The sequence below is a fragment of the Eptatretus burgeri genome, chromosome 17 (assembly GCF_056783735.1).
Source record: "Eptatretus burgeri isolate ZD-2024b chromosome 17, Ebu_testis_v1, whole genome shotgun sequence".
Taxonomy (NCBI): Eukaryota; Metazoa; Chordata; class Myxini; order Myxiniformes; family Myxinidae; genus Eptatretus; species Eptatretus burgeri.
In genome coordinates this window covers 11554702-11678878 of record NC_140977.1, presented here as the reverse complement: position 1 = coordinate 11678878, position 124177 = coordinate 11554702, and the positions used below count along the sequence as shown (strand labels likewise).

The 124177-nt window shown below is 45.0% G+C and overlaps 4 protein-coding genes across 8 annotated transcripts in view; 2 read left to right on the top strand and 2 right to left on the bottom strand.

Annotated features, from left to right (window-relative positions):
• The first annotated feature begins 15913 nt into the window (after nucleotides 1-15913).
• LOC147009320 (uncharacterized) lies at nucleotides 15914-26518 on the top strand. The gene is made up of 4 exons (XM_085862014.1): nucleotides 15914-16065; nucleotides 22910-24101; nucleotides 24893-24959; nucleotides 26170-26518. Exons 1-4 carry the CDS (start codon nucleotides 15938-15940, stop codon nucleotides 26313-26315), a joined length of 1533 nt encoding a protein of 510 aa, XP_085718140.1. The 5' UTR covers nucleotides 15914-15937; the 3' UTR covers nucleotides 26316-26518.
• Nucleotides 26519-45141: 18623 nt separating this feature from the next.
• LOC147009319 (MRG/MORF4L-binding protein-like) lies at nucleotides 45142-69263 on the bottom strand. 4 transcript variants are annotated; one of them, XM_085862155.1, is made up of 6 exons: nucleotides 69067-69263; nucleotides 53680-53801; nucleotides 51351-51438; nucleotides 51035-51135; nucleotides 47381-47521; nucleotides 45142-47066 (listed from the first exon to the last, which is right to left on the bottom strand). In XM_085862155.1, exons 1-6 carry the CDS (start codon nucleotides 69191-69193, stop codon nucleotides 46956-46958), a joined length of 690 nt encoding a protein of 229 aa, XP_085718281.1. In that variant the 5' UTR covers nucleotides 69194-69263; the 3' UTR covers nucleotides 45142-46955. The 4 variants fall into 4 exon arrangements, with proteins under 4 accessions (XP_085718281.1, XP_085718282.1, XP_085718283.1 ...); XM_085862156.1 differs by having other exon boundaries at nucleotides 51064-51135; XM_085862157.1 differs by lacking the exon at nucleotides 47381-47521.
• A 6628-nt stretch (nucleotides 69264-75891) lies between these two features.
• Nucleotides 75892-111419, top strand: ADAM17 (ADAM metallopeptidase domain 17). Its single transcript, XM_085861780.1, has 19 exons — nucleotides 75892-76156; nucleotides 78362-78491; nucleotides 80580-80713; nucleotides 81475-81560; nucleotides 83328-83538; nucleotides 84673-84791; nucleotides 85577-85666; nucleotides 86696-86806; nucleotides 87006-87150; nucleotides 87467-87555; nucleotides 87643-87786; nucleotides 91833-92032; nucleotides 97907-98010; nucleotides 98201-98332; nucleotides 107075-107205; nucleotides 108313-108391; nucleotides 108667-108755; nucleotides 108924-108980; nucleotides 110711-111419. The coding sequence occupies exons 1-19, from the start codon at nucleotides 76060-76062 to the stop codon at nucleotides 111032-111034; spliced, it is 2472 nt and encodes an 823-aa protein (XP_085717906.1). The 5' UTR covers nucleotides 75892-76059; the 3' UTR covers nucleotides 111035-111419.
• Nucleotides 111420-120256: 8837 nt separating this feature from the next.
• LOC147009317 (uncharacterized) overlaps nucleotides 120257-124177 on the bottom strand; it is a 9452-nt gene continuing 5531 nt past the window's right edge. For both annotated transcript variants that reach the window (XM_085861717.1, XM_085861716.1), the window contains exon 7: nucleotides 120257-122874. In XM_085861717.1, the coding sequence (XP_085717843.1) occupies nucleotides 120669-122874 (2206 nt within the window). In that variant the 3' untranslated portion in view covers nucleotides 120257-120668. The remainder of the gene's footprint in view (nucleotides 122875-124177) is intronic.

Genomic DNA, 124177 nt, shown 5'->3' with positions numbered 1-124177 from the left:
TACATTGTTCAGGAATAATTGATGTCACATGGTTTGGCAGCCATATTGGATTTAAGAAAAATATTAAATAATGTTTTCTGTGGGAACTGCGAAATCTATCGACATGAAACTTCACATTTGAGATCTAGCAGTGATGGGGAATACATGTTTTAAATTTCCACTTGATCGGACACATGGTCTGGCAGGCCAGAATCATTTAAATTTTTGTTGTGGGTTTTTGGTTTTTTTTTTTGAAATGAGGCTCACTAAGCTGTGCTTGGATGGGTTTGAGAGTGGAGGAGTAGCAGCTTCAATGCGAATCATATCCAGGTTCCTCCTGATGACCATCTTTTATTTTTTTCTTGTTTGGGTTCTTTCTGATTACTCTAATACAGGACTCCACCTATTTGGACTTCCATTTGATCTGAATTGAATTTATTTTAATCGCTTGGGATTCCCGGCACGAGTGGAAACGGCTGCGTGACCGCCGGACGGCTCGTGTGTGTGGTTGGAGTAAGAGTGGGCTTGGTGAAGCTTGCGGGGCGGCCGGTATGCGAGAGACGTCAGCGAGGATCCTGCATCATGAATGGTGGGTATGCCGGACGCATTGGCGTTTCCCGTGGGAGATCGCCCAAAAGCCAGTGCAAGCATTTGAATCAATTAGCAGGTGACAGGTGCACTGCCGCCCACCCCTGTGAAGGTGGTAGGCTCGCCGAGACTGCTCATGGGAAGACGAAGCCCGGCGAGGATGTAGTGAACATCCTCGCCCAGGCAAAGGAGCACTAGTTAGGCGAAGGGTATAGCGTTAGATAGACCGGCCTCATGTGCTCACTAGGAGCAGTCTTCCATATGGGCCCAGGAACACGAGTTCGGGGGAGTTAGGATAGCAATTCGAGACCCTTGGGAACAAGGACAGGCATGTAACGTAAAGTGGGGATGTAGCTCTGCTATATAGTTAAATGGAATGTGCATTAGAGTAAGGGATGAGAGGGAGCATGAGTTAGGGGAACGTAGCGAGTAGAGTGTCGTGTGAGTGGAAAAATGATGATTGAATGCGGGTCAGCAGGCCCGATGTAAATGGAGTGAATGTGGAATGCATGGTGCGAACAAATGATTGGGGAAAGGAATGAATTCCACCCAAGGGAACCCAGGGATATAGTAATGTTCGTTTGCGGGATAGTCAAATCATTGTCAGGTCAGGTCAGATCAGATCTGCGACTGGCTACAGGTATCATATAAACTTGTACTAACCTGTTCCATTGTCGGGTTGTCGGCGACGAAACCGTCTCCCCCACCAGGTGTCCTGGTGAGGAGGGTGTTTGGATATGGACACCCAGCAGGATTAAAAACAAAACCTGTCAAAGGACGGAGGAGCTCCTTGTGAGCCAACAGTCATCCATATCTCGTGCCCAACTGTGTCTGCGGACGTCCTCCTGCTGTTGGGTTACTTCTTATTAGGAGGTTGGTGGCAGGATTTACACTCCGGCCACTGTAAAACCCTTCATTCCGCAAAACATTTTCGAAGCACAAAATAATCTGAAAACCCACTCCGTGGGAGTACCTCCTGTGCAGCTTCCCTTCGCAGGGTATCTCACCGGATGACGGGATTGGGGCAAACCTTTCGTGACCCCCAATCTTTGATGATAGGAGGGAAACCACGGGGTAATCCCGGGTCAGATTGCGGGAGAGTGTGTCAGAGTGGTGCTGAGGTGTGGTCCACCAGGCGGCGGTCTCCTTGGGTTAACCCGAGGCATGGGTGGGTGCCCTTCAGGTGGGTGCCTGAAATATCCGATCCCGAAGAGAGAATGATCACCTGTCTCTGTTATGATCTGAGCTCAAGCGTTTTGACATCGGTATTGCAGCACTCTCTGAGGTTCGGAGACCGGATTGCGGCGAGATCATGGTGGGTGGTTACACCTACTATTGGTCTGGTCGCTCTGATGGTTACAATGCCCAAGGAGTTGCTGTCGCTGTGTCCAATAAGCTGACTCCAATGATAATTGAGGTAACACCGGTCAACAAGCGTATTATAAGACGAAGGATTTGTCACTCCTTAGGTGTCATTTCCCTGGTCTCTGTTTATGCTCCGACTGAGGCAAGTGATCTCACCGTGAAGGATGCATTCTACGCCACACTCGAGTCTGTGGTTGATCAGTGCCCCAGACGAGATACATTTCTAGTCTTGGGGGATTTCAATGCATCGACTGGAACTGAGAGGGATGGTTATGAGACATGTGTTGGTCCCCATGGGTCAGGAACTATGAACCTGAACAGCACGAAGTTCCTTGCCTTTGCAAGAAGTCATGGACTGAGGGTGGCTGGTTCATGGTTTCAGCGCCCGCAAGCTCATCGCTGGACAAGTGGTATTCCAACACTGATGGTGTGGCAAAGGAGATTGACCATGTGCTCGTTGATGGTCACTGGAGGATGATCCAGAACTGCAGGGTCTACCGGAGTGCTCAGTTCCTCAATCTCACAAGGGACACTGGATACCATTGACCAGAGTCGCAGGGCCAGGCTGAATGGCAGAGCTGAGCTGTTCAGGGAGCTGAGGCGTAAAACTGTGCGTGCACCAAGGGTGGACAAGGAGGCCTATGTGTGAGGAATCTGTGAGGGGGTAGAGCATCACCTGTGGTCAAGTAATTCTCGTCCTACCTGCAGGGGAATTCGCGCATTGCGTTCATCTAAGCCCATCCATCAGTGTACTGCAGTTAGAGCAGAGAGTGGTAGGCTTTTGACAGAGGAGTCCGAAGTGAAGGCCCGCTGGGACAGTTACTTTGAGCGGTTGTACCAGGCTGATCCACCAGCTGTCGAGTTGGATGTCAAGGGTGTTACAATCCTGATTCCTGACCCTCCAATAATCCGTGATCCACCTTCCTTTGTGGAAACACGGGCTGCAGTGAACCGGTTGAAATGGGGGTAAAGCTCCAGGGATCTGTGGCATCCATGCTGAACTTCTCAAGGATGGTGGAAATGCTGCACTCGTGTCGTTGCATGCAGATTTGTGCTCTGCCTGGAACACAGGCATCATCCCAACTGATTGGAAGAGGGGTCTTGTTGTCCCTCTCTGGAAAGGGAAGGGTGATCGCCAAGACTACAACTACCGAGGGGTGACGCTGCTCTCAGTGCCGGGCAAAGTCGTTGCTAGGATAATTCTTGATAGGGTTCGCCACCATCTGCTTGAGCACCAGCGTCCAGAGCAGTCAGGCTTTACACCAAAGAGGTCAACGATTGACCGTATCCTTGCTCTTCGTGTCCTCACCGAACGCAGAGGAGAGTTTCGGCAGGGTCTGCTTGCAGCCTATGTTGATCTCTGTATAGCGTTCGATTCAGTGAATCGGGATGCCTTCTGGAGGATTATTGGTCTTCGTGGGGTGCCACCAAAACTGATCGATATGATTTCTGAACTCTACTCTGGTACTGAGAGTGCTGTGAGATGTGGTGGTACCTTCTCTAACTTATTTCCAGTTGTTACTGGAGTTCGTCAGGGGTGTGTACTGGACCCCACACTTTTCAGCATTTGTATGGACTGGATTTTAGGGAGGATGTCGGAAAGATCAAGCTGCGGTACATCGTTTGGGAATGTCAAGATCTCGGACCTTGATTTCGCAGATGATGCAGTCATCTTTGCGGAGACTTTAGATATCCTTTTGGGGGCCCTCAAGGTGCTGAATGAGGAGTCGGAGCCGCTGGGATTATGGGTTTCTTGGATCAAAACTAAGATCCAGGCTTTCAATGACATATTGGATGCCGCTGTCCTGTCTGTGTCTGTTTGTGGTGAGGATGTTGAGGTCGTGGAGAGATTCACTTACCTTGGCAGTGATATTCATGTCTCTGCTGACTGTGAGTCAGAGGTCAATAGACGTCTGGGTCGGGCCTGGGGAGTCATGGATTCACTGGATCATGGGGTGTGGCGCTGCCGGTACCTCTGCGGGAGGATGAAAGTCTGAGTCTTCAGGTCATTGGTGCTTCCAATCTTGCTCTATGGATGCGAGACTTGGACTCTGACCAAGGATCTGAGATGGAGACTTAATTCCTTTCGTACCAGGTCTCTTCGGAGGATCCTTGGCTATCGCTGGTCAGAATTTGTGTCCAACGAGCGGTTTCTGAGAGAGACTCGGATGAGATTTGTAACCTGCATCGTCCGTGAGTGTCAGTTGTGGCTGTATGGACATGTGGCTCGTTTTCCTGACGCTGATCCTGCTCACCAGATTCTCTCAGCACGGGAGTCTCGTAAGTGGAGGAGGCCAATAGGCCGACCACGTGCCTCGTGGTTGCAGCAGGTTGACCAGCATCTCAAGGAGATGGGGATGGGCTTGGCATCTGCCTTGGGGAAGGCCAGATGGAGGCCCCTGGAGTACCGGCGGAAAGTGGATGCAGCGACGCGATGTTCTGGCACATGCTCCCATACCTGACCTGACCTGGTGTTTCTCGACTGCACTTTTTGATGTGCAAAACAGCTTGACCTTGTGTTGGTGAAACCATGAGAACATTGCAGGAGACACGACCTTGGTGGCAGTAATGCAACAGAAGGATGAATATGTCCATGTCATCTGCAGAGAAGTTTTCTCATTTATGCCCCGATACTGCAGTGGAAAATAGCACATGGCTTCAAGATCACTGTCTGCAATGCACCATTGGCTATACTCTCCAATGTATCTTTGGCTGGTTTGTTGATCAGGTGACCACCGTGAGGTGCACTGGTGATGGAGACAAATCCAAAGCTATGTTTGCAGATGTCTTCAAACTCCTTGGAAATGGAGCCGATGGCAAAATGATTGAGGTCCTTGAGTGGCAAACCAGGGCCACTCACACTGAGGATGAAAAATCAGTTGATCGAGCTCGACGCAGTGTGAGGTTCGAAGATCTTGAAGAGGTTGCGGCTGCATATGAGATCCAGAACCACAAACCCCACATCATCGTTCGGAGGTCACACCAGGTGGGTATTGCTGTTTACCCACCGTGGCAGTGTCGGGATACGATTCCACGCACTCTTCACCCCGGAGACAGCGATCGGCAGAACGTCACTGTTACGAGAGCCATCTTCGAACCCCAATCGCATCTCACAAGAAGGTGAGCGGCCAACCAGCTCACTCTGTAGCTGTGTCATAAACATCGTCCGTACAACGTGCCCGTCGTCAAAATGGCCACCACACACCGTGCACCAAAGCAGTGGTCACTTAGCAAGAGTGAAACGGTGAACTCATTTGAAAATTGGAGACAGAATTTTCTTTATATTTTATCACTCGATCCCAACTTTGCGCCCTTCCTCACTGAGGGCGTCACCTGGGAGAAGAAGAGCAGAGCATTCCCTCTTCATGGACTTGTGCATGATGGTGAGGATGTCCCCGTTGTGCAGCGTCTCACTGCCCAACAGAAAGTCACCGTACTGGAACTTATACTGGGTCAGATTGCAAACTACTGCCCTCTGATATCCCGCAACACCATAGTCCGAAACTCCACTTCTGTAGTCAACATATGGCAATCGATTCGCCAACATTTTGGATTCCAGTCGACGGGCGCACACTTCATTGACTTTGCAGCGATACGCCATAACCCCGAAGAGCGCCAAGAAGACTTATACCAACGCCTGATGGCGTTTGTGGAGGATAACCTGCTTCGACAAGATGGCGGCATCTTCCACCATAACCAGGCGATCACGGAAGATGAGGAATTATCTCCCTCGTTGGAGAACTTTATAGTGCTCACATGGCTTCGCTTTGTCCACAGTGGACTCCCCGGACTCGTCAAACAACGCTACGGAACTGAACTCAGGTCCCGCACTTTAGCCTCCATCAAACCGGAGATATCCCAGGCGCTTGACTCGCTATTAGATGAGCTCCATGCTGCTGAAGAAACAACGTCCTTGCGCACTTCAACGTCTCGACCACAGGTCCCCCGCCCGGCATCGTTCCCATCATCGTCAAAACCTCGTCAAGTCTTTTCGGGGACTCGTTCCAACAACCTTACGAAGTCCTGTCCCCTCTGCAAACAAGTACGCCGCACTGATTACAGTCATTTCCTCAGTGAGTGTCCTTTCCTCCCCGAACGAGATCGTCGGTACATCGCCAGAGCACGCCATGTGGCTGACATAACTGAAGAATCAGACGACGAGTCTGGAGACATAACATATGCCCATATGGACAAGGCAGTTAATATCATAGACTATACAGAACCGTCCACTATCTCACATGTCCAGACACGCCGGTCTCCATATCTAGACACCTTCCACGGCCACCACACAACCCGAGTTACCGTCGACAGTGGGGCCACGGGTAACCTTATTCGTGAGACAACTGTAAGGAGGTTTGGAGCCAAGATTCAGAAGAGTGCACAGTCTGCTCGTCAGGCTGATGGGTCTTCCCCTCTTCAAGTAGTTGGTGAGACCAGACTGACACTGACTCGCGACGGAAGGGAATTTCAGTTTGAGGGCCTGGTTGTCCAAAATCTTGACGTAGAAGTACGAGCAGGAACACCTTTCATGGAGTCTAATGACATCTCAATCCGCCCTGCGAAGCATAAAGTTATCCTGGGTGACGGCACCACATACGTTTATGGTTCTCAGGAAGGGAGCTTTAATCGCCATGCAGTACGCCGAGCTCATGTCGTACGTGCCCCACCCCACACAACTACTCTGTGGCCCGGTGAGTTCATCTAAATGGTCCTTCCATGTGACATGTCGAGTATCGACTCAGCATTCGCACTCGAACCTCGCACGGATGCCCCCAGTGCGAGGTCGCTGCGACCCATTGAGTACTGGCCCCCACCAAGTGTCATCCGTAGCATCAGCGGGAAGGTTCGGATCCCCAATTTAACTAACGAACCACGAGTTCTCCAACGACATGAGCAATTTTGCCAAATCCGCCCTGTGTACATACCTGAAGAACACCCAGATGACTATACAGAGACCAGCCCCCCCCCCCCCAAATTAAAATGCACACTCACTTCACTCTCAGGACACTCTTCGACTGTCACCCTCGACCCTGACAACATGTTCGCTCCTGACACACGATCAAAGTTTTGTGCCCTTCTTGAAGAGTATGATGAAGTGTTTGACCCAGTGTTCCAAGGCTACAATGGTGATGCAGGCCCCTTTGAGGCTCTTGTTAACATGGGCCCCGTTCAGCCTCCACAACACAAAGGCCGTCTACCACAGTATGCGCAAGATAAACTGCGTGAACTACAACACAAATTTGATGAACTAGAAAAGCTTTGAGTCTTTGCTCGCCCTGAGGACATGGGGATTACTGCGGAATACCTGAATCCTTCATTCTTGATCAAGAAGCCCAGTGGCGGGTTCCGCTTCGTCACAGCCTTTGCTGATGTGGGCCGACACAGCAAGCCCCAACCCTCTCTTATGCCAAACGTAGATTCCATCCTCCGCAAAATTGCTCAGTGGAAGTATCTAATTATTACCGTCCTTACGAGTGCCTTTTACCAAATCCCATTATCTCGCCAGTCCATGAAGTTCTGTGGTGTAGCCACACCCTTCCGGTGAATACGTGTGTATACTAGATCCGCGATGGGTATGCCTGGATCAGAGACGGCACTTGAAGAACTCATGTGTCGCGTCCTTGGTGATCTCTTAGAGAAGGGGACCATCGCCAAACTCGCTGACGACCTCTATTGCGGTGGTGACACATTGGACCAACTTCTCCAGAACTGGAGAATGGTGTTGCAGGCTCTGCGTAAATGTCGACTTCGCCTCTCTGCTACGAAGACAGTTGTATGTCCAAAGAGCACCACCATCTTCGGATGGATCTGGTCTGGCGGAACTATCCAGGCCAGCCCACACCGCGTGGCTACACTCTCTACTTGTTCGGCTCCTGAGAAAGTCAGGGGAATGAGATCCTTTATCGGGGCATATAAGGTTCTCGCTCGTGTTATCCCCAACTGCTCCGCTCTCTTATCCCCCTTGGATGATGTTGTGGCTGGATGCCAATCACTGGACAGAGTTGTGTGGACTGATGAGTTACATTCTGCCTTCCACAGAGCCCAAGCTGCTCTTTCGTCAGCTCGTACAATTACTCTTCCTCGTCCAAGTGATCAGCTATGGATCGTGACGGATGGTTCTGTCAAAAAACACAGCATTGGATCAACTCTGTACATCAAGCGCAATGGAAGACCTCACTTTGCGGGTTTTTTTAGCGCAAAGTTACGCGAACGCCAACCTACCTGGTTGCCATGTGAAGCGGAGGTCCTTTCCATTGCTGTATCAGTAAAACACTTCAGTCCCTTCATTATCCTATCTAAACATCATGCATCCATCCTCACTGATAGCAAGCCGTGCGTTCAAACGTATGAGAAGCTCTGTCGTGGCGAGTTTTCAGCGAGCCCTCGTCTATCCACGTTCCTGTCCACCGTCAGCCGTTATCAAGCAACTGTACCACATCTCGCAGGATCCGCCAATGCCCCATCTGATTTTTCCAGCCGCAATGCACCAGACTGTACCGACACCTCCTGTCAAATTTGTGCATTCATAAGATTTGAGGAGGAGGCCGTAGTCCTGCAGGTGTCAGACCAAGACATTATTTCTGGCCGAACCAAACTGCCCTTCACCAACAGAACTGCCTGGATAGCAGTTCAGGCAGAGTGCACAGACTTAAGGCGGATTCATGCCCACCTGATTTAGGGCACCCGCCCATCGAAGAAAACAACCAACATCAAGGATGTCAAACGTTACCTCCAGGTTGTGTCACTTTCCAAAGATGGCCTAGTTGTAGTCCGTCGGGACACGCCCTTGTCCTCGGCATGTGAGTGCATTATTGTCCCACGTCAGGTAGTCAATGGCTTTCTAACAGCATTACACATTCAACTGGATCACCCGAGTCGTCATCAACTCAGTTCTGTGATTCACCGCTATTTTTATGCTCTTGACTTGGACAGAGCAATCGATCAGGTAACCTCGAGGTGTCACCAGTGTGCTGCATTGCGCAACATTCCTCATACCATTACCAAGCAGTCCACTGGAGATCCCCCCGGTGCTGTTGGGGTATCCTTCGCAGCGGATATCATCAAACGCAATCACCAGCTCATTCTAATATTGCGAGAATGTTCCACTTCCTACACTACATTGTACATTGTGGAGAATGAACAACACGTCAATCTCCGCGACAACTTGATCCGCTTATGCATAGAGTTCTGGCCATTGGATGGACCACTTGAGTCATCCGCACCGATCCGGCTCCCGGCTTCACGCGTCTGGTCCACGATGAGCTTCTTAAACATCACCGGATGTGCATCGAGATTGGTCACATTAAAAATCCCAACAAGAATCCCATCACCGAGAAGGCAGTTCGTGAATGTGAAGACGAACTTCTACGACAGGAGCCGATGGGAGGACCAGTAACTCCACTAACCCTCGCACTGGCCACCGCCAGTATGAACTCACGAGTTTGTGCACGGGGACTCTCAGCCCGAGAGATGTGGTGCCAGCAGGATCAGTTCACCAATCAACAAATCCCTTTCTCGGACTTACAAATGATACAAGCCCAACACCATCTTCGTTCTATGAACCACCCCCATAGTGAGAAGTCGAAGGCCCCCATGGGGTCCGTCAAGCCCAATGTGTCAATGGAAGTCGGTGATTTGATCTATTTGTACTCTGATCGTAACAAGTCATGCGCAAGAAACCGATACCTCGTCTCTGCCACCGATGGACCCTGGTGCCACATCCGTAAATTTGTGGGGTCCCAATTGAGGAGTGCAGCTTATCAGGTGAAACAGTCTGAATGCTACAAAGTCCCAGACTACTGGAAGGATACGCCCCCACTCCCTCGCAATCGGGGATATGGTGTTGCGCAACAAACCGAGGACGTATGCCTCCAACCAGCAACAAAACCACCAGACCCCCCATTCATCCCCTATGAGCTGTCTTCACCTGCCGACAGTGCTGAATCCTTCCCAATCCCTAGTAGCCAGGTACCAGATCTAGGTTCTGATGCATCCCCGAGGCTTGAGACCTGAACACCTGGTTACTCCAAAGCCATCGGCGACACCTGTGAGGAACATCCAACGGTGTCCCCAACCGTCTGGACACCAAGACGCTCCAACCGTGTACGTTACCAGCCCAAACACTTCAAGGATTTTATTTTGGATGCTTCGAGTCATATTGTGGTCACAATGCTTGCAGAAACTGTCATGGGGCAGAATAATCCCCGAGACCGGAGGGCAGTCTACCCGGTGATGGTCTCTGTATATCTGGGGCCCGGGTTGGGGCCAATCCAGCGGTTCTTGGGGAGCGGAGTCAATCGAGTGTAAAAGGAAAACAAATAACAATAAAATTTTCCTTTCAAGATTATTGAATGAAGAAAAGAACAAGGATCACGTGATCAGTGAAGCCATATCTATTAATTATTAACCAAACATGATAATCTGATTCTGCGGAACTTTACAGAATTTGTTCCCTTCACTCGGTGTTAAAATGATCACGATGACCTTTGACCTCTGTCTTGGTGGAGTCCACATTGTCACAACGTGTAATAAAAGATCGTAAAATGATATTTTAATCCAGTGGAATATTTCTCAGCAAATGGTGGAGTTTAAGTTCATAAGATGGGGAAGAAGAAGAAGAGGAGGAGGAACTTTTTTTTTTTAACAAAACGACACTTTTCCCTCTCTTTGTTCATGATGTTCGAGTAATAAGTTTAACAAACTCGGGTGAGTTTACTTTCACAAAATAATGAGTTTACTGAGATATTAAAAAGTGTGACGTGTAGTAGGGGGCGTGGCCACGGTTCATTGTGATGTCACGGACAATAGACCAACGGAAAGCAGATCGTTGAACCAGCAGTTCATCAGTTCGAGGGTTCGAGATCATCAGAGATGTTGTTCTTCATCTCGATCTTACTAGTCCTTGGTAATGGAGCATCCCGACCACCCCAGGAGGTAAGTGGAGATTGTAAATGATGATGTAATCAGGAAAGGGAGACAATGAATATAATAAGAGTTGTTTTGTTGGGAGATTGTGAAATACCTTTTTGTGGTGGGATGGGAGAGTGAACAGGTGGTTATTCCAGGTGAAACTTCTCTTGTTTTTGATTCGACGACAAAGGTGTGATGGTGAATGTAACAAGTGTGATTGAAATGTAAAACGTTTTACCAAAACAACTTTCTTGTTCTGAATATAACATCAGATGTGGTGGTGGTGTGCTGTAGTGTGGTGGTGGTGGTGGTGTGTGGTTCAGTTGAGGAATCGATGGAACGGTGGTGGTGTTTGGTTATTGGAGTGATGGTTGTTGTAAGAGTGGTGCTGATAGTGATTGTGGTTGTGATGATTGGAGTGGTCGTGATGGTGGTGGTAAAGAGAATTTAAATTGTATTTCCTGTCTTATTCATAAAATCGCAGTAATTTCCCTTAATTGTTAAATTGAACTTGATTGCCCTTTCCTGAACTTTAGAGAGACCCTGGAAAGAGTTTAATCATTAAAGACAATAAATGATGTAAAATAGTGGGGGTGGTCAACGTTGAGCATTGGTTGTAAGTGATGACAATTAACAATGGGAATTCCAACAAGAGCAATGGAAAAGGTGACATAAGTAGGGGGCGTGGTCACTGTTCATTGTGACGTCAAACAATGAAAATCAGCGCATTGACTCACCAGTTGGTGGGTTAGCGTGCACCAGAGATGTGGATTCTCGTTACGGTCTTGCGAGTCCTCGGTAGTAGAATATCTCGACCACCCCAGGAGGTGAGTGGAGGTTGTAAGAGATAACTAGCTCAACAAAAGTTCAGATAAAAGGACACAAGTTGGGACTTGTTCAGGTGGTTAAACAGGAATTTATTTTCATGTTCTTCCAGTAGTCAGGCAGCAGTTGTCACCGACTTCAAGAATTTTGCCAACTTTGATTTTTCACTTTTATTTGTTCAAGGACATCACAATAAATCACTTTCAACTTGTCTTCTAATTTTCAGTTAAGTATTTCACCATGTGAGGGCGCTTTTCAAAATGGCTGCCACAATCATAAAAAAGCTGTTAAAAACGTAATTTTCACCAATAATTCCAGCAATTTAGAATGATATTTTCCAATGTTTTGGCCAAATGATCTTCAAGTTAGTTTAACAGTAAGCTTAAGTATCAAAAACATTGTAGTCAACTACTCAAAGAGGGCGCATTTCTCCAAGATGGCGGCCAAAATCATTAAAAAAAAATTCCCATAAAATGTATCATTCATTATAAAGATTACCGATTTGGTTCAAATTCAACTGAAAATGTTCACCTTTATGCAGTGTCCCGAATGTTTTCACTATTTAAAGATGATTTCCTTCAATACTTGACATATTAAGGATTTTAGTGATTTGGATACACCTTAACTCAATCAATTATTGTTTACTCATAGACAATACTGTTGTAGGCCTACAGATGAAATATGTGTGGTGGTCTGAGAAAACCCATCGGAAGTCACGATGGACAAGTTCCTTGTTTAAAACGGTCACGCAACCTAACAATTTATTGTTTTTTTCCGCCTATCGTTACCATGTACGCTCATTCAAAAGAGTATGGAACAAGCAGGTCCATACTCTTTTGGAATAAGCGTGCATGGTAACAATGGGAAGTAAACATAAATTGATATGTGTTCGTACCATTTGTTCAAACGAGGAACTTGTCCGGCGCGACTTCTGACAGGTTTTCCCAGACCACTATACGTTATCGTCTCGCTTTTTGGACAGGTATCCTGACATCAGTTTTGTTTAGTTACCAATACTTGTGAAGTATAATGAACATTTTCCATGCAATACCATTTGAAGTTCAAATTATGTCTCGTAAGTTCATCACCCCTGTATTGTCTATGGCAGATTAATATTATAGGGCCTTTCAAATATGAACTGGTCTAAAAAAGCTCCTCCTCTTCTTCTATTTCTGCAATATAGTCCTCTGAATTTTCACACCCATCACCACATCCGCAAGCATCGGTGCACACCAGTGTATTCTTTCGGCATCCACATCTGTTTGTCATGCAGGAACTGCTACAGGAACAGCTTCGAAGCTCCAAAAGAGCTTTTGGTGCTGGTGGATTTTTCCTTAATACTGGCATCAAATTACCATCCTGAAGTTGCCAAGAATAGTTGGTTGGTGGTGGAATGTTGGGGCATGGCTTGCAGGATGACTTCCAAACCAACGCCATGAAAACCGCCCGTTCTGTGTGAGGTTTTAATGTTCTGAGGGTGGGAGGGAGTTTCCGGCCCTCCTTTCCATTCTGTGCAAACAGGGACCACCGTAACTCTCTTACACTCTCTACACTTCCAGATGGCTTGTACAAAACACATACGTAGCGTTCCATCTGCTTGAAAACCCACTCTGGCACTTCAGTACTTCTTCCAAAAGCAGTAGATGCATCTAATATGGGGCCATCACCACTCATAAATGCCTTGAAATGATTTGTGACTTCCTTTCCAGCAAATGTGCCCGTGTTGTCTGTCCCTTTGAAGGCATACCATCCCACCAAGGCATCTGCTCTCTCTCTCTTCCAAGTTTATGGTAGCTTTCCCAGATTGGTATCCTTTCTCCTTTTTTCCTAAGTAAGCAGGTCATTGGAGGAAGCAATGGATAGGTACCTGTGAGTAAAACAATCCAGAAAACATCATCATATCAGTTGATATGCTTGGTCATTTTGTTTTTAACATTTTTCTGTGATTTTGGCAGCCATTTTGAAAAAAAGCGCCCCCAGGTGGTAAAATATGACACTGAAAATTGGAAGACAAGTTGAAAGTGATTCAGTATGATATCCTTGAACAAATAAAAGTGAAAAATCAAAGTTGGCAAATTTATTGAACTACTGATCAGATAGTGACAACTGCTGCCTGATTACAGGGTCGGTGGGAGGGCCATTTTATTTTCACTAATCTGAGTTTGATTCACTATGTAATCGGATTCCACTATAATCTGTCGGGGTAGTGCTTCATCGTGGAACGGTCAGATTTTCATCCCATCCTTTCAGAGAACAAATCAAGCTGGCTGTCCTAATGACCCATTCTTGTCGAAAGTAAAGATTCCAGGAGCAGCCTTTAAAAAGGAGTAGGCCATTGTGTGTCAGAACCCAGTTTAAATCCCATATTTCTGCTTCCTGGTTTATCCTTTCAGTTGTGTAAACTCTCTTTGTTGTGAGATTATGTTTGGTTTGATACTGCAGGTGAACTTTCCCCACGACACAAAGTTTGAGTTTCTCTCCAAAGATAAAACTCTCCTTCATGGTCGTGTTCATCTTCACAATAAACTTCCATGGGACTAGTTCCACACTTTGCACTCATTGGTCATGGGCTGGAAACGAGTACCTGGAAAATGCTTCTCAAAGTTGGGTCTGAACTCTTATGTGTAATTAACACTTAATTTTAAACTGAACTTTTCATGAACCTTTTATGAGAAAATCAAATGTTCTTTTCAACTCGCAAACACAACCCTTCACTTCGCTGTTCGGGATGTTAAGAGGGAGAGAAAGAGAAGAGAAGAGGGAGAGAAAGAGAAGAGAGAGACAAGGAAGGAGGGGGTGAGGGAGGAATGGGTGAGGGAGGGAGGAATGGGTGGGGAGGGAGGGAGGAAGAAGGGTGGGAGTGAGGAGGGGTGGGGGAAGGTAAGGCAGTGTGAGGGGAGGTTCAGTCCGGACATAACCACCGTTTGGGCTTAACCACCATCCAAATACTTTCAGAGATGGTGGGAGAGGGACAGGGGTGGGTGAGATATGGGAAGGGTGTGTGGGGGGGAGGGAAGGCCGGAAGGGGAGGAGAGAGGTTGGGAGGGGGGGATTCCGGCAGATGTGACGTCCATTTTAACAGCATATTGTAACCGCACAATCGGCAGATGTGACAATTGATGAATCATCCTGCCTGTGAAACACCGGGGTTACAGTTTATCACTGGGTCGGGATTCATATCCAGGTGATACAGCTTCGAGCAAGGGTGCGTCCCTCTCGGCTATCCAGCCGTGATGTTCACCAAACATTTCATTTTTTTTAATCGCTATTTATCGATGCTGAAGTGACCACAAAACAATGTGGGGCCATCGCAGGCAAGCGGCCCCTGAACATTGTTCAAGACAATTGATACACAATATTAAGTGACAGTGTGAATATTGTAGAACAATTGCCAAGTGGCTTAAACACTCCATTGAAACAGTTGATGAGTAACGGCTCGTTTGGGTCACCAAACTGTCATATTAAACATACACCTCTCGGAAACACCCAAACTATCAAATATGTCTGAATTAGACAAATGAACACTTCTTAGCATCAGAACTGTTGCTAAGTTCAATTCTATAGTTTAAATTTTGGAATTCGGCAAAGGCAAATAAATACTTGAGGTTATGGCATGTGCGGAAATTAAATAAAGCCAAGAACGCTGGCGTCTCCGAGCGTTTATCAGCATTGCAATGTACCCAGCGATTTGTAGCTGTGATGAACAGGCATTTGATAATATGAATGATGAAAGTGGAAAAAAAAACAAAAAAAACTTTGTCATTAACAATTTGTTATGGCCTGTTCCAAGTCAGGGTATGGTTAAGGAGGCCAAAATAACATGGCGGCTTCAGACCCCAGTGGGGCAACCCAGGATGAGCCTTAAGACCCCAGAGAGCGAGGTGGCCGATGATTCACCTGATGAAGGATTTAATTAATAAGTCCATTAATTATCTTCAAAGGGGTGTTTTAATTAACAACACCACCAAATTTTCAGTCCTGCCCTTCCTTGGAGTTTTCTTTGTGTGCGTACAAAGATTCAGGTTTCTAGATTTTATGGTTTTGGACTTATGGAGGCACACACTGACACACACACACACACACACACACACACACACACACACACACACACACACACACACACACACACACACACACATCTGTTATTATAGATCACAAAACTGTTTGGATGAGGTTTTTTGTTGTTTTTAAAAAATGTAATGAACACTTCTCCTGTCCCTGCGCTTGTCCATGTCCACAGATTTTCCAGAATGATCCTGGGGATCAGGGAATGATGGACAGTGTTCTTGACATTGTCGTCGTAGCGATTGCGTTGCTATTGATTGTCGGTGTCATTTCACGTGAACCATCACGTTGGTTCAGAAAGACATCTCACAAAAAGAAATGCTGCATTCACTGGTGAGGAACACGAGTGACTTTCATCACTATTATAATGTGTTCATCCAAAGGGACAAGATAGCTCAGAGATTAGAAACAAGTTCACATTGAATTCTTACAAATAACACTGAACAACAAAAATTTTTTACTGGAGATGTGTAAAGTGATTTAGACTAATTTGGGTACGCTGATTTCAAAAATCATAACAGTTTTGCTGTATCACGTCAGGATTTTCAGTAACAGAAATATTCCCATTGCCTAGAAGTCACCTGACTTTGCCTAGAAGACATTGCCTAGAAGACCTGACCTTAATGTCAGGTCAGGTTCGATCTGTGACCTGCTACAGGTACCATGCAAACCTGTACTAACCTGTTCCATGGTCGGGTTGTCGGCGACTAAACCGTCTCCCCCACCAGGTTTTCTGGTGAGGCGGGTGTTTGGATATGGACACCCAGCAGGATTAAAAACAAAACCTGTCAAAGGGCGGAGGAGCTCCTTGTGAGCCAACGGCCATCCATATCTAGTGCCCAACTGTGTCTGCGGACGTCCTCCTGCAGTTGGGTCACTTCTTATGAGGAGGTTGGTGGCAGGATTTGCACTCCGGCCACCGTAAAACTCTTCATTCCGCAAAACACAAAAACGCAAAAAAATCTGAAAACCCACTCCATGGGAGTACCTCCTGTGCAGCCTCCCTTCGCAGGGCAGCTCACCGGATGACGGGATTGGGGCAAAGCCTTCGGGACCCCCAATCTTTGATAGGAGGGAAACCACGGGGTAACATCCCTGGGTCAGATTGCGGGAGAGTGTGTCGGAGTGGTGCTGAGGTGTCGTCCACCAGACGGCGGTCTCCTTGGGTTAACCTGAGGCGGTCCCTTCGGGTGGGTGCCTGGAATGTCCTATCCCTAAGAGAGGATGATCACCTGTCTCTGTTATCATCTGAGCTCAAGCGTTTGGACATCGGGATTGCAGCTCTCTCTGAGGTTCGGAGACCGGATTGCGGCGAGATAATGGTGGGTTGTTACACCTACTATTGGTCTGGTCGCTCTGATGGTTATCATACCCAAGGAGTTGCTGTAGCTGTGTCCAATAAGCGGACCCCAATGATAATTGAGGTAACACCGGTCAACGAGCTTATTATGAGATTAAGGATTCGTCACTCCTTAGGTGTCATTTCCCTGGTCTCTGTTTATGCTCCGACTGAGGCGAGTGATCTCACCGTGAAGGATGCATTCTACGCCACACTCGAGTCTGTGGTTGATCAGTGCCCCAGACGAGATACACTTCTAGTCTTGGGGGATTTCAATGCATCGACTGGAACTGATAGGGATGGTTATGAGGTGTGTGTTGGTCCCCATGGGTCAGGAACTATGAACCAGAATGGCACTAAGTTCCTTGACTTTGCAAGAAGTCATGGACTTAGGGTGGCTGGTTCATGGTTTCAGCGCCCAGAAGCTCATCGCTGGACTTGGTATTCCAACGCTGGCGGTGTGGCAAAGGAGAATGACCATGTCCTCATTGACGGTCGTTGGAGGATGATCCAGAACTGCAGGGTCTACCGGAGTGCTCAGTTCCTCAATACTGACCACAGGCTTGTTGTAGCAACTCTAAAGCTGCACCTTAAATCCTGGAGAATGGTACCATCCCAGCCGAGGCTGGATGTTGCCAAGCTCAGGGATGAGAGAGTAGCTGAGGAGTTTGCGAACAGGCTGAGTGGACACTTGGGGGGTCTGGGTGCTTTGGGGGGTCCTGAAGAGTTGTGGAGCGCCTTCAAGACCACCGTCCTTGATGTTGCCGGTGGATGCCTTGGAGCTCACCGCAGGGCAAAGAAGAATTTTGTCTCTCAAGGGACGCTGGATACCATTGACCAGAGTCGCAGGGCCAGGCTGAATGGCAGAGCTGAGCTGTTCAGGGAGCTGAGGCGTAAAACTATACGTGCACTGAGGGTGGAAAAGGAGGCCTATGTGCGAGGAATCTGTGAGGGGGTAGAGCATCACCTGTGGACAGGTGATTCTCGTCCCGCTTACAGGGGAATTCGCGCATTACGTTCATCCAAGCCCATCCCTCGGAGCACTACAGTTCGAGCAGAGAGTGGTCGGCTCTTGACAGAGGAGTCTGAAGTGAAGGCCCGCTGGGCCGGTTACTTTGAGCGGTTGTACCAGGCTGATCCCCCAGCTGTCGAGTTGGACGTCAAGGGTGTTACAATCCCTGTTGCTGACCCTCGAATCAACTGTGGTCCACCTACGCTTGTGGAAACACGGGCTGCGGTGAACCAGTTGAAATGGGGCAAAGCTCCAGGGATCTGTGGCATCCATGCCGAACTTCTCAAGGCTGGTGGAAATGCTGCACTCGTGTCGTTGCATGCAGTTTTGTGCTCTGCCTGGAACACAGGCATCATCCCAACTGACTGGAAGAGGGGCCTTGTTGTCCCTCTCTGGAAAGGGAAGGGTGATCACCAAGACTGCAACAACTACCGAGGGGTGACGCTGCTCTCAGTGCCGGGCAAGGTCTTTGCTCGGATAATTCTCGATAGGGTTCGCCACCATCTGCTTGAGCACCAGCGTCCAGAGCAGTCAGGCTTTACACCAAAGAGGTCAACAATTGACCGTATCCTTGCACTTCGTGTCCTCACCGAACGCAGACGAGAGTTTCGGCAGGGGCTGCTTGCAGCCTATGTTGATCTCTGCAAAGCGTTCGATTCAGTGAATCGGGATGTCCTCTGGAGGATTCTTGGTCTTCGTGGGGTGCCACCAAAACTGATCGATCTGATGTCTGAACTCTACTCTGGTACTGAGAGTGCTGTGAAGTGTGGTGGTACCATCTCTGACGCATTTCCAGTTGTTACTGGAGTTCGTCAGGGATGTGTACTGGCCCCCACACTTTTCAGCACTTGTATGGACTGGATTCTCGGGAGGATGTCGGAGAGATCAAGTTGAGGTGCGTCATTTGGGAATGTCAAGATCTCGGACCTTGACTTTGCAGATGATGCAGTCATCTTTGCAGAGACTTTAGACATCCTCTTGGGGGCCCTCGAGGTGCTGAATGAGGAGTCGGAGCCGTTGGGATTACGGGTTTCTTGGGTCAAAACTAAGATCCAGGCTTTCGGTGACATCTTGGATGCTGCTGTCCTGTCTGTGTCTGTTTGTGGTGAGGATGTTGAGGTCGTGGAGAGATTCACTTACCTTGGCAGTGATATTCATGTCTCTGCTGGCTGTGAGTCAGAGGTCAATAGACGTCTGGGTCGGGCCTGGGGAGTCATGGATTCACTGGATCATGGGGTGTGGCGCTGCCGGTACCTGTGCGGGAGGACGAAAGTCCGAGTCTTCAGGTCCTTGGTACTTCCAGTCTTGCTCTATGGGTGCGAGACTTGGACTCTGACCAAGGATCTGAGACGGAGACTTAATTCCTTTGGTACCAGGTCTCTTCGGAGAATCCTTGGCTATCGCTGGTCGGATTTTGTGTCCAACGAGCGGTTGCTGAGAGAGACTCGGATGAGATTTGTTACCTGCATAGTCCGTGAGCGTCAGTTGCGGCTGTATGGACATGTGGCTCGTTTTCCTGACTCTGATCCTGCTCACCAGATTCTCTCAGCGAGGGAGTCTCATGAGTGGAGGAGGCCAGTGGGTCGACCACATGCCTCATGGTTGCAACAGGTTGACCATCATCTCAAGGAGATGGGGATGGATAGGCCTGGCATCTGCCTGGGGGATGGCCAGACGGAGGCCCCTGGAGTACCGGCGGAAAGTGGACGCAGCAACGTGCTGTTCTGGCACATGCTCCCATACCTGACCTGACCTAGAAGTCAGGATTTCAATGAAATTTACAAAAATTCATTTATTCATTTATTTCATCATGAATGCTTCAAAATTATAGAAATTACAGAAAAACTCCACTAGAATGTAATTAAAAATGCTTTAGGCATTTGGCTTTGCGTTTGTGCTTCTCTGTGTCAGTTTCACGATGCAGGAACCAGCAGAAATCGCCCATCATGTTCGGGTTGTGCCGCCCTTGGTAACGCGTCTCCATGAGTGAAATCTCTTGGTGGAATCGCTCGCCATGCTCGTCCGAGACTGCTCCCAAGTTGTCAGGGAAGAAGTTCAGGTGCTGGTGTAGGAAATGGATTTTCAGGGACATCCTGGAGCCAAGTTTCCTGAAGGACTCCAGCAGCTGCTGCACTATTTCTTCATAGTTGTCCGCGCGCTCGTTCCCCAAGAAGTTGTCCGTCACAGCTTTGAAGCTCCTCCACGCTGCCAGCTCTTTGGGGTTTAGAGTTGTCGGAAAAGTTTCGTCCTTCATAATCTGTCGGATTTGTGGTCCAACAAAGACACCAGCCTTGATCTTGGCCTCCGACAAGGTGTTGCCAAACTTTTCCTTGAGGTATAAAAACCCACGCCCATTCAGATCCATTGCCCGTACAAAACTTTTCATCAAGCCGAGCTTTATGTGGAGTGGTGGAAGGAAAACCTTGGCTGGGTCGACAAGGGCGACATGCTTCACGTTGTGTCGACCAGGTACATGCTCTTTTCGCTCTTCCCAATCTTTCTTCGTCCAGTGATTCTTGTCGTCTCTGCTATCCCAGAGACAAAGGAAGCACATGTATTTCGTGTAGCCTGACTGCAGCCCTAACAACAGCGCCACCACTTTCAAGTCTCCGCAGATGTGCCAGTTGAAGTCATTGTACTTGATGGAATCAAGCAGCTGCCGCATAGTCTCATAGGTCTCTGTCATGCCGAACGCGTGAGCCAGTGGGACTGATGGTTTCTCGTTGCCATTGTGGAGCAAAACAGCCTTCAAGCTGTTCTTCCCCGAGTCGATGAAGAGGCGCCAGTCTGCAGGATCGTGATCACACCCAAGTTCTTTCAACAGACCGTTGATGTCACTGCAGAATGTCATCGTGTCTTCCATCTCAAAGAACTCAGCCATGTCTCTGTGACGTGCTCTGAACAAGGATATCTTGGTGTTAGGTTCAAGTAGATTCCACTGCTGCAGCCTTGATCCAAGCAGCTCTGCCTTCGCCTTTGACAGCGAGAGATCTCTTACAAGATCATTTAAGTCTCCCTGGTTCAGAAGGTGTGATTCTTGAGTGTCGGGTTCCAAGGTTCATCATCACCATCCTCTTCACCACTGCTTACAGCTATGTTCTGATCAGCTGGAGGTGTTGGAACGGGGTTCTCGTCATCATGAGGCACAGGTTTACGAGCAGAGACGCAGTCAGCGTACTTGATGTGACCTTTATTCTTCTTGTTGAAGCCGGCGATGCTTGTGCAGCAGAAATAACAATCATCATGATGATTCTGCGGCTCACGCCATATCATGGGCACCGCAAATGGCATGCTCGCGCGCTTGCCCACCAACCACTGAGTCAAGGTTGTGTGACAGCTTGTGCAGCAGATGTGTGGTGCCCAGCTCTGTTCTTGGTCCCCCACCTTACACCCGAAGTAGTGAAAGTAGGCGGCCTTCATTTTCACTGCTGTAGATATACTTCGCTGTTGATCTTTTTTGGTATACCGACCACAGACATAACAGAAGTTGTCAGGATGATTGGTACAGGAACGCCTACTCATCTTTATCTGAAAGAAAGAAATATAACACAAGTTAACAACAATTGTACGAAATAGACATGTTAAAGACATATGTAAATTTCATTGAAATCCTGACTTCTAGGCAATGGGAATATTTCTGTTCCTGAAAATCCTGACGTGATACAGCAAAACGGTTATGATTTTTGAAATCAGCGTACCCAAATTAGTCTTAATCACTTTACACATCTCCAGTAAAAAAAAACTTTTGAAATTTGTTGTTCAGTGTAATCAATTCTGATAAACGAATGTCTGGTCCAGTGAGAGCAGGGGGAACCAGATCATGGGAACCGTTAAACACTCACCATAAGGTTTGAACATTTCAAAGGAGATCAGATTGGGTTTTCTTCTTCTTACATGATTTTAAGTCTTCACAAAGACATCTTGTTTTTCTTCCTCGGTGAAAGTGTTTCCCCAATTATAACTACCAAGACCAAGTTTATGATTAATGGTAAAGAAAACAAAAAAAGTGTCGAGTGGACGGTCACGTGATCGATATGACAAAGGTGTTTGGGGGCAAACTCGATTCAGTGCTCTGTTGTAGTGTGAAAGTAGTGCCACAGCAAATGTAGTAGTGTGAAGGTAGTGCCACAGTAACTGTAGTAGTGTGAAGGGTAGTTTGAATCTGGTGGGTTTAAATACAAGGAATGTTTCAAAGGAATGACACAGGTTGATCACAGTGTAATACAGGAAGATGTGGGATTGGGAGTGGAAATGAAATGATGAAACATTTGATATTTAGGAGACAAGTTGGACGTCAACGAAAGAGCAGCAATGGCTGGAAGGACGAGGATAAAATTATCTTGGAATAAATGGAGAGAGTTAAGAGGAATCCCAACAAACAAGAACGTGCCAAGGACAGGAAAGATGGAATTGAGAGAGATGGGAAACATGGCAGGAACGTGTGAACAAGGAGATGAAAAAGATTGGGTTTGGAGAAAGATGTAAATGGAGATGTTCCATCAATGGACAAACCTCGTAAAATAGGAGAAAAGGAGGTTAAAGGAATCTGATGATGATGATGATGATGATGATGATGATGATGATGATGATGATGATGATGATGATAAATATTTACTTGTTTTTATGTTTTGGGTTCATCGTTCCACACCCATCCTTTGAACCTTGTTTAAGTTACATGTGCACGCTCCGGATCACGTGTCCGATGGTATTGCTACTCTCATGTATCATGTGTGTTGATGTTTTATAAAACCATGCATTCAATACTTCACATGTTATGAAGAACTTCATTTTCGCTTGAACTGAGTATGTTTGTTTTTATCTTACAGTTTACAATGTGGTGGAAAAAGAAAACCAAAGGAAGAATTAAAATCCCAACTTCCATTGGTTAAGGAGCTTCAGGATCAGGAAAACGAACACGTTGAGATGGAGGAAGTTCAGCAGATTCAAGGAGAAATGGATATGACGGGAAACCAAGACTTTGGTTACAAAGAACAGGAAGAAGATCGAAAAGATCGAGAGAAGGTTTTGCTCACAGAGAAAGAAAAACCGAAGAAAGGAAAGAACAAGTTGCTGAAAAACGAAGGAAACCTGAAACGAAGAGAGAAATTAGTGAAGGAAAGACAACAGAAGTTGAAGGAAAAGGACAAGGAACTCAAATTGAAAAAAGATTTATGGCAAAAGAAGGAAGAAGAACGGAAGAAACGACAAGAAGAACTGCAGAAAGATAAACACGAAGTGAAGCATTGTGATAAAAACGAACAGGAGAGGAAAGGAAAAGACCTGTTGGGGATACGGAATTACGAAGGACGCAAACGAGCAAAACGCCAAGCACATTTTCAGGGAGAAAATTCCCAGGTGTTTGTCGGGGGGAATCCTACAAACACTCCAGGTGAGAAAACAAAGCTTCTTGTACGGAAACGTCGCTCAGGAAATGAAAAGGAGAAGCAAAGTAATCAGGTAAAGGAGTGGAAAAGGGAGGAAGTTGAGATCAGTCTTGGGAAAGAAGAACACATGGTCATTGATCAGGTCCTCAACAAACCGTTTAAGGATTTGGACGAACCAACTGTGCCAAATGCTCTTTGGAAATTGAATCCGAAGAAACAGGAAGAAGAGGGACAGCTTCTGAAAAAAAAGGAAAAGGTCTTCTTAAAAAAACAACAGAAGCAGCAGAGGCACGCGGTGAACAAGAGTGTGGAAATTGAAGTGACGCCCCTCAGAATGCGTCAGAAACCTCACCGTGAAGGAAGGTTCCAACAGAACCAGAACGTTGTCGATTGGCTGCCACCCAAATTGGAGCCTCAACATCATGACGAACTGCAGCAGCAGAAACGGTACAGTGTTGTCCTCCAGCAGCAACTGAATCCTCACCGTGATGACTCACTGCAGCACCAACAACACAAACAACACATTGTTGAGGGGCTGAAGGAAAAGCAGAAGCCTCATTGTGAGCACAGGCAGCTGCAACAGCAGAAGCAGCACGATGTTCAGGGACCACAACATACACAGGAACTTCAACAGGTGAGCACTGTTCAATACTTTGGGGCACTTGGGGTGAACCTTAGGCTTACATTCACCAACTGGACTGTGTGTTCCACATTCAGCACATACAAATCAGATGGCTCCACGACGACTCACTTATAAAAGGAAATTCCATTGTTTCTCCTCCTTCGGTTGGTATAACCGTAGCAAGAGCAGCTTTCCAGCATCTTTCAGGTGCTTGAGATTGTTTTCAGATGTGGAACTGGATTCAAATCTGAGATGGGCCAGGAGTGCCTGGTGGGACTCCGTTACAGATGTGTGTTGTGGAATGGCGCGCCACGCAATGCAATGGTAAATTTTACCCAGAACGATGATAGTGACCAAGGTTTCTAACATGGCCGTGATTTAATCTCCAACTAGACCCTCCAGTGGATGAATTGTAACTATATGGGGTGAACACACTGGGTGCAGACACAACCAACACCAAGATCAAGACATTAAATTGAAATAAATTTTGGCGTTTTGTCTTTTACAGACATTGCTGTTCATTGTCTTACAACAATAATAATAATAATAAAAATAATATCCTTGATTGTGGAGATAATTGTAATTATAATTTTGGTGGAAAGGTACCTGATTGGCATGGTCATCTCCACGCAGGATAAATAACAAGACCTTTGTCTCCCTCGATTGGATTAGATCACCTTTCACCTTTTCATTGATTACCTGTTCCATCAGTGCATTTCCTTCTGTCGTTTCCTGAACAAGTCATCAAACTGATAAATATATTAATATATTTAATCTTTCATATTTTTATCGTTTTTCCAAAGACCCCTCAGAAGAGGCGCTCACTCCCTCCTCCACCTCCTCACATCAAACCATCGAACCGGTTGGAACGTAAGTTGTCAAGATTCTTACCTTACATTACAAATTACTCCAACTTTGTCTGAACTTCACGTCCTTCACCTCCATTGTGTCCTATTTTGTCTGTGTCTCACACGTGTTGATAACAAATGAATATTTTGCTGAACTCGAATCCAGACAAGACCAAACATATCTGCCAATTGGTGGAAGTCTGTTTTGAGTGTTAATGTATCCGTATAAAAGTCAGTGTGTACACCTGGATGATCATCTATCTATAATTCCAGCAATGTGTGTGTGTGTGTGTGTGTGTGTGTGTGTGTGTGTGTGTGTGTGTGTGTGTGTGTGTGTGTGTGTGTGTGTGTCTGTGACCGCTGTTTCTCGACAACCTCTGGTCCGATGTAATTGAAACTTGCCAGATATATTGCTGGGGACCTGAGGATGTGCCTTTTCAAGGTTTGATATTAATTGGACAAGTGTTCCCAAGTTATGGCCATTTATTTACCAAACCAATGACAAGACATGTTATTGCGTGGGCGTGGCTGATGGGGGAAGGGAAGCTCAGCCACGTTCCCCATTACAGATTACAACGTATGGGCTTCCGGAGAGTGATGATTTCGTGTATTCTAATAATTTCTCGATTTCTTATGCGCATTTATAGATAAACACAATGCCCCAAGTTATGATTGTTTTCATATTAGACGGTGCATAAATTTCGGTAACATCAGAGTGCTGGTATGCTCCGAACCAGGAAGTAAATTTTTTTTCTCTCTCTTCTCTTCTCTTTTTGTTTTTCCTTGCGACGACATTGCAAAAAGGTAAAATACGTTGGCGCTAATTGAATAATTGGCCATTAAAACCTAAATTGCGAATCATCGTAACTGTGATTTGCAAACTTCCGGGCCACGCACATACGGGCACGCGAGAGCGAAGAAACGGTCTGTTGTTGTTGTTTCTTGCTCGTGGTTGGAATATTTATTTATTCTTTTTTTTTTTTACGGGCACGTACTCATTAAAATGAATTGTGTGAAAACCTTTAATGCCAATCCAGTGGGAGTTTGTGATGAATAAAATGAAGATGTGAAATTGAAGGCAAAAGAAAAGAAAAATTGAACCGAGATGAAGAAAGCTATTGAGAGAATCCAGTCCAGTATTTCCAGGATTGTGTTGGAAGATATGATAATGATGGAGATTGTGATGACAATGCCATTGAGTGGTTTTGACTCCCTTTTGTTGATGTGTGCAGAGGAAGAAGTTGTAGTATTGGCCGCCGGATACGAGGATACGATGTTTGGCAGTGGATCGATCATCACTCCATCGTACAAGCTCTCGAAGAATTTAAAACGAAACATCAGGCTGTTACAGATGGCCGATCCAAAATTATTCAAATAAACACCTGTCTCCAGAACTCCAGGTACTTAAACCTTCCGTAGACCTTATTTAATCACTTGCACCCTTTTTTGTGTCCATTTGTCAATCTGTTGCTTCCTTGTTCAAAATATCATGACGAGAACTTAATAATTCGGAGTGAATAGAATTTAATAATTTGAATGAGTCCATCAAGCAGGTAACCTCTCTCTGCTACCTGTGCTGATTTACACCTCCAAATCGATATTTTGGAATCGAACATCGACGATGATGAGAAAGTTGTTTTGAGACCTTAAGAACAATCAAGACCCAGCATATGAGTTCTGCCTTGATGACCCACAGAACAAGTTCTACCTTGATAAACCAACATACCAGTTCTTCCTTGGAGACTCACAAAATTCGGGAAATCAGGAAAAGAGTTCTGCTGAGATGGCTCACAATGTGGGACCTACCTTGGAGACTTGGGGTGGGGGGTTGGATGGGGGGGGGGGAAGAGTTCTGCTGAGATGGCTCACATTGTGGTACCTACCTTGGAGACTCGGGGAGTCGTGTGGGGGGGGAAGAGTTCTGCTGAGATGGCTCACAATGTGAGACCTACCTTGGAGACTCGGGAAATTCAGGAAAATCAGGAAAAGAGTTCTTCCTTGGAGACTTGGAAGGTGGGTTATATTTTGGAGACTTGGATAGTGGGTTTCACCAAGAAGACTCTCTGGGTTCTAAACGTATCGATGTATTTCTTTGTTGGATGGTGCTTGATGTGAGGTAAGTGAAGTTGATTAAAAATTAATAAAATAATATATTAATTAATTCGATGTTGTAAAAGTAAAGTATTTATTTATTGTTTTTCAGCAACATCAAGAAAGTGCTGGGAAGACCTATAGATTCTTGAGACGTGTTCGATATATCTCCGTCCCATTTCTACTTCTTCACATTTCAAAGAACTGAAACTTCATTATCAAGATAGAAGTGGAAGAAATGGAAACAAAAAAAAAAAAACTTTGTTGAGCTGAAACATTTCATTCACCTTGTGATGTCATTATTGAACTGTTAAAAAAAACAAAAAAAAATTGTGCAAAAATCATTTATGATCTTGTGATTCGTGTGGGGTTTGGGTTTGGGTTTGGGGTGTTCGCGTTGGGCATGAACGTGGACGGGCTTCATTTTCCAACGCGATTGTGAATTTTGTCTTTTATAATTACTGTGAATAAAATTATCTCAAAATCTCTTCTCCTTTCAAATCATAATCTATAATTCCAAGGAACGGTGTCTGAAATAGTGTTGGGGAAATGGTTCCGAGAGGATAATAAATAATTACCTCCATCCACGTCTGTGAATAAAATATCCCAAGTTGCGGACGGATTTCGACGGAACTTGCTGGGCCAGTTGGGAATGTAATGACGAAGAATTGATTCGATTTTGGTGAAGATCCGAATCCGGAGCAGATCCGAGAATGTTTTAAGTGATTCTTCACCTTGGAGAGCGATCGGGTTCAAACGACCTTTAGCAGGATATTGAAAACGTTGTGGAGGAATCAGACGAAACTTGGTGGACGAGTTGGTTGGGTGATGAGTGTTATGACTCTCCACTCGGCCGAGTAAGATGACAGAGTCAGATGAGGATCCTCGAATTACACGTTTTATTTCCGAAGACCACACGCATGCGGAATGTGACTCAGTGACCCTTCAGTCAGGCTCCCCTGAATCACATTAAGAATATGCTTCAAAACAATCACATATATAATCACACAAAGCAAAACTGGGTGTGGACTAAAAGTGTAAAGGAAAAACTGGGTGTGGACTAAAAGTGTATGCTAAGGGATAAGGAAACAAAGAAATAAAAGAAATAAATGTGGCAGTGGGCTTCTTTCCCCCCTCCCTCGGGCCCTAGGGGAAGTTGAATCGGTCAATTCTCAGATATGCAACCACAGTTTCCAAGCCACCTACACAACTCTCAGATATGCAAGCCTTGCAAACTAATAACTTTCCTACACTCCTTCACTAGCACCTGCTGATAACAAAGGCAAAGCTTTGGTGATCACTGAGAATAGGAATGTGTGGGCAGCATACACTGAAGGAACAATTCCACAGTTCTCTCCAAGGTCGCACTAAGGGCACACCACCACAGAGCAACAGGAAGGGTGATAAGGGCTTGGTTTCCAAGAAACAGGAACAGCTGGACGCTGTCCAAAAACAGTGGGGTGCATGGAACATTGGTAGCCTGAAACATTTAAAGCAACATTTTAAAGCAAGGTTTGAATAATGCACAGTTACAAGCAAGGTTAGAATCCTGATAGCTGATTAACACTGATTAACACACAGCTAATGGTCCAAAATATGACCACCTAACATATCATCATAACAGTTTCCCTCCTTGGTCATATTTTGACCATTCCCAGCCACACCTGAGACTCACCGACCGAGTGGACCCCTATTTGGTTCCTGTAGCAGCTACCCCTAGGCCCCCGCGCCTGCCAAACGGGATTTACGAATGCCGTGGATAGCCATCAACATTCTCCAAATGAGAAGTCCCCAACTGCTGGTGGTTCAGGTTAGCTTCTGTTACCATTGTCTTCTCCCTTTTGTCCTACCCACTGCCACATGCCTCCCGTTTAAGCTGCAGTGTATGAATTCAATGCTAAGTCCACACCATATTAACATGTAATACTGTTCTATGTTAGCAGCAATGGTAATACTATTGTTTAAACAATTATACATAAGCAAGTAGCAAAAGTAGTACTCAAGGCACGGGTGTAAGCTCGTCCAGCGCAGGAGTCACATCTTGCACTGGAAGGCAAAACGACACGCACTCTCTCCTGGGTTAGTTATCTGCTTCAACAAGGAGGAATGGTTGTAAACCTTGGCCTAGGTCCACGTGTATGACGTCCCCCTGAAGGCCCTGGTCGTCCCCCTCCCCATTACTGGCCAAGTCGTCCTCAACAGAGAGTTCGCTGTTAATTATTATAATGGCCTGGGTGAGGGGTGACGCTGCGCAGCACTTCTTCAAACAAATGGTAATGAGAAGTTTGATTAGAAACACCCCAAAAATCGTGCGGTGGCCCGAATTAAAAAGGTGGTGGAAGTTCTCACAAGCAATCGAGTGGAACGTGAGGAAGGTTATGCATGGTGGAAGTCGATCTTCCAGGGCTGGGGAGGTTGGTTGTTGCGACTAATAGGGTCAGTACTTTTAATCATTGTGGTGGTAACATCTCTGTTAATTCTGTATAGTAAGCCATGGTTACATTACCTAAATATTCCAAAACTTGTGAAAGCTCATCTAACCTAATGCTATTAATAGTAGTACCGGCATGTGGCATGAAAAAGCCAAGAGCCTTCTCCCACCAGGTGCCTTTGATCACCCCTAAGCGCTCTGATACACCGGCCCATCCCTCTGGATCCCCTGTCTCTGATGCGCTGCGTCGATGCCGTGGTGGTGCAGGGGTAGGGTAAAAAGTGGTCTTAATCCTGCTATCCGGAAATACTGAAGCTAAATAACAACTCCCTTCCCACCCTTTTGGTAGGTAGGGGTAAGCCTTGTCCCCGCAAACCAAGTGAATGCCTTTTGGCGGGATCATCCCGTTGTCATGGTGTAAGGCTGCTTTTATTGTGAATGTTACTTGCTCCTTTACCTGGGTGTCCGGGTTAACAGCGATGACTTCCTGGTCAGTTGATTTCGGGAGGGGAAGTTGAATCTCACATTCTGACTTTCCCATTCTGTTTGCTCCCTGTCCTGTAAAACAGACTGCTCCCCTGGTGTTTTCTACCCATAGGGGAGATGGTACCACCATTACATTAGCACTCGGATTCTTCCCTGCATAGACCCGTTGTGTATAACCACGGGCTGAGGTCTCAGCTTCGAGCCCCTCTACTGGTCCGGTTACATGATTGAAGATGGTTAATGGTAGTACGAAAAGAGGAAGTCCGGTCACGAGGCCAGGTGGTGGTTTAAGGCACACCCAGCACTCACTCCGGTTCTCAATGTTTGCTATCTCTGTGGTTAGGGCTACAAAGGTATTCGGGGGCCTTGTCGGCGGCTCCTTTCTTTGTACAGTGAAGTGTATCCAACTACTCCGTGCTGTGTGGTTGCTCCATAGAACGCGGCAATAGTATGCCAAAGGGGTGTCGTCTGGTACTTGTGGAATTCTAGTTATCAGACTCGCGTGCTGGCCCCATTCATATCCTTGTCTGGTGGAGGACCCCTTCTTTACTTGTCTCGCCACTACGTGATCCTGGCCTGCTAGTAAAAGGTACCATAGGATGGCTGTCAGGCCCTTGTGTCGGTCTACCAGGTCACTAGACCCATCTGCTAGGATGCAGGGTATTTCTATGAGTTGTTGAGGTCGAAGCAGCGGTACCTTTATGTCCTTAATGTGCGGAATCATTGACGAAAAGGGTTGGGTGCGGTTAACTGAAAAGACTCTTACTGTGTCTAACTCCTTGTTATGGGTTGTCCCAAAATTTGCATATTTGCTTGCTGTCACCTCTCTTGGTACCCCTCTCCTGCCACGCTGTAAAGAAGTTGCTAACTCACTCCTGTTTCCCCTTTCGTGGTCGAGGTGTCGGAGGCGTGTATGGTTCTCGGGGTCTAAGGCTGTCGGTTTGCTGCCTAGTGACAGGCCGCCCTCGCACAGGAGCAGCGCTAGCACCAGGAGTTGCATGTTGTGTCGTCAAAGGTCCTGTCGCTGTTTCCTGTATTACAATGTTGTTGTCGTCTAAACCTGCCTGTTCCACGTTTGGCAGGGTGCCTGGTCCAGGTTCCGGCTCCACGTCTGGCGGGGCGTTTGGTTCTAGCGCTGGTCTTTCAGGATCCCTGTTGTCTACGTTTTCAGGTCCCGGGTCCGGCGGGGCACCTGGCTCTGCTTGCAGTGGGTCTCCCCGTACTATCTCTCCCTGTCCTGCTGGGCCAGCCCCGTCTTGGTTCGGTGGTGGAGGGGGTCTCTGTAGAGATATCACGTCTTCCCCCTCGTCGTCGTCTTCACTATCCCGGTAAAAGACTGAATCGGACACAGCCGGAACCTCTGCTGGGGTTACCTCCTCCGGTTCCCTAGTTTCAGTGGCTTCCTTGGGCGCTCGTTTACAGTGTGAGTGGTGTATCCATGCACTCTTACCCCTCACTTTGACGGCCGATAGCGTGGTCAAAAGTACAGTGTAGGGCCCGGTCCACTTGGGTTGCAGGGCGTCTTTCTGCAGGAACTCTTTCACCCAAACTCGTTCAGCAGGTTGGAAATCGTGTAACGGGTCTCCAGCAGGTATCGGCAATGCTTCTTGTACCTGTGAGTGAAAAGCCCTAATGGTAGCAGTGAGTGTTCTGCAATAGTTCATCATTCCGTCAGTCATACATGCCAAATCCCAATCTCCCATATCTGGCGGAGCCGAGACCGGTAACTGTATAGGACGTCCTGTTATTATTTCGTGGGGCGAGAGCCCCCTTGTGGCATTATTTGTTGCCCGCATTTTCATGAGCGCTATCGGCAGCACGTCTGGCCAGGGCATTGACTGGCCCTCGCAGAGTTTGGAAAGCGTCTGCTTTAGGGTTTGGTTCTCTCTTTCTACTGCCCCTGCTGACTGGGGGTGGTACGGACAATGCAGTTTCTGGTTGATACCCAAGCCTTCGGCTACTTTTCCCATTACTTTTGCCGTAAAGACCCTCCTTGGTCCGAGGATAGTCGTGTTGGAATCCCAAATCGCGGAATTACTTCCTGTAAAAGTAGTTTGGCCACTGTATCAGCTTCTGATTGGTCGTGGCGAAGGCCTCTACCCACTTAGAAAACATATCCACAAATACCAGCACATATTGGTGATGTTTGTATACCGGCACTTTTATAAAATCCATCTGAAGGTGTTGAAACGGTCCGGACGGGGGTGTGGGTGTGCTCCCCGTTTCTTGGCGGCATACTTCCTGTTATGTCTACCACAGGTCGCACAATTGCTAACCACCTCTGTTGCTGCTGTTGTTACACCTGGGGCATTCCAGGTTTGACGAATAATTTCCGCCACCCCTTTTATTCCCATATGGCCCTGCGCATGTGCAGTGAGGGCGAGCCATGGTAGCAATATCCAGGGGTACAAATGGTCTATTTCGCTCATCCACCCATACTCCATGTATGTTTTGCTTTGCACCCTCCTTCACCCTCCATGATTCCTGTTCTTCCATAGTTGCGGAGACCTGCAGGTCCTTCAGCTGTTCTTGCGTTTGTGGACCGTCTACCATTTGCTCCACATAAAGTTCGGTCGTTGGTTGTGGGTTCGCCTCCTCCTCATCGAGCACTGCTTTTGCCGCTAAATCTGCTCTTTCATTGCCTTTTGACACTTCATCTGTCCCTCCTGTGTGAGCTTTGCATTTAATCACTGCAATCTGTTGCGGCTCTTGTGCTGCTCGTATCAGTCGTTTGATCAAGTCCCCATGTCGGATAACCTTCCCTGAGGACGTCTTAAAGCCACGCAAGGCCCAAATGGCCGCGGAGTCATGTAAGATGCCCCAGGCATACCTAGAATCTGTGTATATGTTCAATGTCTTACCCGCACCCAGCTCACACCCGCATATCAACGCTTCCAGCTCAGCTTGTTGGGCTGAAAATCCCTTTGGTAACAATTGTTTCCTCAAGGTGGCGCTTGCGGTGCATACTGCAAAGCTAGCGATGGTTTTTCCCCATCGGTTCTTCCTCGCCGCTCCATCCACGAACAGTTCCAATTCTGCATTTTCGATCGGGGCTTCCTGTAGGTCACGCCTAGCCTTTGTCTCTTCCACCAGCACTCGTTCACACACATGCGCCTCTCCCTCATCGCCCGCTGGCATTAGGGAGGCTGGGTTCAGTGGCGAACATCTTTCGATCGTTATATTAGTTGCCTGCAACAGCACCAAATCATGTTGAACTGCTCGCGCCGCTGATATATGTTGTGTCTTATTTTGCCGTATCAGCGCCGCCACATCATGCGGTACCTTCACGGTCAGCGGAGAACCCAAAACCAGCGTCGCTGTTGCGGTTACTGCGTATTGCGTTGCTGCTACTGCCCGTAAGCACCCAGGATAGGCGGCGGCGACCGAGTCCAAATGACTACTATAGTACGCAATCGGCCTATTCTTTCCTCCGTGTTCTTGCGTCAGCACCGCTTGGGCGAACCCTCCTCTTTCATGGACGAATAGAGTGAAGGGAAGATCATAGTTCGGTAGCCCCAATGCTGGTGCTTTTGACAAGGCCTGCTTCAATGTTTCAAAGTCTTTGTTCGCACCATTCGTCCAGGAGATCTTATCCCCCTCTGCCTCTTTTACCATGTCGTACAGTGATCGCGCCCTAACTGCATAATCAGGGATCCACTGCCGGCAGTACCCCGTCATCCCGAGGAACCGTCGCAATTGTCGCAATGTAGTGGGTTTTGGGTGCTCTAGGATTGTCTCCACCCGTTCAGCTCCGAGGCTCCTCTGCCCCTGTTCCAGTATATGTCCCAAATACGTCACCCTTGGCTGCGAAAACTGTAATTTGTCTTTGCTGACTTTGTGGCCCTTTCGGGCGAGAGCTGTTAACAGCGCTACAGTGTCCGTTTCACATTTCGTTTGATTGTCCGAGCATACCAACAGGTCGTCCACATATTGTATCATGACTGATCCTTCCGGGAGCTCTATGTCCTCCAGGTCCTCCTTCAGAGCCTGCGAGAAGAGCGTTGGACTATCGCAGAACCCCTGCGGAAGTACAGTCCAGGTGTATTGTTGTCCGTCGTAACTGAAGGCAAACAAGTGTTGCGACTCTTTGGCTAGCGGTATGCTAAAGAACGCCGAGCACAGGTCTACCACGGAAAAATGCGTCGCAGTGGACGGCACCCCTGACAGTATCGTAACCGGGTGTGGCACCACGGGAAAGGACGCTTTCACACACTTATTCACTGCTCGTAGATCTTGTACGAACATCCATTTGTTTCCTCCGGGCTTCTCCACCGGCAGGATTGGTGTGTTACATTGGCTCTTAGTAGGTATTATCACCCCTTGGTCGCGTAATGATGCTATCACCGGAGCGATCCCTTCTATTGCTTCTTTGCGCAACGGGTATTGAGCCACTCGAGGCAGGGGTACCCCCTCCTTTATCTGGATAGACACGGGCGTTGCGGCTAGCACTCTGCCCACGTCATTCGGATGTCGTGTCCATAATTCAACAGGTACTTCCTGTAGTCTTTCCTCCGTTCTCGTTTCCCTGTTGGTCTGGCGGCGTGGCCTTTCGCTGTTCATCTCATGCCTTTCTAACATACATGACAAAATCTGATCAGGTAAGCATACCTTCCATCCATCCCCCCGTCGACTGGCCTGTAAAGTACTCTGGGTTTCACTATCCCTCCCTGGTGGTTCCGAGGCACATCTCAACCTGGTCAACATTCTTCCCAGTTCTTCGGCACTATGACCTTTACCGACCGCCATTGAGACGTGCGGGGTAAGTCCTTCTCTGTGCTTCATTAGCTCACGTTCCTTGTTAGTTAGCTCCACCTCCATTGCCGCTCTCCTCTTTTCCGATCCACAAAGTGGTTGTCATTAAAGTGCGTGTGGTAGCGTACTCTTCATGTACTCTGTCCGAGTAATCAAAATCCTGCCCTGTTTCGTCATAATAGACCGTACAGTGTAAAGGCAGTTCCACTTCTTTCAATTCAATGTCGTTGCCACGCAACCATTCCTCTACGTCCCGCAATCTTTTCGCACTTTCCCAATCCCTAGTCAGTTTATCTCTCCCCTCTTGTGACACAACCCGCAACCAATAGGCTACCGGTCCGAGTTCGGTCATCATGAGGGTCATTACTCCTCTTGCAATGCCAACGGAGCATCTATGAAAACTCCGTCTTGCTTGCATGTTATGGTACATCCCATTCTGCACAACAAATCTCTTCCTAATAAATTCATCGGGGTGTGTTTGGCTACCAAAAATGCATGTTCTCCCCGCAGGGGACCTACTTCAATTCGTAATTTGTCCGAAATCGGGATATCCTCTCTCCGTCCCGAAACCCCCACCACACTCACTGACTCGCCTGAGAGTGGCAGGTTCTTTATCTCTCCTTGCTTTAGTGTTGACCGGGTGGCCCCTGTATCTACCAGGAATGTTACTTGTCTCCCCTCTACGTTTAAGGTCGTGGTCAATTCCCTTACATTCCGCGTTTCCCTTTGCGGAGCCACCACGGTGTCCTCATGTCAATAGTTTCTTCCTGCTGTCTCCCTTCTCCTCTCATATTCTCTAGGGGGCACCGTTGGTCTCTCTTGCTGTTGTGGTGGCCGCGAGCCCCAGCCTCGTTGTTTAGGCGGTGCCGGGCAGTCCCGAAACCAGTGCCCGGATTGACCGCAGTTAAAGCATTCTCCCTGTTTTTGCGGCTCCTTCTCTCGGTTCCAAGGCCTCCGCTGGTCCCGTTCGGCTTCATACCGGGGTTCCCAATCTGGATTTTCCCAGCGAGGCCTGCTTTCCCTCTCTTCGTATTTACGGCTTTTCAATTCAAGATTTCTTGCAACTAGAGCTTTGGTATCTTTCTTCCCCCTCCGTTCCTCTTCTCTCAGAGTCTGCCAAGCCTGTCTTGCCCTTTCAAACACGGCATCTACGTCAGCCGTTTTCCACCCTGGCATGTCCGCTTTCACCTCTCGCCTTACTTCGTCACACAGTCCATCTACGAACATAGTGTTCAGGAAATGGAGGGGCGTCTGTGCGATGTTAATAAATCCTGAGTGCAGTTCGATCTGCTCATACAGTCGTGCCTTGTACTCCCCAGGTGATTCCTTGGGATTCTGTGTGACATCCTGTATTGCCTGCCAATCCATTACCCTTGGGGCCATTTCCGCCGCAAGTTCTTCCATCAGGGTTTGTACTCTTCCTCTGTACAGTGCCTGTGCTTCCCGGTCGGCTCCCTCCGGGTAATGTTGGTTTAAGGTGGTATCTGTTTCTCCTTCCATTTTTACACTCCAGGCTGCCGCACGCCGGCTCCAAACCGCACTGGGCAGGACAGCAGTGCAGATAAACCCTATGTCTGTCCTGGTTGCCCCCTGCATTTTTATCTGGTCATGTAATATCTGAATGGCCCTTCTCGGGTTTTTCTTTATACATTCTTCCATGCTAGCTTTTACTCCCCTAATGTCTTGTGGGGTCCATGATCTCCAAACCCAATCTCCCCCTGCTGCTTGTATCATGGGGAACTGGTGAATGTCGGTCCCTCCTTTTACTCTGTCCCCTTCTAAGACAGGGTAAATTCCTTTTGTTGTCCCAAGTCGGGTTGTCGTCTTTCGGTTCACGTCGTCACTGATTTCTGCTATCTGTGCTAACGCCTGCTTCAACTTCTCCTGTCTCTCCTCACTCTGCATCTTGACCTCCGTCAGCTGCGCTAACACTCGGTCTAGTTCTTTCTGTTTGTCCTCTCCCTGTGTCTTAACTTCCGTTAGCTGGTCTAGCGCCTGTTTTAGTCTCCCTTGTCGTTCCTCGTCTTGTATTTTCCGTTGGTTCACAGTCCCTTCTAGTCCGAGTCGCCTATGCTCTGTCTCGACTTGCGACTCCATTAGCCACGCGGCCAATGCTCTCCAGTGTGGTCCACTTTGTTTCGGGCCGCCTGCTTTGCCCTCTATCAGCGCATTACTCACTGTGTTTAATATCTTTGGATCTAAGGATCCAGTCAGCGGAAAGGGATCTTTTCTTCCCGCGGTCCACTTCACCCAGTCCTGTATTCCCTTTACGTTATCGATCCCATATTTGTCACTGATAACTTTCAATGTTGTTCCTTTTGGTATCTTCTCGTTCTTTGAAGATTTATTCCCCATTCTTTTGTTCTTATCTTATCAACCGCCTAATAGCTGTAAATCGTTTCTCCTTTTACACCGGGACCGAGGTCCCTTTCAATCAGCCGCCTAATAGCTGTAAATCGTTTCTCCTTTTACACCGGGACTGAGGTCCCTTTCGACCCGCCGCCTAATAGCCTCAAACCCAATGAAGGCCTCTAACCTTCCCTCTCTTGGTACAGGATTCCAACCTGTTTCCTCCTTATTTCACATGGATACCTTTATCCTCGACCCTTACCGGCTCTACAAACACTGCCTGACAGCCCTCCCCCTTTGTGCTCTTCAGACAAACCGCATTCGAATCACCTCATATATGTTTACCGTTACAGTTCTTGATTCGAGCAGATCCTGGAGCTGCGTCCGGCAGGGCGCAACCCACCAAGTGTACAGCGCTCGCCTAACTGGGGCTCCCTATTTTAGGTGCCCTACGTGCGATCGCCACGTACCTTTAGCTGATCCCTTGCGATCGCTGTACACCAAGTGGAGTCCCACCGTCCACACCGCCAGCATCAGTCGAATCCCATCCTCGTCGCCAATTGTTATGACTCTCCACTCGGCCGAGTAAGATGACAGAGTCAGATGAGGATCCTCGAATTACACGTTTTATTTCCGAAGACCACACGCATGCGGAATGTGACTCAGTGACCCTTCAGTCAGGCTCCCCTGAATCACATTAAGAATATGCTTCAAAACAATCACATATATAATCACACAAAGCAAAACTGGGTGTGGACTAAAAGTGTAAAGGAAAAACTGGGTGTGGACTAAAAGTGTATGCTAAGGGATAAGGAAACAAAGAAATAAAAGAAATAAATGTGGCAGTGGGCTTCTTTCCCCCCTCCCTCGGGCCCTAGGGGAAGTTGAATCGGTCAATTCTCAGATATGCAACCACAGTTTCCAAGCCACCTACACAACTCTCAGATATGCAAGCCTTGCAAACTAATAACTTTCCTACACTCCTTCACTAGCACCTGCTGATAAAGGCAAAGCTTTGGTGATCACTGAGAATAGGAATGTGTGGGCAGCATACACTGAAGGAACAATTCCACAGTTCTCTCCAAGGTCGCACTAAGGGCACACCACCACAGAGCAACAGGAAGGGTGATAAGGGCTTAGTTTCCAAGAAACAGGAACAGCTGGACGCTGTCCAAAAACAGTGGGGTGCATGGAACATTGGTAGCCTGAAACATTTAAAGCAACATTTTAAAGCAAGGTTTGAATAATGCACAGTTACAAGCAAGGTTAGAATCCTGATAGCTGATTAACACTGATTAACACACAGCTAATGGTCCAAAATATGACCACCTAACATATCATCATAACAATGAGAACAAGCCGATTAAATTTTAGTTCAGTTCCAAATCGAGATCCTGCCTATCAGTGGGATACAAAAGGTAAACTAACCAGCTTGGTGGAGGTACGCGCTTCTATAGTTTGTAACTTACAAAATCAAAGATTTTTCAATTACATTGGTTCGTCGATGTTGTGATTCTGTCTGCATGTTTGTCTGTTTATCGCCTTCAGGTCACAATTTTGAACCGATCATCACCACACGGTGGAGTTTGTCACGAGGAAGAAGCCTATTGTTTTTAAGGTCAATAGGTCAACATCGGCCAAAGATCAACAACTAAGGTGGTGTTTCTAAAATCCTCAATTTTCATCCGATCGACTTGAAATTTGAAGAGGATTTGCAGATTTGTTCACCGAATTCAACCACCAATTATTTTTGAGGTGAAATTTGTTTTATGGATTTTGCAAGTTCCGTGCCTCTGCACGACGTCGTCTTCTTGGTTATTCGGATGCAGCCTATAGCTGCTGCCTGCATCATTGCTGAGAGTGTGACTGCAGCTGATGCAATGCCCCGTTACCAGTACGCTGGTACTCATTTTGCCAATCTCGGAAGGATGATAGGCTGAATGAACTCATCTGATGTTATTAACGGAACGACAGGGATTCAAACTCAAGGCACGAAGTTCTTAAGCCAGCCACCTTACCAACCTTTAAGCCAACACAAGGTTTTCCTCCATGGTGAGAAAGATCCACACAAAATGAAGGAATCGACCCAACCTCGACACTTGCAGAGCGCACCCGACTCAGACACACGAAGTCCGAGCACAGAGGAGACGCACGAGACAACCAGCACGGAACACGCGAGCATGCGGGACGCATAGCATGAAAAGGCAGTCAGCGAAGCCAGGGGAATGAAAGGAACCGATTTGGTGGGAGTACAGTGGCCGACAGGGTTGGGAAGAGGGAGTTGGGCTTCGAGTTGGGATCGCATATTACAACTCTTGTACCAGTAAACATAGCCAGTGGGAGCAACCGACAGACGGCGAGGGTGGATAAAACAGAAATGGTGACATCGAAAGATGCAGCGCCCGAGACTGCAGGGGAATTCAAAATGGAAACCAGAGCAGCACCGGAGGGAACGAAGTGCATGGGGGAAAAAAGAAAAGAGGGGATTTAGGAGGGGGGGAATGATGTAGGATTTGTGTGGCCCCACAGGTGAGTATCTCTGCAGCAGAGCCGACAGAGAGGGCCAATTTTGAGGTGGAGCCGGCGTTTGGCACAAGCAGGTACGGATGTGGACAGCACACACTAATGGTGCAAATTGGGAGAATGGGGTTTGTGAATATACTCTCCACGGGGATGTGTCCGAACTCACACCCGGACCGGTGGTATGGGACGGAGTGGTGTAGATGGCACGGCCGTCTTGAGAGCTGTGTGCTTTGGCATGCGACGAGCGGACATGCCGCGTGGTCGAAGCTGCCTGGTGCGTGCTGCCTGGCACGGGTGTGGGGGAGGACGAGTGCACGAATCGAGTGAGGGTAAGCCGCTGTCTCACTCGTGTCCGCAGCATGGGCATGCGTGGCAGACATCAAACCGCCTGTCGGCGATGATGCTCTTTGGTGCACGTTAACCGATCGGTGTGGGAGATTGAAGCCGTATACTCTGTGATGGTAGATGCCGACACAGGTGTGTGTGTGGGTGAGCAACAAGATGATTGTAGTGCCGGTGGGTGAGGGCGTGGTTACGATGGACCACAAGGAGGTTGGAGAAATACGATTAGGGAGCCGTTAAGGACGGATGAGTTTGTTTTAAATTGAAAATGGCTTCCCCACGATATTGAAGGTACCCATACGGTTCAGTGTAAGCCGGCCCTAGGTGAGCAAAGGTCGCTGCAGGTGAGAGCATGCGTTTTCCAGCTAGATAGAGGTGATTGTTAAATGCTCAATTGAACCAGAGGGTTGCAACAACACAGGTGTTTGGGCACGTTGTACGGAAAGATGGGGAAGGAGGGGAATCCAGAGAGAATTTTGGGGAAAAGGTGCAGAAAGCTAAGAAAGCTCCCACAGTATTTCCAGCACTAATTGCGGATTAGCTGGAAAAACAGACACTGCAGAGAGGGGTCATGTCGACACCCAGGGTAATGTGCGCACTGGACCATCAAGCGTGCAGTCAGGGGCTGTGCCAAGAAGACGTGCCGTGCATGCAGGTCCGTGCTGTGCGAAGAAGACGTGCCATGCTGTTCTGTGCCAAGAAGACATGCCATGCATGCAAGACCATGCTGTGCCAAGAAGACGTGCCATGCAGAAAGGTGTGGCTGCAGTGGGAGTGGTGACCGCGGTTACGGTAGCACCACAGGAGGGTCACAGCAGGTATGGGGAGTTCCCAACACGAATGCTGGAATGAGGGTTGAAGCCTGGGTCAGTGGAGGTGTGGGTGGGTTTTAGGGAGAAGGTATAGAGGAAAGGGCATTCCAGCACTGGCGCACCAAGCCCCAACACCCCAGGAGAGGGGTTCGGCCCCACATGGCAGAGGACACCAGAAGGGGAAATCAGGTGATGCCTCTTCCTAATACTTAAGAGCGTGCTCGCTCAGGTTGGGGTGGCACCGTTGGCACGGATGCCGAGTTTAGAGAAAATTCAGGGAGAAACTACTGGGGAAAGCCTCACTGCCGAGCCCCAATATTATGCGGAGACACAGAAAGAAAATTTGAGGGCTGGGTCCAAACCTGTTGGAGATATGTAGGGCCGGGCCCAAACCCAACAGACGGGACAGATATGTAGAATGATTGTGGGGGGGGGGGGACACTGATAAAAGAGAAATGTTTTTGTGAATTTTAGGATAGAGTAGGGATGCTCCCCCTTTGTACCATTTTTGAATACCTGCAGCCACTGGAGTAAAGTAATTGGATTTTGTGAAGACCCATCGAGTCCCAAATTTTGTATTTGTAGGCACAGGCACACCCCCACCCCCTCCTCATTGGGGTACTCGACTGGCCAGTCTTGTGGGGCCATGCCACCTCGTCATGTCTAACAACATTTGTGCTTTGATTTTCTTCCTGGAGATAGAATATTTAGTTGGATTAGGGGGCCTGGGAGGGAATGACCAGTTTCGAAGGGATAAGTGGGACAGTATTTAGGCAAGGTAAATTAAAGGGACATGGGTAGAGTTCGAGAAGAGCGACTACAGGGGCAAAAGGAGTTCGTTTTGAGAGGTTACATCTGGTTAGGCTAGGGCTGAAGCCGGCCAATTGATCTGCTGCTACGGCACGTTCCTGCCTCCATGATGCCAGGGACAAGAACAGTATCAGCAAGGGCGGCATACAACACCTGCCGGCACTGTCGTGCCTCACTTTTTGGCAAGCCTATCATGTGTGCATGCTGCCTTGGTGCCATGCCACTCACCTGCTGTGTTTGGATCATTGAAGTCGATGAGCCACCTGTTTGAAAGAGGCCAGTGAGGGCCGAGATGACTCACCTTTGTTCAACATGGACCACGTGGGTCGGGGAGATACCATCATCAAGCGGCCACGTAATCGCACCAGTGCATTGTGGCCAGTGGGCCTTTTTGTTCACCTGAAGTGGGTCACATTGGCCACAAAGAGACTCACCACGTGTTGAGCGGCTATGTGGCCCTTGTGTGAGTAATGGTGGGCCTTCCAAGCTGGAAGAGTCCAATAAAGGCTGATGGGGAGAGAGGGTCAATGCCAGGCAGTGGGGGTCAGTTTGAAGACAACCAACTCTGTTAAGGCCCTGTCACACCTTGACGATTTAGCCAGCGTATGCCTGACGTATGCAAAATTTGGCTAAAACGCTGGCACACGTCGAATATGTTATGGGTAAGTTTGTATACGTTAAGAGCACGCTGGCATACGTCGTAGTACGCTGGCTTTTTTCGTAGTATGCTGGCATACGTCGTAGTACGCCGAGGTGTTAGACAAATTTTCCATGCTTGAAATGTTTCGACGTATGCCAGCATATGACTCACACGTTCCGCATAATGCTAGCCATAAGTTGGAGGCACGTTACGCGATCGTTGACACACGTTACTTGTAAGTTACTCATAAGTCGAAACACGTCGAGGTAATGGTTAGCGTCAGTGTTCCAGACTCCCTGGTTTTTTTGTTTTTTTTTTCTTCGGTATGACGGTGATGTCGACATTTCGATTTCTAGTGCGGTTATAATATAATAGAACTAATAGGCTGCCGCTCAACGATTTAAATCATAACCGCACTAGAAATCGAAGTGTCAACATCACCGTCATACCGAAGAAAAAAAAAAAAAACCAGGGAGTCTGGAACACTGACGCTAACCATTACCTCGACATGTTTCGACTTATGAGTAACTTACAAGTAACGTGTGTCGACGTATGTCAATGATCGCGTAACGTGCCTACAACTTATGGCCAGCGTATGCAGAACGTGTGTCATACGCCGAGTACGTCGAGAAATTTTCAACATGCTGAAAATTTCTCGACGTATGACGACGTATGCCAGCGTACTACGACATATGCCAGCGTGCTCTTATCGTATACAAAACTTACCCATAACGTATTCGACGTGTGCCAGCTTGGTTCGGCAAGCTTTTCATACGTCGGCATACGCCGGCTAAAACGTCAAGGTATGACAGCCGCTTCACACTTCGATGTCAAGTGCGGTTATGATTTGAATCGTCGAGCCGCAGCCTATGAATAGCCTACGCCACGTGATCGTCGGCGATACGCTGCCGCGCGCTATGCATAAGTTAGACTATCGTTGGGCATAGGTTGTGAACGCCGACAACACACTCAGCATTCATTGGTATAAGTTATCTATATGCGATTGAAACGTTCTGTGTACCTTACTAATAAGTTATGCATACGTCCAACACGTTATTATACGCCCAAAACTTAAAAAAAACATCAATAGTTCAGTGTACGCCAGCGTTTTACATATATTTTGATACCTTGCCATACGCTGGCTAAAACGTCAAGGTGTGACAGGGCCCTTAAGAGCAATAGAGAGTGCCCACCTGGCCAAGTTATCCTTTTCCTATTCTGTTCAGGTATACAGTACCGAATGATGTTATCCAGATATAAATTATACGCTGTGCTGTAAGATAGGATGAATAGCCATAGTTACACAACACAGTGTATATTTTTTTAGAATAGGAATGCGATGAGAAACTAAAACAGGGTTCGAGTAAAGGGAGTTGTGCAAGTTTAGTGGGAAGAAAGAGCAGGAGAAAAGAGGAACGGAAGAAACTGAAACAGCCTCGACGAAAGCCGAATGGAGAGGTGGGGGTAGTGTTACGGTTGTGCGTACAGAGAAGACTTCGTGCACCTCTTTGACGGAAATAAAAGCACGTACACATACGATTAAACCTTGTTACGTCTCATATTATTTTCTGTACAGCCCTGAATAATAAGCTATAGTTATGTTGATAGATATGCATTGTGACTGTTAGTTTAAGTACATGTCCTTTCATCTTTACATTCTGGACTTGAACAATTCCTCACACGCCACACATGGACTGGTCATGAGAGCGTTAAGTGTGTGTTTGTGCACAAACGGCATGACGTGAGGAACCAGCTGAAAGTGACAGGCACATCAGCCCTCCCCCTTTCCCAAAAGTTTTGTGGGTGTGAATGATGAGCTGTGAGGCTGAGCAGCAGGTGATGACCATGGTGTGGAGAGGTGTAGACAAAGGGCTAGACATATCCGACATGGCACAGAAGTACGGTTCACTTTTATTAGCGACGAGTGCATGCTTGGATGGCTCTGTACGTACGCTTCAAAATCCCCGTACATCCGCTTTATCAGTACAGGTGTATGCCGCTTGATTAGTTGTGTGCGTGTGGTTCTCTTTCTCTCGTATCGCTAGCTCCATTAACTTTCAAATACGTGTTCCATCTTACCCGTCCTCGTATTACCCCCTCCCCCCTCAATCATTTCACCTCACGCCCAACACATCCTCACTTCGACTCGGTTGCCTCACCTCGTTGCCCGGCTGTATCGTGGCTCAATTCACTTCACAGCCAGCCATTCTCCCATCGAGAACTGCCACCCATACCATTGAGCGCCGAACCCCGGGAGCACAAACTGAGCACCTTCGTGTGCAGTCACCCGTACCATCCAGCACTTTGAGGGAGTGAAAGCAGAGTGGAGGAGGAGAATCCAAGGACCATCAGGCCAGGTCATTGGGTGGAAACTCAGGTGTGTCAGGGCCACAACATCCCAGATACTTTTCTCACCTCTACATCTTCTCATTTATTCGGGGGTCTGGATCCATGTTGTGTAGAAGTGTTAAATGACTGTTGTAAGAATTCTGAGGGCAGGCATGTCGCGTCGAGGTAATGGCAATGTTATACATGTTGTAAATATTTACTTGCCTGCCATTGCCAAAACAAGCTTGAAACCATCTTGACTTGTCCTGTCCTGCTTTGATCGCGACATTGGCCATTGACCCAGAGTTGATTGGCCTCTGATAGACGAGACGATAGAGTGTGGCTCGTAACGTTGGTTCCCTTGGCCAATTAACATCCGTTGCACAGCCGCCGACACGGTTCCCCATCTGCTTCAGTCATCTCACAGGTATGGTGAACCGACACTGGAGCGAATACCTGGCCAGAGGTGAGTGTTGTGGACGGCGTTCGTGGTCTATTTTTTTATGGACACCTTGGACTCTTGGAGTTATCCGAGAGCAGCCAGGTCTGTCATAATATCCTTGATGACGTGTTGAAAGGGACCGTCGGTTTTACCCGAACCATTTTATCCCACCACAATTATTGGCACACACCGATGACATCACGGTAAATCAATTTATTCAAGTCATGGAAAATGTGGAAAAACAACAACTTCCAGACAACAACAACAGAACATGAACAAGTTGGTGACAAAAATGTATAAAACCGCTGTGTGTGTTCCCCACAAGAGAGATCCAATGTTTTTTATGTTCCACGTTTAAACATCCAAGCGCAGAGTAACACAGACCATCGAATACAGTCATTCCTTCCCAAAAACAGTTCACAGTAAACCAATACTTCGTTGAATGAGGTCAACAAAACATCAAACCATATTTTTGGAAGGTTCGATCCTTCGTGCCATACATCCTGTAATCGATATTTATATCCATTTCCAAACAAGGTTTAAAAAGTTTTAAAACCTTCAACCTTCTCCTCGTCCTCCGATTTTGGGAAAACAAAATACCCCCCCCTCCCCCCCAATCATTATTTACAGCAAAACGAACAAAAGTTTTTCTTTTTCTAAGCAAATTCAGGGTCAACAATCACGTCTCAAAACTCCAACAAATAAGCAATATTCAGGAATGATATTCCCACCACCAAGTGGATGCTACGTACCCTCAAATCAGGGAGAGGTCAGGCAAACGCCTCGACAACATGCACATGGCGAGGGCACACGTCACGCAGTGGTGGACTCGAGATTCAAACTCGTCCAGAAGGAATTTCAAAACCAAAGGGGGAAAGAGCAGACAACTGTTACACGTGTTCAGATGTCATCATATTCACACAAGAGAACATCAACGATACAGACAAGTTGTGCACAACATGATCAAAAAAAATATAAAAAAAAACAATAAGATTTGCATCAACCACACAATACAATTACCACCCACAACATTCCCAGGTAGGAGTAATAAATGTACAGGAACTACAACAAACCAAAAACACAAATAAGGTGGATCATTTAACAATGCCGAATCTCGCCGGGGTACATCACTGGGGGACCCCTTTCATACTCCGGAGCGCAATATGAACGGCGGCCTGCAGAGGGGTGCTGCATTAAAGTAGAACACACAGGGGCAGGATAAAAAAAAAAGAGGTGCAAACTTAAAATAGGCCCCGTGGTGGTGCAACAACAAAGTCGGCTGCCCAGAGGTACAGCCTTGAAACAAGCACACCCCATTATTACCATGGTAATCGACGTCCACAACAATCCTTGACCATGTGGTGGGAACGTCTGCAGAGGCCCTCACTTTTTCATCTTGATTCGCATCTATTAATTAGTTTTCTCCACCACCGATTCATCAATTGATGTAAAACTTTCAACATCGGAGCATCGACCCGTGGAGAAATATATATATATATTTTTTTTTAACAACAAAAGTTACATGATGATAAGATGGAGAATTCAGCGTTCCACAAAAGTCGGCTTGGAGGGCGCTTCACGAATCAGGAATAAATAACCTCTCCCATCCATTCAGAATTTGGCGAGGTGAAAAGGCTGGGCAGAATCAAAATGAAGAAGAGATGTCCGAGCAAACAATCGGCTGGTTTTAAATGAGCCCACGTATATCTCGTCTCCAACAAGCAAGTTCAGGCGAGAGCTGGAACTAAACTCCATATTTCCCATGAGCAGAAACCCAAACCAAGGTGATGCGGAAGGTGAGACAGCGATTCTGGTTTCATCAGCACGAGCTCGCATGGAATTCTGGCAAATCGAGAAGCAAGGCTCCATTGAGCTCGTTCGGAACGCCAGGTGTGTCACGACTCGTTTTCCTTTTCTCATCGGAATAATTAAACTGGATCAGCGTCTCATGGCCATCGAGGAACTCTTTCAAATCACATCTTCCCGTGATTTCGAAGGAACATCCTAACAAGTTATAACCATCCGATCCTTTTACTGAACAAGCTGCATCGTTCACTCCCACCAGGCGCACTAGAGACATATGGCTCCATCACACTTGGAGGGTCCACCGTGAGCTTGTAATGCTGTAAAAAAATAAATTAATTAAAAGAAAGACCCTCGCGGATTCAGGCAAATTAGAACTTGCTGGAAGAGACAAAACGTAGGCCGCTGTTAATCCAAACAGAAACGAGGCCGAGTGGACAACTAAAAAGGTACCCTGACAACTACAAAACGCAGCGTGTTATGAATCGCAACCACATTTTATATCAAAACAGAAAATCCTGCAGCTCAGGACAGAAGTAATCACTAAGTATTAATTTTTTTTCTTCGTCAAGGCACTCGTGGGCAATGAAGGACGTGGGGCTGTGGGAGGACGAGGTGAAGGGGTTTCACTAACGTTTGCGTTTAACAACGGTCGCCCCCCCAACACTCCCAGGACTTGAGGGGTTGCTACTTGTCCCCGTGGAGCTGCTGGGGCGCCCACGCTTCCGCCTCTCACCCCCCTCCCTCCCCTCCCTCCCCTCCCACGACGCCAGTTCTGTAAAAAAGAAAAAGGAAGAGGGTTCGGAGGGGGAAGAAAAATATAAGTCAACAATTTTAAGGGAGAGGGTGGGGGGGGGGGAGGGAAGAACAATATTAATATGGAATTGACAATTAAAATCATATATATATATATATATATATATATATATATATATATATATATATATATATATATATATATATATATATATATATATACATACACATATATATCAGGGATTGGATGAACAAGAGGATGGAGAATGAAATGAGGGAGGAAAAAAAAAAAGAAAAGAAAAATAAACAATGATAAATGAAACCACAGCAAAGAAAGATTGAGATAATGATGAATGGCACGAGCATCTCACTTGAAAGTGGAGTTAAAATACCTGCCGCACACCTTTATAAAAGGACGTGCTGTTTTGCAACACTGCATGGTAAAATGTATACGGGTAGGTTGGGAGGGTATAATCTTTGGTGTGCTGTCTCAATACTTTTGGAAACGGTGTATATGTAATGGTTCGAAAGACCAATATTAATGAGGCAGAAAAATCTGTGATGTTTCTCTGACTTTTGATTACGAGTTACAACTACTACTACTACCACCACCACCAAAACAACTACTCGGCCCCAAATAATAGCACATCCTTGTGGGGTTGGCCATGGGGATAGTTTCGTGCAAAAGGAACCACCCTCTAGAGTCTCGAGCCGACTATCCCACTCTTCCTTCTTGGGTCTCAGGTAGGGGTTGCATCACAGGGTCTTGACAATCTCTTTTCAATCCCCCCATCATCCATACCAACGCTGAACAATCTCCCATCCATATCCATGATCGTCATTTCCTCCCCCCATGACCTCTTTGTGACACAACCCTTTTAACTTGCTGGTTGCAGCGTTTCCTTCTCTCTTTTCCTGTTCATCCATTTCCTTGCTTTTTGTGTCTAAGAGATATTCCGCTGCCCCAACGTCAATCCATACCCTCAATCCCCTTGCTCTTCCATGAGCCTCGACTGTGTAGAAAGAAAAAATCCGTTCTACATGACGCTCGTCGGTACCCGGAGAGCAATAATAAAATATAGTTTAAAAAAAATTAATATTTTGCATCGCTTCAAAAGAGGGTAACGATACATGGATGATGGCAAGTCAAGTTTAACTACCACTCCAGAGCTCAAGATCAAACTAATTTTAACTTCAAAAAACCACAGGTTCCTCATCATCTACAAAAGCATTATGGTCACTTGGGTCAAGTCGGTCTCTGTAGCAGTTTATCTGTTCCTTCGATATGTCAAGCACGAGTTAACGTCGGACCCTGCTCCAACTAAGGTCACTTGCCTTGGTGAACAAGGTGCTCACCTCCATTCCTTATCCCTCTAGTCTCTCGTCCGTGGAACCGGATCCACGTATCTGGTGTCCCGTGCCCCTCCCTATGGTCTTTCTGTGGTGTTACCCCAACAAAACCCACCTCATGCTTTCTTCCATACTCACCACGTTCTGCTCTTCTCTTCTGTACCTGAACCTCCTCTCCCTTCACCCTAACCTTACCTATCACTTACCCATTCATATGTGCGGTCTTTGTCTCCCTGTTCCCCTCTGATCCGACATCAGCATGTCATTTAGCTTCGACAAGTTCAGATTTATTTATACCAAGAAAAAAAAAATCAATAAATGAAATAAATAAATAAAGATTCATGAAAAAACCCAAGCACCTTTCCTCTTCTACCTATCACTCACCCTCATTCACCACCACCACCACCACCATCACCTTCTGGCTCTCCTTCATGACTGACGTTCATAACATTGTATATTTGATGAAAAAGTTGTTCTTTGAGCAGGGGGGGGGGAATAAAAAAAACCTCGAAGAGAGTAATTTCCCCCCCCCCAATCCCTCCTCCTCCCCCGCTCCCCCCCCCAAAAAGGTGGGGTTTAGCCTATATGGTCAGGTTATAAAATATAGCTCAATTTGTTGTGAAAAGTAAATCCCTTAGTAGTCAGTCACACCCCAAATCCACAAATTATTTCATTTGCCAGCTTTATCACTCAAATAGTTGGGAGCACCCTATTGGCAGTCGGGAAGCAGACACCCCGCTGAGAATTTGTCTGAACAACTCCTCACATGTTGGTAAGGCCTAAGTCACATTTGCTCTACGGCGAGGATACGGCGGCCGTACGCCCTCTGAATTGAGAGAAACGTGCGGCGGCCGCAGAGTTTCTGCGGTGGCCTCAGGGTGGCCCTATGCCATTTGGCTATATTTTACAGGCCGTAGGGGTCGCCGTGGAATTATAGCGCGGAGTTACAACTTTTTTCATTTCTACGTTCGCCGTAGCAATTCGACAAGCCGAAACAAAAGAACTGGTAAAAAAGAAAGAAAGAAAAAGAACCCACTCGCTACCGTCCGTCTGGCCGCACGTTCGCCTTAGGGCCCACCTGCCGTCGCCTTGAAAATTCTATGGCCGCCGCAGGAACGCCCTAAGGTCACCGTGCGACATCAAATCAAAGACCGTACGGCACCCCCACGTTTTCAGTCTCCACAATTTATAAATACACCGTGCGGCTACCTGAAAAATAAAAACATATGTGACTGCTACATTGTGTGACCGTGGAAATACTGCGGCCGCCCTACAATTGCTAATGGCCGTAGATTCTGTAGACCCCACGGACGCCGTGGCAAATGTGACTTATGCCTCACTTAATTGTTTATAAGGTGAAGAAGCGACAGAACAAGTGATCGAGAAAGCACACAGGTAGCGCTGCGATAATCCATGCTGCATAAGATGGTCACCCACCTGTCCCCCAGAATGCATCACCTCTGGTAACAGCTTGTTACACCTCCGCTACCGAAGGTGAAGGAGGTTATGTTTTCCCACCTTTCGAGCTGTTTGCTTGTTTCTCTGTTTGTTTGTGTACAGGATATCTCAAAAAAGTTGTTGACGGATCTGGATGAAATTTTGTGGACAGGTTCAGTGTGTGACAAGGACGAACTGATTAGATTTTGGTGAAGATCCGAATCCGGATCTGGATACGAGATTTATTTGATTTCGAAAGTGATTCTTCACCATTGAGAGACAGGGCCAAAAACGATATAGTGCTGGATACCATGATATTTCAAAAATGTATCGGGCCCAATATGTTCTCGTGGATCAGTTATTACGTGGCGGAGGTGTGCGCTCTACCGAGTGCCCTTCTCGTCGGAGAGTGAAATCGCTCGAACAAATACTCTCAAGGTGAGCGATCATCACGTTCGATGCAAGGAAACCTTCAAAAAATAATCAACAATTATCCCTAAAATGTCATAATCGGACCAAGTGTTGGACCTAGAGTTGAAATTACGATCGACATGATAAGGGAGGAGCCACGCCGTTACCTCGTTAAATTGACAGATAACGAGATGGAGAATGTGCGGCGTGGATGAAGGGGACAGACATGCAGGATGGGAAGGAGGTGGTCATAATGGCGAACACTTGCTCTCACAAAAAATTAAGAAAAATAAAACATAAAATGTTCCATGGATAGCGAGGTAGACAGATTCACCCCCGAGGAGACGCTCTCCGCCATCTTACTCTCCTCTGCAGATATACTTGGTTGCCTGGGCTTGTCCACATCCTCAAAACCTTCCCCTCCTTTCACTGCAACTGCAAATGACAAGATATTGCTGCGCTTTTAAACAATCACTTTTACTCAAGTCAAGTCAAGATAACCTACCATCCTACCAGTAGGTTCCTCGACCAATCTAAAACCTCCCAATCCAGGAAAACAGTTTGCTTGATTATTGGGAAGCTGCCCTGGTAATCGGCATTTAATCACAAGGCTTCCTTCGCATACCCAAGAAGAACCCTGTGACGCTCACCATCCTTCCTCTCTCTCACAGCCCTGATCTCCTCCGGTAAGGAGAAAGGCCACTCAGTGTTGGGAAACGGCAGAACCTCAGATTCATTCTAGATCAAAGAAGAGAAATAACAGTTATGCTCGTTCAAAGAAGAGAAACAATCAAACACTTACACGGATAGTGACAATCATAAATGGCTGTGACAACTTCCCACGCGTCTCGCACGTCGTTCCAGCGACTTATCCGTTACTTTAAGCACTCACACCACAAAGTGCAAGACATAATAGGAGGTGACAAGACCCCCCCCCAAAAAAAACACGTGGTGGTGTGCAGTAGTGACAGCGTGAATGACGGTGGTGAGGATTGCATGCTTGCATCGCTGCCTTCCTCTGCAGAACATACTGTGAGGTTCGTCAGGCCTCATGGAGTCTCTGCAACAGGTCGTTTTTCACACCTTTTCACCACCCCCCCCCCCCGCCAACAAATTCACCCTCAACTGACTGGCTGTGCAACCATACTGAAACACCAATTCAAACCAAGCGCACCAACCACACCAAATGCCTCTGCCATCCTGACTCGAGCAGCCTCACACATCCCTCGCCTTCTCGAACCTCTGCATCTTGGAAGAAGCTTAGTGTCCTGGTACAACCGCTGACATGCTGTGCCATACTTTGCGTGGTGTAACTGACTGGAAGACTGGAAGAGGGGCCTTCACTCGAGTTTCTACACTTCCTCCTCTGGGCCACGTTGAGGATTCAATCACCACTTTTCCTGTTTCCCCTCTCATGTTCTTCCCATTTGCGGGAGATTTGCCACGTACACAACAGCTGTTCAACACAAAAGTACTGTTACGGAAATGGCCCTTTGTATGCTACTAAATATAGGATTAGCCGAGATCCCCCATTAAATGCATGTTTAGCCGGGTTGTTCAGTAATTTGACATTACATGTGTGTCGGGAGGTGTCACAGGCTGTTATTTGTTTGTGCAGTGGTGGTGGATCGAGAGATCCTTCTTCTTCCTTCCTCTCTCCGGGCGAGACTCCGCCCAGAGCGCTGAGAGGGGGAGTGGCCAAAAAGAGGAAGTGAAACTAAGGGGAGGAGTTTGTCGGCTTCATAAAGGGGCGTGCCCCGAAAAGAGAAAGTGGTAAGAAACTGAGAGGACGGAGTTGAGCAGTCGGGCTTCGAGGCGAGCGTGCGCCGGGAAGGCAAGAAACGACGGGTGTGGAGGCGCGATCTGCTGGTTGAGCAGTCGGGCTTCGAGGCGAGCGTGCGCCGGGAAGGTAAGAGAGAAACGACGGAGCCTCTGACTGACTGTCCCGACTCACCTCATGGCTCCACGACGTCTTGGAATCCCATGGATCCAGCCCGCCAGAGCCCGGCACCTCGATTGGGCCTTGTCTGGTGAACAGGCCAGGCCTGGACTTGTATATGCTGGACCTTGTGAAAAGTTAGCTGGAGCATACCATCATGTATCTTTCGCTCTGGTGCAGTCGACCTAGCGGGGTCTGAACGCGTGAGAGTGTGTGCGTGAGGTCTGCGACAAAAGGAGGACGAGCTCCATTTTGCCACGTGGCGTGCTCGAGCTTGGGGGCTCGAATCCGTGGACATCCGCTTCTTTCGAGCGACGTTCGTGCTTTTGACACTTTCCTCTCATCCATGAAACATCAAATACTCTGTCTTGTCTGCATGCTGTCTATGTCTTGTCTGCATGTCGTTTAAGGCTTATCTCGGGAGGGACCCCCTCAAAACCCGTAATCTGTAGTTCCGTAGTTAAGAACGGGTTGTAGAATAATTAAAACATTGTCGTGAATGTTTTGCTTGTGTTGTGTTCCCCGATGTTCCCCAAGAAATCTGGCTGATTTGTATGAAGTTGCCGCTTTGGATTAATTTGTGTCGCGTCGAGGAACAATCCGTTCGATTGGTATATAAAACCAAAATGGTTACAGACTGGCAGAAAACGCTCGGCATCTGACAAAACCAGTCTGTAACCGGGGTCTATTTCCCCAACTGGTAAGGTCCAGGGGTACGTTGGTATCGCGATTAAAGACGCGCGACCCGAGGCCTGTGCCGAGCCAGCCGGCGTTATAAACCCCGGAGACGGCGGTGGTGAGGGTGGCGCCGAATCTAACGTTTGGCTATCAAGAGTCGGGTGCGAATCCCGACACTCCGGATCCGTAACAGTACTTTGAAGAGAACATTCAAGATTACCAACGGGCCAAGTTAGAGGATTAGAGAGGTGGGGCGGTGGAGGAAAGGGGGGGGGACATCACGACGGACGCAGCATACAAATAAATATCAAGTTTTGTTTTGAAATGTTTCGTTGTGCGACTCGGTGAGAAGAACAACTTACCAGTGCCTGGATGTCGTAGAAAGTGTTCAGATGATCCCACAACACCTTGGAAGGAACTTGCCTCCCAATGTTCTGGCTGAATTTGTCACGGATGCAGATCATATGAAAATGGCGGTTCACACCTGTGGGAATATTTCGCTTCGGGTTACCGTCACAATCATATACATATACATATACTCACACCGCTATACCACCAAAACCAAGAAACGAAACATTGGCAAAATTCAACAATGAACGTGTCAAAATGACCACGTCTCAACAGCACAGGAAGGGATTTCACGCTTTCAAGTTGAAGGCCCCAGAGCAAAGGCAGGATTTCGATTTGGACTCTTGTAAGTGGGCAGAGACGAGCAGGTACGCGAGTCAAACCGAAAACCATTTCAAAGCATACGGTGCAAAAAGGCAGAGGTTGTGCCTGCGAAATGAGCATCTGAAAAACTATTTTTACATTTGACGGAAACAAATAAACAAATAAATAAAGGAAGCAATGAATTACAAATAAATAAACTTGTAATAGGCATCCACCACCATCAAGGACCATGTTGTGGAACGTCGTCCAGGGCCCTCTTTCTTTTTTTCCTTCCGCCCTCACGTTTTCAACTTTATTTCACTTTTAAATTCGTCTTCTCAGCAACTGCTTGAGCGATTAACATAAAACATTCAACAAAGGAGCGCCGCTGATCCGTAAAGAATTTTATTTTTATTTTTTAAATAAAGTTACATGATGATTAGATGGAGCATTCAAAAAAAAAAAAAAAGTCCATTTTCTGTGGGAATGGGTTGCCGAGTGTTTTACGTATCGGGAATAAATGGCCTCGGACGAATAACAGCAAACTGGTCTGTGATGGCATCCTGCCCTTCCAAACAACGGTGAGATAATTATTAATGGTGTAAAAGCTTTCCACACACCCTCAGCATGAACATACCTTTTCTGAAGATCTAAGGTCTGTATCTCAACATGCACGGAGTGAAATAATTTCACAACTCAATGTATCCGTATGCCAAACAGAAGATCCAGAGAAGAGAGATACACATACAGCATGTTTAATCATAACGTGCATGTGTGTCGGTGTATCTCCTCCAAAACCATGAAACTTAGTGGCCCCAACCTTTGCGTTCATACCAAGGGAACTCCAAGAGAGTGCCTCAATGAAAACTGGATATTTGGTTAAATTTAAACACCCCTTTTGAAGATGATCAACGGGGGTGCTCATCCTCAAAAAGCCTAACCAAGATGGCGGTGCACCATCTTGGTCAGCACGCTGTCACCGAGCTGGGGTCTTAAACTGCCATTTTGTTTTAGCCTACTCAACAACGCTGTGACTTGGAACAGGCCGCACCAGTTTCTGCACAATAAAAAGCTCAATTTTTTTTCCCCCCCCTCACTCGTGTCATTGAATGCATGATCTTCATACCAATGAATCGCTGTGTACATCGCTTTTGTGGGTGTTATTATTTTCAAATTCGGAGCTTGGAGCGATGCGATTTTTCTTACTCCTCTGAGCGCCCAAAGTTAATCACGATTAAACGATATAGGATCACTTAATTTTTTTTTGTTTTTGTTTTTTTTAACCACAATGCACCTTACTTGGGGTTTTAAACATTCTCACAATTCATTACTTGTAAACATACATACAAGCCACCACCTGTCACCATCTCTGAGAATAGATGCATATATACAATGCTTTATTAAAAAGCCCAAATTTTTGGGGTGTGCCGACCCCTACACCAACAATTTGGGACACAATGGGTCATGGCAAAATCCAATTACCCAACTCTGTTATCCCAGTGGCCACAGGCATCCAAAATGGTACAAAGTGGGAACCATCCCTACTCCAACCTCCAATCATAAAAAAACACATGTTCTCATTGAACATTAACTGCCCTCTGTAGTTGTTCCGTGCAACCAATGTAACCGCCCTCCCACGTGTTGGTGCCCCAACAAGTTTGAGCCTGCACTTTCAAATTTTTTCAGCTGTGCGTCCACACAATATCGTGGTTGGGCAGTGTGGCTCCATTTACAGGCCTATGCCCAATTCAAAATACCGCATCCCACGCCGCAGAGGTCACTCCTCCCCAAGCGACCCTCCTTGACTGCCAAGTCGTGGGGGGCCCTTCCTGGTTCTCTCTGGCACACGAGTCCTCTTGTGGGTACTTGGCCCATCCCGTAACCGATGAACCACAAACCCAGCCCATCAATTAACTTTTTGCATGCCACAAAATAAATAGATAACTTTAAGTGAGTCTTCCTCTTCCTCTTCCAAAACAACTGAACCCCCACTTATACCTAATGCCAATGAAGGTGAAAGTTTGTCTCCACAGGGGGATGTAATTGCTCCACACTCACAAACACACTATACCATTCCTTCAATCTTAAATCCCGGAAAAAATAATTTGGTCACACACCTCACTTTTACACAACTCACCACTCACTCACTCCTTTCATTGCTCAATCAACACCAACGAGGCAGGAAAGTGGAAGGCTCTACTCCATAGTCTGCCAATTGTGAAAACCAAATAAACACAGATTGTCAATTCAAAATCAGGTCTTCTAATCCCTATATCTCTATAATTGTCGTCGTCAGCCTGCCTGTATCAGTTCTCTAATTTAATGAACCCACTGGGCCAAGTAGATTCCACCAAAGACTTAGGCTTCAGCCTACGTGCCAGCGCAAAGTGTCACGAAACTCCTGCGGTGTCCTCTGCACAGAGTGCACACGAAACCTCCGGCGGAGGTCCCGCATCTGCAGTCTACACACCCACTTTAAATTTCAACCCGGATATCAATATGGGGAGCTCCAACAGTCAACTATGGTATCAGATGTGGAAAATAACTGTAAACTAGGATGTTATCATGAGCGGCGAAGGAGTCACGTGACGTTTCAAATGTGCTATTCGCTAATTATTAAAAGATAAATGAAAATAGTTCAAACACAACCTGTACATCAATTTTAAGTAATGTCACTGCCCATCTAATGGCATAACTCTCAAGGGTGAAAAAGGAGTTCAAGGAAAATATTTTTTTTTTTAAAGGTTACCACCTTAGAAAATGTCTCCACAAGCACATCATTATGTCCAATGGAGATCGGGGGAGTGCCGTTCACACTCCACACGTTTCGATTTTCCCGCCGATTGCATCACATGTGCCTTCTGGTTGAATGGTTTGCATTAGCGGGAACAATCGTCTGGGTGGCAGACGGACGGTTGTTCTTTACGGATTATACAGTTTTACCGTATGAGACATAATCCATGGCGATGGTCACCATAACAGCCAAAAGGTGTGACTGACGCACACGCACGCACAGACCCTGCTATTTGTGGGGAATACATTGCTGAAAAATGCTGCAAATGTCGGGGCATCGTATAAAATAACAAGGACAAATGTGTCTTGTCCGTCAGAATGATGAGAAATGTCACGGCAGAGAGTGGAGTCATCAGCAAAGAGATAAAGGATTTTCCAGTCAGTGAGATCATTGATGAAGATTAGGAACAATGTAGGTCCTTGGGGTACTTGACAGAGAAAGAGAGGAGATGAAAAGCTCTCGTTGACAGCCCCACGTTGACCGCGAGAGGGGAGGAAGTCAATAATCCAAAAGTGCTGTTGGCCTTGGATTCCATAGGCAGATAGTTTGGAGAGCAAGGCGGGATGCTAGACTGTATCAAAAGCTCGAGATATGTCCAGAGAGACGGCCCTGATCACATGTCTGATATTGAGGGCCTCCACCATTTTTGGGAGAGTAGAAGTAGCATGTCCAAGGCAGAGTGACAAGATCTAAATCCGAATTGACGATCTGAGATGAGCTGTTGGTGAAAAGCTATGATGGATTCTATGACCTTGCTGATGATTGGAAGTACAGTAAGCCAATTAAGCTGTGATTAAGGGGATCCATTTTTGCACGTTTTTGATGTAATGTTGGCTGATTTTCAATTTCCCAGGTGGATATGGGAGACCAGTCCTGAAGTGTTAAATAAGAAACTAAAAGGGCACTCAGTAGAGCGTATACAGAGAGCAGAGGTAGAGCGCATACCTCCACCACGTAATGCCTGATCTACGAGAACACATCGGGCACAATAAATTTTTGAAATAACATGCTATACAGTACTATATCGCTTTTTGGCCCGATCTCTCAATAGTGAAGAATCACTCAAAAACACTAAGTAATTCTCTTATCCAGATCCGGATCTTCACCAAAATCGAATCAATTTGTCCTTGCCACACACCCAATCTGTCCACCAAGTTTCATCCGAATCCGCCTGCAACTTTTTGACATACCGTGCCATATAATCAGTTTAATATGGCCTCTCAATTGTGAAGAATCGCTTTTTTTAAATATCAGCTACCTCAGTTATCCTCAGCTGAGGTAGCTGATATGTGAATCCTCAGCTACCGGACCGGTTTCATCGCTTTTTGGCGAATCATTAGCAGCAGCGCAGACAGCAATGCATACCAATGAGGCTCCAAAGCATATACTGTTACGGATTTGGAAGTTTACTGCACTCAACATACAGGTCCTATAGCTCAGTTATATCAATAAGTAAATGTGGATAGATAGCTCCCTTTTCCCTTGTCTAATGGGAATTAAATGTACGTGCGCTGTGCGATATTTTAATAGTTAGGATTTTTACACCCCTTATGACAACAACAACAACACGCCTTCACCTCACGTCCTCAAACTGACGCCATTGTCTACGTGAGTTCGACCACGTACGTGGGCGGAGTTTCCTCGGCCACCAGAGCTCCGACTCTGCCCCAGAAAGATGGAATGTTCCCCGCGACCAATGGGAGGCGAGACGTCTCAGACATAGACTTTCTCACGAACCCTCGACCAATCGGAGGCGTGAGACGTCTCAGACATCGACTTTCTCACGAACCATCGACCAATGGGAGGCGAGACGTCTCAGACATCGACTTTCTCACGAAACCCGGACCAATGGGAGGCGAGATGTTTCAGACGGCGATCCTCCACAAGGCACCCCAGCCCGCAGGAGAAATACAATACAAGAAACGCCAGGGCCTTGGAAACAGCGTCAGGGTTGAGCAATCGGGTTTGAGGTGCCGGAGATCGACTCATCTGGTCTGGTCGGCTTGGCAGCGATCGGGTTTGAGGTGCCGGAGATCGACTCATCTGGTCTGGTCGGCTTGGCAGCGATCGGGTTTGAGGTGCCGGAGATCGACTCGTCTGGTCTGGTCGGCTTGGCAGTGATCGGGTTCGAGGTGCCGGAGATCGACTCGTCTCGTCCACCTGGCGTCCGACGCTTTTCCTCCGTCCCTGGTGCTTAGAGTGGCATCGTTGCTGCGGGTTCGAGTCCCCAAGAGCCAGATCGTCGAAGACCACATAAGGTGGACAGGTCCAAGCGCAGGCTCTGGTCTCCAGTTCACCTGTCCTCGAGCTGGAGACCTTCAATAAAGACCATTGGGGTGTGTGTGTGTGTGTGTGTGTGTGTGTGTGTGTGTGTGTGTGTGTGTGTGTGTGTGTGTGTGTGTGTGTGTGTGTGTGTGTGTGTGTGTGTGTGTGTGTGTGTGTGTGTGTGTGTGTGTGTCCGTCTTTAAGTAGCAACTGTTAAGTGCCTTGTACATTATTTGCATTTCATTTACTGTATATTAATCGGATAGCTCTGCTCCTTACGTGCTCCCCTCATTTCCCCGATGACTGTTAATAAATTCCCTATTTGTTAAATGTATCGGTTCGTTCTTGTCTTTCTTTTACTGGTTTAACACGGTGCATGTTGGAGAAATAGCCAGGCTGTTGCCGCTGTAAAAGGGACATTTGGACCGACGAAAGCTCGGTGACCGTCCGCTCGGGTGGGACGCGGTTCGAGTACGCTGGCGGCTCGTTCCGTACGAGCATCGTCGAGGGTGAATTTCCCCGGTAGTTAGGTAAATTGAAATTTGCAATCGACCCTACCCCACATGGTCGACCTAGTGGCGAACTTCAGTCCGATAAGGGACCCGTCGGCTCCGGAGTTATCCGGGGTGACGACCTATAAATTCCAGGTGATCGGTGGAGCCGACTCTACTGCTCCATCTAGCGGTCGTGCTCGCGGCCGATACCTGGCCAGCAACAATACCACGTGTAAATGTCAAAAGCAGTCAATGTATAAATAAAGAAATGAAGACCCACACACATCTCTCACCTGTGAATGGAGGGAATAACCAATTAGCTCTTGACTTATCAATTAAACCAGATGGCGAAGGCTTTTTTACATATATATATATATATATATATATATATACACATATATATATATATATACATATATATATATATATATATATATATATATATATATATATATATATATATATATATATATATATATATATATATATATATATATACATATATATACACATATACATATACATATACATACAAAAATATATACACATCCTGCAAAATTTTTAAAACCAGCGATTTTGATCCGTTTACATGTTCTGGCCCATGATGGAAAAACATTCAAAATTGTCGACCCAAAAGCATTACAATAACCTGTTCAATTTTGTTGACATTTCTGTTCAATATTTTGCAGCTTGATAAATAACATGTTTGTCTCTAAATATGTGCTCAATTGTCGTAATCCAGTAGATGTACGTTAGATCCCAGAAACGCCAGGTACCCTTGTGGAAGGAGGGGAAGGAGAAGAGGTGGGAGGAGGGACCCGGCGGTGCCCGGCAAAGCCAGGTACCTTTACTTGTTAAAGAATATATGATGGTGTAAATATTCTCACAAAAAAATTAATATATAATTTATGGACATGCAAGTTATAAACTAAAAGTTCGAGTAACAGGAGCAGGTGGTCACAATGACTACAGTCACATTGTGGTAATTATAGTGAAAAAAAAAAAATCTGAAGACAATTTGAACTGGAAATGTTTGGATACGAATCCAGATTAATTGGCAAATAAGATGAAGAAACTAAAATTAAGTGTTGATGAACTTTACAGAGACATTGTAACGATCACAGACGTTGCCCCAATGCAAGTATTTTTTTAAAACTCTGCAACATCTGCGTCTCTTGAAAGATATTGTTGTGGAAATGGCCACTGGGGGGTTAACTCTGCTAAATATAGTTCAGTTATATCCTTGGCATGTCACAGCATAAACGTGAAGTAATTAATTGCGATATTAGATTATGCACCGCTTATGTAATAGCTTGATGATGCATCCATCTCGCAAGGTTTGTATCTAACATTCGCAACCTTTTTGACCCCAAAATTAATGTTTTCATCTTTTAAATCTGATTTTTTTTTTTTTGAAGCGTTTTATCGGTCTTGAGGCGCGAGCTGGGCGGGAAAATGAAGTTGCTGGCAACGCCAGACCGAGTCTGCTGAGAGATCGGCGGCTCAAGAGTCGCAAACGGGCTTCACTGCCCACAGACTGAGCCGCGCGTGAGCCAAAGGTGAGCGAGTGGAGGGGGGTGGCGTGTCATTGATGATGCCCGAGTCCGAGGGCATAAAAGGACAGAGCCAGGACGGACGCCATAGGAGAAGCCCGAAGGCTCTTGAAGGAGAGATGTGCGCTTCATTCGCTCCTGCCGCAGCCCGAGCCACACCCTCTTCTCCTCTCTGGGTCAAGACGCACGGAACTGGGCTAGCGATAGAAACTCTTCTTTCTTATGCTTCCCACTATTGTGGTGTGAATGATTGGGCCCAGAAACAAGTTGTACAATTAAGGAATCTCCGTTCATTTGTTGGCATTGTGGGTGCAGACTGGCAGTGTGTAAAGAGGTTTTGCAATTACATCATTGATCGCTTGCTTTCTTGTGTTTCCTTCCACTTTTTTGATAATCAAATACTGTCAGACCCTGCTTTTCACGGATTCGCTAAATTTGTGGACCCCACATATTCGTGGTTTATAAAATGCGACCTCCTTTGACATTCGCGGTTTTTCATGCGATTTTTGATTTTCTCTCATGAAGCACGAACCGCCGGGAACCTATCCCCCCATTTTCCATTGAAACAATGCCCCGCTATTCGCGGAATTTTTCAGGAACGTATCCCCCGCGAATAGCAGGGTCCGACAGTCTACCAGGTCTCAGGGTGACTTCTGGTTGTGGTCTTTATCAGTGATTATGGAAAGCTCGTTGAGGGATCAATTGGCTCCTATCGCATTTACAAAGATGGTGAGCCTGAGACACCGCAGCAGCGGGATACCAATGAGGTGTCATACATCTCAGGCTCACTCGGACTAATTGAATACGAGATGGAGGTGCTAATTATCACAGCGCTCAACCGATTCAGTGTCCCCAATCAGAATGGTAGCGCGTCATTTGGACGTGAGATCCGGCTGGGGGTGGTGGGTGGTCTCCGATATGGTTGACCACTGTGGTATTATTTAGACAACTCGCTGGATTCAAACCGAGAAACAGGACAACTACAACATTGGTTTCTGGAGTGAGATGAGGACCTGAGGTGTGAGAAATCACACCTCAAAGCAAAATTGCAGAGGCAAGATCAACGCTAAATTAAAATCACCAGGCGTGAACAAGGTGGCCAAAATGAGGAGGCCCAGGGCATGGATACCACAGTGGCCCCAGTAGAGATGGAGGTCGAGGGACACTTAGAGGGTATGGAGAAGTCGCCCCTCTCACCCAGTAGCCTGATAGATTCACCCCCAAATGAACAAACAGTGGGGAGCTGCAGGCCGGTGTCACCGCAGCAGCGGGATACCAGTGAGAAATTGATGGTCATGCTCAAGTGGCTGATGGCCAACATGGGAGCCGGGCTGAGGCAGGACAAGATGGTTGATGGTGCAGAGCTGAAGGCTCAGCTTGGTAGAAAAATTTAAGCGGGCCAAGACGAGCTGACGGCAAAAATTGAGGGTGTCCATGGGGAGCAGCAGGTCACGGCGGGAAACCTTACAGCATCTTTGGTAGGTGCACAGGAAATGGCAGTCGGTCAGGCGAGCGTGAAAGCAGGTATCCAGGTGGAGGCCAGGGAAGCATGAACAATTAGAAACAGAAGGAAAGTGGGGTAGAGCAGAATAAAACAGAACAAGTTAAAACAGGAACAGGGATAAATGAAAATAAAAGGAAGCCATGCAGGAGAGGTTAGAGTGAGAGCAGAGAGAAAATAAAAATAAAAAACAGAGCAAAGACCTAGTGAGTCGGTTGGAGAGAATAGCACCAGCAGAAATGAAGTGAAAGAGAAGAGGTTGAATGAAGGACGTGCTGGGGTGGATTTGTGGCGAGGTACGTGGGACCCCACAGGTGGAGGAATCCGTGCTGAAGAGTAGCATGATCACGGGGCGGAGTTGGGCATTGGGGCCACCAACACTAGATATGCAGACAGACAAATGGTGTAAGTGGGGAGCAAGAGGTCCTCCAGAAAATGAAGATCTGAACAGGGTTTCTCCCTAAGGGGGGTGGGGGGGTGTGCAAGCCCCGCATGTGAGCTGCCCGAACCCACACCTCAAGTCGTCGAGACAGAATGGCCGGTATGCGAACCACGGCAAGCGCCGGGAGGTCAAAAATGCATGGCTCTGGCAAGGGTGTGGGAGAAGGTGAGAGTGGGAGTGGGTGCACGTCTGCGATGAGCGAGGTGAGTGCAGTGAGTGTGTGAGTTGCGCATATAATGGACACAAAAGAGGAAGGACGAATGCATACGGGGGAGCCACCAGTAACAGACTAGTTAGCAGTAGAGCTGGGGCGGCTTCCCCAAGGGATAGCGAATAAGACCCCAGCTTCGGGTGAGCCAAGGGGTAAGCAGGGGGTTCCACACCGAGTAAGGTTCCGCAATTTCGTTCGTATGGGATTTCCATGCTCCGTCTGGGTTTCATGGGAAACCCGGTGTGTAAAAAAAAGAAAGAAGAGACGCCATTGCGGCACGCTTCATGCCCATGTCCTTTTTCTCTCTCCAGACTGCACAGGGTAAGGGGTGTTCTGTGAACTCTCCAGTTTAATGAGGTTGGTAGAGCACAGGCATGATGAACCAAACGGCCTCCTACGTCGAATTTCCTCGTTCCCCGCACCAGAGAAGAGAGGGTATACCCATTTGGGTCCGTTTGTCTGTCTATCCATACATAATGGGCCAACCAAGCTGTGTATGTGATGTCTATAAAGTACGTACAATTAGAACGAGTGTATGTGATATCTATAAAGTACGTACAATTAGAACTAGAGGGGGAGCACTCAGAGTGCAAAACCTCTGCCACCAATACTGCAAGGTCACTCAAGTGAACCTGATATCCTATTCATTCAATTTGACGTCAACAGTGCTCACAGAGTTATAGTTTGCAACTTTCCCTTTTACATACTCAATTCATTCGTCATAACTAGATTCCTTGAGACAGAAATTGATTTTATGTGGGTATATCCACCTGAAGTTCCAAAATCAGCCGCAATTATAATTTTGGCATGTTTTTTTGTTGGAAATCACTTATAACATGTAGAAATAAAAAAAAAAAATTGAAATTTTGTTGAAAAAAAATTTGCAAATTTTTTTTTTCTCTAACAATTTTTTTTTTTGGGGGGGGGGGGTGTTGGATATCACTTAAAACATGTAGAAAGGCAAAAAAAAAAAATCAAATATTTTTTCAAATTGGCCGCCATATTGGATTTTGGACCGAGTCCAAAATCTAATGGCATGACCCTTGGACCAGACCTAACCCCCCACCAAGTTTCATCGAAATCCTTTGAGGAGTTTTTCCGTAATACTGTTCACAAACAAACAAACAAACAAACAGAAAGGGGTGAAAACAGTAACCTCCATCCATCTTTGATGGAGGATGTTAACGAGTGTATGTGATGTCTATAAAGTACGTACAATTAGAACGAGTGTATGTAATGTCTATAAAGTACGTACAATTAGAACAGGAGTATGTGATGTCTATAAAGTACGTACAATTAGAACAGGAGTATGTGATGTCTATAAAGTACATACAATTAGAACGGGTGTATGTGATGTCTATAAAGTACGTACAATTAGAACAGGAATATGTGATGTCTAAAGAGTACGTACAATTAGAACGAGTGTAGATGATGTCTATAAAGTACATACAATAGAATGAGTGTAGGTGATGTCTATAAAGTACGTACAATTAGAACGAGTGTAGGTGATGTATATAAAGTACGTACAATTAGAACGAGTGTAGGTGATGTATATAAAGTACGTACAATTAGAACGAGTGTAGGTGACGTCTAATATGTAATAGGCAAAGCCGAGAAGCGAACGTAGAATTCTTCTTACACTCGAGACTGCAATTTCCGGTTACTTCGGCCTGGATTCGGGATCAGCGATCAAATAATGTAAATCACGATTAAAAATTATTTTTTGATGATGCGGGAGATATCTTTATTACCTCAACATTACCTTCACAACAACAACTACACCGCCAGGAACAGGATCTCATCTAAAACAAGGACAAATGTGTCCAAGAGCCACGTCCTAAAGGTTTTGTCTCCACAAGAAGAAGAAGAACAAGAAGAAGAAGAAGAAGAACAAGAAGAAGAACAAGAACAAGAAGAAGAACAAGAAGAAGAACAAGAAGAACAAGAAGAAGAACAAGAAGAAGAACAAGAAGAAGAACAAGAACAAGAACAAGAAGAAGAACAAGAAGAAGAAGAACAAGAACAAGAAGAAGAAGAAGAAGAAGAAGAACAAGAAGAAGAAGAAGAAGAAGAACAAGAACAAGAAGAAGAAGAAGAAGAAGAACAAGAAGAAGAAGAAGAAGAACAAGAAGAAGAAGAAGACCACGAAGAAGAAGAAGACCAAGAAGAAGAAGCAGAACAAGAAGAAGAAGAAGAACAAGAAGAAGAACAAGAAGAAGAAGAAGAAGAAGAACAAGAAGAAGAAGAAGAAGAACAAGAAGAAGAAGAAGAACAAGAAGAAGAAGAAGAACAAGAAGAAGAAGAAGAACAAGAAGAACAAGAAGAAGAAGAAGAACAAGAAGAAGAAGAAGAAGAAAAAGAAAAAAAAACACAACAACAACTTCTGATATTTCGTCACGTGCCTTGATTGAGCCAATAACGAGACCCGTCATGCACAATCGTCGTTCATGATGAGAAAATCGTGTATTTACGAAATTATGTTAAATGGAATAATCTTGAAATAGTAACGTGAACTTTTCGAAAGCAAATGTCCTAATATATTTCAAAGTTCATGATAGACGCTCTCAAAAGGCACCCTCAATGCGAGGATGTGTACAGGTGTTTAGTATTTAAAGAGATCTGGATCCTGTATATAAAAAGGGCCAAGTCCGAAAGGTTTTGCCGCCTTCACAAGAACAAGAAGAACAAGAACAAGAACAAGAAGAACAAGAAGAAGAAGAAGAATAACGCCGAGCTCCCTTAGAGCCACCCTCTCGCAAGCGAGACGCAGCTAAAAATTAAAACGAGATTGAACATAGAATTCTTCTTCCATTCGCTTCTGACTTTACCTATAATTTGTTCACAACTGTATACGCAATTTCCGGTTACTTTGGCCTGGATTCGGGATCAGCGATTAAATAATGTAAATCACGATTAAAAATTATTTTTTGATGATGCGTGAGATATCTTTATTAAAATCGGTGGAGGAAAAATATACACCACGTCTGATAATTGCGTCTTTCATGTCTCCGACGATGCCTTTATCTCCCGGCATGCATCATTCCCCATGACAAAAACCGGAAACAAAAAAAAAGCAAAAAAAAAAAAAAAGACGGAAGCAAAAGGGTCATAGACAACGACACGGATTCCAAATTGCCAGGGTATTGTGTTGTTGTTGTTTCCTATTCTCTCATGTGCACACGTTAAGTAATATTCACAAGATAGAAATAAAACCCAATCGTGTTTATACACCGCACAGCGTTTTAAAAAAAACCGGAAGCAAAAGGGTCATAGCTAACGACACGGATTCCAAATTGCCAGGGTATTGTGTTGTTGTTGTTGTTTCCTATTCTCTCATGTGCACGTGTTAAGAAATATGGAGTAGGCAAAGCCGAGAAGCGAACGTAGAATTCTTCTTAAATATATCAAATGAAAGTCTTTTTGCTATGAAAAAAGAAATATTACCTTAACATTACCTTTACAATAACTACACCGCCGAGAACAGGATCTCATCTGCAAAAGTAAATATTACCTCAATGTTACCTTCACAACTACACCGCCAAGAACAGGATGTAATCTGAAAAAAAAAAAAAATCCTCAACATTACCTTCACAACGACAACTACACTGCCTAGAACAGGATCTCATCTAAAACAAGGACAAATGTGTCCAAGAGCCGCGTCCTAAAGGTTTTGTCTTCACCAGAAGAAGGACAGGAATAAGAACAGGAATAAGAACAGGAAGAAGAACAACAACAACTTCCGATATTTCGTCACGTGCCTTGATTGAGCCAATAGCGACACCCGTCATGGACGATTGTCATTCATGACGAGAAAATAGTGCATTTACGAAATTGCAATACATTAAATGGAATAGTCTTTAAATAGTAACGTGAACTTTTCGAAACTTAAAAGCAAATGTCCGAATATATTTAAAAGTTCATGATAGACGTTCTCAAAAAGCACCCTCAATGCGAGGATGTGTACAAGTGTTTAGTATTTAAGGAGATCCGGATCGTGTATATAAAAGAGCAGAGTCCGAAAGGTTTTGTCTTCACAAGAAGAAGAAGAACAAGAACAAGAACAAGAACAAGAACAAGAACAAGAACAAGAACAAGAACAAGAACAAGAACAAGAACAAGAACAAGAACAAGAACAAGAACAACAACGCCGAGCTCAGACGTGGCTAAAAATATAATACGAGAAGCGAACGTATTCTTCTTACATTCGCTTCTGACTTTACCTATAACTTGTTAACCTCCGCCATCGAAGATCAGAGGTTACTGTTTTCACACCTTTCTGTTTGTTTGTTTGTTTGTGAACAGTATTACGGAAAAACTTCAACGGATTTCGATGAAACTTGGTGGGGGGGGGTTAGGTCTGGTCCAAGGATCATGCCATTAGATTTTGGACTCGGTCCAAAATGCAATATGGCCACTATGGCGGCCATTTTGAAAAAATATTTGAATTTTTTTTTTTTTTTTGCATTTCTACATGTTTTAAGTGATTTCCAACACCCCCCCCCCCCCAAAAAAAAATTGTTAGAGAAAAAAATTTTTGCAACTTTTTTTTTTTTTCAACAAAATTGTTTGTTTTTTTTTTGCATTTCTACATGTTATAAGTGATTTCCAACAAAAAACATGCCAAAATTATAATTGCGGCTGATTTTGGAACTTCAGGTGGATATACCCACGTAAAATCAATTTCTGTCTCAAGGAATCTAGTTATGACGAATTAATTGAGTATGTAAAAGTTAAAAGTAAAAGGGAAAGTTGCAAACTATAACTGTGTGAGCACTGTTGACGTCAAATTGAATGAATAGGATACCAGGTTCACTTGAGTGACCTAGCAGTATTGGCGGCGGAGGTTTTTCACTCTACCGAGTACTCCCCCTGGAGTTCACAACTGTATACGCAATTTCCGGTTGCTTCGGCCTGGATTCGGGATCAGCGATCAAATAACGTAAATCACGATTAAAAATGATTTTTTTGATGATGCGGGAGATATCTTTATTAAAATCAGTGGAGGAAATATACACCATGTCTGATATTATTTGGGTCTTTCATGTCTCCGACGATGCCTTTATCTCCCGGCATGCATCATTCCCCATGACAAAAACCGGAAACAAAAAAAAAACGGAAGCAAAAGGGTCATAGCCAACGACACGGACTCCAAATTGCCAGGGGTATTGTGTTGTTGTTGTTTCCTATTCTCTCATGTGCACGTGTTAAGTATGAAGCTCACTGCGTTCGCTATAAAGTACGTACAATTAGAACAGTATGTGATGTCTATAAAGTACGTACAATTAGAACAGGAGTATGTGATGTCTATAAAGTACGAACAATTAGAACAGGCGTGTGATGTCTCTAAAGTACGTACAATTAGAACAGGAGTACGTGATGTCTCTAAAGTATGTACAATTAGAACAGGAGTATGTGACGTCTATAAAGTACGTACAATCAGAACAGGAGTATGTGATGTCTATAAAGTACGTACAATTAAAACATGAGTTTGTGATGTCTATAAAGTACGTACAATTAGAACAGGAGTTTGTGATGTCTATAAAGTACGTACGGTACAAGAAGAATGCCATTACGTCTCCAAAATACGTACTATAAATAGTCCCAGTGAGGGTATACAATCTTTGATTGCTCTTTCTAGTTATTCCGAGTATTAGGGTAAAACGATAAGAACGTCAAGCGCACCTCGTTTCCATGACGATTAACACACAGTACTCTCAACCAATAAAGCTCATCCGTTTAATGGAGATCTGAAGCAGCTTTGCTCGTTTTTGTTTTTTTTTTACTTCGAACCTTCAATGAAACACGTGAAAGATGGAAATGAAACCCATTCAAACTTACCGACGGGTTTATGGCCGATCATGGCGTGGAAAAGGCAAACCTCCAGCTCGGGGCTCCATACCACGGATCCTGCATCAGAGTCCCGCGGACCGGCGCAATGATTATCCACCACGCTGCTTTCAGCCATGTAAACAACACTCTTCTTCTTCCAAAATTTTAATGGCGGCAACAGAGCATCAAGTGTGTACGCCACGCCCCCCCCCAAAGTGTAACAATTAACTTTATCATTCTACTTATTCACTGTGTTCCCTTTATCCGTGTACATTGTGTTTTGGAAAAAATAATCTTTATGAACACAAATCGAAAGAAAGATCTTTCATCACATAAAAAAATCTCATAAGAGTGTACCACATCCTTTTCTGTAAATATACAGGTATACACCTCAATTTACTACGTCGTGTATTCGCTTCCTAAAAAAAAAAGTCAATAACCACAAGTACAAGTGCTAATCGTTAATAACAACTAGTGAACTCAGTACTAGTTTGCAAGAGGCCAAGTTCGCGTCAAATATGATCTGAAGAAAGTAAGTAACAGAAATAAATATGTGGCTCGTCCATGTCACGTGGACAAGCAGAGCATGAATTTTGCACTTACAGTCGCAGGATCCTTTGGTCAGGAAGAGGGACTGGTGTATGGTTGGCCTAATGGGATATCTGTATGAGCAGTATGACTGTATCCCATAAATGAACGCATACGCTTTGATATGCTCCCTGGGAAGGCGGCGGCCTGCGCAGAAACAGGACATCACTTTAAAATGGAGTTACATCGGTACCGACAAGCGTTGGGGATAGAGGGGTGTAGCGATATTGGCAGGACGCCAGGACTTGTGGGTACCTTGAGGATCGATGGACGTGATTGTGAACGTCTGTACCGAGTGTGATGTCTGGTCATGGTCAACTCAAGGGATAGGTATATTCTTCACCAGAAAAACGCTTTTAACTCCTCCCCCCACAAAAGTCCCATTTTCACGCCCCCTACAAAAAGTCCCATTTTTATCCCCTCTCCACAAAAGTCCCATTTTCACCCCCCCCCCACAAAAAGTCCCATTTTCACCCCCCCCCACAAAAAGTCCCATTTTCACCCCCCACAAAAAGTCCCATTTTTACCCCACACCACAAAAAGTCCCATTTTCACCCCCCACAAAAAGTCCCATTTTCACCCCCCCCCACAAAAGTCCCATTTTTACCCCACACCACAAAAAGTCCCATTTTCACCCCCCTACAAAAGTCCCATTTTAACCCCCCCCCCCCACAAAAAGTCCCATTTTAACCCTCTCCACAAAAAGTCCCATTATTACCCCCCCACAAAAGTCCCATTTTAACCCCCCCCACAAAAAGTCCCATTTTAACCCTCTCCACAAAAAGTCCCATTATTACCCCCCCCCCAAAAAAGTCCCATTTTCCCCCCACAAAAGTCCCATTTTAACCCCCAACAAAAGTCCCATTTTACCCCCCACAAAAGTCCCATTTTACCCCCCACAAAAGTGCCATTTTACCCCCCACAAAAGGCCCATTTTTACCCCCCACAAAAGTCCCATTTTACCCCCCACAAAAGTCCCATTTTACCCCCCACAAAAGTCCCATTTTACCCCCCACAAAAGTCCCATTTTTTAACACTTTTCTGACGTCGCTGATTGTGTCTCACTTTTTCCATCCCCACTCCTCCTCACATCCCCCCCAATCTACTATAAATGGAGTGTGTGTGTGTGTGTGTGTGTGTGTGTGTGTGTGTGTGTGTGTGTGTGTGTGGGTGTGTGTGTGTGTGTGTGTGTGTGTGTGTGTGTGTGTGTGTGTGTGTGTGTGTGTGTGTGTGTGTGTGTGTGTGTGTGTGTGTGTGTGTGTTACTTTTTGTCTATTAATTACGCACTATTGGAATGTACCTTTTGACCCTTTCGATTGCTGAGACACCTTCGAACTTTGAAGACCCTTTACGACCTCCAAGAACTAAAAGACCCAGATGACCAAAAAAGTCCCAGAGGACCCAAAAGACCCCAATGACCCAGAATACTCAAGAGACCCAAAACATCCAAAAGACCCAAAGGACCCAAAACATCCAGAAGACCCCAAAGAGCCAAAAGTCTGATGATCCAAAAGTCCCAGAGGACCCAAAAGACCACAACGACCCAAAAGACCAAAAAAATCCTGAAGACCCAAAAGAACCCAAGGTCCCAAAAGACCCAAAATACCCCGAGGACCCAAAACTTCCTGAGGATCCAGAGGACCCAGAAGTTCTCAAGGACCCGAAAGGCCCATTCGACCATGAGGACCCAAAAGGCATGCATGTTAAGTTATATAAAGCAGCTTATTATATGTCCTTCGACCATTGCAATGATAACATTGCAACAAAGCATATAATAATTAATACTAATAATATTTACAACAATAAGAAGAACAGGAGTATCATATGGTAATGAAAATAACGAAAACGTACATATGGTCCCCAAGTTGGCCCCAAGCACATCTGGCCTTGGTGAAAGGTAAGCTAATGCTCAGGCAGTACCGCAGGCAGGTATGCAAAAGGGCTGTGAAGACCGATGAAAATTTGGTCCATCGGACCAAAGGGCCCACTCGTGAAATGAAAACATCAGTTTGACGGATTTATTTAATTTGGTGTTGGTGTCGTGCAGGCATGATGGGCCGAATAGCCTCCTCCAACGTCACGTTTTCTCGTTACTTCCACCACTGAAGATGGACAGAGGAGGGACTCGGACTGGCGGATGTCTCACGAGACCACAATTTTGAGGGCGAAGGGTGCTTTAGCATGTTACCGTCGCTCAATGGGAAACAATATTGAGATACTGTTATTTCGGCGGCGTTCGAGTCTCTTGTCAGATTCCTTGGTCTCTGATGGAGAGCCGAGGAGTCATTTACGGGATCGATTCCTCCATTGAAATTGATGACATCAAGAGCCATTTAGCAGACGTGGGAGTTGATGCCTGCCGTCTTACGATAGTCAGGGATGGGGTCAAGGTCCATAGCATCTCGGTGGTTTTGTCCTTTAGCAACTCAGTCCTAACCCTCAAAGTGTTCCTGGGGTATCAAGCCTTCACTGTACGTGAATACATCCCATCCCCATGAAGATGTGACAAGTGCCAAAAGTTTGGGCATACTACTCCAGCCTGTCGGGGCAAACAACGCTGCAGCAAATGTAATGGAGACCACGAATTCAGAAGCTACACTCGTGATAAAATGTCTTGTACCAACTGTGGTAGGGACAACAGTGCAGTTTTCAGAGGACACCCCAAACTCCGAAGAGCTTCCCAGATCCAACAGGTGAAAACCCAAAGGAAACTCTCCTCTGCTGAAGCTTTCCTCAAGGTCCCAAGAATGAAGTCCCCAACAAACGAGGTCCACGTTAAGACCAAAACTGACGTCCAGGTTAAAGTATTAACAAAATCGGTGGAAGTTCAGACCGAGAGGAAAGACCAAGAATGCCAAACTGAGAGTGTAATCACTGACGTGGATATGAACGTCACCAAAATGGGGGTTCATTTTGTTTTATCACCCAATTAGTAAACTGCACAGCCCAAGAAAAATGGAGATCGGAGAAAATCAATACAATTTCCTCTGCAACCATCATAACACCTGGGCTTGGAGGGGATTCTTAAGAGTCTCAGGACTCCTCCGCAGAATAATGATCGTCATCCATTGGAATGCCAAAAGCTTTGTTGCTCATGGGTCTGAGTTTATCAAGTACATCAGCGATCCTACAACCAAAATCGGATATTACATCATGTGCCGACAAGAAACCTGGTTAGAATGTCACAATCGATCGAAGATTCCTGGTTATACCCTGATACCCAGGGACAGAGCAAGTGGGGACGGGGATGGGTGTGCGGTGTTTGTCACGATCGGTGTTCCCTTCATGGAGATTGACTGCGATGCCGAACAGGAATGTCACATAATCAAAATCCGATGCACAAGAGAAGTTGTCACAATTGTAAGTTTCTACAATCCTTGCCAATGGCCGATCTGTAACTCACTCCAAGGGGTCTTCAGCAGGTGCGAAGGGGGTGATTCCTTCATGTGGTGACTTCAATGGCCACAATATTCTTTGGGGCTTCAAACTTACTGATCGAAATGGCGGATGCATTGAAAACATCATCGATGAATTCGACCCGGTGCTTTTAAAATGACCTTTGTTAATCCATTCATTGGGCAGTCATCACCTCTTGACCTCACCTTTGTGTCCTCCTCTGCAGCAGCCACGTGTGAATGATGGGTCCACTCTGACAGTTTGGGCAGTGCCCATTTTCCGGTGATCTCTAACCTCAACTTGAATAGGGACCGAGATGATTTGGACAGATCCCCCATCGTGGAACTTTTCTAAGGCCGACTGGGACTGCTTTTCTAGCCGCTGCTCTAATTAAGTGAAGGATGTGCTTCTGAAAGAGAAACACTGACAATTTTAACAGCAATTGAGTCAAAACTATAAATACCATCACACACGACCCTCCACAGGACAGGCTGGAATCTCGGCTGGAATCTCGGTGGGAATCTCAGCGGGAATCTCGGCGGGAATCTCGGCGGGAATATGTTGGAATCTCAGCGGGAATCTCGGCTGGAATCTGTTGGAATCTCGGCGGGAATCTCAGCAGGAATCTCGGCTGGAATCTTAGTTGGAATCTCGGCTAGAATCTCGGCAGGAATCTCACTTGGAATCTCAGTTGGAATATCGGCTGGAATCTCATCTGGAATCTCGGCGGGAACCTCGGCTGGAATCTCAGCCGGAATCTCGGCTGTAATTTCGGCGGGAATCTCGGCGGGAATCTGTTGGAATCTCGGCTGGAATCTCAGTTGGAATCTCGGCTAGAATCTCGGCAGGAATCTCAGTTGGAATATCAGCTGGAATCTCGGCGGGAATCTCGGCGGGAATCTCGGCTGGAATCTTGGACAGAATCTCGGCTGGAATATCGGCGGGAATCTCGGCTGGAATCTCAGCTGGAATCTTAGTTGGAATCTCGGCTAGAATCTCGGCAGGAATCTCAGTTGGAATATCGGCTGGAATCTCAGCTGGAATCTTGGTGGGAATCTCGGTGGGAATCTGCTGGAATCTCGGCTGGAATCTCGGCTGGAATCTCAGTGGGAATCTCGGCTGGAATCTCAGTTGGAATCTCGGCTAGAATCTCAGTTGGAATATCGGCTGGAATCTTGGCTGGAATCTCAGTTGGAATCTCGGCTGGAATGTCGGCTGGAATATCGGCTGGAATCTCAGTTGGAATCTCAGTTGGAATCTCAGCTGGAATCTCGGCTGGAATCTCGGCTGGAATCTCAGTGGGAATCTCGGCTGGAATCTTAGTTGGAATCTCGGCTGGAATCTCTTCTGGAATCTCGGCAGGAATCTCAGTGGGAATCTTGGCTGGAATCTCGGCTAGAATCTCGGCTAGAATCTCAGTTGGAATCTCAGTTGGAATATCCGCTGGAATCTCGGCGGGAATCTCAGCTGGAATCTCGGCTGGAATCTCAGCTGGAATTTTGGCCGGAATCTCGGCTGGAATCTCGGTGGGAATCTTTCCTATCGTGTTTGCTCTCGAATGGATAATTGACTTCAACCCCCTTTTAATAGTGAAGTTATATTTTACAATTCGCTGTCTGGTCTGAAGGCGATGGAGTCCCTGCACTCCGCATGGAGGTACAACCTGGTTCTTGAGGTCCTTCACCTCATTAACACAGCTAATTGGAGGGGTATGTTCATTGACCCGTGCTGGATCCCTGCCCATGTGGGCAATGCAGACAATGAGGCAATCAGGCAGCCGAACATGCACTCAGTTCCGAATTAGAAACCCCGATCCCTCTGGGCCAATCAGAACTCTCTAATATAATTTGGAGTCTTATGAACAAAATCATGGTGATTTCAGTGGGAGACCTCCACCACGGGGGAGATGGTTCTAGAAGATGCACCCTTGGGTTGAATCCTCCGTCTCGTTTCCTCGGTCCTCCCGAAGAGACCAGGTAATCCTCTACAGGCTCAGACTCGGACATTATGCTCTAATCTCCTATTTACGTAGGATGGGATGTCACCGTACGGGGTTCTGTGAGCGGTGGAAGGTTCTCGAAGATTTGGAACACATCTTCACACAATGCCCTCGGTTACAGGGACCCAGATCTCTGCCCACTCTGCCTACTCTGCCCGAGAGATGGGGGATCAGCTGGTCACGTGTACCCTATAAACTGTCAAAGAAACGGTCAAACAAGATAAAGTCCCCAGAACTTGTTCACTCCAGACGAAATGATTTAGAAAGTGGTACATATAGAGCCCCACGGATCACAAAACGTCATCAAAACTTTAAAAAAAATCAGAATAAGAAGATAGACGGAGGTTATGTTGTCACCCCCTTTTATTTGTGAGCACGATATGTTAAAAACGTTATGTGCGGATTCGGACGAAACTTGGCGGATGAGGTGGCTCATGCCTCGAAATTGTGAAGTCACTAAAAAAACCCTTCATTGAAATACGCCGGACAGAAGCTTTAAATTTTAAAGCACGTTTAAAAAAAAAATTAAAAATAAACTTTAAAAACAATTAAAATTTAAAAATAAACACGTTAAAAAAAAATTTTTAAGTAAAAAAAAAACGTGTTTCTTTAGACGGTGTATGATCCTGAATAGTTGGATTGTTGTTTGTCACGGCCGAGTTTTTTTTTTTCACAGGCAGTTCATCGTCGACACCAAAACAAAAAACATGTTTAAACTACACACGGATGAACGTGTGAAAAGGACGAGATACATTTGCACCAAATTATAAAGTAATTCCCGGAAGGATGTCGTGCGCCGCGTCCCAAAGGCGGAAGTTCGAAGTATTCCAAACGAGCGAAATATACAAATATCTTTTTTTTGTGCGGGGGGGGGGGGAGGAGGGTTTAAAAACAACAAAACCCGTAATGATTAGTCATTAGTTAAACGAATGTGAGTAAACCTCTGTGGGAAGTGGGTTTAGAAATTGCGCTTGCTGAGGTAAAGTTGGGACGACGTGTGTTCGTTCAGCCTGTGCGTGATGAAGTTCCTTTCTCTGCATTTCTTGCTCTTTTGCTCCTCTGTGACCTTCATTTCTAAAAGCTCCGAACAAGAAGAGGAAGGACGGAGAGAGACCGGTATTAAACTCTTTTATTTATCCTCCATTCCTGAACTGTTTTGTTTGAAGTAACAAACCGACGGAGTGACTCGTACCGGACGTGCCCATGCTTTATTGTAATATCTTTTGACGAATTGATGTTTCAATTTTTTTTTTAATAATAATTTCTTTCAGGTTTTTGGATTTATAATGCTCCTTTTTTGTGTCGTACGTGCTCTGAATATAATTTATTAAATGAACGTGCTGTGACTGCTGTTACTGCTGTTACTGCTGTGACTGCTGTGACTGCTGTTACTGCTGTTACTGCTGTTACTGCTGTTACTGCTGTGACTGCTGTGACTGCTGTTACTGCTGTTACTGCTGTTACTGCTGTGACTGCTGTTACTGCTGTTACTGCTGTTACTGCTGTGACTGCTGTGACTGCTGTTACTGCTGTGACTGCTGTGACTGCTGTGACTGCTGTGACTGCTGTTACTGCTGTTACTGCTGTTACTGCTGTTACTGCTGTTACAGCTGTGACTGCTGTGACTGCTGTTACAGCTGTGACTGCTGTTACTGCTGTTACTGCTGTTACTGCTGTTACTGCTGTTACTGCTGTTACTGCTGTTACTGCTGTTACTGCTGTTACTGCTGTTACTGCTGTTACTGCTGTGACTGCTGTGTTGAGTGTTCCTGGTCCGTCTGGGTCTGCAATCTCTGATTGATTGCTCTTTCTAGTTTGCATTGCGTTTAATAAAAACAATTGTGTGTGTGTGTGTGTGTGTGTCGTGTCACCAGTCTGTTAAGTGCTTTTCGCTCACTGTACATTGCCTGCATTTCTTTTATTCGGATAACTCTACTCTTTGTGTGCTCCCCTCTCCCCCTGATTATTGTTTATAAATAAACCCCCATGTTAAATGTTCCAGTTCATTGTCTGTGTTTTCTTTCATTGGCCTAGCATGGTTCACGCTTGAGAAATAGTAAGGCCGTTGGTGCCGTAAGTTGTCATTGGGACCGGCGCGGCTCTGGTAACTCCGCTCTGTTACGCCGGATCCGAGTCGGTACCTGCGACTCGGTTCGGACAGAGTCGGCCGAGGGCGTGATTTTTTTTCCCTGGTAATTTGACGACATGGGTACTTAGGTGTATTGAAATTTGGCTATAGACCCTACACCACGCCGTCAGATAATTGGCGATCACGGTCCTTTAAGTGGCCCGTCGACTCCTTTTTATTCTGGGTGTTCGGTGGGAGACGCCTCTGCTGCTCCACCTCGTGGTCGTTTGTCGCCACCGAACCCCAGCCCACAACAATATATATATATATATATATATATATATATATATATATATATATATATATATATATATATATATATATATCCGACCAAACCCTAATAAGGGAAGATGGTCATTACACGAGTGTGTGTGTGTATATATATATTGTCAATGCTACAACTCATCTTGGTGGGTGGGGTGTTGCTCATTGCTGATGATTGGCATGGAGCCAGAAACACATCTGTGGATTGATTGCTTTCCCCAGGTGGTGGGATGACTATCTTGCCAGAAAAGACTTCTAAGACCATGTAGGCTCTCTCTCTATTGAGTGCAGCCTGTGGCTGCTGGTTGCATCATCAGTTGGGATGTGGCTATGCCGCTGATGCAGTGTCCCCCTGACCAGTACACTGGGACTCATTTTGCCGATCTCGGAAGGATGACAGGCTGAGTCAACCTCCTGGTGTATTTTAATTCAGCGGCCAACGGGGCTTGAACTCAGGACCCTAGGATCCCAAGCCACCACCCTAACCACTAAGCCAACACCAGGCTTACCATGTAGGCAGAGTGATTATTGTAGTGGTGGGGGGGGGGGTTGGTGGAGGAGGATGTTGCAATGAATGCATCGTTAGTTACTTTTTTATTTTTTTTAAGCAACATTGAACACTTTGTTTTTCTGGGCCTTCATTTGTAGGGACTTCCTCATTTTTATAAACAAGGACGAAGTGACGGAGGGTGGAAAGGCAACAGACTGGCAGTGGGGACACAGTTGGACACAAGGGAAGAGATGAATACACATGAAAAGAGGAGGGGAGGAAACCGTAACCTTAAAGTATGCTGGCTGCGTTGATGGGTTCATGGGGGTAGAAAATTAAGTATCAATGGTAGGGATGAGGGATGACATGAGGGGGTGCGTCACCCGCTTTTGAAGTTGTTGCATTCTTACATTCCATGCTACTTTTGTGTCTTTGCCAGACTATTTATCAAAACTTCTCCGGAATTACCAGGTGCTTTCTGCACAGAGTCTCCTCCACAAGGTCACTCGGCGATCCGTTGGCGCACAAACAACTTTGCAACGAACCCTCAGCTTCAGTGCCTTCGGACGGTGCGTCTCGCTGAGTGATGCAATGTTGGAGGTTTGAAATTGGATTCTTGAAAAGGGTTCACCTCGTGATGCCGGCGAATCTGAGTTCAAATTTCAGATAAAGTGTTCATTTGTCCATTTTCTACGAATAATGACTTTATTCATGTGAAAGTAGAATGACGTCTCCTAATGTGCGTCTCTTGAGTCAAATAGTTTCTCGGCCAAACCCAAAAGCCTTGCATTTTAAAGCTTATTTGGTCTTGCTAATGATGCTGTTCAAGAAAGAACATTTGTCCAATACCGTTAAAGTTTTAAAATACTGCCCTCCAGGAGTTGCTAATTTTTTGGAGACCTCTCATGTGCACAAGTTCGTCCATGGCCATTTGACACTGATGAACATAGTCTGTCATTTTTCATCTATGGGCTGGCAGGATGGCCGATAGGTACGCACTCTCCTCGAAGCTGTCGAGCTTGGGTTCGAATACCGACCCAGCTATAAACTGTCATCCCGGGCTTTCACCGGCAGGGTCTCGGGCCTTCGGACGAACGTTAAAAGAGCGCTCCATCTCCCAACATTAGTCGGTGGATTTTTATAGATCCCATGGTGTCCTTCGTGAAAAGTAGGTGAGTATTTGCCAGCACTATGGCCAAATTCCAAATTCTTGCCCTCACCACCATGGGGCACCGCATTGGTTTCACTGCCACGCTCTCGACAACGATGCAAATCAGCGACCACAGGTTGCACACTAAATGACGATTTGTCGTCTCTGCCATTTTGTTTTGACTTTAGCCGTTGCAATATCGATGGACTGTTGGAGAGGTACTGGCTCTTGCCTTCACATTGACCCTTCTCCCTTGAGAACATTGTTCGAACTTGGTTCTCAAGTCCCATCGCTGCACATGCGTCATTGTGCTGTCTGAGTCACGTGTCTTGGCCGCAGTGCCTTCGTACAATTCGGCAGACCCCGTCAATTCCCACCGTAGGTTTGGGCAGGAATTTTGTGTTTTTGATGGGTGCCGGAACATCGTTGACGCTGTGTGATCTTTAACATCCATTGGCGAATGCGAAACAGATGAGCGGGTGAAACTGAAGCCTTTTCCAATGGACCGCAGAATCATTCGCACTTGCAAAGCACCAGGATGACAATTTGTAGTCAGGCCGGAAATCTCGCCGAGACCAGGCAGCTCACTTGTTCGTTGTTATACCTTCTCGGTTTCTATTTAAACCTGCACAGCCTTTGCACCTTTGTGCAGGAGACACCATGATTGTGTGAACTCTCCTTTTGGCTCTTTACCTTAAATATATTATTTCACCACATTGGCTGTATGCTTGGGGTCACCGTCTTTCTGGAAGATGAATCGCTGCTCAAGTTTTGTTAATGAGGGAATGGCACGATAGATGGGAAGTGGCCTTTGTCACCAGCCAGAGTGCCCAATCGGTACATTGTGTGTAGGTCACGGACACCGTTACTTGAGACTCAACACCAGACCTGTACCGAGTGATCCTCTGCGATGCTTTACTGTAGATGTTGTGCGTCGACGATCATACCGTTCGCTCGGCTATTTGAACGCCTGTCGATGGTTGCCGAAAAATTCGGACTTCGAATCGTCTGTGAAGAGCGGGCCTTCATTTTTGGCCATCGCACAGTCTGGGGGTGGGATCCACATTTCGTTTTGGGAGCCAGAAGTAAATGCACTTGTTTTGGCCGAGAGTTTTCGGGTAATGCTTATGTTGCACCCGACTGTTGAGTCTCCACTTACTCTGGACAATACTCTCTTTTTTTTTTTTTTTTTTCCTCTTCCTCCAAAGATTTTGATCACTTGATATCCAGTAACTCCACGTTGTTTTGAGATTATAATTTATCTTTTGGTGTTTGGTATATTGATGCAATTTGAATGTTTCATTGCTGATGCCAGTTACATTGTTCTCGTTGCGGAACTAAAGGTTAGCATTGGGATTCGCCGCTCGCTCGACGAGGAAAACCAGAACTTTCTTTACGACGCCAAATTTAATTGAACTAGAGTCTCAAATTTTTTTTTTTTTTAACGCTTCTTTTATATCGACTACTGTGGAATATTTGCAATGGTGCTTCCTTTATCTTCTTCTAGAACATTCCATTTGCAGCTCGAGCCCAGCGGTGGCTTGTTCAGCAGCCGGTTTCGAGCTTCGGCAGCGGATGAGCACGGGCATCGGCATGAAATATCCGTGGACCCAAAATCGTTTTACAGAGGGCATGTGCTCGGTGTGTTGGTGTTGCTTAGCATGTTCAACCCCCTCACCCCGAGTACATTATTTTGCTATTTCCTCTCACCATTTCACACATCATCACGACATTAATGTAAACATTCAGGAATGTCGTTTCCTCAACGATGTTTATTTGTACAAGCAGAGTACACGCCCTACAGGCGATCTTGTTTTAAGGGTTCACCATGTTCTTCTGACATATCCCTGTATTTGAGCGGTGTACAGGCAACAGACCGCTGTCTCTGGCTCCAGAAAATAAATATTAACCCAGGCTGAGTATATGAAGCTAAAACATGCGTACTGCTTATGTGCATGGATAATAAATACATCATGGTAATATAGCTCTGATAATTCCAATTGTACCCACCCTCCCGCTGAAGGGTGAAATATATATATATATATATATATATATATATATATATATATATATATATATATATATATATATATATATATATATATATTGTCAAAACTTGCACATGTACAACTTCAGGGTGCCCTCATTAATCTCTGAAAGTGTGATGTGGGATCCTTAGGTGATGCACGTAAATGGAATTGTTGAGTTTCTTCAATAATTTGGGGCAGGGGGTAGTGGGGTGCTCCTCATAATTTTACAATAAACAGGGTGGGATATACCCCCCACCCCCCCCTCAAAGCTCAAATGGTGGATCTGTACCTTGTTGTAAAACCCATCTCCGGGTATTGATCTGTTGTTAGCACCCTATTAATCCGCTCCTGTTCTTCTGCACTCCATTGCAGGAGAAGAAAATTCAAACGTCCAAGCATATGTGGGTGATGAGGTCATTGCAAGGATTCTGAGCGGTGATGAAGAATATCATGTTGAGGTATGTGTGATGGCCACAACGTTTTGAGTCTGACACGTTTTTATTTACAGGTGACAGCCACACCTTGCGGCGGGCGTCGTTCGGGTTGCCATTTTGTTGACCATTCTGCCAGATGTGCCACGCTGTGCTGTTGAAAGTAAAATTGTACTCGAGGTGGTTTCGCGGCCAATCACGTGGAGACTAGGACATGTTTATAGCATCACTCATCACTTCATGGAACTAAAACATCGCTCGTTAAATAAAATTTTATTGAGCATTATTTCGTTTTAACAACCTCAGAGTTCGAAATATCAATCAGCTTAACATGCAAGATGTCATGAACTTGTAAACAATGGTACAAAAGATCAAATCGATGTAGCTGTGAGCCAAGCTACACCCTCTTACCTCGCAACAGGAAAACATCTTTGGCGATCATTTTCTGTATAATTTTATTGTGGGTTTGAGGTTCGGGGAATCGCCGTCCACAATTATGCAAACATCCCGACGGAAGCACACAGGGCTTGACTTCGGACAAACCTGGCACCACGTTGTGAGAAGCGACAAAATTTCCCATAACTCTTTGGGTGCCGGTGAAGCATCTTGTGATAATAATCAATCTCTCTTCTCTCTGCAGTCAGCTGGGGCAATTGAGAAATCCTCTCTTCTCCAAAACAAATGGGATCCCAACCTATGAGGTTTGTCTGTGATGTATCTCTCCACATGCTGAGCGTTGAGTGACGAAACCGCACGTATCTTTTTTTTTAAATTCTTCAGGATCAACGAGCAGAATCAATTCACCGACATCCCATATTCGGAGCGGATATCCAGGGGCATCCACAAGCAGAATTGTTGTTGTTGTTTTTGTTGTTGCTTGTTCCTTCTGTGTATTCTTATGTATTTTTTTTTTCTATTGTTTTGAGAAATAATAACTATATATCTTTTGTGTGCTCTTCTGCGTCCTAAAGAGTTGCTGCTTTGGTTGAACCACTGCGTGAAGAAGCCATTAGCGCTTCTTCTTTAAACTCGGAAAGAAGTTTCTAAAATGGGCAAGTTTGTGATTAATGGAACAAATTTTTGTTCCAAGGAAATTGATTATTACCTTTTCAACGGTACCATTTGTATTGTTCTCTGGCAGCAGAAACCCTTTAGAATGAAGCCTGACAGAAACTCGACTCTTTTTATCTACACAGTAAATTATAGGATGAAAGGAATGGAAATAAGCTTTACACAATCAAGTCACTCATTCATCGCTATCATTTCCTGCGCAAAATATCATTGTATTTTAATACGAGCGGTGCTGTGGCCGGCTGTGCCTGTCAACGCAGCTTCGAATGAGGTTGTGCGTTTCCCATGTGATCGATCTAAATACGCTTGATTCTAGCTCTTCCACAAGGCTCGATTCATGGTCCAAAAAAAAAAAAAAGAAGTTTTTTTTTTTTTTTGCGAACATATCCGAGTTCCGAGCCGATCCGGGACCCCACAATTTTTTTCCAAAATTACTGAGCCGGATCTGAACCGAGTTTTTTTTTTGCTACCGAGTGCCAGCACTACTCCCACATCGAGTTCCCACAAAAAGAGACAATATGCATGACTGGTGTTGTATTTATTAATTGCTTTTGTGTCCCTTTCTAATCCGGTGTTCGTAAATAGTAGTGGCCTGGTGTCTGCATCCATAAAAGAGCACCATACCGCTGTTACCATGGTGACAGAGATTTAATGTTATTTTGGTGTTTTTAAATGACGCATTCGCAGCTGAAAACTGGTTGTTCCTCTGCTGTCGTTTTTCAGCCGATATGGCGCCTACTGAACGCCGCGGACAGGCTGCCAAACGTTCAGTCGCAGCATCGAGAAGGAGACGTCATTGTGTACAAAAGGTCTGATGTGGTTTCGAGAGGAGGAAATTATCCCCTTCGCTTCTGTGGCAACGCGGATCCCGTTTCCACGATGACGAACACTTTTTCAGCAACAGAATCTGATGAAAAGCGAGACACGGCCAAAGGTAATACTTTTTTTGTAAAACGACGATGTCGAATTTGGTTTCTTCATAAAAATGCGCACAACACTTATTTGGACAACAAGTCTTCCACCGCTGTCGGCTTTTCAGATCTCACGAGGAAAAAAATTAAAATTTACCTTCTTTGCTACATGAGAGCAGATTTGTGTTGGAAAATGTAACCTGCAACGTTTGGTCAAGGTAAATCGATATTACCTATCATCTTCAGATTAAGGTTTGGCCTGCTTTCTGTTCCATTTGGAATCTTTATCTCTTGATGCTGCGATCCCAGGTCCAAGTCCCATGTATGACACGCATTTGTCCATGGCCTACCGATGTCCCTGTAATGCGTGTAAAAGTACACTGCTCTGCTGTCCACTGACATCATTCGTGTTCGTTCTCCACCACAGGCTTGAAATAATTGAAAACAACCTGTTTACCCACACTACATTTGTGTGTAGAATGTGAATTTAAATTGGTATTCGACTCCTTTCCTGAAGGAAGAGATCATACCCGATGTAAGATGATCATTTTAAGAAGCTATGCACTTGGGAGACGTACTCAAGTTTTCCTACATACTTTATAGACACGTTTTGCTGAGAAGGTAGAACTTGAACTGCGCATGGACGTTTGCCCAAAATTTGCTCTTGCCCCACGCGCTCTTGCTGAAGAGAGGGGCGGAACTTGCAACAAGCAAGCAAACTGTCCGCGTGTGATTAAAACGACTCGGGTGTCGTATCCATCTACGCATTCACATCAAATTCTATGTTCTCATTGCCCTTTTGCAGCGTGCCTTATTTTCAGTGAGAACACTACCAATTGTCATTTTGAATCGAGAAAAAGCATTTCATGCAAAACACGTCTCACGGTATGTGTAAATCCTGGGAGGGATTTGCTTCGCCCATCCAATTGAATAGATTGTTCACTTCGTTGCAAGATGTGTCGCTTTGCTGATCAAATGAATGAAAGAGCATTACAACACGAGATCAATGTACTGCTGGTCTCACCTGAGGGTCTCGTTTTGCTGAGATTTATCTGTATGGTCGATTTTGGGTGAATGTTTGTTTGGTTTATCAGAGTACTTGACAAGAACTAAGCTGTAAGAAACAATCAAAACCATAGCAATGATTGTGTTGTCAGACAAGACGCGGAGAAAGCGTTCCGCTGTAAGGAACACTTGCCGCCTGCTCCTTGTGGCGGACTTTCGTTTCTTCCAGAAGATGGGCAATTCCAAGGAAGCTACCACCATTAACTACCTCGTGAGTATCGTGACTCGTCTTCCTTCCTTTGATCTTTGTTTCCTGTTCCTCTTCTGCTCCAGTAATTGGTATCGCCAAACTACTCCAACATCCGTTTCTCTTGTTCCCTCACCTGCTGTGTCATCCTGCATGGTTCTATTCACATTCCCTCTAGTTTGAGCAAAGAGCTTGTGTTCTTCGACAGTGTTATCTTTTACTTCCAATTTTTTATTGAAGAGGAGGAGGACCTGGTGGGGCTATTAAATTTGGTATCGTGGACGAATGAGGAGGAGCAGCGGGTTGATGCAACAAGCGAAGGGCATGGGGTGAAGAGAAAGTGGAAGAAACCTTAAAAAAGTGAGACGGTTGGGTGAGGTTGATTAATGGAAAGAGAAAGGTTCACAAGTAAAGAAGGGGGGTCTGACTTGAAACGGTGATTTACTGTCAACCTGAAGCCATGGATGAAAGGTAGAGGGATTGAACAGCCTCAGAGTAGTAATTACACAAAAACGAGAAAAGTGGAACAAAATAGTTCATAGTTTCTCAATGTCTGTCTCTCCCTGGCTATTCTTTCTTCCGTCTCAACAGGTCCGTTCCCCGTCATGGTGGCGGTGTCGCTGTCGGTGTTGAGAATTCCTTTTGTCACTGTCCATTGTCTGTGCTTGACCCATCCTCACCCTATGAAATGCCTGCGGCTGCATGTACCTCTCCACAACCACAGAATATATTTATTTCATACTATATTCGCATCTTTACTACTCTACCTCCCGAATTAAAGTACCTTTTTTTTATCCCCGGTTGAGTAGATTGGGCTGATTGACCGTGTGGATATCATATACAAGGAATCCGATTGGAACAACAAACTCGACAAAGACTATGGCTTACAGATAGATGAGGTAAGGCAACACAGTAATTATTAAATACTCTATTTTCATGTTTCTGTTAAAAGTGGTTTGATGTTACTCGCTTAATAATGTAAAATGCTTGTTAACACAGTTTGTTTCAACAAAAATGGCAACCCTACTACTACGACTACTACTACTATGACTGTTCCAATTGTTCCCACCTTCTCGTTATGACTAGCCAAAACTACAGAAACAAAATTTATCGCATACTTGCAAACCAGACTCGGTGGTGTAATGGTTAGAGCTTCCTCTTTGAGTCGGGGAGGCCTCAGGCTCGAACCCTGGCTGAGTTGTACCGAAGACTTTAAAAATGGTACGTGCCGCTTCCTCGCTTGACGCTTAGCATTCAAAAAAAAAGGACATGGAGTCACAGCCATATGGTGGCAACCATTGCACAAGGTCAATGGGCTGAATGGCCTCTTCTTGCATTGAAGCTCCTGATGAGGGAACTCGTATTTTAACTTTCCCTGGTCCTGTTCCTTCTCACAGGTGCAACTCTTTCTGGCACACCATCTGGCATCCATCCACCTTTGACAGATTAGCCAGATGTATATTATAAATCATTTTGGCTTTTGTCGGACCACTATTGCATGGAGGCCAAATCGCATTTCGATTGCCGACGCACTCGCACCAAAACAAACTCAAATTGTGATGTTTCTTCATCACCGACGTACCAACTCATCCTGTAGTAATAAATGCATCCTGATTCTATCGTGCAAAATGTGAAAGGTGTCGTTTTCCAGATCACCTTTGTTTTTTCTTTCTTTCTTTTTTTTTTCTTTATTCAGTGCACAGGAGGGGAACCGGCTGTCGATTGAGGCTTTCTTGTTCAGTTTGTCTCCCGTATTGGCCTCCTGGGAAATGCTATCTTATTTGAACGAATGATTAAATAGGTGTGCAATAATTTCCAGGTCTTGTGCCGTACAACATTAGTTCATTTGTCACAATGATAGAATGGATGGCGAGAGTTTTATAACCTGTGGCTCAATGTGATCTCGAATCTTTCGACATGGTTTCTAGATCCTTGTGCACAATGCACCGACAGCTGTGGAGCAAGGACAGCTCCATTACAACATGAATGGCACAGAGACTCCCAACAAGCAAGTCTGGGATGTGAAACGTCTGCTGGAGGTGTGTCCGTCAGCCCGTGTTGGAATGGACCAGACACACCACTTGTACAATGTGACGTCTCACGTTTACGATTGATCCGCAATGAAGCTCGGAGCTTGACCTCCATTTTTTGTTTTTGCCTTCCCAACAAAACTTGTGACTATGAACCGCTGTCTTCTTTCTTTCTGTCTCTCTCTCTCTCTTTTTCTGTGCCAAACAGCAATTCAGTCAGGACATTGCGGATAATGTCAGCCGTGTTTGTCTTGCGCATCTTTTCACATATCAAGATTTTGATCAGGGAACACTTGGCTTAGCGTACGTCGGATCCAACAAGGAGAAGAATATTGGAGGAATCTGCTCTCCAGGTGCATTGTAGTTAAATGCCTTTGTGACGTGGAATGTGCATGCCCCCGTTAGCTTCCTCCTTTTATCCACAACTTGGCATTTTGTAACCCCTACCTATTCTCCACTAACTGTCTTTCTTTCTGTCACCTTCCCATGAATCAATGCGTGTTAGCCCTGTATTCCAGATGACGTTCCCTGCGATCTGTCTTTAGGTTAATCCAAAGGCTCAAACTCCCGTATACTCTTTATATTACGTATGTCGAGGCGCGTGGAGGAGCAGACTGAAAATTGCAGCAATGTATTTGCAACAAAATTTATTCTTTTCTTTTCTAATAGGTTTCCGAAACAAAACATTGAAAAAAGAAATTTTCCTCAAGACTGGGCTTACGAGTACCAAAAATTACGGAAAAACTATTCTTACGAAGGTGAGATCAGGTGCAGATAACCCGCTTTACCTGTGCTCTCTCCCCAGGTTCTTTCTCTTAATTGTTCATCCTTGATGTTGTGCCCAGGAAGCTGACCTCGTGACCACGCATGAATTTGGTCATAACTTTGGCGCAGAGCATGACAATGAGAATTGCGCTCCATCTGATGAGGAAGGTGGGAAGTATGTCATGTACCCGTTTGCTGTCAGTGGAGATCATCCCAACAACAAGGTGAAATATCCATCCATATTTGGTCTTCGTCTGCATTAACTGCCCTTTTAAAAGTGATTTTATCGATCGATGAACGTCATAAACAGTAAAAAAAAGAATTTAAACACAGATCGAGACTCGGAATTTTATACTCAAAGCAGGTGTTGTTCTCCCATCATGTACCGTCGCTGGTGTTATTTGGGGGCCTTACACTTATTACCCCATGCACGTGAAGCGAAAAGTGGCGTTAAGCAATTCGTTCATGTCTGTCCGTCCATCCATCTGTAAACGTCGGTTTATGATCGAGGAACAACTTATTTAAATTGAATAGTATGTCTTGAACATTAATAAGAAGACAAATCTGCTGTTTTCGGTACTTTAGCCCTGAGTTCGTCCTGACTGCAGATACGCAGAGAGGAGTGTTTTTTTTTGTTTTGTTTTTTAAACTGTGCCTGCCTGACATTCAAACAGAATTGAAATCATTCCAAACAGGAAACTTACTGTTTTTAAGGATGTTATAAAGGACACAAACAACAAGCATTACTAACTATTGTGTTGTTTTAGATAGGGCGGTGTAATAGACACTGCGCCAACGGTGGTAAATTCCAGAATGAATGTATCCGACTTTTACAATCTTTATTTTATTTAAACTGAATTACATACTTGAACACTGCAGAACACAAATGGCCTTATTTGCATTTTCAAAATCCTTCCGTATAGCAGTACTTGGACATATTTTAAAATAAGGTGGCGTATAAAACTGCTTCAACAGCACAACACTTCTGTTTTCATTTAAAAAAGAAAAAAGTATCTTTAAAATCATTATTTCATATAAATTGAAGTATAAGCTTGGACACTGTTTGGGGTCATGTATTCCATGAACTCTCGAGTTGTATTTGTCACTGGAACGGCACTCTGGAGAGCACATGCCTCCGCCAGGCTAAACAGTTTACGTTTTGTATCCTACTGATGGGCTGGAAATGAACCAAAACTAATTGGTTTATTCTGGTCAACTACCCTACTTATCCACCAAGTTTTGTTGAAACTCATCCATAACTTTTTGAAATATCATGCTATATATCTCTTTATTTTATTTTATTTTTTTTAGGCCTCGTCTCTCAATGATGAATAATCACTTTAAAAAAATTCTCATATCCAGATCCTGATCATCACCAAAATCGAATCGATTCATCTTTGTCATACACCCAACCTGTTCACCAACTTTCGTCCAAATTTGTCCGTAACTTTGTTGAGATGTCCTCATAGACAGATAGACCAACAGGGGCAAAACACAACTTCTCTACCTTGGGTGGAAGAGGTAAAATGTGGAGGACCAAAAGTCACCCCCCCCCCCCCATTTTAAAAATTTTAGACCCACATTGGTGTCTGGAAAATGAACATCTGTTCACCAATCAAAGCGGTAATGAAAAGGGAGCTTACTGATATGTAATTATGCCACTGTGGTAACCTAATGACTACTACTTGTTTATCTTCTTGGTAAGCCATTGTATGATTGAAAGTCGTGTCGATGCTACTGAAAATCGGCCATCGACAGACTGTATGCTCTTTTGAACATAAAATGCTAGTTTTTAGAAACTTATAAAAGGCCCAAAATGGCTGTAATACCAAAACCGTTGAGTCTGCAATGCTTATGCCATTCCATTCCATGCAATCTCATTCTGTTTTGATGGTTAATGGATGACCCATGGGACTTGAAAGATGGTGGCCGGCTGGCCGAAAAAGCTAGCGTTACAGAGACTCGGCCCTTGAAGGATTCATGACATTTAAAAAAATTTGTAGCGATGTTGAGCTTACCCTTCCGTCATATACACTGTTGAGCCAAAACGTTATGACCACCTGCCGAATGTGCTGTTGGTCCTCCGTGTGCCGCCAAAACAGCGCCGACCTGTCGAGGCATGGACTCTACAAGACCCCTGAAGGTGTCCTGTGGTATCTGGCACCAAAACATTAGCAACAGATCCTTCAACTCCTATAAGTTGCGAGGTGGAGCCGCCGTGGATCGGACTTGTCGGTCCAGTGCATCCCACAGATGCTCAATCGGATTGAGATCTGGAGAATTTGGAGGCCAGGGCAACACCGTGAACACTTCATCATGTTCCTCAAACCATTCCCGAACAATGTGCGCAGTGTAGCACGGCGCATTATCCTGCTGAAGGAGGCCACTGCCATCAGGGAATACCATTTCCATGAAGAGGTGTACCTGGTCTGCAACAATGTCGAGGGAGGTGACAGGTGTCAAATTGACGTCCAGATGAATGGCTGGATCCAGGGTTTCTAAGCAGAACATTGCTCAGAGCATCACACTCCCTCCACCGGCTTGTCGTCTTCCCACAGTGCATCCTGGTGCCATCACTTCCCCATGTAAACGGCGCACACGTACACGGCCATCCACGTGATCTAAAAGAAAACGGGACTCATCGGACCAGGCGACCTTCTTCTACTGCTCCAAGGTCCAGTTCCGACCCTCACGTGCCCATTGTCGGCACTTTCGACGGTGGACAGAGGTCATGGGCACTCTGACCGGTCTGTGGCTACGCAGCCCCATACGCAGCAGGGTGCGATGCACTGTGGATTGTGACACATTCCTCCCATGACCACCATTAAAATTTTCTGTGACTTGTGCCACAGTAGACCTTCTGTCGGTTCGGACCAGATTGGACAGCCTTTGTTTCCGTCGCACATCGATGAGCCTTGGGCGCCCAACACGCTGTCGCCGGTTTGTGGTTTGTCCCTCAGATCACTGTTGGTAGGTACTCACCACTGCTGACCGGGAGCACTCCACAAGCCTTGCCATTTCAGAGATGCTCTGACCCAGTCGTTTGGCCCTTGTCAAAGTCGCTCAGGTCTTTACTCCTGCCCATTTCTCCTGCATCCAACACATCAACTTCAAAAACTGACTTCACTTGCTGCCTAATATATCCCACCACTTGACAGGTGCCATTGTAACAAGATAATCAATGATAATCTCTTCACTTGTCAGTGGTCATAATGTTTTGGCTCATCAGTGTATTTAGTAAGCCTGGTGTGGCTTAGTGGTTAGGGTGGCGGCTTGGGATCCTAGGGTCCTGAGTTCAAGCTCCGTTTGCCACTGAATTAAAATACACCAGGAGGTTGACTCAGCCTGTCATCCTTCCGAGGTCGGCAAAATGAGCACCAGTGTACTAGTAAGGGGGACACTGCATCAGCGGCATAGCCACATCCCAACCAATGATACAACCAGCAGCCCCAGGCTGCACTCGATAGAGAGAGTGTATTTAGTCACAAAAGAGTTTTGAAAAAGGACCCCAGAGCTTGGTAACTATGGAGGAATAATCAACTTTTCTTTAAACTCTGCTTAAAACTTGAAGAGTTGGCATGTCACAAAAAAGCATGGTGGAGCAGTTATACCTTTGCAATTATGGTTGTCGTATCGATTCCCGTGCAAGTGATCAGCATTTTGCTCACGTACGCATACAGCATGAAGGCACCGGACATACATCAATAAGTTGTGTACTGTGCAGGGTAATCTCTTCAGGCCATAGATACTCACCGCACAGCAGCATCGTCATCTGTACGCCCTTCGAGGAAAGGCGTCGGGTCGGCGACCTGTCATGGTTGACCTCTTTCATTTGAGTTTGTTTGTTTTCTTCTGCGTTTCGCACATCATTTTCCTTCTGCCGTTTAGGTATTTGTTTCCTTCCTGTGTTGAATATTGTTTTGACAATCAACAGCCGATGGTTTTGGTCTGTTAGCTCCCCCACGATGGTTGCCAATTATTGCCAGAGGGACATCGTACAGATCCCATTCATGACGGGTGGAGCACGCTCTGCTGCACTTCCTTGGCCTGGGAGTTAATTTCTATTATTTAATTTAGTTTATGCAGGTTTTTTTTGAATTGCTGCATCGTTCAGAAAGTGAACGAAGCAAATCCCTGAGCCTTATTGCCCAAACGCTCCCCCCTCCCTCCACCCCCCCACTCCTCCACCAAACCCCTGTCATTTCAAGTGATCCCTGCTGTACGGATTGGCAATTGATGTACTGGACTATCTCTGCCCATTCTATTGCAGTTGTTCTCTCCATGCTCAAAACGGGCAATCTCTGCTACATTGCTTGCCAAAGCACGCATCTGCTTCGAGGCACGTAAGCCCCAACTTTGTGGCAATTGGCGTGTGGAGACTGGTGAGGAGTGCGATTCCGGTATGGCATTTGGTGAGGGTGATGCGTGCTGCACCAAGGACTGCAAGTTGAGGCCCACCAGTCAATGCAGGTAGCGTGTATGAATGAGGAGATTGATTTGTGGGGTTTTTACTGTTTTCATGCATGGTGGTTATTGTTTGGGTATGTATGTATATATTTCTTTCTTTCTTTGAATCTAAAGCTCATAATGGCGCTGACACGCACACGCACACATACACACACGTGGACGTGTAGATGAATACACGAGACAAAATACAGCCACTGAGCTTGGGGGAAGTGCCGTCGCTTGACGCGGCACTGGGTACCGGCGACGCCACATCAATGGCGCTGCCTCTCTCACCGCATTTTGGGAATAGATCCGATCTTCGGGGCACGTAATGTCATTGGGCAGGGAGGAGGGTGGGTGTGTGGGTCAATACTCGCCCTATAAGGTTTAGTTTACATTATTTATTGATTTATTTATTTTTTATACTGTCAAGGCTCATGGAGGAATTGGAACACATGGAGGATCAGGATGTGACACAACAAAAGGAACAGTCGAAAAAGATGTGGTTTGGTGTGGGAGGTGGGAAGAACACACCAACTGTGTAGGGTTGAGGGACAAGATGGAGGGAGACTTGGACTGATGAGGGATGTGGGAAAGAATGAGAGCAAGAAGAAGACACGGGGATGAACAATATGGATTCGACTAAATGCATAAATCGTTGTAAAACAATTTGCGTCGTAAGTTGATGGAGAAAAGTTTGGTTTTATTTTTCACCGGTAACTACTTACTAGTTGTGTTTTTTTTTAATGTTAAGAAAAGCATTATACTTGGTATACTCGATCAATAAAACAAACTTGGCGCGCATATTGTGTTTTTATCCAAGCTATGATGAACATTTCACAGCAAATCTGTACACGACAGAAGGCAAGCCAGTCTCCCTTTAGATCGGCAGTCAGAGCGCCAAATGTGATTTGGTTGGTGCGTTGTGCACAAATGGGTTCTCCGAGGGCCTTTTCTTTTTGTTAAACATTCACGTCAGTTGTGGGGTGTGACCTCCATCGGCGCCGATGGGGGCACGATACCCGTGACATTGAGGATGAGATGTGCAGGAAATGTTTGTACGATGACATTTACATTAAGGATGCACATGGAACTTTGACACTTGAGGTGGCTATTTGGCCCATCAAGCCTGCGCTGAAGACCGCTCATCTATCTGCACAAATTCCGAATTGTTTGAGGAAGATTCTGAAGGTGGCTCAGAGGACAATCCATTTCCTCTCAGAATTGTTCAATTGCCGAAGGGTTCTGTGAATCTGCATATTGGTCAATTATTGCTGTTTGAATTGGGAGAAGATGGTCAGTGTGTTGATGGGCTTATTGTTGCTGTAGAACAAGACCGAGACCTTGAGCTTGGATAAATAGAATAACCACAGAGTTAAGGATCCCATCCCTGTTCCCCAACTGCTGTTGAGTTACTGTCAATGCCAATCAGAGAATCGGAGGTGTCATGTCGGTGGATGTGATGCTTCCCTCTCGGCATAACAGGTCCGATACCAATATAATTTGAAAAACATCGGTGAAGGTTTATTGTTCACTCTGTCGACGATAAATAGGATGGCCATCACAGTTCAGAAGATTAAATCGGTAAAGAAGACAATCCACTGGCTATTGTGTTGGATGTGCTACCCACACCACTGTACACAAGCCTGACTATGACATCTTGAGAAAGATGGCCTTGTATCTAGTTGTATCTTTTAATATATTGATAACTGTTCAGGGATGGACCCTCCCATTGCCAGGGATTGTTTGTGCAGTGTCAACTGCAGTCTTCAGTCACTGACGGAAGTGTGTGACTGATCCACCTGTCCTGTGCTAGTGTCTTCAGAGACAGACACCGGAATGTGGATGATCTCTGACATCATGGTGCTGTTGTTCATGCCGTACCAGCGTACCAATAGTGTTCCTGCGCCCATCTGAAGGATCAGCAACATTTTGTTGGGACATTTCAGCCTCAAGAATTCCTCGTACTTGATGTTCATTGAGACCGCATTGTGGCATTGCTGTGGATGCCTTTTCAATGTCGTTAGTTGGACAAAACATCTGCATCTCTTTCTCTCACTCGGACAACATGGACAAACTTTTAACCACTCATCCCAACTCTCTTTTCCTCAGATGTGGTGATTCCAATTGTCATCATGCAAATTAGTTGGGTGTTCTTGCATCTCTCACAAGCCATGCCACTTCAGGAAAGAACCTCTGTGACTCCATCGGACAGACTCGATCTGTGAACTTTCCAAACGGGCTTTCTCCCAATGGCAAATCTTCCCTTCAGGACTTTGTGATGACAAACTTTCCCGCAAACGTCTCCTGCTCTTTCTCTGCTCCAATTGGTTCATCTAATCATATGCTTGTGAAAGTCAACATCTCTGGCCATTCTCAGAGAGCAGCCTTAGTACTAGCGAGTCTGGGATTTCACTCAAGCAGATTGGCAGGGATTCGAAGCAGCCATCTCTCTTCAGGACTGGTCTCCCATATCTACTGCCACTGATGTTAACTCATCCTGAGAATTCTTCCACAGAAACCTGCTCTCTCACATGCACAAATTCATCCCATCTCGTCTTAAGCTATCCTACCCTTCTTCCCACCCATGGTACACCGAATCCTGTGGTGAGGCAGTTGTTCTGAATAAAGGAGAGAGTCTGCAACAAGTGTGTGTCCATTCTCAGGAGGGCCAGAAAACAACATTTGTCAATCAGCTCATGCGTCCTAAAAACTTGCTCTGTTGCTCTTGTATATTCTCTTTATGCCCTTTTTCACCCCATCATTTGCACAAGGTCATCTTCCATCTGCTTGGAAATCCACCAACAACGTTGCATTACATAAAACGGGTGCAAAAACTGATCCTCTCAACAACAGATCTATCAACTTACTTCCAATCATCAGCGAGGTCATGCAATCCATCTTCACAGTTGATATGAAATCTTTTTCTTTTTTCTTTTTAAAATCTCCAACAACCTCATCTCAGATCATCAATTTGGTTTCAAACCCAGTCACTCTACCTTGGACATGCTGCTTCTACTTATCAAACAATGGATGGAGACTCTCTACGTCAGACGTGAGATCAGGACCGTCTCTCTGGACATATCTCGCGCTTTTGTTACAGTCTGGCACCCCGCCTTGCATGGATGGCTTACTGATCCCGCCTCCAACTCCATACATGGCTGACTGACTTCCTCTACTCTTGTAGCCAACGTGTGGCACTCAACAGAATCCTTTCATATCCTCTCCCTATTTAGACTGGAGTGCCCCAAGGCAGTGTTCTGGGCCAGTCCGATTCTAATCTTCATCAGCGAGCTCTCCATCTCTGGAAATACATCTTTATCTATTTGCTGATGACTCCACTTTCTGCCGTGACATTGCTCATCCTTCAGACAGGCAGACGGCAGCCTCTTCCCTCTCTTCAGACCTTCACAAACTGGTCAAACACTTGGAATATGTCTTTAAACCCTGATGACTCTCACTATCTCTCTCTGAAAGGACTGTCTGGCAAAGCCCTCCTGTCTACTTTCTTTGACATACTCTTGAGGAAGTTCAGTCGTTCAAACTCCTGGGTCTCACTGATGCCATTATCTTTATTGGGCAAACCACATTTCAAAGTTTTCCTCCAAAGCCAGTCATCGACTGTGCATCCTCCATCATACGAAGTCCTTCCTTGGCACTCCTGAACTCCTATCCACCGACAAGGCCTTCATCAGAAGTTTGATGGAATATTGCTCCCCCCCTTTAGACTGGCTCCCCTGCCTCACATCTTTCTCAGCTTGACGCCGTGGAAACGAAGGCCTTCAAGATCATTGGAATCTCCTGCGCTGAAGTTTCTGCAGGGCACACACATCCACCATCAATCCCCTTCTGGTGGAACGACTGAAATCCAGGATCACTGCTCACTTCGTCATTAATTCCTCTTTTTCACAACCGAGGAACAAACTCCCACATTCTCTTCAATCTCGTTCTTCCCTCCAGGTCTTCAAGACAGCTGTTCACCACCATCTCAGATCACCCCCCCCCCCACCCAAAACCATGATCTTTCTACTCCCATTAATTCCCCAATTCCACCCCCTTCCAAACTTCAAGTTTTTCCTTCCTGGGAGTTTCCTTCTGTATCCATCCTATTATCCACCCCATGCTTCCTCCCTACCGCTCATTCCTCCCCACACCCATTGTTTTGTCCAAGTCTCCCTCTGTTTTATCCAACTCTGCTGTTGGTGTCCCCGCTCTCTCTTGTTCCTTTTTTGTTTCTGTTGCATCCTGGTCCATTTGTTGTTCTTGCTCTTCCACGAGCTTTGACTCTGTATACAGGAAAAAGAAGAAAAAGAAAAACGTGTTGGACAAAACGTTGAAACAAATGTGACTTTAATAAACTGCATTGATGCTGAAGGTGTGCATAGCACAGACTGCAACGGCACAGCACATCTCACACGCAGCAGTGCAATTCGGTCATGATGTAGATTTATCGATTGGGATTTTTATTGTGCACCATTTTTGCCAACATATTGAGTTGCGAGGTGATATATTTGGGTTCAGCCTCCACACATTTCAGATTGGTGCCCTTAAAATACATCTAATTGTCACGTACACATTTTTTTTTTTGGACGGGTCACCGCTCCAACACAGGTTACCCCGACTGGTTATTACCCCAGTACACTGGTACTCATTTCGCCGATCTTGAAAGGATGACAGGCTGAGTCAACCCCACCTGGTGTTAATTCAACGGTGAAAACAGAGGCTCAAACTCAGGACCCGAAGGTCCCAAGCCAGCCACCTTAACCACGACGCCAACACCAGCCTTCCTTCTTTAATAAGCCAAGTCTTAATCGCAGACATAGTTTTCCTTTCTCTGCATGATGCTGCAACTCCACCATATATTTTCCCTCTCTTTCCCCAACACATTGTGAACCTTTAAATTCCTTTCCTTGTGGAAGGTGCCAAACACCACCTTCAACAACATTAATAGCTTCCATTGATCGCTTGGGAAGATTCCGTCATTGGTATTTCAGCTTCTTCTCACCCCTTCAAACAAATATTCCTCCACTCCCTGAAACGGCATAATCTCTCTGATGGCATCCTTTGTTTCTGCTCTTCCTATGGAGATCAGAATTCCCCAGGGCACTTTTTTTTTGGAAGCGGTCATATTCTTGGTAGAAATGAATGACTTCTTCCTCACCTGGAAAATCCTTGATTTTTTTTTTTTTTTTCCTTCATCGATTCTTTGTAACAAAATAAACTATAACCACTCGAGAGTACATACCTCCGCCAGGCTGAACAGTTTACATTTTGTGTCCCACTAATAGGCCGGTCATTATAATATATTTGACTTGTTTTTGTCAGTCCATAACGTGAGATATCATGCTTTGTATTGTCTTTGGGTCTACCTCTCAATGGTGAAGAATCGCTTAAAAAATTGGAGTCTCCCAATCCGGATTGTCACCAAAATTGAATCGATTCTTTCCCCGTCTCACACCCAACCTGTCCACCAACTTTTCGTCTGAATCCGTCAACAACTTTTAATATCATGCTCACAGACAAACAAACAGGGGCGGATAAATCACCTTCGTCCACCTTCGGTGTCGGAAATAAAATCTCTCCCCCCTCATAACGGGCCTGTAGGCTTTGAGACACCCAGAACATGGCAATCATGACTGTTTACCTGCGTCTGGTGCAGGCCTTTGACTGAAGATGTAATGCTTACTGAAGCACATTTAAATGCTGACTTGGACCTTGTCCCTGAAGATTTGTTGTTAATTTTGGGGCCCCTGCATAGCGCTTTGCAATCGTGGATGTAACAGCACTTTTAAAATCTCAGGCCATCATTGGTAGTACGCATGGAGGGGGTGTTGTTTTGATGCAATAAAAGTCTTAATTTCTCCCGCCCGCCCCCCCTTATCGACTTACCCTTTTTAGTGACAAGAACTCTCAGTGTTGTAACAACTGCTTGTTTGAGCCTAAAGGAAAGCTTTGCCAGCAAGCCATTCCAGCGATCTGCAGAGCCCCGGCTTACTGTGATGGTATGTTACCCCCCATGTTGTGCAGATCGTTCAAGCTCTTCGTTCAAATGTCCTTCCTCCATTCCTCACATATGCCCCAGTTTCTTACATTTTGTGATTCCAAGTTTGTTCTTGTCCTCATAATTTGCATTTACACCCCCTCCCCCCACTCCCTTCTCCTTTCTTCAATTGTCTTTGTTGGACGCAACAGGGAATAGTGAGCGCTGCCCTGAATCTACTCCCGTTGCTAATGACACCAAGTGCATGGATTACGGCCGATGCCAGGGTGGGCAATGCCAGCCTTTCTGTGAGACTGTTCATCTAGAATCCTGTGCCTGCAGTGGTGAGGTCACCCATATGAATCATCCAAGTTGCTTCTCCTATGGCAACCTTAGATCCCATGCACCCCTCTTTTCTGGTGACTAAATTGAGGGCCCAACGTCCCTTCATTGCCTTCAAAGTAGTATTGGAGGATTAAACACAAACAATCCAAAATTATGATTTGATGATTTGTTCTTTTATTAACTATACTTGCTTTTGGTGTTTTAATTTGTTGTTTTTCATTCAGCTATTCAAGTTAAAAGGCAATTTCAGGGGAATGGGTTTCTGTTTTAATATTTCTGTTTGGCTCCTTGCAATGTGACATGACCGACCAGAATATAATGAACACCCCTGTTTGTGAATAAATATATATTTATATTAACTAAAGACTTGCGGTGGGGAGTAAAATCAAATGAAATCATCTTGAGTTCCCCAACCTTTAATGAGCAAACAATTACTCGACGTTTTGATCAGCAACACGCAAACAGTGCATCCACTGAACTTTCTCAAGAGTAGTCTTGAGTCTTCAGGTCATTGGTGCTTCGTCTTGCTCTACGGATGTGAGATTTGGAGTCTGACCAGGGATCTGAGACTTGATTCCTTTGGTACCAGGCATGCAAAATTTCAAATTTCTTCATCACCCAGAAGGTACTGATCTTTAATATCAGTCAGTTAATGGGTGGTTTTATATATATATATACACAGCTCTGGAAAAAAATGAGAGACCACTCCAAATTTTTTTTTTAATCAGCATCTCTACATGTATGGCAGCCATTCCATTCCAGTGTCTGTTGAATTCGAACACAGGCACACCTCATTCTACATAGTGAGGTACTGATTAGGTGAACACCTGAACCGAATCTTATTTAACAAGGAAAAGTATAAAAACCACTGCTGTGGTCATCACTATCCTCTTGTAATCGGACCAGCTGGATGGCAAAAACAGTGTTGGTAGTACCTCAAAAGTAATTGGAATCAAAAAAACAACTATTGACCATGCCAAAAGAGTTTAAAAGAAAAGTTTTGAGTGAGGAAAAGAAGGGTTCTATTCTGGCTTTACTGGCAGAGGGATACAGTCACGTTGCTTCCATCCCTAAAATTTCAAAGACTGCGGTTCATAAGAACAAGGTCAAGCAGCAGACATTGGGGACAACAAAGCTATAGACTGGCAGAGGGCGAAAACGACTTTCCACTGACTGGGATGACCGCCAACTCATTTGAATGTCACTCAACAACCGTAGGATGACATCAAGTGACCTACAAAAATAATGGCAAACGGCAGCTGGGGTGAAGTGCACGGCGAGGACGGCTCGAAACAGGCTCCGAGGGGCAGGGCAAGAAAAAAGCCCTTCATCAATGAGAAGCAAAGAAGAGCTAGGCAGAGGTTTGAAAAAGACCATAAGGATTGGACCGTAGAGGACTGGAGTAAGGTCATCTTCTCTGATGAGTCCAATTTTCAGCTTTGCCCAACACCGAGTCGTCTAATGGTTAGACAGAGACCTGGAGAAGCCAACAAGCCACAGTGTCTCGCACCCACTGAAATTTGGTGGAGGATCAGTGATGATCTGGGGGTGCTTCAGCAAGGCTGGAATCGTGCAGATTTGTCTTTGTGAAGGACTCATGAATCAAGCCATGTACAAGGTTGTCCTGGAAGAACACTTGCCTCCTTCTGCTCTGACAATGTTCCCCAACTTTGAGGATTGGTTTTTCCAGCAGAACAATGCTCCATGCCACACAGCCAGGTCAATCAAGGTGTGGATGAAGAACCATCAGATCAAGACCCTGTCATGGCCAGCCCAATCTCCAGACCTGAACCCCATTGAAAACCTCTGAAATGTGATCAAGAAGAAGATGGATGGTCACAAGCCATCAAACAAAGCCCAGCTGCTTGAATTTTTGCGCCAGGAGTGGCATAAAGTCACTCAACAGCAATGTGAAAGACTGGTGGAGAGCATTCCAAGATGCATGAAAGCTGTGATTGAAAATCAGGGTTATTCCACAAAATATTGATTTCTGAACTCTTCCTAAGTTAAAACATTAGTATTGTGTTGTTTAACCAGAGTTGGTGTCAAAGCCACCCAATGCTCGCCTGTTTATAAATTTATCGTTTTTAAAAGACAAGTCTAATAATTAATATTTTTTTTATAAAGCATTGCAGTGAAGTCTGATCCAAATAATTTTAAAGCAATATATGTATTTGTATATTGTAATCAGTAACAAGAGCGCAAGTGAGCAAAATATACGCCCGAACAAGAAGGTATATACAGAATTGTGCTACTACATGGAAAACAGCATCCTGGTTGCCATGGCAAACACTTTAGATGACGAACGTATGTCGTGACACACCGTCTCTACAGTCTGCACCTATGTACCAAATATGAAATGTGAAAGTTGAAAACTTTGGTAGTTAGAATGCGGACAGGAACGGACGGACGGACAGACGGACGACCGGTATCACATAATACGCCCCGATATATATATATATATATATATATATATATATATATATATATATATATATATATATATATATATATATATATATATATATATATATATATATATATATATATACATATATATATATATATATATATATATATATATATATATATATATATATATATATATATATATATATATATATATATATATATATATATATATATCGGGCATATAACAAGAAGGTAGATACAGAATTCTGCTACTACATGGAAAACAGCATCCTGGTTGCCATGGCAACCACTTTAGATGACGAACGTATGTCTCGACACACCATCTCCACAGTCTGTACCGATGTACCAAAAATGAAACGTGAAAGTTGAAAACTTTGGGAGTTAGAGTGCGGACAGGAACGGACGGACGGACGGCAGGTATCACATAATACGTACATATATATATATATATATATAGATATATACATATATATATATATATATATATATATATATATATATATATATATATATATATATATATATATATATATATATATATATATATATATGTATATTGGGCATATAAAAAAGTGTGGTAGATAAAAACATTAGAAAGGAAAATATAACTTGCACCAAAAACTTTAACATTTTCACGCTGACGTTCATGTCGGGGTATCGCTATAGCTCTCTGTTCTTTGAACAGGCGAGCTAAAAATGAATATGAACTTGTTTTGTTTGTATTATTTGAGGTCTGAAAACACTGAATCTTTGTTGTTATTTTGACCAGTTGTCATTTTCTCCAAATAAATGCTCTAAATGACAATATTTTTATTCGGAATTTGTTCGAAATGTTGTCAGTTTATAGAATAAAACAAAAATGTTCATTTTACTCAAACACATACCTATAAAATAGTAAAACTAGAACGGGCACTCGGTAGAGCGCATACCTTCGCCGCCGCTACTTTTTTCCGGGCACATTTGAAAAACGTCATTTAAAAACGTCCATGACATCACAACCATCAGTCCGATCGACGTCAAATTTGGTGTTAGACGTCATTGAGGGCAGTCCAACAAAATGGAATGATAAACACTGAAAAAAATAGAAAGTTTAAAAATGACGTCATCTTGTGACGTCATTTTGACGCACTTCCAATGACGTCACTACCAATCGCGGACTACCATCCTGAAAGCTCTTATTTCACGGAACATTTTAACGTTGGTTTCATGTCAATAGCTCTATTAGATCTGAAGTTATGCCTACAAGTATATTTTGACCTTGACCTTGACCATAGAGTTAATTTGCAAAACCTGTTCATAAATAAGCAGATATTTTGGTATTGATCATAATGCCTGGATTTGGGACAATTTCCTTTACAAATTACATAGATATTTGAATATAAAATATCAGGACATTTTAGCCACAATTGAAAAGCATTATGTTCAAACGTCAATGACGTCCGAACGACGTCAAATTTGGTGTGTGATGTCCTTAAGGCAAGTCCTACAAAACAGTATGATCAAAACTGATGAGGTCGAAAATTGAAAATTTACGTCATCTTGTGACGTCATTTTGACGCACTTCTGATGATGTCACGTCAAATCTGACACCACGTACCGGAAAGGTATTTCGTCATGGAACAATATGGCGTTGGTTGCATGTCGATAGCTGTCTTATGAAGGAAGTTATGCTCAAAAGTTTGTTTTTGACCTTTTCATGACCTTGACCTTTGACCCGATCGCTCCCAAAATCTAATCAAATCGTCCTTGGATAATCACGAATCATCCCACCAATTTTCATGCAATTCGGTTTAATACTTTCTGAGTAATAATAACAAACAAACACACATATTCACAAATAAATAAATACATAGTGACCAAAACATAACCTTTCGCAGAATGCGAAGGTAACCAGAAAAACTGATAATTTTGCAGTGGTCTCTTAATCTTTTTCCCAGAGCTGTATATATGTACAGTAATCCCCCGCTATATCGCGGTTCACCTATCGCGCCCCTGGTTCATCGCGCGTTTTCCCTTGGAACCTAACTAACTTTTTCTGCGGATTCCCCCGGTATATCATGGTAATAATATATACAATATAAATTATTTAAGCAATAAATTATAACGCATGGCACTCAACCAGTCACACAACGCACAAGACAAAGTTTCGCTTGTGAACTTCGAATATTTTCTACGTTTTTTTCTCCAAGCCCTACGATGCCACCCAAACTCCCTGCACCTTCTAAGGCTTCTGGCAAGGAACCGAAGTGCCAGAGGAAGGTCCTGACGCTCCAGGAGAAGGTTAAAGGCCCGGTCACACCTTGACGTTTTAGCCAACAATGGCAACGTATTAAAATGTATGTAAAACGCTGGCTGACGTTGAACTTTTGATGTTTTTTTTTTAAGATTCGGACGTTTTCATAACGAGTTGGTCGTATGCATAACATATTAGTAATGGACACAGAACGTTTCGTTGTGTTATAGATAACTTATACCAACGAATGCTGAACCTGTTGTTGGCCTACATAAACTATGCCCAACGATAGTCTAACTTCGGCATAACGCATTACACGCATCGCCGACGATGTCGTGACGTAGCCTATTAAAAGGCTGACGCACAACGATTCGAATCATAACTGCCGTAGAAATGGAAGTGACAACAACGCGGTCACACCTTGGCGATCTTGCCAGCGTATGCCGACCGAAGAAAAATGTGTCTAAAACGTTGGGGGCACGTCAAATACGATATGAGTAAGTTTGGTATACGTGAGTAGAACGCTAAAGTACGCTATCATACGTCGTAGTAAGTAGAGTACGTCAAGAAATTTTAAACATGTTCAAAATTTTACGACGTACTCGGCGTATGACACACGTTCCGCATGCGATGGGGATAAGTTTTACACACGATATGTGGACGCTTACACACGTCCACAAACGCTACTTATAAGCTACTCATAAGTCGAAACACGTCGCGGTAATGTCTTTTTTACGCGAAACTTATTTCTAACTTATGTTTGACGTGCTTTGAATCAATTCTTTACGTAGTCCCAACACACATCGACGTATGTAGACGTATTCCAATGACGTCTTCCGGTCGACAAAAAAAAAAAAAAATGAATGTGTTTCTAGCTTCCAACTGCCATATAAAGACGTGTTCCCAGCGGTTTTGGGAATTGGTATATAAAAATGCTGCTCATAAAAGGGGAACCCAACAGTGTTTTCGAGTTCCTTTTTGAGTCGATGTCCATGTCAGCAGGAACAGTATCAGTATCAGTATTAGTATTAGTATTAGTAGTAGTTTGTTCATGTTGGCAGTAGTAGGTGAGTGTGAGGGGGAGGGTGTGGGTTATGATGGATCGTCCTTGCGTCCGCGTGTCCACGGGTAGGTTCATAGGCGGCCACTCAACAATTTAAATGGCTGCATCTCCACTTATTGAAAGTAGAAGCTTGCGCTCAACAATTGGATTTTTTTACACTCAACGACTGTTAAACGGTACCACTCAGCTATTTTCATTGTTTACAATGAACGATTTAAATTGCTGTCACTCGCCTTTGTTTTTTGACGCTGGCGCTTGGAAATTTTAATCGTTTCTATTGAACGTGCTAAATCGCTCAAACCCCACTATTGAAAGTAGACGCTTGCGCTCAACAATTGGATTTTTTTTACACTCAACGACTGTTAAACGGTACCACTCAGCTATTTTCATTGTTTACAATGAACGATTTAAATTGCTGTCACTCGCCTTTGTTTTTTGACGCTGGCGCTTGGAAATTTTAATCGTTTCTATTGAATGTGCTAAATCGCTCAAACCCCACTATTGAAAGTAGACGCTTGCACTCAACAATTGGATTTTTTTTACACTCAACGACTTTTAAACGGTACCACTCAGCTATTTTCATTGTTTACAATGAACGATTTAAATTGCTGTCACTCGCCTTTGTTTTTTGACGCTGGCGCTTGGAAATTTTAATCGTTTCTATTGAACGTGCTAAATCGCTCAAACCCCACTATTGAAAGTAGACGCTTGCGCTCAACAATTGGATTTTTTTTACACTCAACGACTTTTAAACGGTACCACTCAACTATTTTCATTGTTTACAATGAACGATTTAAATTGCTGTCACTCGCCTTTGTTTTTTTTTTTTGTTTTTTTTTTTTGACGCTGGGGTTTGGAAATTTGAAGCGTTTCTTCTGAACGTGTTAAAACGCTCAAACTCGACTATTTTAAATAGATGCTGCCGATGGACAATTGGAATCATAGCCAAGCTAGACATCGAAGTGTGAACATCCTCGTCATGCCGAAGAAAAGTTTGAAGAATGCTGCAAATAAGTATCCTGGCCGTGGCCGTGGACGCTGACGCAATGACGATCCATTATACCGACGTCTTTCAGCCTATGAGTAACTTAAAAGTAACGTCTGTCGATGTGTGGCAACGATCGCGTAACGTGCCAACAACACGTTAACATAGGTTAGAAATAAGTTTCGGGTACGCTAAACATTACCTCGGCGTGTCTCAACTTATGATTAACTTACAAGTAGCATGTGTTGACGTCTGTCAACGATCGCAGACCGTGCATACAACCTGTGGCCAGCGTAGCGGAACGTGTGAGTCATACGCCGGCATACGTCGTGAAATTTCAAGCATGAAAAAATTTGAGGACAACCGAAAAGTACAACGTTTAAAGCCAACGTACAACGACGTATGGCAGTGTTTTTCAGCGTGCCCTCAATGTTATCAAAACTTACCCATAACGTATTCAACGTGTGCCAGCGTTTTAGAAAAAAAATTCAAAAATCGGCATACGTTGGCTAAAACGTCAAGGTGTGACCGGGCCTTAAGGTGCTCGATATATGCTTCAGGAAGGAAAAAGGTTTGCCGCGGTTGGACAAGCCCAGCCAAACCGACCAGACCAGACAAGTCGATCTCCGGCACCTCGAACCTGATCACTGCCAAGGCGACCAGACCAGACGAGTCGATCTCCGGCACCTCAAACCCGATCATTGCCAAGCCGACCAGACCAGACGAGTCTTTTTTTTTTGGGAGACATCCATTCATCGCGGATTTTCACTTCTCGCGGGGGGCTTTGGAACGTAACCCCCGCAATAAACGGGGGATGACTATATATATATATATATATATATATATATATATATATATATATATATATATATATATATATATATATATATATATATATATATATATATATAGTTGAGGGCCCAACATCCCTTCATTGCCTTCAAAGTAGTATTGGGGGATTAAACACAAACCATCCAAAATTATGATTTGTTCTTTTATTAACTATACTTGCTTGTCCTCATAATTTGCATTTCATAACAGCTCAGTTCATATTGGTGGCGTGTCTGGGTGCCCAGGGTAGCGTTTGAGACCGGTCGCTTTAGATTGTTGGCCCTGACACAGAGTGCCGGATGAGAAACACAAACGATTTGACAAATTCATCGTTTCTATATTACCTCCATCAACAGATTAACAACATGGCAGGATAAAAGTCGTAAATGCTGGGTTGAACAAACGTCCTGAACTCATGGACTTAGTTGAGTAAAGCACGTCATCTGGGACCCAGCCGTCGGTTTGCTGCCGAACGCTACTGATTGTGACGTCATCGATTCCCTCTTTGAAAATTCTATCTATATTCGATTTTTGGAATCCGCTATCACCTGCGTAAATACATGGAACACATTATGTGAAGATTTCGGAAGTATGAACAGAATATGTTGAGAGAAGCGATCGTTTGGGAGGGTACCGTGGGTTGTCGTTTATTTTGCCTCAGAAATGAAATGGAGTGGGGATACAATAAAAGGGAAAAATGATTTAATAACCTAACTAAAGCCCATCGCAACGCCCCCGTGTCTTCCCACTACACAAGGAAGGGATCTAACGACACGTATATTAATGGAATAACTGACTCGGGACAACTGTATGTTGTATGCATTCGGTTCCGAGAACCGTAACGGTATCGTCGATTTGATGGTTACAGAATATTCTACTACCTGTTGGCTGTTGCTGTTAAGATACTTATCCTGTCAGCCATGAAAGTCTTTGATAGAAGACGTGATCACCTTATTGATAACATGACAAAAGCGCGACGTGTTGTATTTCAGCACCCGGCAATGCTAATACCACCCAACAAGTTAAAAGAGATAACGCGTCGGTAATATTGGGCTGTACCACCAGAGGAAGGAATATTGAAAATATGGTTTGCTAAAACTACATCTGTCCCTCGTAGCTCAAGTTCCCTTGGCCTAACCAAGTACAGTGTGTTCACATGTTGTTTTTAATACGATGGCATAACATGTTCGCTGCAGATCTTTTCAACTCCTGCAAGGTGTGTTGCCGTGAGACCAACGGAACGTGCTCACCTTACATCGGTGCTGACGGTGATGTCATGTTCCTTCCCAAAGGAAAAGCGTGTATTGTTGGGTTCTGCGATGGGAAGGTACTGTGACACCAGCAGTATCATGATCATGTGGTTTCAGTGTGAAAGCCATCCACGGACGCAGTTCTGCATCCCGGAGCATGTGGTCATATTGCTGTGCCATTGAGTGGGCTGTTGTGTCTGTAATCATGTGCCTACCTTTGGTGTCTATATCAACTCTGGCATACGCTGTTCTACCAAAAGTGATGGGACGTACTATTTTGTTGATGATGCACGATAAGCCTTGTTGTAGACTGATTTTATAGCTATTTGGGCCTTTCTGAACATGACTCGCAGCCTGGTCTTCTGCTGCCCGCTTTTAATTGATCTGTGGTGCAATTCTTCGGTTCTTTTGTTGTTTTTTTGTGCTCATTGTTGTTAAGCCTGTAATTGATATTCCAACACATCCCACATATTTTGCCATCAGACATGAATAATGCGTTTAAGGTTCTTTCCGCTCCGTAAAACCGCTTCCACATTCTGTGGCTTCAAGTTGGTTGTTGTTTGCACCACGCCACATGATTACATACATTGACCGCACTAATGAAAGACTCGCATGCGACTGCTCTTCACTGGTATCGCAAGGAATGCAAAGCTGAACAAACTACTGGTGCTTGCCTGACGTCCCCATGACTCCCTGAACTCCTTCCTCGCCCCACAATGCTTTGAATATCTCTTACGTCGAACCAATCGGCCGCAAGGTTCTCGACTCTCTCGAGGTCATCTTCTGCAACTTGTTAGATGAGCAATCACGGTTGAAGTTTCCTGTAACCTTCCATTTCATGATGATTAATCCCTACAGTCGACTTGGGAGTGGCCAAAATGTTTGTAAGGGCTCACTTTGACAGCCGATTAACATTCCTTGTTCACACTCCATGTACTCCTTCTCCTGCTGCTTCGTGTTCCAAAAATGAAGTGGTGTGACCATTACCTGATTATTTATATCTTATCTTTCGATATTATAGTTGTGCTGGTTTTAACGTGTGCTTCGGAAATTCTCACAGTTCATAGTGGGATGCTGAGACGGTGTCCCATGGCCTTTGGCAGGATAATGTACATTCCCTGCCAATTTGATGCTTGTGCTGCTGGTGCCGCCTCCAGCACAGTCAATAATTGCATTTCTTCCAGGGTACTTGTGACAAAACGGTGCAGGATTTGGTGGAGAGATTTTGGGAGTTCATCGAGGAACTCGATATCAACACATTCGGTGAGTCTTCTGTGCCGCACGCATTGCACGGGGAACTGCGCAATCCTCACAGCATAGGTTTGATTTTTCGGTTTCTCTCGAGTTTCATTGTCTGTGTGATCCGCTTGGAAAACCCGCAGTCATAACTTCTCATCGGACATATCCTGTGCATGTATGCTCCGCGGCCGAGCTATGCCTTCCGGTTATTTCCACAGATGTTGTCCGGTCCAGTGTCAGCATTTTGTGCCAAGCCAAGTTTTGCTGATTTTTTTTTTTTTTTTTTTTACTTCTTCCAGGAAAGTTCCTCGCTGACAACATTGTTGGTTCAGTTCTTGTTTTCTCCCTCGTCGTCTGGGTACCACTCAGTGTTTTGGTGCATTTTGTGGTGAGAAGGGGGTTGGGCTTCGCATTGGGTTTCTCTTTTACCAACGTTAACTCGACTTCATTTTGATGACCCTTCTTGGAGTGGGTCGACGAGGTATTTTGTCAAAATTTTGTTCGGTGGAGATTGCAGCCGACCTGCTATTGATGATCAACACAATTGTACTTGCAGGACAAGAAATTGGACAAACGACATGAGGAGAACAAGGCAAAAGCGTTCGCTTTACCTGTATGTAACATTTCCATTTTCGTGAACTGTTCTTTAAAAACTGATTTGCTTCCATTGTTCGATTGCGTTCACTCGGCGTTGTATTTTTTATTTTATTTTTATTTTTATGGTCTATATTGTCGAGGCTTGTATAAGAGCTCACCCACAGAACATAACGAAGGGAGCAGGAGACAAGAGAGGGAAGCACAAAACAGTTGGGGACAGGGATAGTAGATCTGTGGAAGGGAAAGGGATGAGGCGGGGTACATGGGGTAAGCAAGATGGACACTACAGGCACTTTCAGATACTTTCATGAAGGAAACGGAATTTTGAAGAAGGTGGGTTTGGGGTGGATTAACAGGGGTAGAAAAGATCATGGTTTTGGATGGGGGAAGATATGAGATGGTGGTGAACAGCTGTTTTGGAGACCTGGAAGGAGGAGTGGGATTGAAGAGAGTGTGGGAGTTTGTTCCAGAGGCAGGAAAAAAAAGAGGATTTTTTTTTTTTGTAAACACTGTTAAGGCTCGTATGAGAGCTACGATGAAGCTGATGAAGCTGAGTCTTTGGGTCTCAGCTTCATCATCTTCAATAAATGAAAGAGTGAAGATGAGCAGTGCTTCTTGATTTTGGCAATTTCACCAGAAGAGGTTTTTCACAGACCTTGAGCACCCTGCGTAAGTATAGGGGGGACAGAACACAGAGCAGAGGGGCAAGGCCGGAGAGGAGATTGCAGAAGACAGAAAGACCACTGACCTGCCTGCGGTGAGAGAGTGAGAGACCCAAAGACTCGGCTTCATCGTGGGAGATACCAATGATCCTAAAAAGTCTTGGTTTCCACAGCGTGAAGCCGAACTCTGTGTGAAGCAGGAGCACTACCCCAGAGGGGAGCACTGTACTCCATCAGGCTGTGGATGAAAGCTTTGTATGTGGCCAGGTCAGGTGTACCTAAGAAGGATTTTGCATGACTGAGGATGCCCAGTTAACGAGTGGCTTTGGAGGCTAGTTTGGAAATGTCTTTCCCAGGAAAGATAATGGCAGATAGTGAGGCCCGCAAGCTTGAATGAAAGGATTTCTTCAAGTGGATTGTTGAGAAAGTAGATAGGAAGGTTTTCCATTCGGTCCTTTCGGAGAGACAGAGTGAGAGTGTAAGATTTGTCTGGATTGAAAGACATGTTTGACCAGTTTTTTTTTAAATTTATTCTGGTCTGCAGAGAGCGAAGAAGCTGCTGCTTGCCGATCTGAGGGATGACAGATGGTACGGCAGAGGGTGGAGTCATCAACAAAGAGATAAAGAGAATTTTACAGATTCGGAGAGATCCTTGATGAAAACCAGAAAAAGAACAGGGCCCAAAACGCTGCCTTGAGGAACTCCAGCATGGACAGGAAGAGGAGATGAGAGCGAGTCATTCGGAGCTTTGAGAGAGAGAGAGATAGAGAGATAGAGATTGATTTTCTTCCTCAGTTATCGAATGCCTTCTCTTCAGCTGTTTGCTCTCCATGACACTCTCCCCATGTAAACTGTTTCCCTTGTTCATGAGGATTGAAGTCTCCAAACAGTACTGTGCAAAACAGATGTCAGGCCAAACTGTTACAAAATCCATCTGCCAGTTGCACACTGTTCCTTTTTGAAAGTGGTCCATGGTAATGTCCTGTGGGGATCTCTCATTTTCTTGTTCCATTTTGTCTCTGTGGCATTCAACATCCTCTCCTTTTACATCCCTTCCCTCAAATGACCCTGGCTCCTTCCACAGGCTGAGATGAACAGTGTTGATTCTGCTCCATTCCACATTGTTCACCGCAATCCCATAATGCATCAGGGCACGAACTTGGCATTTCCAGCGCCTTCTCCATCATTTATGCCGTCGCGTTCCACAGCTGTTGCTCCTGGCCAACCTCCCGGCCCGACCGGAAATCGACCGCATGCTCATATCGAAGGATGGCCACAGATTGGCGCAATGCAGACTATTCCAGAGGACTGCTGCCCAGAGGGAGATGGGGATCGACCCTTGGATAAAAGTGCATCTGAAGATTGGACAAACAGCGTGGACCAGGCTGGTCCCGAGACAAATTGCTAATGATCGTCAACATTCCAGTGACCGTATGACTTCGTTTTTTTTGTTTTGTTTATCCTGTTTATACAACCTTTTGGGGGACTGGGGACAGGGGCTGGGAGTTGTCTCCTCTTTCTTTGAATGCTGCTTTTGAGAGCTCGACACATTCATCTACAAACTGCTTTGAAAACCTTTGTTACTGTTATTCAAATGCTACCCTTCCATGATACAAGATTCCCAAAGCTAAGGCGGAGCGGGTGGGAGAGAAGCGGGGTTGTTGAGCTATAACAGGTGAGAGAGAGAGAGAGAGAGAGAGAGAGAGAGAGAGAGAGAGAGAGAGAGAGAGAGAGAGAGAGAGAGAGAGAGAGAGAGAGAGAGAGAGAGAGAGAGAGAGAGAGAGAGAGAGAGAGAGAGAGAGAGAGAGAGAGAGAGAGAGAGAGAGAGAGAGAGAGAGAGAGAGAGAGAGAGAGAGAGAGAGAGAGAGAGAGAGAGAGAGAGAGAGAGAGAGAGAGAGAGAGAGAGAGAGAGAGAGAGAGAGAGAGAGAGAGAGAGAGAGAGAGAGAGAGAGAGAGAGAGAGAGAGAGAGAGAGAGAGAGAGAGAGAGAGAGAGAGAGAGAGAGAGAGAGAGAGAGAGAGAGAGAGAGAGAGAGAGAGAGAGAGAGAGAGAGAGAGAGAGAGAGAGAGAGAGAGAGTTGGAGAATGAACAGTTTTAAAGCACGAATTTCCTATTTCCTGTGGTATGTTTGATTTTGCACTTGCAGTTTTTTTTTTTTTTCAATAAACCATTTTGACATATTATTTGCATGGTTGTGTTATGTTATCACTGTTGGGGGGAAAAAAAAATAAAATGCACCTGTGTCTGAAGTGAGCGGTGCAGTTAAAAAAAAAAAATATATATATATATATATGGAGGTCTCTGTGTGCATGGGTACATGTATTCCAAGAGATAGATGGCTTTAATCAGAATTTTGGGTAAGGATGGTTTGACAGGCCTACTTTATGTAAAAAAGGGTGCTGAACCCAAAAAAAGCAGTCTTATTGACCCTACTCAAGACAAAATGACCATTTAACCCTTTTTGCCCATATATGACCATATTCGGTCAAATTATTTTGGGTAGGTGGGTGTAATCAGAATTTTGGGTAAGAATGATTTGATAAGCCTATTTTAGGTAAAAGAGTGTGCCGATTCCAAAAAAAAGCAGTCTTGTTGACCTCGCTCAAGACACAATGACCATTTTAACCCTTTCCGATCAAATTATGACGATATTTGGTCAATTTCTATTGGTCCGCGTTTGGATGTTCTGAAGGTGTGCACATCGTTTGAATTGAATCACGTAATATTATGTTCTGTTCATGATAATCATGACATATAAATATATATGATAAATATATAATGAAGAAGTAACCAATTTGCCAATCGCTTTGTTCAGTTTTTGGTCACCAGTGGTCAAAAGTTTGAAATTCCATGTTGGGGCATACTGCATGTTTGCATAGTCTTTTCGAGCAGTGTGCAAAATCAACAATGATGTAAAGACTAATTGTTTTAATTTGTATTTTCATTTTCTGTTTGCAGGTGGCAGCACTTCCTTGAGTGGCTCAGATGATATAACATGTGCTTTAGGCCTACATCTTACTGTGCAGCTGACAAGACAGTTCATGTTTTTGGGACATGCTCCGTGAGGAACTACCCAGGAAGTTAATCCTCATCATGGCTGATGGTGGAGAGGTGCCGTTGCATGTGGGTGATACAGAGCATGATGGTGATGCAGTGACTCCTTTTACTAAACAGACATGGGAAACAGCAGGCGACATCGCTCAATCCATAATTCAATATCAGAAGAGATCACAGTACCTCGTTATATGTGAATCCATGAACTTTGAAGCTGAACCACTGCCTCATTATGGATTTCATAGTGACTGTTACAGTAAATTCACGGCTTATCAGACACAGTCAAAAGAAAAGAAAATATTTTCTGATGAACATGTTACTGTTGAGACACGATCTATGGTGGAACAGCCCCCAGTGGCAACTACCTCAACTACTGGTGTGCTGAAGAAAAATTGTATTTTCTGCAATGGTCCGGACCGTAAGCATTTCCCCAGTGGATTTGAAACACTATCTCCATGTGAAACTACACAAGCACAGGACAGTATTTTAAATGCTGCAAGGCAACTGAACGACAAAGATTTCCTTCGTGAATATGAGCACATTGACTTCATCGCCAAGGAATACCACAACACATGCAGAGCAAGGTATATTGCTAAAGGTACCAAGGTTCAAATAAAAGAAAAAGGTTCAACGTACGCACAGAGACGAGAATCTGCTTTCTTAAGAATAATTTCATATTTAGACTCCGAAATATTTCTGAAAGAAATTTCAAAGAAATTGGTTGATGTCAATCAAACCTACATTGAATTTCTCAAAGAAGAGGAGGGGAGGGAAGACCCGACCTCTGAACCATACAATCTTTTGTCCAAAATCAAAGCACATTATGGCAGAAAGCTTCAGGTTGATCAAGAAAGTAAAAAAAAAACAAGGGACCTATCTCTCTATCACAAAGGATGCCATGGACAATGAAATAAAGAATGTAGCTTTGTTCCTCAGGCGGAAGATTCAGAAGCTCCAAGAGAATAAAATCCCAAATCCAATCACAGTAGAAGCAATCCATGATTGTCAGTCTACAAATATACCTACTGAAATATCAGAGTTCTATAGGATTCTGTACACCGGCTCAAAAGATGACGCCAGTGAGAGAGTGGAGCGGTATATTGAATCATCAGCTGAGGATGATATCTACAAAACTACTAATGGAACAGTGAAGCCACCGAAACACATGCTGCTGGGCATGGGTTTGAAGAGTATTACTGGCTCCAGGAAGGTTCAGGAAATTATTAATCACTTTGGCCATTGTATAGGATATCATAATGTAGAATAATATGAGACCCAAATTGCCGCTGACATTATTGAGAAGAACCGAGTTCTTCCTGATGGCCTGCAAGCAAGCAAAGGACTAAGCACAAACACAGCTTGGGACAACTATGATGAATCAATGTATCATGACACACGGGGCATCTGTGTCCAAAATGAAGTTCCAGTTATATCAACACCGACAGCAACAATGAAAACATCTTCTACAAGCTCGGAATCAATCACAGTAGCAAGCCCATCAACTACAGAGAATACACTTCCTATTTCTATGAACAAACGAAGCAAGAGAAGTCTTGAAATACCAAATCCAGAACTCGAACCAGTGAGAAAGAAAATTAAGATATCAAATTTTTCCTTTGATATACAAACAATGGACAAGCTTGTAAACTACAAGGCTTGCGTTGCTAGAGATGTTGCATGGACGATATCTTGCAAAACAAACACACAAACACCAATGTGGTCTGGCTGGAACGCCACAGTAACCAAAGATGATTTACCGGCTCAGAAGATAGGCTATTTGGCAAACATCGGAGCACCTCCTACACGGCTTGAAGTAGTTAATGAAACGATGAAAAGAAACGTTACCCTGGCTGAAGAGTGTGAGGAAGATTGCATTGCGACGACCTATGACTTGGCTATAACCAAGCCAGCTTCCCAATTGCAGGACACTGTGCGACCAAAGTATGACAATGTCTTTGTTTGTTTTGGTGCCTTCCATATTATGTTCTGCTATCTGTCAGCACTGGGGTATCTGGTAGATGGGTCAGGTGCAGCCCATATTTTAATGGAAAGTGGTGCCCTCACCAAGGGTTCCCTCAATGCCTTTCTGTCAGGAAAACACTATAATCAGGCCAGAAAAATGCATGTGCTCCGAACAACTGATATGCGGAGCAAGCATATAGATTTGTTCTTGCAACTGAAAGAGACAAATGAGAGCTATGGACGTTTGGTTGCAGCCCTGAAGACTGTTCAAGCATCACCATCCCCTGAACGGATGAAAGATTTGGAGGAGACGGGTGGATACAAGGCATTCATGATGACTTATGAAAGTTTCTGCGATGATACTAGAGCTGGAAAACATTGTGTTAATGCAAAGTTCTGGAGAAACTACTTTGACATGGTTGACATCTACTTGCTGCTGGGCATGGGTTTGAAGAGTATTACTGGCTCCAGGAAGGTTCAGGAAATTATCAGGAAGATGAAAAGGTTGTTGAGTTGCAGACAACACGGGACCTGCTGGGCAGACTAGTCTATCTTGCTTGTACCAGAAAGATCGAGCTAGCAAAGCTGTTCAGTAGAGCTGTGTGAACAAATGATGTGAATCTTTTCATCTTTTTACTTGGGAAAATGATAGACGTTTACTTTGCTGCAAATCGTCACAATTATGCACGTTACATGTGCTTATACTATCTCAGACTGTTGAACATGGACAGCACCCATCCTGGCATTACGCAACAACTTGAACAAGGTGGTTTATCAGTAAGATTGTCATCCAATTCCTTTGCCAGACAACCAGTGGATCAAGCACTAGAGAGTACGATCAATGTAGATGCAGCCTCGTGACAAACTGGAATCACTGCTTTCCATCAAAGTCAAGGCGCAACCAGGCGGTGGACAGTTACAAGATCAGCGAGAAGCACCATAGTCAGACATCTGTTTGAAAGAGCAGCTTTAAACAAGGATACCAATCCAAGCCATGAACTACGAAAGTCAAAAGTGGAGAAATTTCAAAGAGACTTGGAAAGTATTTCTAAAATGATTGACACTACAATGAATCCCTTTGGTAACTCCCTGATCGAAGACACCAATTTGTACTGTCTAGCAGATGGCAAGAAAATGCCAGATGAAGTAAAAGAGGACATGCAAAATCTCTTTGCTTTGGGGGAGAAGTGGAAAGATGAGTTCCTCCAGGAATGCTTGAAGGATTCTTCAAGGTTTGAAAAACCACTGAAAAGAAGAAAAGTGAGAAACTTTGCCAGTGTTGCTATCAAGAGCAAAATATGAGGTAAAGATGAAAAGGTTGTTGAGCTGCAGACAACACGGGACCTGCTGGGCAGACTAGTCTATGTTGCTTGTACCAGAAAGATTGAGGTAGCAAAGGTGTTTTCCTTTCCACTAACCCTGGTTCCCCTCTCTTTGGCCAGTATTTTTGGCACAGTGAAGAAGACACCAAAGTACACACTCTCCAAACACCTCGAAGATTTGATTACACACAAAGAGCCAACAACAGTTGATATGGTCATTTATGATGCCATGTTCATAATCCAGTCACTGCCCTCTGACTTGCCTCTCAGATTTGGGAATGTAGCAGAGCTGGTCCTGAAGATCATATGCAGTCCAAAGGCAAGGAAAGTGCACTTTGTCTGTGACAGTTATGTGAAAAGCATAAAGAGTGTTGAGCAACAGGCAAGAGGTGCAAATGATGGATCATTTCACATCACAGGTGCAGACCAGTTACGTCCTAAAGATTTCAGACATGCCTTGAGATCACCAAATTTCAAAACTGCACTTATTAAGTTCTTCATGGAGGAATGGAAACATAACTATTATGCACCAATCATAAAACAAAAGACTGTTGTTGTTTCACATGAGGAGCAGTGTCTTCAGTATACAGCATCTCTGTCAGGAAATGTAGAACACAATGAGGCACCAGACTACGAATGCTCACACATGGAGGCAGATACCAGCCTAGTATACCATCTCAGCATGCTGTCAAAAGCAATACCAGGACAATGTTGTTGTCCGTGCAACAGACACTTATATCATGGTCATTCTCCTGTATCATTCAAGACAACTCAAGGCCAATGTGTGGATGGACCTTGGACATTCGAGTGATAAAACTCGAAGGTATGTCCATATTACTGCGCTAGCAAACTACCTCGGCCCAGTTGTTTGCAAGGCACTACCAGGTTATCATGCTCTGACAGGATGCGACTACACGTCACCCTTCTTCAGGAAGGGAAAGGTGAACCCATTGAAGAAAGCTCAGAAGAGTGCTCTCCATCTCGAAGGCATCAGCATGCTTGGAGAGACAACCGCCTTTGATGATGACAACAGCCTTGTAGAAAGATATGTGTGTTCACTCTATGGTCAGGGAGCATTATCATCTGTGAATGACGCCAGGTTGACAATCTTCCTACAGAAATACAAACCGACAGATCCAGACAGTCCATTGGAGAAAATAAAGGAACTTGATGCAGGCAGGCATGCTCCCACCCTGCAAAAATGTTCTGATGCAAAAATTGGCACGGTGCAATTACGTGGCATATCTCTGGAAGCACGCACATCTAAGAGATCCACTAGAGAACATTCAACCCACAGATCACGGCTGGAAAGAGGTCAACGGAGATTTTGTACCACTCTGGTTTACCGGCAGTCGGATGCCAACTATTCTTTCTAAAACCATGGAACCAGAAGATGTCACAGATGAAGATGAGGATGATGATGACAATGATTGTATTACCGTTGATGATTCAGAGGATGAAGAAGACACTGATGATGATGATAATGGACATGACTAACTGAATGTGGTAAATTGAAAGGGTAAATGGAAAGCTTGCAAATATCAATATTTGAAATATTGATATTTCCCAGAACAATATTCAACACTGGGGCCTATTCATAACTGGCCAAAAATAGTTATTTTGTCTTGCGTAGGGTCAATAAGATTGCTTTTTTGGTAATCAGCACCCTCTTTTAACGAAAATAGGCTTGTCAAATCATCTTTACCTAAAGTTCTGATTAAACCCACTATTTGACGGAATAAGGGAATATTTGGCCAAAAAGGGTTAAGATTGTCATTTTGTCTTGATTGAGGTCAATAAGACGGTTTTATTTGGAATCAGCACCCTTTTTTACATAAAGTAGGCTTGTCAAATCAGCCTTACCTAAAATTCTGATTAAACCCACCAACCCAACGTAATTTCATATTTCAAAAAAAAGACTGCTTTTTTTTTTGGATTCAGCACCCTTTTTACATAAGGTAGGCCTATCAAACCATCCTTACCCAAAATTCTGATTAAAGCCATCTATCTCCTAGGGTAATGGGCACACTGACGGAACCACAAAAGCCAACTTGTGACTGGTTATCTTCGCACGATGGCTAGAAAGGTTCTTCTTCTTCATTTTTGACGGACGGAAGGAAGTAAGGACATACCAAATATTGAAGCAGCTACATCACTTAAAAAGTTGTTCATTTCCTGCCCATGATCTTTTCTGTGCCCATTCGCTCATCCATCAGCTTCTGTTCAGTTGTTACCTTCTCTGACCCCCCTGTCGGATTGCTCTTGCATGAGACATCATTTCATGTACACACCCCACAATCTTCTATGTCTCAAATACCCTCCAGATATATTTTATTTTCTGTTTAAGGAAGTTATATGTAGAGTTTTGAGAAATACACTGGTGTGTGAATACCACAGCAATGTCTGGCAGAATGGTGCAGAAGCATTGCACTTACCTTTGAGATGTTCGTCTGGCTTTGTTTCCCCAACCAGATGAGAAACTGTCCGTTTGGTGCTTCGAAGGCAGTGTGTTGCCATCACAAAGTGTGCAGTCCCTCGAGTGGACGTTAAACTGGGTTTCCCATGTGCTTGCATTATCTGGTGAACGTAAAATATCTCATTGCGTCGTTCATGAAGAGTAGTTGAGCTCTCGCCAGCACCTTGCAACAAATCACAAATTCCTGCCCAATTGCCTTGAGTCGAATGCAGGGCCTGGCCAGGCCAGAAACGTTACCCAGCCGACCCCCACAAGAAGGTTGGAGTATTTGGTGCTTATTGAAGTAGTAGTAGTAGTCATTAGTATGTCTTTAATATGCTAGTGAGATTCAAACCTGAGGTCAGAGGTCAATGCTTCCAACCTTACAGCAAATCCCAAATGTCTTAACGTCCGAACACAATTTTGCAGTGCTTCCATTTTGGCTGTACCATGGATCTGGTTCAGCCATGATTGTCACTAGCACTATGATAAGGTCTACTTCTGTTCTCGTTTATGGTCCAGCGCTCCCGCAAGATTGTGGAGCTTTACTTCCTTACATTACGATCCAAATTAAACGAGTGAGATATACTGATGCCACCATCCTGCCACGTCAATTTTCTAAGAGCCTCCAGCACTTGATCTCCAAAATGGTACTGGGATACAAATTCACATCGCCCATGAGGAACCACTGATGATACTCTGGAGTGAAAGTACAAGTAGAAACAAATAAACAAGCACTCCTATGGTTCCCTGGTCTTTTGTCCTGAGTATCGGAATTAGTAACCCTTTTCCATAAATGATTGGCCTCGGGGTAATTTGAATCCTGCATTCTTTTGATTTGTCCATTGTCTCCTCATCTTTGTTATGAATCCCAAAGTACACTTGTCTCCATGTAGAAAAAAAAAAAAAAAACCCATATTTTATTCTTCCAAATGAATTTATGTATGTTCTATTTAACTGGAAGGGCACTCGGTAGAGCGCATACCTCCGCCACGCAATGCCTGATTCATGAGAGCATATCGGGCCCAATACTTTTTTGAAATATCATTCAGATTATGTCGTTTTTGGCCCTATCTCTCAACGGTGAAGAATCACTTTAGAAATTAAATAATTCTCATATCCAGATCCACATTTGGATCTTCACCAAAATCGAATCAATTCGTCCTTGCGACACACCCAACCTGTCCAAGTTTCATCCGAATCCGTCCACAACTTTTTGAGATATCGTGCTTTATATCATTTTTTAGCACTATCTCTCAATGGTGAAGAATCACTTTAAAAATTCTAGCAGTCAGATCCAGATTCGGATCATCACCAAAATCGAATCGATTCGTTGTGGCCACACACCCAAACTGTCCACAAAATTTCATACGAATCCGTGCACAACCTTTTCAGATATCCTATACACAAACGGACAGAAAGGGGAGTAAAAACACAACCTCCTTCACCTACGGCGGCGGAGGTAACTGGCAGAGTACCCACCCTAAGGGCGATGTTGTTCCAAGCATGCAACACGTTCTTCTGACTCATCCCTTTATCTCAGCAGTGTATAGGCAACAGATCGCTGCCTCAATCGCTCCCAAAAAGAAAAAAATAACTTGTGTTACCCATATGAGGCAAAAACTTGCATACTGCTTATGTGCATATGTAATACATCGTGGTTGTATAGCTCGGATAATTCCAATTGTACCCTACTCTCCCTGCCCAAGGAAGAAAATGCCAAGATGGGCGAAAATTTTTTTTTTCAAAACTTCATTGAATCAAATGAAACTTTCACAGGCACACCTTCAGGGTGTTCTGAGTAATCCCTGGACGTTTTGGCTTCATCGGTCAAATTATTTTGGAAGGGGTGGATGAAACACAAGATGCATAGATTCAACATACTTTCCCTCCATTATATCGAGATCTAAGTAAATGGTGAAAACAAGATAAATGGTGGCAATGTAATTGCACAATTTGTGTTTATTTGTTCTTTCCAAAGTTGTGAGGATGTTGTATCAGGAGACCAATGCTGACCTTGTACTCATGGCAAAGGCTCTTGTAGTTGACTCGCGCGATTATTATTGGTTGCTTGGCAACTAAATTATATGCGGTCAATTGCCTGAGATCGTGCTTGATTCAGTCTGCAGAAGCCACCAGCAGTTCTTGCATAGAAGGCTGACGGTGGCTGCACTCCGTTATTCCGGCAAGCAACTATGAAGTACTTCCTTATTTGTGTGAATGATGCTGTTGATTTGAATTCCCTTCAGCTCACCTCTTCCAGTAGTTCTCGAGGAGTGAGGACCTGCTCTGTGCTGCCAAACCGTATCCTGGACGACACCGCTCAGGGTGACGGCGACCCGAGGAAATTTTCACTTTGCATCGTCTTCCCGGTATGTCGTTGACGGCTTCGATCACACGGGATTTCTCTTCTCGGTTGTTCACATCTCTTATACTTTGTTTGTCTCTTACCGAAGCTCTCTGTCCACTCGTCGTGTTGATATATCTTGCGTCTGGGGATTTTTTCTTGTCGTCGGTACTTTTTCCAACATCCTTATTTGAATCTTCAACCTCACTGGCCTCTTGCTTGGAAATGGAAGTCTCCCTGAGATCTTCCTTTTCTCCATCGGGGTTCATTAGGACTTCAAACCGACTGAAAACGCGGTTATCTCTCCGCATGGCCTCTGCCTTTTGGAGGAGATTTTCTGCATTTGGTTCGCCAACCTCTGCCATTTCTCTTGACTCCTTTGCACATACCCCTCCTCTGTTGATACACACTTGCCTTTCATTCACCTTTTCTTCCTCAATCGTGGCACTCGCTGCCTGCTGCTGCCCTTTTGCTGACATGTCTTTGAGCAATGCCTTGGTATCGTCTTTCAAATTGCTCCTTTGAAGGAGCACGATGAGCGATGCCCCCAAACTGGCAGGCTTCTCCATGGTTGTGTCATCATGCTTGTCCTCATTTTCCATTACTCTCTCCTGAGATTCGTCCTGTGCCGTTCCAGGGAACTTCCCTTCCCACTGTTGCTCAGAACTGTTTACTTTTTCTTCAGATGCTACAGCTTCTATGCAGGGAGTTGGTTTGTCTATCCTCGATTGTTTTTGCAATTTCTCATTTGATATGAAGTTGTTTGAATAGACTTTGCTAACGGCCCTGTCATCATTCGTCATTTTGTGATTCAATTGAACGTGAGAGGAGAGAGAAGTTTCATGGATGCCTACCGTCTTTTGTCGACTCGTCAACTGGTAGTTTCGAGCATATCCCAATACAGCACCTCGGTTGTATATGGGGGTCTTATTTTCAACTGGCTGATTGTTCAACCGTGCTGCGATTGTTTCTTCTCTATCGTTTTCATGTGGTATTTCCCGCATTGCAGATACTTTCCCCTTGACATCAATATGGTGCTTCCCAGTGAACCTTGAGCGGGCTGGCAGACGTGGAAGGGAATGGTAGATAAGCGAAGGCCGGAGTCGCGATGCGCGATGTAAATTGCGCTCCTGTGCATTCGTATCAAAGTCATCATTTCCCCTTGGCCTCTGCCTAAGATTTCCTTCAGCTGTTCTCGGCCTACCTTTAGGCCATTCTCTATTTGTCTCATAGGTTAACCATGTAGGAAGCAGCTGGGTCTCTGGAAGGCCATCGGTGTTCTGCGTATGTACAGAGTTCCACTGCATGTCTATGTTTTTCTGGCCCCAAACCTCTGCAGGTAAAGCCTCATTCCGTGGCTGGGCTTGTGCAATTTGAGCTGTGTTGAGGCAAAGTGGTCTGAAGCCTCCTGGAGCCACCTTTGGGCTTGCCGTATCTTCAAATTGTGTCCTGTGGGCCAAAGCAAAATATGGAGACTCAAATCTGTTCTGGTCTTTGCTGTTTATTTGTAGACCAGGTTTTCCCACATACTCCCAACCCCATTGCAATTGGCCCTGCAATGTCTTGCGCTCACCGGCCGGTTGCCTCGTATTCGAGTCATTTCCTTTTCGACCACTTCCTTGCCAAGTCTCTTGCTCGGTTGGCCAATCACCCCCACTCCTCCAATTTGCAGGATTGTGCCACTGGAAACCAATCCTGTTGCTCTTCATTTTCTCAAAAGCATCCTCGTGAGTAAAATGCACAGCTGGAAATCTTGAAGGCTTCTCACCCCACGGACCTTTCCATATTGCTTTCCTTGATGAGCCTGAGCTTGACTCAAATGATTCCTCTGCAGCTAAATATGGAGGAATTGCATGCAGGTAATTATGGGATTGAAAACAAACCACCGGCACTTGCTGAGAGGCCTGAGCTGTTTTGTAAGGCTGCATGCTCGCTCTTTCAGGGAAATTGTAATGTGCCCGAGTCATGACAGATGGCGGAGATTGCCCAGGGCAGAGTGTTTGTGACTGAGCGTAAAGAAGTCGAAATTCTTCGTCAAAATCTGAAGCGGCAGTGCCCGTGAAGACGTGTGCAACACTTCGATGAATCTTCTCGAAGCTCCATGTGAAGCTAGGGTTGGGGTTGAGGCAAAAGTGTCTGAGTCTAAAGGTCTGCAATAAAGGAAATATAAGAACATGTTCTCCCAGTCACGGTCTTGTGATGCAATCCAACAAACAAATCGGTCATCCCAACTCCATCCCTTCACATTTACTTAACTCTTTAACACCTACATCTCATTTACTTAATATGCACATACAATTTTACAAGGAAACGTAAGTTGTCTTTCGTGATTCCAACCCCTCCCACCCCCAAATTCTCACAAAAAGATGTGGGATTTGAACCTGGAACCCCAGTACCACGAAGCTTTGTACTCGAATACGAATGCCAAATGGATGAGTCCAAAATGTTCAGAGCACGTGCAACTAACTACACAATGTCACATAAAATTATGACACATTTGCAATGACTATCGTAAGGTTTTGATCAAAATCAAAAAGTGGGAACGGTCTGTTTGTTCGTTTGTTCATTTGTCCATTCAACTGCTCTTCAGGTTATTGGCTGAGGCTGACAAAACTTGGCATGTATGTACCATCGGGAGCCCCTAGGGAATGTGCTAAAGGGGTCGACACCACTATCTCCCAGGTGGTGTTAATGATGAAAGTTCAAAATGTCACTGAAAGTCACAATGACATAATAATAATAAGCTGCTGAAGAAATGGTCTCTGAGTCGCAGGGAGATTAAACGACAATGGAGAATGGACTTCCGGAGGATGAGCGTGACAGAGAGCTTGGTCAAGAGCTGGCTGAGGTGGGCTGGGCACCTGTGGAGGAGTATTGTACAAAAGGTGGGGCAGGAGCAGCTTGGTTCCAGTGGGCCTCACCGTATTTAAAAGGAATATGTGGAAGATGACATATATATATTAGGATAATGCTGTCTGTCCCACCCTGAAACATGGTCATGCTCCTCAATAAATAAATAAATAAATAAAAGTAAAAGTTGCCTCAATTAATCCAAAGCTTTTGGGAAAATTATATATAAAAAAAAAATTCAGACAAATAATTGAACCTGGGCGATGTATAGGCAACAAACCGCTGCTTCGATGGCTCCTGATTTTCTTTTTTTCCTTCAGTGTTAAATGTCTAACCTCCCATTTTGAGTTCTTTCAAGCAGCGCAAGAATAAAAATTTTTCTTTTCTTTAATGTCGTGGTATTTTAACCACGAGCTTCCGCTAGTAATAACACAATGGATGAAAGCTGTCACGAGGTGATGGTTTTCATCGTCATGAGGTGCCCACACAGTCACATGGTGCCTGCACAATTTTGGATTAAAAAAAAAAAAAAAACAACAGAAAAACTTGGTGGTTCACATGT

Coding starts and splice junctions, on each gene's coding strand:
- LOC147009319 (XM_085862155.1), bottom strand. CDS start 69,193: ATGGCTGAAAGCAGCGTGGTGGATAATCATTGCGCCGGTCCGCGGGAC. Junction 47,522..51,034: donor CGGAGAGCGTCTCCTCGGGG/GTGAATCTGTCT, acceptor TCTTTTTTACAG/AACTGGCGTCGTGGGAGGGG. Junction 47,067..47,380: donor GACCGTTGTTAAACGCAAAC/GTTAGTGAAACC, acceptor ATTTTTTTACAG/CATTACAAGCTCACGGTGGA.
- LOC147009320 (XM_085862014.1), top strand. CDS start 15,938: ATGATGGACAGTGTTCTTGACATTGTCGTCGTAGCGATTGCGTTGCTA. Junction 16,066..22,909: donor AAGAAATGCTGCATTCACTG/GTGAGGAACACG, acceptor TTTATCTTACAG/TTTACAATGTGGTGGAAAAA. Junction 24,102..24,892: donor ATACACAGGAACTTCAACAG/GTGAGCACTGTT, acceptor GTTTTTCCAAAG/ACCCCTCAGAAGAGGCGCTC.
- ADAM17 (XM_085861780.1), top strand. CDS start 76,060: ATGAAGTTCCTTTCTCTGCATTTCTTGCTCTTTTGCTCCTCTGTGACC. Junction 98,011..98,200: donor AGCCCCGGCTTACTGTGATG/GTATGTTACCCC, acceptor TGGACGCAACAG/GGAATAGTGAGCGCTGCCCT. Junction 98,333..107,074: donor AGAATCCTGTGCCTGCAGTG/GTGAGGTCACCC, acceptor TGTTCGCTGCAG/ATCTTTTCAACTCCTGCAAG.